The 144,179-nt window shown below is 37.8% G+C and overlaps 3 protein-coding genes and 1 pseudogene across 8 annotated transcripts in view; 2 read left to right on the top strand and 2 right to left on the bottom strand.

The window, feature by feature from the left end:
- The window catches only part of USP35 (ubiquitin specific peptidase 35), a 62,549-nt gene extending 38,587 nt beyond the window's left edge, over positions 1-23,962 (bottom strand). Inside the window, 7 exon segments of the mRNA XM_074303970.1 lie at positions 1,874-2,003; positions 8,381-8,516; positions 10,331-10,424; positions 10,426-10,560; positions 10,562-11,052; positions 18,642-18,768; positions 19,655-23,962. Of these exon segments, the coding sequence (XP_074160071.1) occupies positions 1,874-2,003; positions 8,381-8,516; positions 10,331-10,424; positions 10,426-10,560; positions 10,562-11,014 (948 nt within the window). The 5' untranslated portion in view covers positions 11,015-11,052; positions 18,642-18,768; positions 19,655-23,962.
- A 12,729-nt stretch (positions 23,963-36,691) lies between these two features.
- On the top strand, positions 36,692-71,885 carry KCTD21 (potassium channel tetramerization domain containing 21). Of its 2 annotated transcripts, none has more exons than XM_074303971.1 (2): positions 36,692-36,785; positions 68,673-71,885. In XM_074303971.1, the coding sequence occupies exon 2, from the start codon at positions 68,702-68,704 to the stop codon at positions 69,482-69,484; it is 783 nt and encodes a 260-aa protein (XP_074160072.1). In that variant the 5' UTR covers positions 36,692-36,785; positions 68,673-68,701; the 3' UTR covers positions 69,485-71,885. The 2 variants fall into 2 exon arrangements, with proteins under 2 accessions (XP_074160072.1, XP_074160073.1); XM_074303972.1 differs by lacking the exon at positions 36,692-36,785 and adding an exon at positions 37,181-37,226.
- Positions 71,886-81,571: 9,686 nt separating this feature from the next.
- Positions 81,572-99,468, bottom strand: LOC141562268 (poly(rC)-binding protein 2-like; annotated as a pseudogene).
- Positions 99,469-134,038: 34,570 nt separating this feature from the next.
- Positions 134,039-144,179, top strand: part of ALG8 (ALG8 alpha-1,3-glucosyltransferase) — a 46,921-nt gene continuing 36,780 nt past the window's right edge. For 2 of the 5 annotated variants that reach the window (XM_074303977.1, XM_074303978.1), the window contains exons 1-3: positions 134,044-134,382; positions 139,144-139,222; positions 141,239-141,432. In XM_074303977.1, coding sequence (XP_074160078.1) covers positions 134,270-134,382; positions 139,144-139,222; positions 141,239-141,432 — 386 coding nt within the window. In that variant the 5' untranslated portion in view covers positions 134,044-134,269. Of the gene's footprint in view, positions 134,383-139,143; positions 139,223-139,890; positions 139,925-141,238; positions 141,433-144,179 lie in introns of all 5 variants that reach the window. The other 3 variants (XM_074303976.1, XM_074303975.1, XM_074303974.1) reach the window with 3 other exon arrangements.

The following is a 144,179-nucleotide window of genomic DNA, read 5'->3' on the forward strand; positions in this document are numbered from 1 at the left end:
ATAGAGACAGAGAAAGAGAGAATGAGACAGAGAGTTAGAGACAGAGAGATACAGAAACAGAGGGAAAGAGACAGAGAGAGACAGAGAAAGAGAGCAAGACAGAGAGAAAGGCAGGAAAAGAGAGAGGGGCAGCTAGTGGCGCAGTGGATAGAGCACCAGCCTTGAATTCAGGAGGACCCAAGTTCAAATCTGGTCTCAGACACTTAACACTTCCTAGCTTTGTGACTCTGGGCAAGTCACTTAACCCCAGCCTCAGAGAAAAAAAAAGAGAGAGAGAGAGAGAGAAAGGAGAGAGAAGAAAGGAGAGGAAGGAGAAAAAGAGGACAAATAAAGAAAATAAAGAAAGGGAGAGAGAAACAGAGATAGAAGAAAGAGTGAAACAGACAGAGAGAGAGAGAGAGAGACACAGAGAGAGAAACCCAAGCATTTATTAGCATTTACTATGTGACAGGCACTGTGCTAAGAGCTGGAGATACAAATACAAGACAGTCCCGATCCTTGAGGAGCCTGCACTATTATGGAAGAAGACAGCATTAATGGGGAGCTGGAGAACTGGAGGAGGAGGAGTGAAGAGAAGGGAACAAGCCTGTTGCTGATGAGGAGGTAAAGAAACCCAGAGAGGAAGGAGTGGAGTCAGCAGTGAAGTAAGCATGGCCTGGGCACCTCATGAAATGGTGGACTGGGCCAGAGACTCACCAATCAGAAGAGAGAGCCGCAGGGTGAAGGCATCATCAGGGTGAGAAGGCTGCTTGGCAGGGAGGTGGAGAAGTCCGGAGTGTGAGGAGGGGACTTTTTCTTACTAGTCTCCACCTCCCCCTCAGTGCCAAGGGTGCCTCTGTGCACACAGCTGTTTAATGGAGAACTCACAGATTCAAAGGATATTAGAACAGGATGGAACCTTAGAATATAGACTGTTAGAACACAGAATGTCAGAACTGGAAGAGAGCATAGAACAAAGAATGTTAGAGCTGAGAGAGACCTTTCCTTTGTACTTCATTTCTTTCTCTCTCGTGTTACAGTTATTGTGTCCTTATCTTTCCCATCAGATTGTAAGTTCTTTCAGAATAGGATCTATGCTATATTTACCTTTGTATACCCAATACTGAGCAAAGAATTTTGTGTCTTATCTAATATAGAATGTTAAAACATGAAGGGATCTTAGACTTTTAAATTAGAATACTGTATTAAAGCTAGAAGGGGCCTGAGGACACAGAATATATCAGAGCTGGTAGGGTCTTGAGAACACAGAATGTTAGAGGTGGAAGGAGCCTTAGAACATAGAATGTCTGAGCTGGGAGCATGGAATGTCGGAGCTGGGAAAGACCTTCGAACCCACAATCTCAGAACTGGGAGAGCCCTTCGGACCCACTATGTCAGAGCTGGGAGGGATCTTAGAACATAGGATGTCAAGAACTGGAAGGGCTTTTAGAACAGGGTTCTCTTAGAACAGAGAATGTCAGAGCCGGGAGGGCCCTTAGAACACAGAATGTCAGAACTGGGAGGAACCTTAAAACAGAAAGTCAGAGCTAGGAGGGACTTTAGAACATAGAATATCAGAACTGGGAGGAACCTTAGATCATAGAGAATGAGAACTGTAAGGGAGTTTAGAGATCATTTAGTCCAACCTCATCATTTCAAAGATGAGAAAAAGGAAATTCAGAGAAATGATTTGCTCCCAATCCCACAGTGAGTTAGGGGCCTGTCTCCTGACTCCCAGTCCAGGATTCTTCTCACTAAAGCACACAATTTCCCACTGTGGATGAAGCCTGTCAAGGCCACCTCCATTTTTGCAAATGGGTCTAGTTTTTCCCAGATCCCTTGCAATGGGATTTTTGCCCCGGGTCCTAAGAGGGAGTTTGGAATGGATGCTGACCTTCTCTATTTTGGAGAGAGAAACTTCAATCAAAATGCTGAACTTCTTAACAGCTGCTAGGCCCTTTAGCAACGTGATGATCCATTTGTCTATGTTTTTCCCCAGGGGCCAAGATACCCAGTCGATCATCCTAAAAGAGTTAGGAAAGTTTAAATTAAAAGGAAAGAAAAAAAGGCACAGGTCAGTGTTCAGAAATCATCTAGATAACCAGCTACTTTGGCTACAGTTAGTTCCAACTCCATGGTCGGCCCAAGGGGTAGATCATTGTTCTACGTTCACCCCTTATGTCCTCTCTTGCAGGCAGGCCATTCCATCCACTCCCTTCGCCACCTCCCCCAAATCCCAAACTCCAGAGTCAGGCTCATGGAAGAGATCCATCCACATCCCACTAGATGCCAGCTCCTCACCATGCCAGGTCCCAATCTTCCAGGTCACTGCCCTGAGAGAGGCTTGGTCATCCCAATACATGCTCTTAGCCCCCAGGAAACCAGTTCTGCAGCATGATACAGTAGAGAGAGCATGAGACTCGATGCCAGAGACTGGGATTAGAACCCTGGTTCCAGCACTAACTTAAGCTATGGAGTCTTGGGTAAATCAGCTAACCCACTGAGGTCTTGCTTCCTCATCTATAAAATGGGGACAATGATACTTGTATTTCCTCCATAAAAGAGGTGATAGGAAGACAATGTTTTATAAACTAAGTAAATGTGTGCTTTTGCAATCATTACAGATATTATCAAGCTTATGGAGCCTTTTAGCTGGAGCCTTCCAGAAGGGACCTTAGCACTGGATACTCATTTATCTTTCTCTCCCCAGTACCTTAGACTGCTTGCATACAGCAGGCATTTAATGTTTAGTCTGCCTTCAATCATACTTATATGTCCTTTTCTTATAATGGATTGTGAACTGCTTAAAGGCAAGGTCAATACTTCTTATATTGTCATCCACAAGAAAATATCAGATTAAGAGTCCTGACTTCTAGTCTTGAGCAAGCTGCTTCATCTCTGAACCTCAGTTTCTTCTTGTGTAAGTTGTGGGAAGTTGGGCTAATAGATCTTTAAAAAATAAATTTGCATTAATATCCCTTGTTTTTACATCACCTTCATTTCCCATTGTAGCTCTTCTCCCACCCTTCCCAGAGTGCCAACCCTTATAATTAAGAATAAAAGTGAGAGAAAGAAAAAGTTTAGCAAGATGTAATTGATATATCAAAAATGTCCTATGTTATAGGCAGTGTTCCATATTCACAGTGGGGAATGGGGTTGATAGTGGAAATGCCTCCTTATACCCCTTCTTTGGGGCCAAGCCTTGTTATTTATAATGGAACAGCATTCAATTTTGTTTTGCTATTCTTTCATTTACATAGTCATTGTGTATATTATTTTCCTAATTCAGTTTATTTTATTCTCTTATCAAGTCATAAGCTACTTGATATTTAAGGTCCCTTCTAACCCTAAAATTTTATGACCCAACTATTTCAGCGTAGGATTTAGCATATAGTAGGAGCTCAAATATATATATATAAGATGCAACAATTGTTAGAAATGAAAGAGACCTTAGAGGCCATCTAGTTTCAGGGATTCTTAACCTGGGGCTCATGATCTAGAGTTTAAATTTTAAAATTTAAATATATTAAAATATAAAAATTTTAAAATACAAATAAAATACTTAAGATTAAGCATTTTATATATTTTCAGTGTCGTTGATTTCTTATGTAATCCTATGTATTTTATTTATTTTTTTAAAAATGCTTCTCAGAAGCGACCTATAGGCTTCTTTATCAAAGAAGGTTATGACCAAAAAAAATTAAAATTTATTTTATAGATAAGGAAGTTGTGACCCAGAGAGGTGTAAGGACCGGTTCAACATCAATAGGGAGTTAAGACTAGAGTCCAGTGTTCTTGACTCGCACTCCAGAATCGTTTTCTTTATATCCATATTCTGCATTTTTTCCCTGGATGAACAAATAAAATAGACTTCCAAAAAATATCTGTAGACTATTGGACTGACAGTATAAGAAATTATACTCCCCAGGCAGAGCACAAGTTCTCTGGGGGCATAGAATAATTGCTTTATTTGACTTCATACAAAGTATCAAGAGTAACCAATCAATAGGTGTTCTAGAGAATAAGTATAGAGCCTGGAAAGAATACTGGATTTAGAATTAAGGGCTTGAGTTCAGATCTTTGCTCTGCTACTTAACAGCTGGGTATTTCATTTGGGCAAGTCATTTAAACTCCATGGCTTCAGTTTCCTCATCTGCAAAATGTGGGGGCCAGATGAGGTGACCTCTGAAGTCCCTTTCAACTCTAAATCTGTGATCCTAATGGGCTGCCTTTTGCCACAGTAGCTGTCTCAATACTGGAAGTATTCTAATAAAGGTTAGAAGACTATGTCTCTAGAAGACATTTTTTTCTCTGGACAAAATGGCCTCTGAAGTCCTTTTCAGTTACAAAATTGTATTATTTTGAGATTCCAAGTCTCTCTATATTATTTTGTCCATTTTTAATACAATTATGTGTTCACACAGAATTTCCCTGCTAGAATGTTAGGTCCCAGAGGACATCTCCAGCACCTATCATGATGCTTGTAAATACTTATTGACTGTTTATGTTTCTAAGAGTCCATGATGGCTTTAAAGTTCCTAATTATAAGTGTTTAAAGTTCCTAATTATTCCTATGGCACTTCAAGGTCTGCAAAGTTTTTTCTTGTTTTTCTCAGATTCTCTGAGTTTGCAAGATTTGGAGAATCTATAAGTCTGTTTCTAATAGACTAATGCTTCCTACAAGTTGATGATTCTAGGATACTAAGACTCTGTGCTTCCAAGATTTCCCCCCTTCCCCCTGAGGCTGGGGTTAAGTGACTTGCCCAGGATCACACAGCTAGGAAGTATTAAGGATCTGAGACCAGATTTGAACTCGGGTCCTCCTGAATTCAGGGCTGGTGCTCTATCCATTGCGCCACCTAGCTGCCCCGCTTCCAAGATTTTACGTGGAGGTAGTAAACAGGGATCTTACTTCACTCCATCCCTACGTACTTCTTCCTTCCCTTTGTACCTAAGGGCCTTTGATAGAGTTCATTTCTGCTAAACAAAGGCAGGCATGGCCACAAAGGAATAGGATCCCAAAACAGATGTGGGGCTGACCCCAGCCTCAGACCCTGGCTCTGACCATTCATCTCTCCTTCTCCCATGCTACTTCCACCTTCTCTTCTTTCCTTGCTCTCATCTCTGAGAAGAATCTGGCTTGAATTTGAATCCCTGCCAATGGCTTTTAATGCATTTTCTCATACTTTGCATCTCAGCCCCTAAGCATCCTTAATTACTTTTCTAGGGGAATAAAAGAGAAGGGGAGGAGATTACTCTATTTCCCCTGAGGAATTTCCCTCTTTCTGGCATCCAGAAGAAAAGGGGCTGCTGAGTTAGGGCTTCTATTTTTAGCCCCGCCAGCTCTTAGATAAAGTTTGGGATGGAACCAAGCAAGCATGGGCAGCCCCTTGAGCTAGGGAAAGAAGACAGCATCTACCATCAGTCCTTACTGTCAGGTACACTCTAGCTAGGGAATTCCTCACCTTTTTCAGGGGCCCAGCATGGGAGAAAAGCAGGGAGAAAAAGTAGGAAGGACACTAATGAAATCATGCCTTGAAGAAGGACCAGGATGGGGAGGGGCCTTGACCTTGCCACATTAAGACCAGTTCTATGAGATGTTAAAGCTAAAGCAGAGAAGGCTTGTAAAACCCTACTTTGGTTCTGTGGTGCAATAGAAAGAAGTCAGAAGTCGGACACACAGCTGATCAAGACTCACTAGCTGTGTTACCATAAGCAAGTCATAAACTCTCTCATCTTCAGTTTTCTTCTCTATTTCATATATATATATATTAGAGATAATAATATCTGGAGTATCCACAACTTTGGTTTATAAGAGCCAAATGTTATATAATTAAATTGTTATCCTTACTCTCACTCCCACCAGAAGTAAATCCTCCCTCCATCTCATTTAATCTTCATCACAACAACTCTGGGAAGTAGGTGCTATTATTGTTCCCATTTTATAGATTAGGGAACTGAGCCATACAGAGGTGAAATGATTTAATTAGGTTTTCACAGAGGTAGTACCTGACCCTGAGGCCAAGTCTCTATCCACTATGTCATGGTGCCTCAAAGAAATATAAAAGATACTAGTAAAAAAAAAAAAGTATCTTTCAAAATATGGCTACAGGAAGAATTTCAAAAAAAAAAAAGAGAGGAGATGACAAAAACAGTTTTGATGATATAAAATCAAAAGGGGTTTGTATGAATCAAATCAATGAAACTAAAATTTAAAAAAAAATCAAATAGAGAAAAAACACAATTCAGTATCAGATGTTACTGATAAAAGTCTGATATCAAAGACAGAATAAACACAAATATATAAGATGATGAGATGTTCTCCAGAAGATAATGAAAGGATATGAATCAGTTTTCAAAAGAATTTCAAATGAGCTGTGACCATATTTTTTTAAATGATCCAAGTCACTGATCATAAGAGAAATGCAAATGAAAACAATTCTGAGGTTTTGCCTCACTTGGCAAAATATCAAAGAAAAAATGACAAGAGTCATATTATCGGGGGTGGGGTGAGTGGTTATGGGAAGACTTTACTGTAAGTGGAGCTGTGAACTGGTCTAATCGTTCTGGAAAATAATTTAGAAATGTGCAAGAAAAAGTGGCTGATTCAATACTCCCACTATAAAACCCACACCCCAAGGAGATCAAAAGGGAGAAAATAAAAGCCCCATGGACACTAAGTTTTAAAAAATACTGAATATTTCATAAATTTGTCTGTCATCATTACCCAGGAATTATGTTTTCTTCTCTTTGTTGTTCTAATTGCAATATATGTATTATGGCCATTATTTGATCTTTCTGTTCAGCTCATCAAAGAGGAAAAATACAAAGAACAGAATAAGGAGAGATTATTTCTTGTTTTTAGCAGAAAACTGTCAGAAATAAGTTTTAGGGCCCATGGTCAGCAACAGAATAAAAACTAAGTTTCAAGTATTAAGAAGCTGTGTAAAAATTATTAGTGAGAGGAAAAGTTAGCATTTTCTTTAAAATAGAAGAAATTAAGGATTGACTGATAACTGAAGTTTAATGAGTAAAGTATCATACTATACCTTAATGGTTTTTTTTATTCAAATTCTACTGTAAATTGCATGTGTTTAACCTATAAAAGATGCCTGCTGTCTGGGGAGAGGGGAATAAGAGAAAAAGAAGGAGAAAATTTAGAATATAAGGTTTTACAAAGGTGAATGACTATTTTTACATGTCCTTGGAAAAAACTATCATAAAAAATTCTGCTATACATATTTTCTCATTTTGAATATGTTATGCAAAGGTGAATTATCAGTGACTATCTTTATAATAAGCAAGTCATTTTGTAGAAAATCATAATATATAGTCTTTGGTTCAGGTTCTTTTTAAATTTTTATTTATTTTTTCCAGTTAATAATATTTTTTCCAATAACATGTAAAGATAGTTTTCAACATTCACTAATTAAAAGATTTTGAGTTTCAAATTTATTTCTTCTTCCTCTTCCCAAGAGAGCAAGCACTCTAATACAGGTTATAAAAATATGATCATGATAAATATATTTCCAGATTAATCATGTTATAAAAGAAGATTGATTCAAGTTCTATACCCATGCAAGAAGCTTGGCCATATCCAGGTATTTCTATTGGCAGCCTAGACAATTGTCTCAGGAAGGAATTACAAAAATCTTTGAGGGTGGGTTTTTTTTTAGGCTTTAAACCCAAGCCTGTGTGCTTGCAATGACAAATATCATAATCTCATTAACCTAGAGAAGGGAAAGCTCTAAAGAATAATTGAGATGGGGGATGGAAAGGAGGGATCAGGAAAGGCCTAGTACTCTTATCTAGAATCACAGAGCTTAGAAAAACATCTAGTTTAACTCATATCCAAAAATAGATTTCTATATTATCCCTGATGAATAGTCTTCTGCTTGAAGACCGTGAGAAATGATAGTCTCATTACTAAATGAAGCAGTCTGTTCAATATTAGGAGGGCTCTAGAGAAGACAGGAGAAACCCAAACTTCATCAGAATCTAAATAAATATGCACAGGCCTGTGAAAAATCCCATTATCACACACTGGCCTCATACCAGAGAGGCAAAATAGAAATATGGACCCCAAAAATGTTAGTGCCAAAAGACAACTTAAGGATCAACTTATATTGACTCGTTTTACAGAAGGGGAAACTCAGTTCTAGAGAGAAAAAGTGATTTGCCCAAAGTTATTCAATCAGTAAGTGATAGAGCTGTGACTAATACTGAATCCAAGTAGCTGTGGCTACCTATCAAGAGAAAAAAAACCCAACTCTGCTTCCCGTTCGTCTTCACCTCATCCCTCCTGCTGTCCCCACTCCCAACCCCTACCAAAACTCAGAAAGCCCTCTCTGTAACTCAGGAATGATGAAGCAGCTCCCTCTTCCCTGCTGTTGTTTCCTACCTGCTAATAGCGGTCATCATCTGGGCATCTGAGATGCTGTCATCATTGGTGAGGTTCCTGATCACCCCATCCATAAGCTCTAGAGGCACATACTGGACAACGCTGGCCAGGGCATTGGAGGGAGGCTCCTGCTCCTCTGGAGAACAAGGCAGAATCCAGAGCTTAATGTGGCTGGGCCCGAGATATCCACCCAACCCCCTGACCCCAGCCCGTCCCTGCTCCCCAGTGACAGGAAAGAGGGAAGAAAGAAGTAAGCTCTTCTCCCTCCCTGTCTTTGGATCCTTCTTCCCTAATTCAATAAATGCCTCCCAAGCAATATCTACTTACTTACCTCCTTGACTTACTAAATGCTTAGTTAACTGAATTAAAGGGTACCTGATATCTATAGTAGCCTCCTCCTCCAAGTGGATCTAGGCTACAAACCTCCCCATCTCCTCCCCACCAACTATGCTGAAGTCACATGTACTGACAGGGCTTAATCAGGGTCATAGAAAAGTAGAGTTTAAAGGTGTATGTGAGGGCTGGGAGGGACTTTAGAACAGAGAATGTCAGAGCTGGGAGGAGCCCAGAGCATAGAATGTCAGCTGAAAGGAATATTTGTGGTCATCTAATCTAACTTGATAGATGAAGCTCACACAGCACTGAACCATGAAGTGTACCACTTACTCATATACTAACATTTATCTTCCAGGCCCTGGTGAACAGAGGATGTGGTTGGGGAATGTCATGAAAATGTATGAAGATGTTTAAGCAGGCCTTCCAGGGAGAAAACCAAAGAAAAGCTTTACCTGTCTCCAAATAATAAAAATAATAATAAATAGCATTTATATGATGCTTTAAAGCTTGCAAAAGCACTTTACACGGGTTATCTTATTTGTCCACATGACCATCAAAGGAGATAGGTACTATAATTATCCCCCCTTTACATTTAAGGAAACCGAGCTAGTAAAATGCTGAGGCAGAATTAAAACTCATTTTCCTGAATCTAAGTGCTGTATTCCTCCTCCCTACCACTCTGTTTTTTGCAGAGAAAGCAAACCTCAGGCAGGTAGATGATGGAGAACTGGACTGTGGAAGTGGTCTAGCATAGGGAAATGCTTTATGATGATGTGTCTCTCCAGTGAACACACACACACACACACACACACACATACACATGCACATACACATTGCATACATAGACACAGAAAGGGCTGCTATTCCTTGAAATCAAGGCAGCAAATTTAGTATCTATATGTATGCTTGCATATATGTCTGTTTGTATAGATTTATGTTTTGCATATGTATGCTGAATTTATATGTGGTGTGTGTTTATCTGGTATTTGCCCTTTTTTCTCTGATGATTATTACAAATATTGACATATATTAAACAATAAAGGTTGTGTATGTATACACGTGGCATTTAATCTGCATATGCTGCATGTGCATATAGCTGTTATATCTATGCTCATTTAATCTGCATATGCTGCATGTGCATATAGCTGTTATATCTATGCTCTGCCTACCTATGGGTCCTTCTAGGTCCATGTCACACTGAATGTGCCATGAATAGCAGACATTGACCAGGTAGCAATGGGGACAGGTTAGAACCTGAACCTGTACCCTTTTTCATGAGCCTCCCACAATATAGGAGAGCTGAGGCCAGAAGCTTTACTGTCTGAATACTGGGCTCTACCCTACTTTGTCAGGAATAACAACAATGAAGACCACTGCACTTTAAAGCTTATTAAGCAAGCTGTGAGAACTTGGGAAACAAAGTTCCACACTTCCCTGACCCTTAATTTTCTATATGTATAAAATAACAAAATGGAAGGAAGTTAGACTAGAGAGGTCCTCTGTAGTGCTGACATTCTCCAGTATATATTTAAGGTTGAGACACCTACCCACAAACACATCTTCCTACACCCACTGACCAGCCCCCTCCTCACAAATCCTCCAAACCCTTAGTACCTGTGGAGGAGATGATGGCAAACAGCTCTTTCAGGGACAGCAGGATGGATGAGGCTTGAGCCCTCCAAATTTTAGGCAAGAGCCCACTCACTCGATTCACATGGCTCAAGAAACTCCACAATGCCCTCCTCCCCCTCTGCCAGACACTGGAACTGTCCAATGCAGCGGACCAGCTGCTGGCAGAAGAGCAACCGGTGTCTGCCATCTGGAATGCAGCGTGGGTTACTGGCTCAGGAGGCGAGCCACCTTGGCACATTGTCTAGGGCCTGGCCGTTCGCACACCTTTCTCAGGACTTCCAGGCGGAGCAAGGCAAAGACACCTTCAGCAGGTGGTCCCTCAGGGATGAACTGCAGCCCCAACTGGACATAATCTAGCACATAGGGGCTGGGGTGGCCGGGGGTCCCATAACCCTCCTGCAGCAGAGTCAGGAGGAAATGGGCATTAAAGAACTCCACAAAGGCCTCTAGGTGGTATCGGCCATAGACCTCCAGGACCTCCTGTCCAATCTCCCTCTTGAACTTTGTGTCACCCACCAGGAAGAGCTTGGTGGATAGCTCCAGCATGGCCCAGCACTGTGCACTGTCCATGGGTTGCTTTGCTGCCTCGATCACTCGCCGTGCCAGCCCTTGCTTCACGTTGATAGGATAGGTTGATAGCATCACAGCTTCCAGGATCTTGTCCATAGCTGCTCCTTGTCTGGGCTGCGGCAAGAGATCCCCTTCTTCCAGCACCCCCCCCACCCAAAACATCAGAATCAGTTATCAACACACCCCAAAAGGAAACTAACTATGAGAAAAGTCCCTAAGTTATTCACACCCTTTGGCCCAGAGATTCCCACTACTGGGCATGAACTCCAAGGAAGTCACAGACAACATTGAAAGGTCTCATATATACCAAAAATATTAATATGGAATTTTAGTGGTAGCAAAAGATTGAAAATAAAATGGATTGCCCATCAATTTAGGAATGGTGGAACAAAACTATGATATATGAATATAGTGGGATCTTACTATGCCAGAAAAAAGAATATTCATGAGAAAATTCAGAGAAACCGTGAGAAGAACTGATTCAAAGCAAAGTAAGTAAAGCCGGGAGGAGAATATGTATAGTTACTACAATAATGTAAATGAAAGCAACGCAAAACAGTAAATGAAATCAGATTAGATGCAGGGACTATTAAACCCAGAGATTACTTGGAAGTAGTTGGGGAGGGGAGGTCTCCTGATTTTGGAGTACTAAACTTAAGAAACATAGAACCTGAGTTCAGATCTCAGATTTACCATGTGTTGCATTGGGTCTCTCCTTATCCTTAACCACAGTCTACCTTACATCATGCTTTTTAAATAAATACATTGCATTGTACCTTTGCTTGTGAGTTTCTTGAGATCAGGAACTAAGTTGTTTCTATCTCTCTATCCATTCCCAATATGGTGCCTCAAAGTATTGAAAGGATGATGTTCTTCCCACGGTAACTCTATGGGATGAGACCATGGTCAAGGAGGACAAAAAAAAACCTAGCTACTATATGTGGAGAAAAACTTCCCTCCTCCAGTGTTTCCATTCCAAGTGGTCTGTACTGATGACTAATGCTGATGTGGCTATGGCTCAAATTCTCAACTCCCTACCCATCCAAATTTTTACCCATCTATTCAAGTCTACCTCCTCCATATAATATCACTGTCCATCAAAGGCTCTGAGTTTCCAAGCAGATATGGGTCACTTGACTTCCCACAAAGCACATAGCTATAAAACCATGGAGAGCAGAACCTTCTAGTGATAAAGATATAAGGAATTATTTCTTAAAAAGTCATATTTTTCAATGTCTCTCATTCACCTCCAACACAACCATAGATGTTACATCTAAATGGCTGCCTGTCTTGCCTAGGTTCAAGAAACTGGGGAAATTATTTATTTCTGCTTGTTACTTTACTCAGCTTTAAAATGAGGAAGTGATCTCTTCAGTTCTATGTTCTAAGGTCCCTCCCAATTCTAATATTCTGTATTCTAAGGTTCTTCTCTCCCCCTTTATTCTCACAGTCTATTTTTAAAGTCCCTTTCAATTCGGACATACTATAACCCAAATTCTGGCATTTTATGTCCTAAGACTCCTTTCACATCTGATATTGCATAGTCCAAGGTCATTACCAGCTCTAACTTTTAATATTCTAATTTTAAAATCTTCCTAGCTGTGACATTATGAATATAGAGTTAGTTATGTGATCCAATGGACAAAGCACTGGATTTGTATTAGAAGGACCTGAGCTCAAATCCAATCTAAAGCACTTGCAGTTAGCTATCTAATCCTAGGTAAGTCACTTAATTTTTCTCTGCATCAAGTATCTTTATCTGTAAAATGGAAAGACTTAATAGAACCTACCTCCTAGGGTTGTTATGAGGATAAAATGAGCAAATATTTGTAAAGCACTTTGCAAAAGCCTGGAGAGACTTACATGAAATGGTGCTAAGTGAAGTGAGTAGAACCAAAGGAACATTGTACACAGGAACAAGATTATTCAATGATCAACAGTGATGGACCTGGATCTTTTCAACAATGAGGTGATTCAAGCCAATTCCAATAGATATATGATGGAGAGAGCCATTTGCATCCAGAGAGAGGATTATGGGGACTGAATGTGGATCACAATGTAATATTTTCACCTTTTTTGTTCTTATTGCTTGCTTGGTTGTTTTTTTTTCTCATTTTTTTCCCTTTTTGATCTGATTTTTCTTGTGCAGCACGATAAATGTGAAAATATGTTTAGAAGAATTGCACATGATAAACTATATTGGATTTCTGTTTAGGGGTGGGGGAAGTGGGGAGAGGAGAAAAATTTGGAACACAAGATTTTGCAAGGGTGAATGTTGAAAACTATCTTTGCTGTATTTTGAAAAATAAAAAAAATTATTTGTGTAAAGCATTTTGCAAAACATAAAATGTTATAAATGCTAGTTATTGTTATTAATTATGAATATGCCTAATGAGGTTATTGAATCATTTGCCATTTCCTTCTCCAATCCATTTTAAAGATGAAGGAACTGAGTAATTTACTGAGGGTCATAAAACTAATAAGTATCTGAGGATGGCTTTGAACTCAGGTCTTCCCAGGCCCACCTCCCTATATATTGACTCATCTAGCTGTCTAGAATGAGATATCACCTTTAATAAATAAGCTTCAAGATGATACAACTAGCAAGACTCAGAGAAGATAGAAATCATTGAGTTTAAATAATGATAACTAATAATAATAGCAGTTAATTTTTATAGTGCATTAAGGTTTGCAAAACACCATCATTAATCAAATGACATATAACACATTATATATGTGTATGTGTTTAGTCATTTTCAATTGTGTCCAACTCTTCATGATCCCATTTTATGTTTTCTTGGCAAAGATACTGGAGCAGTTTGACATTTCCTTCTCTGGCTCATTTTACAGATGAGGAAACCGAGGCAAACAAGAGTAAGTGACTTATCCAAAAAAGTCACTTAGATATCCAAGTATCTAAGACAAAATTGTGTCCAGGATCAGTGCTGTATCTACTGCACCACCTAGTTGCCATACACATACATGGGTACATATATGTACATGTATATATATATACATTTATGTGTATATGTCATTATTGTCTTATTTTACAGACAGATTGGGAGATACTTAAGTGACTTTTCCAGAGTCATACATTTAGTGTTTGAGACAGGATCTTATTCACCCAGGTCTAATATTCATTATTACTCTTCCTTCTCCTATTATTATCGTTCTTGTTATAAGCATCAAGGCACAATGGATAGAGGGTTGTCAGTCAGTCAGTGAACATGTATTAAGCACCTATTATGTGCCAGACACTGTACTAAGTGATGGATACACAAAAAGAGGCAAAAGAGCTAATCTTAGAGTCCTACTTCTTTCACTTATATAGGCCATGTGACTCTGGTCAGACACTATGGAGAATGGTTCTTGTTAAATAGGTTAACTCTATCCCATCTCCATCCAAGGCAATTCCCAAAAGTATAGGTTATAAACAAGGTACCCATCTTCATTGACAGAATTTTCTTACCAAGTCATGGAAAATACTGGTGCAGGACATTTGAAAAACCCTTGTTATGAATGCTTTTAAAAATAATAGCTTTTTGCTTTCAAAATACATGCAAAGATAGTTATCAACATTCACCCTTGCAAAACCTTGGGTTCCAAATTTTTTCCCTCCTTTCCCCCATCCCCTGCCCCTAGACAGCATATATTCCAATATATATTAAATATGTGCAATTCTCCCATATATATATTTCCACATTTATGCATGTTTTTAAAGCTTCATAACAATTCTCTGATAAAGACACTATAGATGTTATCCTGATTTTACAGATGAAGAGACTGAGGCTCAGAGAACTTATGTGACTTTCCCATAATCATACAATTAATATGAATCAGAGATAGTATTTGAACCAAGAACTTCCTGAATCCAAATCATATGATCAGAGATTTTTGATCTGAAAGAGGCTTTAGAGGTCTAATCTAAGCCTCTCATTGTTTAATTTTTTGGTGGTGATGGTGGTTGTTTTTAATTTTGAATTTAAACACTAAATGAGATAAGCATTTTCATGTAGAAAGAGGAACAGGACATGACTGCACAAGCAGCAAAGAATCAGCACTACTAATAGCTTAATTCTATCTCCAAGTATTTAATAAATTCTCCATGTTATTTTCAAAGTTGTTCAGTTTGTCTGGGTTTCCTACTGACCTTTCTTTTATCTCTTCCAAATATTTTTTAAAAATACTTTTCTGATCTTCTTTTCTTACTTTTTTCTTTTTTATTTGCATTTTGGTAACTATAGTAAACCTTCCTATATTCCTTTAGCCCCATATTAAAATATAAGAAAAAAACCAATAATATCCTTTTAGCAAATATACATATAATCAAGCAAAATAAACCCCCATGTTGGCCATGCCTGAAATTATGTCATATTGAATTCATCCTTACTGTGAAGAATGGGTACAAAGCTTTATTACTGGTCCTTTGAAATTCACAATTAGTCATGTCTTTGATCAGCACCCTTAAGTATTTCTTTAGTTGATTTTCTTTATAATGTTGTTACGTAAATTGTTCTCTAGGGTCTATTCATAACAATGCATCAGTCCATGCAAGTTCTTCCAGATTTCTCTGAAGCTGACCTTTTTGTCATTTTTCATGCACAATAATATTCTGTAACATTAGTAAACAATAACTTGTTCAGCCATTCCCAAAGAAATGAACATCCATGTTTTCTAGTTCTTTTCCCACTACAAAAATAGCTACTAGAAATATTTTGGTAATTAAGAGTCTTTTTCCTCTTTCTTTGATTTCAATATAAGTACTATCATCTGCATTTAACAGAGACTCAGAGAAATGAATGGCTTGCTAGGAGCTATCTGGCTAGTATAGTAGATAGAGTATTTAGAAAAACACAGCAGCCAGGACTCAATCAAAGTCAGCTATTTTGACTACATGTCCTAATGAATGTGTGGTATCTAACAAGTAGAAATGGCTACTTTAATTGATGGCAGATTCTTTCCTCTGCGGAGGAAGTTAGAAGAGTTGACTTTTTTTTGACCAAGTCTCCTTATTTCACCCAGGTTGGAAGTAGAGCAGCCATCCCATGGGCCTGACCCCACTGCTAAGAGTAGCATACACTTTGACTTGCTCCATTTCCAAGTTGGGTGGTTCATCATTCCTTAGGCAACCTGATGGCCTTGCCCACTCCCAAGGACTCACAGTAATGGTGCCAGACTTGAGTCAGACACCCAGTAAGCTTTCTGTCCAGTGTTGCTCAGAATCCCAAGCTCCCGTCATCCACTAGTATCAGCATCCCCAGTAGTAGGGGTTATAGATGGGAATTACCAGATCTGGCCATTAAGTTGGATAGAGAAACAAATTGAATTGGTGAGCCTCTGAGATATCTTCAAACTTTAGAATTTTATGATTCTGATTTTGTAAGAGGAACAAAATATTGGCTTTGCACTGAGAGAAGTCTTAATTCAAATAATTAATTAAGTCTTGATTCAAATAATTAGTTGCTGTGTGACTCCAGAGAATTCTCTGAACTTTATATTTCTCAGCAGTAAAATTGGGTTAATAATGTTAGCTCTGCCTCATAGTTATTGTAAATGCTTTAGAAACCTGAAAAGTAATATAAAAATCATTAATTATACCATTCTTTTTCCCATGTTGCACTGGGGAGACCTACTTCAGAGGTTAGGATTATTTTAACATACTTTCAGCTGAGTTCTATAAAAAAATAAAAATTAAATCTTTATGGTCATTTAAAAGCTTCAGAGCCAAATGGCTATCCCTACCTATGTCCATTATTCTGGCTGACATATCTTCAGTAGAATACAGTCACACACAAGTGATTCACAGATCACCTTGAAGAATCCCTCAGGTCCATTTGCCAACAGTATGCGTACAACCATCCTAATGTTAGCTGGAACCTTGGCTACAAACAAAATCTTCTTTGTATAATAAATAAGGGGGATAAGATCATTGTTTGCAAATATTTGATAGGTTGTCATATGAAAGAGGAGTTAGTTTTATTCTGCTTGGTCTCAACGGGCAGAATCAAGAGCAATGGGACAGATGGCTGAGTCATCTGACGGCAGATTTCAGCTCAAAAGAACAAAAAATATCTTAGCTTTAGATATGAGATTAAAGGTTTCCAATGATGGAATGGGCAGGAATGCTTCCCTAAGGAAGGGAGCTCTCCAGCACTGGAGGTCCTGAAACAGAGGAACATGGGTCATTTGCCAGGCTGTTAGAATGTCCACTGGAATAAGATTTTAAGATGAGACCTCTAATCTTTCTTTAAAACCTGAGGTTCTACAATTCTGGGATATCCTTTAATACTTCATTTGTGTTTCACAATAGCTCTTGTGAGTGGGGAGGGGGTAGAAATTATTAGCAAATTTGACTCATAAGGAAACTGAACTACACACAGAGAAATAATAGGACTAATCCAAGCCACAGAGAAAGTCAAATATGGCTCTGGGTCCAGAATCCAGGTCTTCTGATCTCTCATCCAATGCTTGGTCTATTACATCAGCTGCTCCAATCTACTCCCCAAAGTATGAATTACAGTACACAGACTGATCTCCAAGCATTCCGGAAGGGCTGATTATATCTCTAGGACAAAAGGGAACAGCCTACTGATATTGGCACTGACCCCAGAAAATGTTCTTTCCCAGGCTAACCTCTAGACAACCATACCTGGATCTACATTCTGCATGGCCTTCACTTTTTAACCATTGGAGATATCTGTTCCACTCAAGAGGAATGGACCACAATGATCTTTATAATAATAATTCACAGAGAGATTGTGTCAAATAATGAACAAAGAACTGATCTCTCAAATATGCAGGCTATGGGACAAATAACTAATTATCCTTTCAGCACTCCCTGATAACTCATTAAGAATATAAATTGTGGAATGGGCATCAATCTGTTTTAATAAAAGAAGTTTCCTTAATGGAAGATTTTTATATCTATAAAATTCACAGTCCCCCTTAAAATCTTTAAACCTCCATCCTTCTTTAAGCCCCATCTGAAAAGTTCCTATTTCCACTAACTATTACTGCTAACTAAGTACAAAATTTGGTAACTAAGACTGCATAGTTGATCACATCCTCTAAATTTCATTGCAATAATAATAATAATAATCATGTATGTAGCACTTTAAGATTTTCAGGGCACTTTACACAACAATCCTGAGAGATAGGCACTATTATTATTCTCCTTTTACAGTTGAAGAAACTGGGATAGACAAAAGTTAAGTGATTGACCCAAGGTAAGAAAGCTACTAAGTGTCTATAGCTAGATTTGAACTCTGAGTTTTCTGACTCAAAGGCCAGTGTGTTATCCCTTGTGCTAGTAGCTGCCTCTGGAGCCATACCCTCTTCCTTCTTCTCCAGTTATAGTTCTGACCTGTTCCAATCCTCTTACTTTGCAATTAAAGATGCTAAGATCTAGAGAAGGAAGTAGGTTGCTGCCTGGTCTCATGGAGCAATGGTTAGTAGCAGAGAGGTCATTCCAACCAGTTCCTCTAATTCCAACTGCAAGGTTATTTCCCCTGAACAATCTATGTTTCTCCAGAAGTAAAGAACCCAGGCTTATTGATTGACTAGAGATATTTTTATCTCCATTCTCAAGGTTGAAGAGAAAATAGTTGAAATCCATACCCAACATCCCCGAACAAGTTCTTGAAGATCACAAAATATAATCTAGAAAGTTTTTCTCTGTTTTTTTCTCCCTCCTCTAAACCCATCACTTCTATAACCTACTTACCTGCTGCTTCTGTCACTCATGAAGAAAAACAATCTGTCCAAAATGAAACAGTCTAATTTATTAATCAGTGAGCTCCCTGCCACTGTACATGTTCAAGAAGAGGTGAGATGACCCCCATCAGGAGTTCCTACATTGGAAAGATGCTTTGATTAAATCATTGAATATGGAGTTTAAAAGGATCATAGGACTTATCAAATCTAACCACATCATTTTACACATAGAAAAACCAAGGTCCATCATTGAATATAGAGTTTAAAAGGAGCATAGGACTTATCAAGTCTAACCACATCATTTTAAGCATAGAAAAAACAAGGTCCACCCTCTTGAGAAAAGAGGTTTCCCCAGATTCAAATACAACAAAAGAGAACTAACCCAAGCCTTCTGCCTCCAAATATGATGCTCTCTCCACTATACCATATAATCCCATGACTTTAATATAATAATAATAACTGTTCACATTTTTAGAGGCCCTTAAAGTGTTTTCTTTACACACACTCTTTGAAGTAGAAGGTGTAGAACTATTCTGATATGCTACAAGTCAAAAATCTATGGTTTGAGAACACAGGAAGTAACTTTTCACTCCACATAAAAGAAGCAGGCTTCAGTAGTTAGAGCTGCGCAACAAGAGGAGCCTGTCTCATGTAGTAGTGAATCTCTGTCACTGAAGGAGTTCAAATAAAGGAATTTACTAAGAGAGTCCCTTCATGCAGTAAGTAATGAGTGGTTCATGCTTCAAGTAATGGTTGGTCCAAATACTGGCAAAATAACTGCCAGCTCCAGACATACTGCAGGGAGCATAGTGGGGTTTCAGTGAAACTAGGTTTCCTACAAGTCTCTAATTCTTAGCCCTTCAAACAGCCTGAACTATACAGACTCAAATTCATGGAACTAGTTCAGAAGAATAATACTGATATTAACAAAGATAATGAAAACTCTCTACAATAAAAAAAAAGAAAATAGAAAATTCTTAAATTCTAAAACTTCAAATTATAAAAAGCAGTTATTTCATCTACCTGTATGATGCTCTCCAGAATGTGAAACATAACAGAATAATAGGATATCCATTTGTCCCAGAACTGTTTTTATCTAAACTCCAAGAAAAAAAAAGATGAAAAGAGTTAGTTAACAACAATAAATAACAGTAGTTGACATTTGTAGGTTGGTTTGTAAATTGTTTTACATACAATGTCTCCTTCAGAGAGCTTCAATAGTTCTAGAATACTACAGGTATTCTTTTCCTATTTTACAGTTGACAAAAGTAAGATAAAGAAATGTTTAATGATGATTTGCTTATAGCTACTAATATCACAAGTAGGATTTAATTCCCGTCTTTTGTCTCAAGAGTTCTTAACTTTTTGGGTGCCATCAACACCCTCTCACCCTCATTCCAGTCTGGTGAAGCTATGGATCCCTTGCCAGTATAATGCATTTTGATGCATAATATATAGTACCCAAACTTATAAAGGAAATCAATTATTCTGAAATATGATTTTCAAAATATTTTAAATGCTTCGTGGATCCCAGGTTAAGTACCTATCCCATGGATCAAAACTTCTTAAACTATGAGTTGCACCCCATTTAAGATCACATAACGGAATGTGAGAGGTCAAGAAAAAAAATTGGCAACAATAAAAGGTGTCAAATATTCCACCAAAATTTAATTCTTTATGTAAAAATAAACAAGCAAGAGTAGCTAGGTGGGTGTAGCCCTGAAGTCAGGAAGACCTAAGTTCAAATTTGACTTCAGACACTTAACACTTCCTAGCTATGTGATCCTGGGCAAGTCACTTAATTCCTGTTGCCTCAGCAAAAAATAAATAAATAATAAAAAGAAAAAGAAATAAACAAGCACATCCATCTTATTAGTATGCAAATTTGCTTCTGTCTTTAGTAAATGGTAAAATTATATGTATACCAAAGAATTATTTTAAAATAAATTTCTTTATGATTTATTATCAGTAAATGTTTGATTTGTATACTTTTTTCTACATACTTATATACCCGACATCACATAAAAATTTCTCCAATGAAAAAGGGTCATGAGCAGAAAAAGTTTAAGAATTTCTGTATATAGACTACGTGGTAGTATCTGTTTGGTGTCTTATTTGGGCAATATCTGTTGGGTAGATAGCTTTCCCTTACTTAACCAGTGCTTTTCACCTGCTGTCTAATCTAAACCTAAGAATTAGCTAAGTGACATAAGAAAAAATTCATTTTGGATCCCTATTATATTCTAATCAGTATTAATCAATTGGACAGATTTGACAGAATTTCATTTTGAATAATCAATTTGATAATCAAATAACCAATTTGACAGAACTTCTATATATATGGTTCCAAAGCTGTGAAATACAGATTCTAAGTTCACTTGCTTAACTAAAGCCCCTTACTCTTGTTTTTCCTCATCATGGACCAAACTCAGAGTGACGGAGATGACATCTATGTGGAAAGTTCCCCAAAATATTTTGTACCTCCAACCAATCACTTGTCCAATAGGAGCAGATGATCATTTTATGACCACTTAGGTCACTGACTATGATAGCTTGTACCATTTCCTCCTGCCCAGATTTAGAAGTTTGTCTATGTTACCTTGCTGATATATTATTTTGCTTATTTTAGCTTATATATCACATCAATCAGTGGAATTATTCTGTATTTTATATAGCTATTCCAGAATGACTGGACATCTATCCCTTTAAAAATAGGGCCCTGGAAGGCCTCTCAGATTGTGAGGAAGATCTGAGGTACATGTCATTGGAGGGGACCATGGACCCTTTAATAAAGTGCCACTGATTCAGAATTCTGTCTCAGTCTATTTTATTGTAGGTGGTACAATTTTAATCCCTTTTAAATGAAATGAGTCTTTGAGTGCTTGCTACACCAGGATGCCAACATACAGAGTAGATATTTAGAATCCAACTCAGGAAGTTACATACACTCTTGTGCAATAACCAGTTCAGTCATCATGTCAGGGTACTTCCTTTGAAAGAAAACCATTACTTAAGGATGAAAAACTCTATTCCCATCAAGAGAAAGAACTGATAAAGTATTTTTTTAACTTTATTTTTTTCATGTTTTGTGGGTTTGGAGGGGAGGTCTGTGTCTTTTTTTCACAACATGACTAATATGGAAAAATGTTTTGCATGATTTCATATGTATAACCTATATCAAATCTTAAAATAATCCAACTATGCTAGCCTCGTGACAATCTTCTATCTCAGTGCTTTTGCACTGGTTGTGCTCCCCTGAAATGCTGTGTCCACTTACTTCTGCCTTCTAGTTTCCTTGACTTCCTTCAAATTTCAGCTCAAATCTTACCTTCTGCAGGAGGCCTTTCCCATTTTCCCCAGTAGCTAATAGTCTCCCTGAAATTGCTTTCCATGTACTCTTTATATTGTATGGACCTAGTTATTTCCATGCTGTCTCTGGCCCATGTCTTCCACCCCAATAGAATGTATATTCCTTGAAAGCAGGGACTATTTTTTTGTTGTTGTTGTTGTTTTCTGTCTCTAGCACTAAGTGCTTTGCCTGGAACACAGCAACTAATAAATGTTTGCTGACTGATAAATTTAACTTTGTAAATCCTGTAGACCTTGGTTTCCTCTTCTGTAAAATAAAAAAGATAGATTAGTTAGCTCAAAAGGTCCCTTCTAGATCTATGATTTCATAGACTCATTCATACTAATATTAGGATGTGAAGATAGCATTTCTTATAGTGAAAGTTTTATTTCCCTCTAGTAAGCATTTAGTGAGCACTTATTAAGCAATTCAGTAAATATGTTGCACCACCTGCCTCTCAAAGCCAAGGCTACCATATTGTTGCAAGCACAGGTCCTACTTTTTTTCCCCTGAGTCTGGCTAGTGCTAAACCTGTGTGTAGTTCATAGTAAGAGAATGATAATGAAAATTTTGAAGAAAGCAACAATGAAATTTTTTGTTTTTGTTTTGTAATGAAAACATTTTTCTTAAAATAGAAAAAAGATGTAAAAATTGTTTACAATAATCATATTGTAAGATAGTATTTCCATATATCTCCAGCAAAAATCACCTCAAAATGGAGCATAAAAACCAAGGTAATAAAATTCTAATCTTGTCACCTGGCATCTAAAACCTTCCATTATGCCTGGCATAAACTCACCTAGCCAGTCTTGCAGCCTCATATTATTCTCTTCTACTAAAGTGTACAGATCTCTATTGCCTACCTTCTCTCTCTCTCTCTCTCTCTCTCTCTCTCTCTCTCTCTCTCTCTCTCTCTCTCTCTCTCACACACACACACACACACACACACACACACACACACACACACACACACACCTTTCCACCTCTGTGTCTACAGGCCATTCTCCAAGTCTGACATGGTTTCTTTCTTTGTTGAATTCCTACCTATCCCAATTCATATGCTGCCATCTTTACTACTATTTCCTGAATCTCTTATTGTTAATCTTCCCCTTCAGAATTCACAAACATTTTGCACATTTCTAATGCACTTACCGTTAATACTTCATGTTATAGTTTTCTGTTTTGGGATTTTATCTTCTATCATTGTTATTCAGTCATATCTGACTCTTTCTGATCTTTTTTTTGTGGAGTTTTTTGGGCAAACACTGGAGCAGTTTGCTATTTCTTTCTGCAATTCATTTTTAATAACAGCTCTTTATTTTTCAAAATACATGCAAAGATAGTTTTCAACATTCACCCCTGCAAAATCTTGTGTTCCAAATTTTTTCCCTTTCTTCCCCTTTCCTCCTTCCCCTAGACAGCAAGTAATCCAATATTGGTTAAATCTGTGCAATTCTTCTAAACATATTTCCACATTTATCAAGCTGAACAAGAAAAATCAGATCAAAAAGATCAAAAAGATCAAAAATGAGAAAGACAGAAAACCAACAAGCAAGTAAACAACTATAATAACAGAAAAGGTGAAAATAATATTGTGATCTACATTCAGTTCCCATAGTACTCTCTCTGGATGCAGATACTTTCTCTCCATCACAAATCTATTGGGATTGGCCTGAATCCTTTCATTTTTGAAACGAACCAAATACATCATAATTGATCATCACATAATCTTGTTGTGCAACTCATTTTATGGAAGAAGAAACTAAGGCAAACAGAATTAAGTGATTTGCCCAGGATTACCCAGTTAGTAAGTAGATGAGGCTGAATTTGAATTCAGCTCTTCTTGGCTTCAGGCTAGACATTTCATCAATTGCACACTTAACTGATCCATTGGAGACCTTCAAAAAAAATTTAAGTGACTTTTTGTCAATGTATGCTATAAGAAAGGATGGGCTAGTAAAAATTTAAAATTGACTCTCTTCAAAAAAAAAAAAAAGCATGGCATTCTTTTAAATTTAATTTGTGTTCCTAGCATTTTCTCCATCAACTTCTTAAATCCAGATAGTCAACAAAACAAAAAAATAAATCAAATCCTGATTAGTAACATTTGCTAATTTCTGAGTGTGCAAATGTTGACACTGAATATTTAACAAAGGGCTAGCTGGCTCTAATATATGCCTGGCTGTAGAGGAGATTTTGTGCAAGTGTGGGTTAAGACTTGAACACCTCTGACATCCCTTTTAACTCCCTGTGATTCTGAATTTTTGAGACCCCTTTCTCTTATTATTACTCCCATTTATGCAAAGTAGGGGAGGGAAATCCAAAATAAAACAGCAGACTTAGAGTAAGGAGGCCTGAGTCCTAACCTTGACTCTTTTGTGATCTCTTACCTGATACCCTGTCCTTGCCCTCTCTGAGACTCAATTTGCCCCAATACAATAAAGAATGAACAAGATGGATTTGGGTTCTTTCTTATTCCCCTGCACCATCCAGTTCTTTGATTTTCACATTAAATCTCCCTAGCTGACCACAGTGAGAACTAACTGCTCTTCTATACCAATTATACATGATACATAAAGTATTTTCTGGGCCAGTATCCAGAATAACTTGGTGGATGTGGGCTAGGGAAGGAGATGGAGATCAATAAGCAGTTCCGGCTGCTGAGAATTGATTTGCCATCATCTCTGGGATCACATGTTTTCCTTGCTTTTTCTCAGCAGTTCCTGCTTGAGAAAACCTTTTTACTTCAGGTAGGGGTTGAACTAGATGACCACCAGGTCTCTTTCTTTGGTTTTCTCTCCAGTCTCTGCAGGATGCTTAAGAAAGGGCCTGATTGCCCTAAGGTTTTACTTCATCCAAGAAATGGCTTTGTAAAATATTAGATCTGGAAAAGGCTTTAGAGACTATCCAGCCAATTCCCTTATTTGGCCAAAAGGGCAACTGAGGCCCAGAGAAATTAAATGCCTAAGTCATAGAATCATAGGATGTCAGAAGTAAAAGGGGCCTTAGAGACCCTTGGGTCCAATTATTACTATAAATAATAATTATTATTTATCATTAGAAATAATAAATTATTTAGATAATAATAGATAACATTTCTGTGAAGCGTGACAGTTTCCAAAGGACTTCTCTCATTAACAACTTGGCTTTATGGTAGGAAATGCCCTGCATTTGAACTTAGAGAAACACAGAGGCAAGATGTATAGATCTGGGGTCAAAGGATCTGGTTTTGAATCTTGACTCTGCCATAGAGTCCTTGGGCACACCATCTATAACTGTTCTAGGCCTTAATTACTTCATCTGTAAAATAAAGGGATTTAGCTAGAGGTCTCTTAGGTTCCTTTCCAGATCTAAACTAATGATCCTATCTTGGCTCTTTCTACTAATTGTTTGTGGGAACTTGGAACTGAAGAAGTATGGAAAATGAGGCTAAAAAAAACCCCAACTACGTTGCCTGAAGTTAAGCAGTGGTGAATAGTATCAGGAGCTTTTTTGGTTTTTGTGCTCCTTCTATCACACCTTAATGCCTTTCTGACTGACACTTTTACAAGTGAGGAAAAAAATTCTGGGACATAATTCCCAAGCCACACTCCCAAAGCTAGATTCTGAATTCTTGTCTTTTGAGTTCCAATCCTCTAAGGAAGGGCAAATCAAATACGAAATATTTCTGAATACCTGAAAAATCTAAATTATCAAATAACATTATCAAATAATGCCTGGGCCTAGAGGTAATATTTTTTCTTCTTAAAAGAAAGACTAACATCATTGTTATATGAATATTTAAAAATATGTTTTATATTTTAACTTATATGTATATGCATATAGATGTGTATACATTCAATGATAGTTGACAGTTGCTGTAAATGAATAAAATTGCCCTTGGTTCCTTTCTCTATAATATGAAGGTAATCTCTTAAACTCCACTCAGCTCTTAAATCCATGAGCCTATGATCTATAATTAGCATCTATGTATGTATGATATATACACAATCTGCATATACACATGTAAGTATATATGTATATACATGCTTTGCATATATACATTTTAATAGACATGCATGTGCATGTGCACACATATAAACACATGTACATGCACATGTGTGTCTATTAAATCTATAGAAATGTAAACACTTGCACATATACACAAACATAAATGTATATACTACATGTGTACATACATGCACGAATCATTAATGTACATATATGTGTATATCCTATAAACCATGGTTGGTAATCAGAATGTATATACACACATATAATTGTGCACACATATACACATATATAATCTACATAATGTATACCTATGCATCTATACACATCTATACACCTAATATATACATATACACACGTGTGCATACACACAAAGACAAATATATTTATATAGCCTATAATCTGTACTTAGCACATGTTTATATGTATACATGTTTATACATATACAAATATATAAACATATTTATAAATATTCATATAGCAATGATGTTTGTCCTTTTTCTTCTTAAAAAGGAAAAATGTTACCTCTAGGCCTAGTTTTAAATTTTAAATGTCTCCTTTTTTGGTAGTCATAATGGCGAGGTAAAGGACAGGTCTCTCCCCTCCCACATTAAGCTTTTAGGATTTAGATCTAGAAGAGATCTTAGAGTAAATCCAGAGGAAGAAACTGAGACTTAGAATCCAAATGGCCTCTCAAGGTCACAAAGCTCATTAGGCAGTAGAGCTAAGGTTTTGCTCCAGAGCTCAGCCTCCCCCTGTACTCCACTGCCAATAGCTTATCTGAGATGAACAAAACCAGTCGCGTGGCAGAAGGACAGAATGAGAAAAATTGGGCACATGAAGACCACCATGCCAGTTAGGAATAATGGCTAGAGTACCCAGTGAGATATTATTGGACCCTGGGCATACAGTATTTTGGGGAAGGAAGAATGGCAGTAAGTGCCCAAGACCTTGGAAAGGCCATAGGACCACAGAGGTAGAAGGGAAGTCAGGAACCTTGTAGAATAATACTGCACCTCCACCCCAATAGCCATGGCCATTTATTTTTCAGAGGAAAAAACTGAGGACTAGAAAGGAGTCAATTTCATACAAGAAGTATGCACTATCTGCTTCCTAGGTGAGTGCTTTTTTTCCCTGTCCTGGGAAAAACAGAAAAACGTGGCGTCATGAAATAAGCCCAGTAGAAACACTGCTGGATCAAAGAGGTATGCCATTGTTCTTTTCACTAATTCTTCAGCAACCAACTCCCTTCTGCCCCACACCTTACTTATTTCCTACCCTTCTTCCAAAGCCCATATCCATCAGGAAGCTTTAGGACTCTCAGAATTGGAAGGGACATTAAAGGTCATTTAATCTAACCCTCCATTCATCAGAAGAATTTCCTCTTGACAGATATTCTGCCCATCTGCCAGAGTCAACAGACCTTACAAAGCAGCCTAACCTAGGGAGCAGTTTTCCTTTTCTTATACAGAAATCTGATTCTAACTTTCTCCCCCAACATACGCACATGTCTCCATGCAAACACACACACACACACACACACACACACACACACACACACACACACACATACACACACACATACCCTCTTCCAGTTCTGTCCTTTCAAGCCAAAAATGACAAATGCAGTCCTTCAGCCCAAACCTTTTCTCCTCCAGGTTAAATTGGCCTGGCTCTCAATATCCTAGGTACCTCCCTCAAGGTAGGCTCAGGATCATCAAAATCCTCCCTAAAATGCAATGGGCAGAAGTAGCACCATCCTGCAGACCTAGATGCCAGAGAAGGAAGGCCATCCACTCCCTCACTCCATCTAATCTGCTTTATTTTCTGCAGCACAAGATTGCGTGAGCATCTGGGGCCTCCCTGAAGCTCTGCTGACTCATACTTGATGTCTAGGCCCTTGCATTTTTTATAACAACAAATTGTTTGTTGCTACAATTATAATTTGGGAGGAGGAACCAGAAATCCTCCCCTTCCATTCTTCCTTATATACCCCCATCCCACCCCCACAGTCTCCTTGACAGCTGATGCCCAAATTTCATCTATTAGCTCAAAGGCTCTTCCCTGATTCACTAAAGTTCATTACAACCTTCCCTCCCCATATCAGAAAAATTCTAGATTTGGAGCTGAAAAGTACTTTAGAGATCATCTTAGTCCAAATCCTTCCTTTTCCAGAAAAATAAAGAGGCCCACAAATGGGAAGGCAGAATTTGAACCCAAGATCTCTGACTCCAAAGCCAGCACCCCACCATGACCCTCATAGGCACAACTCACAGGGTATTTTGTTTTGTGACTTTGCATGATTATTTGGATATAACATTTGAATTCACAACGAGATTGTGAGTTCCAGGCAGGCAGAAACTGAGTCATATTTAATCTTTTTGTCTCCTCCCAGCCAGCCTACAATAAGCCTTCAATAAATGTCTCTTAATAAAATTGATTTTATCTGGCTTAACGCTTAAAACCTAGTTAAAATTTAACTATAGATAGTTAGGGTAAGTGGGATAAAATTTGGGGATGCTGATATCTATCATTTAAACCTTTTTATAGAGAGGTTTTTCCCCCTAGAGAGAAGGTTTTGAGGGGGCAAAAGAACATTAGTTCATTGGGGACAGGGAAATACTAGAGGACTAAGAAGGGGAAACAAAGGAAGCAGCTTGATATAATAGGAATAGTGACAAATTTGCCTTCCTTGTAAAACTTCAGTCAAGTCCCCTTACCTTTCCCCATCTTTAAATGAGGGGAGGGGAATAGGACTAGATGGTCTCTAAGATCCCTTGAGGGTAGAAAAATTAAATTTCAGGCCTTTCCCTCTTTTTGTAAAGATCCATAAGAGTATCCTCATAACTCTAAGGTGATCTCAATCAAACAAACTGCCATCAGAGATTTAGAATCCAAAAGCATCTTCCATCCTAAGAATCTAAAATCCACCTTGGCAAGGGAAGGAAAATCACTGGATTAAAACTCAGAGGATTCTTGTCTCTAGAATCTTGGGGAAATCACTCTGAGCCTTGGCCTTCTCATCTGTAATATGAGAGACCTGAGCAAATGATTTCTAAGGTATCTTCCAGCACTAGTGTCCAGAATTAGGACCCTTAGACCCCAAAAAACCATTAGTCATTAAAGAACCACTTAACGCTAGCCAATGAACTGATGGAGAAAGGAAAGAGAAAATTCAAATGTACCTCTCTTTAAGCATTTAAAAGGCTGTTAGGCAGAGCTGAGATTTACTGATCTCTAATGACCAAGTCAGCAATATGACAGAGTGGACAAGAAAGCTAATTCGGTCTTAGATTCCATTTTAAAAAGCATAATATCTAAATAATGGCCTGTCTTTGTTACACAACATTGATGGTGCTGAATAGGGTTTTAGTTCTGGGTACCACATTTAAGAAAAACATTGATAAGCTGGAGAAAAGGACAATCAATATGGTGAAAGGCCTCGAGTTTTATACTGTATATACATACAGTTATATGAAAGAATGGTTGAAGGAACTGAAAATATTTAGTCTGAAGAAGACTTAAGAAGGCTCATGAATCACTGTTTTCAAATATTTGAAGGATTGTTTTCTGAAGAAGGGATTAGACTTTTGGTATTTGGCTCTGGGAGGGTTGAACAAGGAACAAGGGATAGAAGGTCCAAAGGGATAAAATTAGGATTTATATAATAATATAAAATAAGTTTATATAGCATATCATAATATAATAATAACTAACATTTATATAACACTTTAAAATTGGTAAAACACAATTATTTACCTCATTTGATTCTCACAGCCATCCTGAAATGTTATTGTTATCCCCATTTTACTGATGAGAAAATTGAGGCAAACAGAGGTTAAGAGGTTTGCCCAAAGTCATGTAACTGATAAGTATTTGAGGCTAGATCTGACCTCAGTTCTGCTTTCTAGAGTAAATCAGCATAATCAAGTAGAAAATTTGGAGTGAGAGGAAATAAGTTTGAATTTTGCATGACCTTGAGCAAGGAATTTAAACCCCTATGGATTTCTTCATCTGTAAAAAGAGAGAGTCAGTCCAGATGAGCTGTGAGATCCCTTCAGTTCTGAATCTATGATTACTGGAGGTTTTCAAGCATAGACTGAATGGTTATTTGTCAGGGATGCTGTGAGAGGAATTTCTGCAGTGGTATGAGCTACACTAGATGGCCTCTACGGCCCCTTCAGCTCTGCAGCACCATGACTCAGACATTTTAGAAACATATTCAGCTCTGTATTATATTTCCACCATGTTGCTTTCAATACAGGCTATAGGACTCTCCTCACCCCACTTTATTCTTCATTCACGAAAAAAAAAAAATCCAGTTTACATCAAATTTAAGTGAGCCCTGTAATCAAGGAAAATTTCTGCTGTTGACCTTTTTTTCCCCTTTAAAAAAGATCTCATTTAAGGATTATAGCCTATATTCAAATTATTCCAGTGCTTTTGGATAACAATCTGCATCCCTTTCCCCAAGAAGAAGGTCAAGACAATAGTTTAGGATTCAAAACTAAAAGAATTCTTAGAGATCATCTAAGACCTACATCTAGCACTCTGAAATACTTCTTCCTTATTATAACCTTCTATATTTCCCTCTGTCTCATTCCTCTTAAATTTATTCTTTATCCTCACACTAACCTCCAGTCCCCCTATCCCTCCCTGTTTTCCTCATCTCTTGCCTCCTTGTTCTCTAGGCATGTCTAGCTCAACCCCACCCCTGGGGTACTCTTACCATCTTCCTGCTGTGTTCTTTCTTGTGTTCTTCCTTGCAGGCTGCTGGACAGCACTGGAGAATGTCATACAACCATGGCAACCGCTTCCACTACAAATACACACTACCTAATCTTCAACAGGGTCTTCACTGACGCATACCAGCTCTTTCTACCCTCCCAGAACTGATACTAGTACACTCCCCACAGCCGGTATCACAAGGCTTTCACTCTCCTCAGTCTTTTACATAACCCCTCCCTTAGCCATCTCAGCAAAAGGCCTTTCTGATTTTACTGGGGAAAAAAAAATCAAGGCCATTTCTTACCTCTCTCTCTTTTCCTCTAATCCATAGCTCAAAAGCCTTCCAATCACTCCTTATTCTCTCTTCCTTCCCTCTAGTCTCTGGGAAAGAGGTGGCTCCTCTCATTGCCAAGGCCAACCCCTCTCTTTGTGTCCTTGATTCTATCCTGCTCAATTTTTCTCAGATTCAATCTCTCCCTATCTACTGATACTTGCCTCCTGCCTATTAAGCCCAGGTTAGTTAGTTAATTACTATCTTACTTGATTTCTAATTCCACGGTACCAAATGTCTGCTGGTCATCTCTATGTGGTTACTTCCTCAACATTTCAGATTCACAATGTCCATACTGGACTCAATATCCCAAACCTCCCAAAACCAACCTTTTCTCCAAGCTGATTTCTGTTGAAGAGTGACATTGCTTTCTTTCCAGTTATGCAGGTTTGTAACCTTGGAGTCAGCCTTGACTACTTCATCTACCCACATCTGATCAGTTGCCAAATCTTACATAGACTTGCATCTATCCCCCTTTTTCCATTCAAATATTCTCACTTTAGTCAAGACCCTCATTATTTCTTGCCTGGACTATGGCAAAATATTACTAATTTGTTTCCTGGCATCCAATCTCTTCCTTTTCACATGGCTGCCAAATTAATATTTCTAAGACACAAATCTAATTATATCACACCTCTGTTCAAAATTTTCTGTGGCTACCTATTATCTCTACTATAAAATACTGACTCCTTTAATTGGCATTTATAGCTTCTGGATCCTATCTATGTTTTTAGACTTTTTTCCTAGTATTACCTTTTACATATTCTACATTTCAGCCAGAAGGACCTATTAGCTATTTTCAGTGGAAGGAATGCTGCATTGGGAGCCTAGTTCAAATCCCAGCTCTGTCACTTAATATTTGTATGACTTTGGGGAATTCACTTAACCCCCTAAAGCCTCAATTTGCTCATCTTTGAAGTAAAGGATTTGGACCAGACAGACTCCCAGGTTCCTTCCTACTATAAATTTATGTTCCCATATACATTAAATTATAGAATATATGGCAAGTACTTGACAAATGAACATATAAATATATATGCATGTTATATATGTGTATTATATATCATATATGTGTTACGTATTATATAATATATATTATACATGTACATTATATATTATATGTGAATTATATACTATATCTGTAATGTATATTATATTGTGTTCTATAATATATATTCATATATCATATGTGTGTATATATGTGTTTATATGTGTGTGTATATATACACACTATTATTAATATTATATCTGTCCTATCTCTCCTCTCTCTTTTGCAATAGGCTCCTCCCCTTGTTTCTGGACTGCATTCATTCTTCACCTCCATCTCTCAGAACCCTTAGCTTTCTTCAAGGTCAAGCTCAGGTACCATCTCATACTTAAGACATTTCCTGATTTTCCCAATTGTTGATACTCTTTTCCTCATCCATCTACCTTATATACTCAGCTTTGTTCATGATATATCTCCCAAGTAGAATGAAAAATTCCCTGAGGGCAGTCTTTGTATCAAAAAATCTAACAGAATCTTAGCACTAGGCATATAGTACCTAATGTTTTCTCCACTGATTGACAACCCTGCACTCAGCAGGTGTTTAATGTTTGTTGATATAAATAATTTACATCATTTTACAGATAAAAAAAATTGAGGCTCAGACTTCCTAGTCTAAAATCACCTCTTAATAGAGATAAGGTTCAAATCCTGAGTCTTCTAACTTCAAATGCTGTGTTCTTTCTATTACATAAGAGTTCTTTGCCCAGTTCAACACTCTGTATCTCCCCCAGCACTCAGCACAATATTTGTCAAACTGAGTTTTGAACAATAGAAAGTGAAAGAAAAAGATTTGTACTTACCCCTGGAGAGGCAGTCTGTCACAGTGGATAGAATGCTGGGCTTGGGAATCAGGAAGAATGGAGCTCAAATTCCACCTCCAACACTAATGGACTCAACACTAGTTACCCAATTTCTTTGAGTCTCAGTCTGATCATCCATAAAATGGGGTTAATACCTATATTACCTGCCTCACAAGGTTTTTGGAAGGCTTAAAGTCTGGAGGGTTTTCCCTAATATTGAAGTTCCTCATTTATTCAATAAGCATTAAGCACCTACTTTATAAAGAGAATGCAAACCATATTCAATGTCAGTCACTGAACATCCACAGGAAGAAAGCTCCCACATTTATTTCATGGGCATTATGATCTAAGCAATGGCCTCAAGAGAGGCTTTTCCTTTGAGAATCACTGCAGGGACCAGAAAGATTGCTGCATCTAGTACACTGCACACAGCAAGAGCCTAATATGTGCTTACTAAATTGAATTGCTCACCTTCTCCTGGAAGTATTAGATAAAGAGAATTCTTCCTTGCTCAAGATCAAAGAAAGCTGGATATGATGCTCTTCTTTATCTGAGAAGGCTTGTTGGTTCCCTGCTAGAACATGGATACTTCAAAAAGCCCAAATCATCTCCAGCTTACTGGCAAGACCTCCTTCCAGGACTAGAAGAAGGATTTTTTTGTGCTTACGTGCCTAAGAATCACAAAACTGGAGAGTCTCAGAGATGGATGGAATCTCATTTTCCATTTAGTCTAACTCATTCCCCCCTCCCCCAAAAATTATCCCTCACTTTATAAGTGGCCATCCATCCCTCTATTTGAAAATGTCCAATTCAGGGAAATCTATTGCCTCTCAAAGTAGCCCATTCCATCTTTGGATAGCTCTAATTGTTAGGATGTTTTTCCTGACATCAAACTGATTTCTTTGCATCTTCTAGCTCTTGCTCCTGGATCAAATTAAACAAATCTATTTCTTATTCTACATGATATCCAAGAAAATTATATACTATTCCTCACACGTTGTAACTGCGGTGGGATTCACCATTCTATCCTTTACATAATAGCTAACATTTATAAAGCTCTTCCTAGGTACCAGGCACAGTCTTAAGTGCTTTACTATTAATATTCCATTTGATTCTCACAACAGTGCTGTGAGGTACATGCTCTTGTTATCCACGGTTTACAGTGGAGGACACGGAGGCAAACAAAAGCTAAGGGATCTGCTCGGGGTCACAGCATCTGAGACTAAGTTTGAACTCAGGTCTTCCTGACCCCGGGCTCAGTGTTCTAGCCATTGTGCCTTGGTCAGGGACTCTTAACATGAAACTTCAAGAAAATTTCCTTTTGAAAACTGCATTTCAATATAATTGGTTTCCTTGGCAACCCTCCACATTTTATTTTGTACATTTAAAGACAAGATTTTAAGACAGGATCCCTAGGGTTCACCAGCCTGCCTGCTCAAGGGCTTCGTGACACAAAGGGTAAGGACCTGTGTTCTAGGTTCCTAGAACTGGAAGATACCTTGAAGAGCATCATGTTTGGTCCTCTCCTTTTTTTAAAAAAGAGGAAGAAACTGAGGTTCCCAGGAGAGCTACAATGTGTATACATGTGACTAAGATACAGTATAGAAGATGGGGAAACAATGTGGGCTTGGAAAAGAACTGTATCCAGTTCCCAAGTCAGCTACTTAATATCTGTGTGACCTTGAACAAGTGATTTTACCTGCTTTCTTACCTGATTGATGAAGATGCTGCCCCGGAAGACTTCTGAGATCCCTTCAAATATCTAAATCTCCTACTCAAGCTTCCTTTAGGTACTGCAGAGTCGGAACCTAGGGCAACATTGTCTATTTCATCAAAGAATGGGGGGGGGGGAGGACTGAATTAACCAAGCCCCAGAGTATAGAGGTTTAGATTCAGTTAGGAATTCTGTATTCTACTAATTAGCTGTGTATCACCTTAGTGTCTAGCACGGTTTGCCTAAGGCTTAGGCAAATGAACCTTTGTGGGCCTCAGTTTTCTCATCTGTAAAATGAGGGTGTTGGCTTATGGTTTCCAAGGTATTTGCGAGGTCTAAAATCCTGCGTATAGGAGGAGCTAGGTAAGGATTGTGGGAAATCTTACCAAAGGCAAAAAATAAAAAAATAAAAAAAGAAGAAGAATAGAGGTGGGGGGAGGGAGAAGGAGGGGGAGGAGGAATGACGCTTTAAACTTGATTCCCGGTTGGTTGAAGCAGGCTACCCTGCATACGGCATCAGCTGCAGGCTTTTGGAAAACAGCCCTGCATCATTCCGCATTAAGGCTTGAAGGTGGTTCTGTTTTGTAATATAGCTTAAAAACGAGAACAATTTTCATACCGCCTTTTTTTCCTGATTCATCTAGCCAGCCTAGCCTAAAATACATCCTGATCTTAAAGAGGTGAATCTTGTTCTGACTCTTACTAGTTACATGACCTTGGACAAATCATCCATGTCTACAAGACCTTAGATTCCTCATTTGTAAAATGAGGATTGGTTGCTCTGAAAAAAGTGATTGACAAACCTGAAAGCTCTAGACAGACGAGAGATAGCCCTATTGTGAATACGGGCTCTTAGGCCCCTGTCCTAGCCATCAGAGCATCATCAACACATTTGACAAGCCCTAAACTCTTTATTGATTAAGTGTGACATCTCTGGAACTGGCAGAATTATATCTGTCAATCACACACACACACACACACACACACACACACACACACACACACACACACACACACCACGTAAAAACACACGCACCCCTCCTTTTTCTCCCCAATCCCTGTCCCAGGGGTCCGAATCCTGGGTCCTGACAATTTTACCTATTAAATCCAGGACTTCAGAAATCGGGGGTGCTGCAGAGCATCTCCCCTCCCTTCTCAGAAAAAAAGGAGTTGGGTCCTAATACTAAAACCTCCTCATCCATCCTAAAACTAAAACCTCCCCATCCCTCCAACGCATCCTTCCATCCACCCCCTCAGATCCATTCCTTTTCAGACGCTTAGCCTTAAACAAAAGTCTCCATCTCACTCTGCTAGAGGTGGTGCAAAGAAAATTTGGAGGCAGACATCTATTTAAATGTCAGCATCACTACCTCCTACCTCTGCGATTTAGTACGAATCCCTTCGCCTTTGCGGGTCTCAGTTTCCTCATCTGTCAAATGAGAGGGCTGATGTCTACAGTCCCTTCCAGCTACAAATTCTTCCTTTTCTTTTCCCTCCGCAACTTACCTCTTCCAACCCGGGGAGGGAAAGGACGTCTGCAGCATTTTTCTCGTGTGCGCAACCCAGGGAGGGGGCTGGAGGAGGATGCAGGGGGTGCGGATGGCCAGAGGCCGAGGAGTGCAATGCTCGGAACGCACTGCAGTGCATACGCACCGTCTGGCTGGGAGACAGCTGCGTTCAGTGCTGCCGCCGCCGCTGAATTTATGTACAGCGCACAGTACCAGGGACTTCTGCAGCCGGCAGCATTGACCGCAAGAGCTGGGAGATGTGCAGAGCGGAGGGAGGGAGGGAGCAAGGGAAAGAGGAGGAGATGCTGCTGGAGGGAGGGCGGACGCCGCAGGAGAGGGGAGGAGCTGCTGCCGAACCGAGTGGGGGAAGGGGGAAGGGGCGACGTGGCCCAAAGACCCTTCCCAGGCTTGGTCCCCTTTAACAGCAGCCGGCTAGTATGCGCTGGGGTGGAGAGAGAGCGCCGCAGGACTTTCTGGGAGATGAAGTTCTAAAGATTCGGCTGGATTGCGGCAGAGAAAGGGATAAAAACTACAAATCCCGGGAAGGACTGCGCCTGATATTGAGCCGCCTTTCCCCCTCCCTCCCGCCCCCAGCTGGGCTCAGCTCCCCCACTCCTCCCCCTCCCACTTCCCATTGCTGTGCTCCAGCGCCCGGGAAGGGGAGTCTTCGGAGCAAGGGGGAGAAGGTGGGTGCGGGGGGGATCGTGGGCTGGGACTGGGGCTCTGCTGGGAGGGAAGCTCCGGACACCTTTCTCACCTGGCCACCTGGCCCGGGGGTTGGAAAGTGGCCGATTAGGAGGGGGGTGATACAGGGAGCGACCGGGCTGGATTGGAGGATATGGGGGATGATAGGAGAGGACAGAATGGAATTGGAGGCGACAGGGCGGGATAGGAGAAGGACTGGGCAGCGGAGCAACCTAGGAAAAGAGGAAGGTGCCAGAAGAGGGCTACGATAAGAATAGTTTTTCTTTCCATAGCTTTTCACGGCTTACTAAGCACTTTTCTCCCTAGGGCCCCGAGAATTAGGGAGTATAAGTATAACACTCCCAATCTGACAGATGAAGAAACTGAGATTCGGAATGATGATAGGATTGACCTGAGGGTCACACTCACTAATTCACGAGCTGGTAATCTGAAGACAAGATATCTGATCAGATCAGGTTCTTGGGGTTGGAAAAAAGAAAAAAAAGAAAAAAAAAGAAAGAAAGAATTGGGATCATTAATAATAGCTAGAGTTTTTAGGTGCTTAAATACTTGTATAATTTAGTTACAGATTACCAAGCATTTCTTTATTTTATAAACGAGGAAACTGAGGTTTAACAAAGTTTTATCATTTGCCCAAGTAGCAAGTGGCAAAGTTGGAATTTAGACAAGTCTTCTGATTTTGGTGCTCTTTCCAGCATTCTGGCTTGTCTCCAAGGGATCTGAATGGGAAAGGGTTAAAAGTGTAATTTAGGACCCCATGGAAACTGAGAAAGGTTTAAATGTGTATGTCCCATTAGCTAAAGTAATGGGGCAGATTGAATTGGGTGACAGTTGTGTAGCTGAAGGATAAATTATAACCTGAGGCATTAAAGGTTGGAGGACTGGATATAATAGGAAAGTTGGGAAGAATAAAGGAAACAAAGCAAAAATTTAAATGAGATTAGGGACTTTGAGATGGATGGGAATGAGGGACCTTCTTAAGAAAGGGGAGCAGAGAAGAAAGTGGGACTTTGTTGATTGTACCTAAGCAGTTTATAGGTCCTTCCCTGGTCAGAACACATCTAGAGTAAGCTTTCATTCTGGGCATGTGACATTTTAGGAAGGCTGTTGATAAATTTCAAGATGACCAAGATGGTGAAAAGCCTTAAGATTATGTCAGGTGAAGATCCATTGCCTTGTACAAACTTTATATTTATGGAAGTTAGATTTTAGATTTCCCGTGGGCCATTTGTCCCTTATTTTACATCTTAGGAACTGAGAACCAATAACTTAAAGTGGCTTGTCCACATAGTGAGCTCCAATTTGAATCAAGGTCTTCTGACTCCAGAACCAATACTTTTAATATAATTTTTGTGTCTGTGTATATATTATATATCAATATATACTAACTACTTTTCTTTGCATGTGTTCTACAGACTATAAATTCCTAGACTTCATTTTTGTCTTTGTATCTGCAATCACCTTTGAATAGTGCTTTCTGACATATGGAAAACACTTAATAGAGGCTTGTTGATAAAGAAGAAAGGATTTAGAGGGGACAAAAAGGCTATCATCCATTATTTGAAGGACTGCCATGTAGAAGAGGGAATGAACTTGTTCTGCTTGATCATAATGGGCACAACTAGGACCTGTGGGAAGAAATAATAGTGTGAAGGGCTGCCCAACAATGAAATGAGTTGTGCCATGAGATAGTGAGTCCCTGTCTCAGGAAGTGTCAAGCAGGATCTGGATGACTGCTTGTCAGGTACATAGTGGAGTTGGCTCATACTTCAGACACTGGTTATATTGCATCATCGATGAGGTGCCTTCCATGCTTTCTTGTGTTCAAAACCTAACACCAACACTCACTCTATGACTGTGGGCAAATCACTTTAACCTTTCTGAGTTTTAGCCACCACATGTTATTACCAGTCTCACAGGGTCATTATGAGAAAAGTGTATTCTAAACTTATAAACATATGCAGCAGAACTCTGAGATTCTATGTTTCTATATAATATCTTGTATGAACTGGAGATGGACTGGGGAGTCTTGCCAAACCACATGTGTTAAAGGCCTCTTGTGCTTGAACTGGAAAATTCATATTCAGTACAGCTGGATATTGGCCCTGCTCTTTTCCATCTGCCTTCCTATGCAGACAGGAAGAAGAATTGGAGCAGCTGCAGGGTTCCAGAATGTGTGTGTACGTGACGGAGAGATAGAGAGATAGAAAGGGGTAAAGAAAGGAGAGGAGAGGAATGGGGGGGAGAGAGAGAGAGAGAGAGAAAGAGAGAGAGAGAAAGAAAGAGAGAAAGAGAGAGAGAGAGAGAGAGAGAGAGAGAGAGAGAGAGAGAGAGAGAGAGAGAGAGAGAGAGAGAGTTTACAGAGGAATTAAGGGGAAGTGGGATGAATGAAGGGAATTTCAGAGCATGTCTCTACATAATTTATAAGACTCCTTTCCAGGTAACTGCTTGCCATAAAAGGATATGTTTTTCTTCTAAAAGATTTCTAGATTCTCTTAGTCACATCTAGTCACACAAGCCCAGACAAAGGGTGGAGAGATGCAAACTAGGGTCTTAGTTATTCAACAAACACTTATTATTGATTCTATGCAAAGTTTTATGTTTAGTTACTGAGGAATATAACATTAGTCCTTTTTATTTGAAAGCTCCCTATTTCAAGGAGGGGAAAAGACATGTATAACATGTATACAAATGATCATAATAAAGGGAGAAGGAGTTCAGTGGAAAGGAAAATCCCCATAAAAGCTCTATGAGAAATCCAAGGATCTCGGCTTTCAAGGGTGAGACTTGTTTATTGTCAGGGGGCTTTAGTCCAGTCACTTCATTTTATTTATTTATTTTTTAAAAATTTATTATTTTCCCACAAATCACTTCATTTTAAAGAGGGAAACAGCTGAGGCTCCAGAGAGAGAAAATGACTTGTTTGCTTTCACATAAGTATTCCAAGTGGGATTTGAACTCAAGTCCTCTGTCTTTTAATCCATTGCCTTCATTCCATTCACCATTAACTCAGAAAGTACAAAAACAGAGAGGAGAGAGACCAGGATAAAGAATGTGGTTTAAGGAATTGTCCAGTGTGGGACCAGGGAGAGATAAGACTGAAGAAATGTTCCTTGGGTCTCAATTGTAGAGGGTTTTGAATACCAAGATAAGGAATTTACACTCTGTTTAGTAGGTAGCCAAAAATGCCATGTAGCACTAAACCATACACACACATTTATTTTATTTATAGAGAATATTGACAATTTTAATGTTTTAATAGTAATAGTTCATGAAAATTATCCAATTGGCTTCTAAAATGAATATGAAGATTCCATGTCTGACATCTGACTGTGGGAGTAAGTACCTCTGACTTCAATTAGCCAAATGAGGTCAAGTATTTCTTACATTTGGGGACAGGACAAGTAATATAGTACAGTGTTAAGAGAGATGGATGAGGACCAGGCTCCAAATCCCTAACTACCTGTGTTATCTTCAGCAAGTAGCTTATTCTCTTTGGGCCTCAGTTTCCTCATTTGTAAAATGAGCAAGTTGAACTAGATGACTTGTAAGGTTCCTTCCATTTCTAAAATGATGATTCCATGATCGGACTTGACTGCAATAGGGAAATATGGAAGTGTTGGATACTTCCTCTACAGGCAAGAGTTTGCCAGGCTAAAGTGAGAAAAATAATAATATTGAAAATTAATAACAACTATTTCAGTCCAGAATGAGAAAAAATAATAATGAAAATGAATAACTCCATCTAGAATAAGAAAATTATATTGAAAATAACTTTCAGTTTGGAGTGAGAAAAATAATAGTATTGGAAATTAATAATAATTCAGTCTAGTGAGAAAAATGATGATGAAAATTAATAATTTTCAGTCTAGAGTGAGAAAAATAATATTGAAAATAACAGTCTAGAATGAGAAAAATGATAATATTGAAAATTAATAATAACTATTTTAGTTTAGAGTGAAAATAATAATATTGGAAATTAGTAATAATAACTTTTAGGGAGGGATCTATAATTTCATCAGAGTGGGGAGGTCCCTCTGCCAAGAACACTTGCAATCCTGGCCACACCTTAGAAAATTGTCCTTTATGAGTTATTTGGATGGGAACTAAAAAAATCACAGTGGCCAGTGTCTGGATAATGACCCTTTCTGCATCTTAGTACATAGTTTGTTGTTCAGTAATTTTTTAATGTCCGATTCTTCCTAACCCCTTTTTTTGAGGTTTTCTTGGCAAAGATACTAGAGTAGTTTGCCATTTCCTTTTTCTAATTCTTTTGACACATGAGGACATGAGGCAAACAGGGTTAAGTGACTTTCCCAGAGCCACACAACTATAAGTATTTGAGGCCAGAATTTTGGGTGTTTTTTTTTCTTTGTTTTGTTTTGCACTGAGGCAATTGGGGTTAAGTTTTTTGCTCAAGGTCACACAGCTAGGAAGTGTTAAGTGTGTGAGACCACATATGAACTCAAGAGTCCTTCTGACTTCAGGGCTGGTGCTCTATCCACTGCACCACCTAGCTGCCCCATTCTGGTTCTTCTTGACTCCAAACATGGCAGCTGCATGTAGTTTGGCCCAGATCAAAGACACTCAAAATTTCTTCAGTGTGATAAGACACTCCAGACCTTGTAATCCATAGTCTTTAAGGGCCAGTATCACCTCCAAACCATGATGAGAAGACTCAATATATCATTGGATCTGAAATCTTATCAATGTGGGTGTTTCCCCCAGTGACATATTCAACAATCCATCTTTATCTGCTAATCCTCTATCACTCTTATCTAGATCTTCCTATAAATCCTCCTGAGTGGTTTTCACCATTCTGGGGTCTTTCCAAGATTAAATGACAATGGGAGGACTACAAAAAAAAGCAGGCTGGGTGAATAGAAGCTAACTCTGGCCATATAATGGGGCCATCTTTTTTCTACCTTTGTTATCTATCTACCTACCTCTGATGACCATCTCTCCTGAACAGTGCTCACTATGTACTTCTCCTTTACTCTTGGATGATCTCCATCTTCATCAGAGATCATAGTATTATACACAGCTCCTGGCACATAGTAGATACTTAATAAATAATAGTCCGCTTTACAATATCACTGATAGGTGTTTGGCATGGTTTTTTGTTTTGTTTTGTTTTGTTTGCTCAGGCAATTGGGGTTAAATAACTTGCTCAGGGTCACACAGCCAGGAAGTGTTAAGTGTCTGAGGTCAGATTTGAACTCAGATCCTGCTGAGTTGGTGCTCTATCCAGTGGGCCACCTAGCTGTCCCCATTGTTTTTTTGTTTTTGTTTTTGTTTTTGTTTTTTTAAACTTGGCCTTTGTTTCAGAGAGAAGTTTTTAGTCTTTGAAAGAAATACACCATTCCCCAAAGGTCATCCATTCCAGCATATCCTCCATACCATGCTTTATTTCCATTGATCCTTTTAGTATCTATGAGGGAGTAGGGAATATCATAGGATCATAGAGTTGGAGCCAGAAGAGATTGTAGTAAACCCCTTTATTTTACAGATGAGGAAACTGAGGCCCAAAGACTTTTAGAAACCTAGTTAAGTCCACACAACTAGTATCTGAGGCTAAATTTTAACCCAGGTCTTACTGGCTCTGAGTCTAGTAGTCTCTCTGTTATTCTATGCTGCATCCCAATGGATTCATTGTCTCATATGTGTGGGTATTTCCTTGTACAGATACAAATCTCTACCAATCTATGCCATTTTATTCTATGTAACTCTTGTCCATCCCCTTAAAGAAAAATCCATAAAGGATTTACAACAAAGCCCTAGAAGCCATCTTTGGGGTCTTTGAATAAATAATTAATGCTTACCAGTTCATTACATTGTTGTTTGATCATTTTCTGTCATGTGTGATGCTTTATGATCCCTTTTAGGATTTTCTTGGCAAAGATCCTAGAATGGTTTTTCCTTCTCCAGCTCATTTTACATATGAGGAAACTGAGGCAAACAGGTCACTCATCTAATAAGTATCTGAGGCCAGATTTCAAGTCAGGAATATGTCTTTCTGACTCCAGACTCAATACTGTCCACTGAGGTAGGTAGTACATATGGATTAAGTGCTATCATAGACTTTATGACTAGCTCTCCTTTTCCAGGCACACAATCTTGATAATGCTTTACATATAATTTGCATGCAAGTCATCATCAGTACCACAAACACCAAATATCTTTCTATTGCCCTTTTGGGCTACCCGTAATTTTGATACTTTAGGAGTTGTGGTATTTCATGATTTGTAGTCGTACAAAATCATGTTAGAGTATTAGTATTGAAAAGATGGACACTATTAGAAGGGGGACAAGAATGACCATCAAAAGTACTATGTATCAAAAATACAATCTAACTAATTCTATTCTTTTTTGGGCCCACATCTTTGACTTCACCTGTCTAAAATATGTGTACTGATAGATACTGTCTGCCCCTCCAGCAATATGTCATAACCTGAGTTATATACCTTCTTCATCATGTGGCTTTCCCTCTGTGGACTGTATGGCTGATCAGTTCTTGAGGTGCTAAAGACCTAGCTGAGAAGATCCTAGAGTATTAAGGAGTTTGGTATTTTTGGTACAACATCTACAAACTAGAGTAATTAAATAATCTCATTACATGTAGGAAATCTTGTCTTCTATTAGATTCTGTAGAAGGCATGTTTCATAACCTTAGCCAATATTTTTGTTGAGCATCCATCTCTCTTTTTATTCCTTTACTGATACTCAGAATCAGATTGTTAAATTGATATTGAGCTCCACATGACATATATAAAGTATTCCAAAAACCTTTGTGCATTTTTAAGGTCTTAACAATAAAAAAATACCATAAGACTTTTGGGCCAAACTACATATAGGGAAGCTGAATTTTGGTCTACTGAACCAAATGCTTCCTTGTAATATAGTAAACACAGTGAACTCTTACATTCTCTGTGCCTCTCTGTCATGAGGGTGACTAAAGATGTTATCTATGGAAAACCTTCTCAAAAGCCTTCATGTTTTCACAACTATTTGTGTTAAAAACCATTTTTAATAGAGAAAATAGTAGGGACATAGCTCCACGATTGCGGATGCTTTCTCACTTTCTTGAGAGGGTCTGTTACATAGAAAAACATAATAAATAATCTATGATTTTTTTCCATTTTAAAAAATTTTCCCTTCCAGATACCTTGAAAATTGATCCCTGAGTGCCTTTAAATTGTATTGCTTCCAAACATATTTCGCTTCTGAATCATTGGCTATATCTAGTCTTTCTTCCTGGGGCAGCTAGATAGTTTAGTGGATAGAGTGCTGAATGTGAAGTCAAGAAGACTCATCATTCTGAGTTCAAATCCAGCCTTAGACACTTACTAGCTATGTGATACTTAATCCTGTTTATCTTATTTCCTCATCTATAAATTGATCTAAAGAAGGAAATGGCAAGCCACTCCAGTTGTTCTGCCAAGAATACCCTAAATGAGGTCATAGAGAGCCAGACATGACTGAAATGATTTAACAACAACTAAAAAAAATGACCTAAAGAAGGAAATTGCAAACTACTCTGGTATCTTTGCCAAGAAAACTCCAAAAAGGATCATGAAGAGTTGAACATGTCTGAGAAACAAGTAAACAACAAACAAAAGTCTCTTTTCCCTCCTGATTTTCTTAAGTGACATTTCTATTTCCCCAGATAGCATTGGGTACTGAAGTATAATTCAAAATATGGTATTTCCATTGTCATCATTGATAAAAATAGCTATAGAATCACAGCCAAATCTGTTCCACTTTGGAATTGTTGTCCTTTTAGTTTCACTTATAAATGCTTTTGGATGTTTTGATTTTTTGGAGCCTAGTGTCAAACTTGCTTTAGTTTCATTTTTCCTATCCTTTCTGTTTTATGAGACATTACTATAGTTATAATTTTGAGCCATCTTCCTCTATAATGCTATTCAAGTAACATCTTTGTTTAACAAGGAAAACCAGGTATAAAACCTTTTAGACTCACTGGCCGCATTGTTCTGACAGATCTACACTCTCTAAGAAATAATGATAATCAGGGCTTTACTTTTATCCATTCTCTTTTTATCACAGCTAGCAACTTGTTTGAATAAATTACTGTAGTAATTATATATGCTAATGTAATTTTTCTTCTTGTTTGGTATTGATTTTGCTCTTCAGTCATAATTAATTAGCATTTGTGATATTATGTCTCATGTCCTAGGCATCTATAAGTTATTGACATATTTGGTTTTTTTCCTGAACTATATTTTCAAACCTTTCCTATCAGGTTGAAGAAATCATTCAAGATGATTTTACTTGGTTTTGAGGAGTCTGAGTTTTTCATCATTTCTTTATTTCTTCTTCCTTTGGTATGGATCTTAAACACATAAGATACAGTTATTTTCATAGTGCTACTGCCCACAATGGTTTGTTTACAATTGTTATCAGCCCTGCAAAAGTAAGATGACCAAATATCTCATGAAATTATGTTTTTTATTAACTTTGAGAATCCAGTAAAATTAGTTTCTTTATCTCTCTGAAGAAAAACCTATCAGTCATCCTTCCCTTTACTTACAATTTCCTCATATCTTCTGATAGCTCATTGGAAAAAAAAATTTCCATTTAGAGTACCAACAGTTAAATTAATACTTTTTAGGTAGATAGTTATTATCATATTCATTTTGCAGCTGAGAAAGCTATTAAAATTTGTGATCTTACCAATTTCATCTAGTTGATGAATGGTGGAGCTGAGATTTGAATATAACTCTTGGTCCATTGTTCATGCATGATTTGCCTCTGTACCACAGCTGACTAAAAAGAAATACTGGCTGAAATATAGGGGAAAGTTCTGCCTATCTTTTCCCTAAACAGATTGATCCTCATGTTTCATAGTAGAGACCACTTAGATTCATGTAAACTGAATGACTGTGATGACTATGATGAATGAATGAATATGATGGCTGGCTGTGGTCTTTGAATATGAAAAACGGGAGAACAACAGTATTGGAGATCAATAAATGTAGTCCTAGATTTCAAAAATGCTAAGATGTTCACTTCTCTCAAGTACAGGTCAGGCAACTTGACTTTGATTCCTGGCAAAATTTAGAATGAATTATTAAAGGGATGATTTGCGAGTATTTAGAAAGGGAAATAGCAATCACTAAGGGCTAATATGACTTCATTGAGGAAGAGTTGTGTCTCTAATTTCATTTCTTTTTTGATAAATTACATGGGGTAAATAGTGTAGGTTGGAGGAATATCATAACTGTGATATATCCAGATTTCTGCAAGGCTTCATATCCATGTATACAAGTGGAAAAATGTGGACTAGATGATAGCTTTGGTGAATCCAAAACTAGTTAAATGATCAGTCACTAAGGCTGATTAATGAATCAATGTTTCATTGGAAGGATGTCTCTCACAATGCAATTACTCCAGGGATTTATTGTAAATTCTGTGCTATTTAACATTTATATCAGTGGCCTAGGTGAAGGTATAGATGTTATATACAAAATTTGCAAGTGATATATGACTTAGAAGTATAGCTAATACACTGGATGATCATTATGGACTTCCAACTCTAAATTTGTGACACTATCTATAGTATATGTGCTGTTGAAGCAAGCACTGTGACACTATAACAAAACTACCCTCAAGATAAAGAATAATCTACATTGACTAGACAGATAAAACTCAGTAGAGATAAATGTAAAATCCTGCACTTGTATCCAAAAAGTCAATTAGGTACAGTAGACATTTGTGTGAAAAAGTTCTAAGAGTTTTAGCAAATTTAAAATGCAGCATGAGTTAAGAGGATGACTCAGAAGCCAAAATAAGCTTTAATGCCATCCACTGTAGACTAAATTGAGAAGCAGAGTTATCAGAACAAAGGCAGTGATAACCCTGCAGTTCTCTGTCCTAAGCAAACCCCATGTGGAGTTCTCCATTCCATTCAGGGCCCTAGGATATTTTAGAAAGATATTTATAAGAGAAGATTACAAAGTTGATAAAGGAAACAGAAACCCTGACATACGAGGATCACTTGAAAGATATAGGAATGTGCAAGAGGAGAAGACTAACAGTGACTATCTTAAGTTCTTAAATGGGTATCATTAAGGATTAGATTTGTTGCTCTTAGCTCAGAATACAGAACCATGAATAACAATTGTTTTCTCGGAGAGGCTTCTACCTCCATCAATAGCTTAGAAATCTTGTCATACCTTCATGGCCACATTTCAGGTGAATCTCTACTCCATAGGTTCAAAAATTGCTAATTACAGCTCTGACAGCTCTAATCTACTGAAGCAGATCTCAAATGGAATTCAAGAAAATGACTGTCAGAGATGTTCTAAAAACAGAAATTTCTGTTCAGGTACAAATCAGACTAAATGATTTCTGGAATTCCTGCCTTCTCTATGACTCTGGAATTCTTTGATTTAATTTGTTTTTAATTTGTTGAGGAAGTAAAGCGCACTCCTGCAATCAGGGAGTGACTGGGCTGAAGATTCGGACAGAGCCGAACACTAAGGGTACTGTATCCTTTTGCCAGCTCTAAGGGCTCAATTCTTCTGAAGGGCCTTGCTGGCCTTGAGCAAACTCCTCCACCCCTTAAGTCTGGTTTCCTTCCAGATTTGCAAACTTTTGGAACCAAACTTGGAAGAGGTAGGGGATACAAGGAGTTCCTGACTCTGGCAGCAAAATCTTAGTCAAATTGCCTCAGCTTCCTCTTATAAAATGAGAAAGGGTGGACTAACTGATTTCTACAGCCCCTTTTAGCTCGGACCTTTTATGTTTTAAAGTCGCCTTCATTTCTGATTTTTTGTTCCAAATCCCTTTCTAGCTCTAAGGCCCCTTCCACTCTGACATTCTATGTTCCGAGAATTGTCCCAGCTCTAACACTCCACAATTTGAGGTTCCTCCCACTATCTCCGATATTCTGTGCTCTGAGTCCCTCTCAGCTCAGACATTTTATGCTTTAAAATCCCTCCCAGATCTAACATTCTGTGTTAAGTATTAACCTAGCTCTGACATTCCATGCTCTGAGGTCCCTCCCATTATCTCTGACATTCTATGCTCCGAAGAACTTCCCCAGTCGGAAATTCTATGTCCTGAGATCTCCAAACTCAGACATTCTATGCTCTAAGGTTCCCCCCCCCTCCAACTCTAACATTCCATGATCTAAGGTCCCTCCCAGCTCTTATATTTTGTGTTCTATGGTCTTTTCCAGCTCAAACATTCTGTGTTCCAAGGTCTTGTCCAGCTCTAACATTCTATATATTAAGCACCTTTCTGTCATTCAGTAATTTCTTTGTGATCCCATTTATGGTTTTCTTAAGATCCTGGCATGATTTGCCATTTCCTATTCCAATGGATCCATTTTGTCAACAGGTTAAGTGACTTGTCCAGCAAGGAAATGCCCAACATTGGCTTTGAATGCTGGTCTTACTGACTTCAGGCCTGGCACTCTATCCTCTGAACCACAGCTGCTCTGAAGCTCCCTTCTAGCTCAAAAATTTTGTAATTTTTTTCCCTATATGGCCAAAAAGGAGTAACAACAAGGTAGAGTGGGAAAAAAAAATCCTGATCTTGAATCAAGGAATCTGAGTTCTGGTCTCAGAACTTCCTCTAATTCGCTGTGAGCTTTTGGTCAAATCACCTCTTTGGGCCTGTTTGCTCACCTGTAAAATTAGTGGGGACTGGAATAGATTGGTCTTCAAAGGCCCTTTACCGCCTGTGTTCCCACTCTTCCCTCCTGATTGTATAAACTTGAGCAACAAATATTTCCTGAGTACTCTCAACAGGTAGGAGCTTGTGCTCAGAGCTGATGAAGATATGATACCAGCTTTTGTAGAGTCCTACAGACTATTTGAAAGCAATCTAACCAATCAACAAGTACCTATGCACACCTACAATATACCAGGCTCAGGAAATACATAGACAAAAATGAAGGAATTCTTATTCTAAGAGTCAAGTCCTAATAACACATCCATATATAGATAATCACAAGATAGTGAAGAAGGTAACATACATGTTTTCATATATGAATATACAGCAACACAAGGCTGTATATACTATAAGAGAAAGAAGTAGCATGAACAATGAGAATTATAGGATTATTTCGTAGGCTTGTACATTTACAATTGGAAGATCAATTAATAAGTATTAATAAGCACCTATTATGTAACCAGCACTTATTAAGAAACTACCATGTGCCAGGCTGGTAGGTGATGCCTGTATAAAGACAAAAATGAAACAACCCCAGCCATCAAGTATCTTATATCAAGATACTTGGTAATTGGTAAATATACCCCACTTAGGGGACTATTGATCAGGGAAGGAAGATTTGGTCTTGGTACTCATAGAGCTTAGGAGTAAAAGGGAAATGATTGCAAAACAAAGGAGTTTCCCATTTCATTTTGGGGTCAGTTAGGAGCCACTACAGCTTCTTGAGCCAAAGAGTGACATAGTTGAGCCTGTACTTTAGGAATATCAATTAGGAAGTTGGATGGAGACTGGAGTAGAGAGAGGCGAGACTGGAAGCTAGAAAAGTGATCAATAGTTGTAAAACTCGAGGTCAGAACCAGGGCTAGGAGTAGTAGTTGTTGTCTGTCCTTCATTCTTTTTTTTTTTATATTTATTTTTCTTTTTACAAAAATTTTATGCATAGGTAATTTTTCAGCATCAACAATTGCAAAACCTTTTGTTCCACCTTTTCTCCTCTTTTCCCCCCACCCCTTCCTCCAGATGGCAGGTTGATTGATACATGTTAAATATGTTAAAGTATAAGTTAAATACAATATATGGATACATGTCCAAATAGTTATTTTGCTGTACTAAAAGAATCGTCTGTCCTTCATTCTTGAGGAGCATCATAACATCAGGGACTAGATGCCATGACGTGCAAATGAATTGGATTTAAGGGAGAGAAAGCCGTGCAAGGTCACCTGCCTCATTTTTCCTTCCATCTGGGTTCAGTGCCTAGATATAGATTGGAGATGGCCCTGGATGCAATGAGAGCCCTTGTTTGTGTGTGAAGCCTTGGCTCTCTAAGATGCCAAAGCATTTAGTGTCAGTGCTCTTCCAGGGCAAGCTGGAATCCCCAGATGAATGGGGACCATTGATGCTAACTTATAGAATCCAAGAGTCCCAGAACTTCATGGGTCATTATTAGGCATTGAAACCAGCCTCCTAGCTTTGCAGGTATCTATAGCAGGTCTATAGTTAAATCATTCTAGATTTCACCTGGTTTGGCTGTCACTGAAGAGTGGGCCTTTGGGTAGAGATATGAGCCAATATAGGTTGGTGGCTATGAGGCAAGAACACAGAAAGAACACAACACTTGGAGTCAAGCCCTCCCTACCACTAACTCAATAATAGCTAACAACAGTAATAATAATAATAATAAGCAGCTATGGTACTTTAAGGTTTGTAAAACACACTGTTTAATGTATAGTATATACACTATTACCTCATTTGATCTTCACAATCATCCTGGATGCTATTATTCTCATTTTGTAGTTAAAGAAATTGAGGTAGACAGAATGACTTGCCTAGAATCACAGAACCAAGTCTATGGCAGTATTTGAACCCTGACTATAAGTCCATTACTATGCCATGCTATATTTTGGGCTTTTCTTTCCTGTGGAAAGCTGGACTATGTCAATCCTCTCCAGTTCTCAGACTGTAGGAAATTGGCCCAGGTTCTTGGTGGGTGTAGCTTAGGTGGTTCTGCCTCTCCTCACCCAGTTGGAACCCTTCCATTGAACGAGACAACGCTGCACTAATCATTGCCCTACTCATTGGCATTAAATTTCAGGAAGAGTAGTGCCAAGTTGACTGCTTGAAAATCCAGGAAACAGAGCACCCAATGAAATTATCATCCCCATTTCCTGAATGCACATCTGGGCCTTGGCTGCCCTCCAAGGTCTGCCCGAGACAGACAGCCACCCAGGCAGTGGGTGGGCTCCCTCTCCTTCCTGTCTACTCCCTGGAGGGTCTGTGGTAGCAAGCTGGCAGAGACTAGGTGGTTTCTGTGGTATTCTCCCATAGGGTCCATTGTTTTCATCATTCCTGTTTCTATAGCTCTTTACAAGGGTTTTATTTTTCTCATGATGAGCCTTGTGAGGGTAATAATGCACACTGTTGTTAGCTCCCTTTTACAGGTGGGAAGACCAGAGTTTGTATACAGTAGATCAATTGAGATAACAAAGTATATGCTTTATATGCTATACTATGTTATACAAAGTATTTTGCAAACCTTAAAGCACTATGGTGGTAGCTGACTCTTCGTGATCCCATTTGGGATTTTCTTGGGAAAGATTATGGAATGGTCTGCCATTTCCTTCTCCAGCTCATTTTACAGATGAGGATATTAAGGCAAATACGGTTAAATGACTTGCCTGGGGTTACATAGCTAATAAGTATCCAAGGTTAGTTTTGAACTTAGGGCTTCCTGGCTCCAGGCTGAGCATTCTATCCACTGTACCACCTAGCTAACAATTAGAACAATCTAAAAGTAGAATGGATTGATTCAGGAAATAATGAATTTTTAAAATTACTGCTGGTGTTCAAATGGAAGCTGGATGACCACTTGTTGGAAAGGCAACTAAATAATGCCATAGTACACAGAGTGCTGGGCTAGGAAGACCCAAGTTCAAATATAGCCTCAGATACTTAACTACCACTGTGACATTGGGCAAATCAGTTAACCTCCTTTGGTCTCAGTTCTTTCATCTTTAAAATGGGGATAATAGGAATCCTGTCCCCTAAGATTGTTGTGGGATAAAATGAGGTATTTGTAAAACACTTAGCAAGCCTTAATGCAATGTACAAATGTACATGATGATAATGATGCTGCAGAGATGATTCCCATTATGGTATTTTGTTCAGTTGTGGCCAGCTCTATGAGGACCATACTGTCTATAGAGTTTTCTTGGCAAAGATACTGAATGACTTGCATTTCCTTCTCCAGTTTTAGGGAGGGGTTAAGTGATTTTCCCAGAGTCATACAATTGGTAGTAATTCCTGAAGGCCCAGTGTTCTACCTATTGCATCACTTAGTCAAATCTATCTCTCCATACCAAACATCACTCCCCTCAACTTTGATTTGTGTTGGGTTAAATGGCTTCTCAAAATTATAAATTCTAGAGGAAGAGACCACTCCTACAAACACACACACACACACACACACACACACACACACACACACACACACACACACACATATCCCTGAGAAAAACAGAGCTCACAGTAAAGTTATGTGTCTTGCTTAAGCTTATATAAGTAAGAAATGTCAGTGATGGGATTTGAAACCAGATTCTCTGATTCTACAGCTAACCTCTTCCCTTCTCACTGTATCATAACGCCTCCTTCCCTTCTGATTTTGAGAGTCTGTGAACCAATAGGTTATTGGGACCATAAATTTAGAGCTAGAAGGGATTATTACATGTAAATATAAACAATATATTTTTGTGAAAATAGCTATTTTTCAAAACAAAAAATTAATGAAAAAATATGTGTTTTACACATATTTGCAAATCTCTTTAGTGTTTGGTGTAATAGAAGACAGCTGAATTCTCAGCTCAAATTCTTTATTTAATGTTATGTCACTTTGATTAAAATACGTGAAGAAAATATGACCTCACACAATTAAATGTGTTGTTGGAAAGAGGAGGAATATTTTAATATGCAACAATGTCTTAGTATCATTATGAAAGTAATATTAAAATTGGGGGACCCTCTGAAAGGACAGCAACAACACCTTGGGGCCCATGGACCAAAATTTTTCTTTTTTATTATTTTTAGTAGTATTTTTTTCCAAATACATGCAAAGATAATTTTCATCATTTGCCTTTGCAAAACCTTGTGCTCAAAATTTTTCTCCCTATCTTCCTACTTTCCCTACCCCTATACAGTGAGCAATTTAATATGAGTTAAACATGTGCAATTCTTCTAAATATATTTCCACATTTATCATACCAGGCAAGAAAAATACATCAAAAAGGGGAAAAAAACATAAGAAACAAACCAAGCAAACAAATGACAAAAACAACAAAAAGGTGAAAATACTGTGCTTTGATCCATATTCAAAATCCATAATTCTCTCTCTGGATGCAGATGGCTCTTTCATGGATCACACTTTGAGAACAACTATTTTAGGGTATAGGATTTCTGGTATAATAACTGACATGGATGGCCTTGTATACATTAACTCATTTAAGTTTCAAAACAAGCCTGTGAGGTCAGTAATACAGATATTATTACCTCTGTCAAAGGTAGTGCATTGGATGGAGTTCTGGACCTAGAATTAGGAAGACTTGAGTTCAGACACAAGCTATATGAACTGGAACAAAATCACTTCACTGTCTGCCTCAGTTTCTTCCTCTGTAAAAAAGGGGATAATAATAGCACCACCTCAATAAGTTATTGTGAGGATCAAATGAGATAATAAATAGGACAGTGTCTGGCATTTTGTTGGTGCTTAATAAATGTTTGTTTCCTTTTTTCCATTTTATAGGTAAGGAAAGTTAGATTCAGAAAAGTCAAGGGCCTTGGCCACAATTGCACAGATAGTGAGTGAAAGGCAGAATTTTAGTCCATATCCCACACTCTGACAATCATATCTCACTTATATTATATAACATTGCTGCTTTGTTTCTTTTAATGAAATTAGGTTATTTTTGCTTGAAGAATTTCACAACATTCAGGAGATAAATGGCTAGACCTTGGAATGGTGTTAATCAAGGATATTTCTTTTATTATTATTATTTGTTATTAGCAAGTGGATTATGTTCCTCATAGCCTAGGGAAGCTTAATGGAGAACTGCATACAAAGATCCATCAGCCTGCAATTGCTGTTAGGTTACACTTTGCCAAAAATGGAATATATGATTCACGGGTATGTCCCTATCACCCTAACCCTCAGTTTTCCTCTCTGTAAACTGACAGAGTTAAACTAGATCAAGGGTTCTCAGCTTGAGAGCCATGTAATAGGTTTTGTTTTTTGGTGGGTTTTGGTTGGATCTGGGTTTTTTGTTTTTTTTTTTTCCCCTTGGATAACTGTATTTCAGTATAATTGGTTTCCATGGTAACCTTGTGTGTCTCATTTTATGACATTAAAAACAATACTCTGAGAGAAGTCCACAGGCTTTACCAGACTGTCAAGGGTGTCCATCACACACACACACACACACACACACACACACACACACACACACACACACACACAAGAGGTGATCATTAAAATTTCCCTCCAATTCTAACATTCTCTGTTCTGAGGTTTATTCCAACATTAAGAGCAGCATCTTCTTTGTTTTGAGATTCCTTCCAAATTCAAATGTTCTGTGTTTTAAGATCCCTTCTAGCTCTAATATTCTATGTTCTTTGGACTTTTCTAGTTAATCAGCAAGTATTTATATGATGCTTACTATGTGCCAGACACTGTGAGGGGAATGAAGGGTGGAAGTAAGTATTTATATACATTAATGTCAGGCACTGTGCTTGGGAGAAGTTGAGGGGAGGGGGGAAATAAGGGGAGAAAATAAGGATTTATGCAGCATCTATTATGTGCCAGGCATTGTGCTTGAGGGTAAGGGGTGAGAATAAGCATTGATATGGCATTAATGCCAGGCACTGTGCTGGAAAGAAGTTGGGAGCAAGGGGAGAAAATTAGTATTTATACAGCAACTACTGTGTGCGAGGCACTGTGTTATATCCAGTTGAGAATAAAAATTTAAGCGAAAAGACAGTCCTTGTTCCCATGGAGTTACATTCTAATAGGGAAAGAACACACAAAAAGAAACTGAGAAGGAGCGGAGTGGGGGAGGGTGGACAACATGATCAAGTAGTTTGAATTACAATCTGGTGAGAAATGGAGATGACTGTGCTGGGCTCTTTATGTTCCAAGGTCTTTCCAGCTCACAGTCTATGTTCCATGGTCCCTTTCTGTTCTAATTCTCTCTTCCAAGGCCCCTTTGTGCTCTGATAATTCCTTTTTCTAAAGTTTATTCTAGCTCAGACATTCTGTTTTAAGATTTTTTGTTTCCTGTGAGCAGTCTACATTCTAGAGTGCCTTGTGATTCTTGCATTTGGTTAAATGATCCTTTGCGTTCTAACTTTCTGTTCTTACACATAGTTTTAGCGCTGGGAGGTCCTTAGAGGCCTTCAGATTTCATTCCCTTATTTTATAAATGAGGACTGAAGGTCCAAGGAGGTTATGTGTTCGCTTGCCTAAGATCACACAGACAGTGACAAACCAAGATGGGAAATCTAGCCTTACAGCTCCAAAACTGAACTCTAACCAATGCACTGTCTGTCTATACTCTTTGTCCTAATAGTTTATGTGCCAACTACCTTATAGCTTTCTCCTTCTATGTCCTAAAGTTCATTTTATCCCTGACATTCTGGAACTCTACAGCTCTCTTTGGAGGCAATTTTACATGAGAATTAGGTCTTCAATATCAGCCTCTATTTTGGGAAGCTGTTCTATGTCATAAATCATGAGGTCCTGTCTTTCCCCTACCCTTACCATGATGATGACTCCATTCTTAACATTAGGTTTCTAACCTGAATTTGGTTCCTCTTAACCACTCTGGGTCCTGAGTGCCTTTATAGATTTCTTTCTACTGTCTTCCATTGCTCTTATCTCCTTTTCTAATCTATCTTCCAATCCAACCCTAAATTCTCCCCTTTTTGAGAGACTGAAGGAGTTACCTCTTCCCATTTCATCTTCAGACTGTAAGGGTACATCAATTCTCTCTTACCCTTCTCCCCCCCCCCATTTGTACAACTTCCCACTCTTATTCCCACTATAAAGTTACTGATTCGATCATAAGAAAAAGATCAAGAATTTTCATATATTAATTCAATTTCACTTTTGCTTCTCACACTTCCTTAAATCTCCCTTAGATCTTTAGTTCTTAGGTCCTCTTTATCCCTGCATGATTCCTCCTTGTATTTTTCTTTACCCCATAGATCTATTTTCTTCTTTTAAAAAAATGATAACTTATAAAACCTGAGATAATTCATTTGTCTATTTAATCTTATTAATCCTGTTTCTTTTCCTTTTCATGTGCTTCAATTGTTTGGGGTATTTGCAAGTCACCTAATCTGTTTAGCTTCTTATTTGTTTGTTTGCTTATTTTTTGTAAGAATGCCCTAAGTGGCTCCTTTTTGTTTAATATATATTCTTTTTTGCTGTTTATTAGACACAGTTTGGGGCAGCTAGATGGCACATTGAATAGAATGCTAGATAAGAGTACGGATGAATCTTTCTGAGTTCAAATCCAGCCTCAGACACTAACTGTTTCTTGTTACTGAAATTGTTCGATTAAGATTTGAAGTTTGAAGAACAAAATTTTTTCTGGTGGTGCTGTGAATTCTATTGATTACTGTTGTATATTCAGAAATTCTGGATAGTTTTTAGAATTATTTCCTGTATTGTGGTATTCAAATTTTTTTTATCTGTTATATTCTTCTGAAAGATTTTTAATCTTAAATTATCTTGGTGTACCCTATCTTCAAACTCAGATGTTTTTGGCTTAAATAGAATCTTTGTTTACTTTTGTTGCCTTTGGCTTAAATTTTCCTAAACTTTTTTTTAAGGGTTTTTGTGTGTGTGTTCTTTTCAAATTTTTGTGTTCAAATGTATTGTTCTCTCTCTCAAAGCTTCTACTTTTTTTGGATAGTTTTTCCATCATGTGTTCATCTTTTCCTGCTCTACTATTTCTGAGTTGTTTTTTTTATTATAGCTTTTTATTTACAATATATATGCATGGGTAATTTTACAGCACTGACAATTGCCAAACCTTTTGTTCCAATTTTTCCCCTCCTTCCCCCACCTCCCCCAGATGGCAGGTTGACCATTACATGTGAAATATGTTAAAGTATAAATTATATTTCTGAACAAGTTTTGATTTCTTATTCTAAGAGTTTTATTGGTCTTTTGAACTATTTAAAAATTTGTTTTCTCTGAGGAGAGGATTCTCACTTTCCTCTGCTAATACTGGTTCATTTTTCCTAATATTAGGACATTTGTTTAATTAGCTTTTATTTCTTTTTGAGGTTCTACTTATTCTTTGTTCTGTCTTTATAATCCTCTATTGGTTATCTGCTTATGGACTGAATTTTTATTCCCTATCATTCGTCTTTGGAAATCTTACTCACTCTTTAGCCACAAACTCCTTAGACTTGGCTATTAATGAATGATCTCAACCTCTTCACATTGGATAATATATCAGTCTTTCTCTGAATAACCCAGCCAAGATATCCTATTGCTTCCAGAGCCATGTCCTGTTGTCCTAATCTATATCTTGCCATTGGACCCATATGGCTGTGGAGGAGAAAATAGAGCTGGTGACTGTCCAGCCCAGACTCTGCGTCATCCCCTTAATGTTGTGGCCTTCTTTGAGAACAAAGGGCAAACAATTGCAATCTGGAGGAAAAGACTGACTTCCTGGGTTTCTGGTCTCATTTTCCTCAGACCAGATCTTTGTTTTCCTCTAACCCTATACCTCCAATCACCCTGTAGCATGTTTATTATTATGCTGCAGTTTCCAATTTCCCCTCCTTCTTCCCTTTGAGTGACTGGACACAATCAGTATCTGTCACCTGTTTTGTGGTTGCAGTGTCAGAGGCAGTTTATGAAGAATCATTGCTGTGAAAGGATCACTGTATGAGCCATTTCTTCAGAGACGGGACTGAATGAGAGCTGTAATATTAAACATTATTGATGTTGATCCATGAGGATTTTTTTTTTTGCTTTGTCTGGGTTCTGTAGGTTTATGGTATTTTGCTATAATTACTCTATATTTGGCAAATAATTCCTTCCTTTTAGGGGTTCTGTAGGCTTATGGCATTTTGTTGTAATTACACTATGTTTAGCATATAATTTCTTTCTTTTGGGGTCTGGGACATGACAGAAGTTTGTAGGAGACAACTCTTTTGCCATCTTGCTGGTTACATCTGCCTGTGTCCTCTTGTCAATTGTAAGATACTCAAAGTCATTGAGAGCATTGAATGTGCCAAGGAGAGGGCACCCTCAAGCCTTCACAGAGAAGGCAGAAGCCCTCCAAATTCCATTCTTTGCAGCCAGCTGAAATCCAGATTCATGAATAATAAATAACCACATTTCTATGGGACTTTAAAGTCTGGGAAGTGCTTCCCTCACAACCCCAGGATTGGTAAGGTAGAATTTGTCAGATGAGACAAGACATGGGGGGAAGAGAGCTAGCTACCAGGCTTAGTGCCAGAGCCGAAACTTAAGGCCATATTAGCTCGCTCACCCAGCAGTCTCGTGCACACGTGTCACATAGGAAGCTGTGGTCCATGCCAACGATGCCATCACCTGCCTTCCAGCATCCCCTTCTGAAATTCTGCCCAGAAGGGAACAGCTGTGATGCTGCTGCTGTTCAAAACCGAGGGCTGGGGTGGGAAGAGAGGGATTAGCAGCATGCTACCCTATGGAGGCTCTCTCAATCCCAAACACCCACAAAGGAAGTGGGAAAACAGGTATTTTAGGAACAGGTGTATGACATTGGTGCTGGCTTTTATTCCACTGATCACAGAGCTTATCTGCTCAGTTACAAGAGAGGCTCCTTGGACAAAGGAGTTGCAACTCTGGGTCAGGTACAAAGGGGCAGATTAAAGCTTCATGTAAGGGAGCTCTGATCAGTCACAAATAACCTGAGATGGAGTGGGAAAAAATGAGCTCCCTGTCACCAGAAGTGTTCAAGCAGAGGCTGAGAGATCCTCTCCCACAGATGTAATAGGCAAAGGCTGGAATAAACCGTAGGAAGGAGCTGTAATGGTCATCCAAGCTACCCCTTATCTAATCAACATCCCAACAAGCTCTGAACTATCCAGTGATAGGGAATTCACTACCTCCCATTTTCATTTTTCATAGGAAATTGCTTTCCACGTCAAGCTTCAGTCTCCTATCCTGCACCTTTCATCTTTTGTTCCCAAGTCTTCTAGGATCTACTTGTCTTACATCTGGGCTCTTAGCCCATCTTGAAAACCCCAATCCTTCCCTATTAATTGTTTCCCCTTTATCCTGTATATAGTATACTTTGTATGTATTTGTTTATCTGTTTCCCCATTAGATTATAAGGTTTTTGAGGGAAGAGACTGTCTCTTACCTTTTGTTTTTGTTTTTTTTTTTTTTTTGATAATCCCAGTATTTAAGCCTGCTATATAGTAAGTGCTTAATAAATGTTTATAGATTGCTTGATCCATCCCAGTCACCTTAATGGGCCAGAGGTCTTTTCAATCATCTAATCTAATCACTTTTAAGAAGAAGGGGACAAATATTTATTGAATACCTACAGTGTGCCAGGCACTGTGCTAATTACTTTATAAATATCTCATTTGACCTTCACAACAATAATTGGAGGAAAGTGTTAGTATTATCTCCATTTTACAGATGAGAAAACTGAGGTAAGCAGAAGTTAAGTGGCTTGCTTAACATTACACAGTCTATGTGTGAGACTGGATTTGAACGCAAGTCTTCTGACTCCAGGCCTAGCACTCTGACACTATTTAGTGTCATCTGGCACTTCTTGGCTGCTGATACCAATGGAATGTACAAGTCAATAAGACAGGCAGACAGAACAAGAGAGATTGCAGGATTTAGAGCCTTCCTTCCCTACCCTCCAATGCTTTTGTGTCTATTGTTCCTCTGTACCTCATTTGTATAACATAATTACTATTTTTATCTTAACTCTGCCCCAATCTTTCTTTTGAGCTGCCCTATTGTTGATGTCAATCTTAAATATATGGTATTTATTTCCCAAATTTTAAAAAAAATAAACAATTTATCCATCTTGAGTTTCTTGAAATTGATCTTTGATATTGACTCTTATATATTCTATTAAGTTTGGGTTTTGTTGATAGAAAGTCCTGAAAATCTGCAAGTTCATTGAATGTCCATTTTTTTCTCATTCAATATTATAGATAATTTTATTGGATATGCTGTTTTTGGCTACAGGCTTAGTTCTTTTGATTGTTGATAGATATGATTCTAGGACCTGTAGTCTTTTATTGCAACTGCTGATAAGTCCTGTACAATTCTAATTGTAGCTCCAGCACATTTGAATTGTTTTTTCCTTGTTTCTTGAAAAATTTCTCTTTGATCTGGGGGTTTTGAAATTTGGCAATAATGTTCCTATGTATTTTCCACAAAGGATTTCATTGAGGTGGTGATCCATGGATTTTTTTCTATTTCCACTTTCCCCTCATGTTCTATCACTTCAAGACAGTTTCATTGTACTATTTCTTGTGTCCAAGGTCCTTTTTTTTGGTCACAATTTTCGGGCAGTCCAATTATTCTTATATTTTCTCTTCTTTATCTGTTCTCCAGATCTGTCATTTTTCTTATATGATAGTTCACATTCTGTTCTATTTTTTCATTCTTTATAATCTGTTTTATCATTTCTTGGTCTCTCATAGCTTCCCCTTGCCTGATTCTAATTTTCAAAGAGTTATTTTTTGTCTTGCCCAATTTTAATTTTCAAAGAATTATTTTTGTCCTTGAGAGTCTGTATCTCCTTTTCTAGTTGGTTAATTATTTTTCATAATTTTCTTGGATGGTTTTTATTTATTTTGTTTTGCCTCAGTGTCTCTCATTTGATTTTTAAATTCTTTTTGGAGTTCTTCTATAAATTCTCTATGGGCAGGGAACCATTTCATGTTACTCTTTGGGGTGGAAACTTTTTTTTTATTTCAGTGTCCTCCTCTGAAAATGAACCTCAGTCTTCCCTGTTCCCATAGTATATTTCTATAGTGGGGTTCTTTCTCCTTTGCTGGTTCATTTTTTTTTAATAAAAGGTATTAGTGTAAGCATCTCTAATCCTGGGTAGGAGAATGGAACTTCTGGCTTCACTTCAGCTCTTCTCTTTGACCTGGCACCCTAAACCAAGAGCTCCATCTTCCAGCAAGTGCCCGTAGCCAGCAGCATCCTTGCCCCACTGCCACTGCACTCACCAGGTGCTGGTTCCTTCTCAGCTTGGGCCATGGCTCTGTGGCACAGATGGACCTGGTGTTCCTATTCAGTTGAGATTCTCTCAGGCTTCCAGGATTCATATCCCAACTCCAGGAGGTGAAAGTTTCTGTAGTTCCTGCTGAGGCACCAGCCACACCCAGCCAGTCCCAAGTTTCTCACTTGGTGTTTTTGCTGAGCTATCCTGGAGGGGTTTGCTCTTCATATGGGTTAATTACCAGCCCAGGGTCTTTCTTCTGATCTTCTCAGGTTTATCTCAGGTTGACCCATGTTCTGGGCCAATTCCTCTTGACTTTTTACCAATCTATGTTTATCCTGAAGCACAAATTTATTTGATTTGTAGAGAAAATCCAGAGAGCTTAAAATCCACCAACCTACTCCACCATCTTCCCAGAATTGTCACTCATGAGATGATATCTTAACTTTTCAAGTGAATTGGAGAGGCAGAGTTGTACAAAGTCATCAGCCTTTCTCCCTTCTTCTTTCCCTCCAAAAACATACAAGACTCAGGAAACTTGGAATCTCCTGACTCCCCCAAAAGATTGCTGAACCAAGTCATGATTTTTAAAAGCTTTTTAAACACATGAATTATTAATATGCATTTGTATACTGAGTCTAGTGGGGAGGAAGTAAGAATCAGGAGACTTCAACTCTCATCTTGGTTTCAGGACTTTCTAGATGACCTAAATGACCTGGGTCATTTAACTTTGTTTAATTCTGTGAAAAATAGCAATAGAGCTTGACCCATAGTTACGGAACCAAAAAAGAAGAATTAGAGACATAATTTGGTGTGATGGAAAGAGTGGTAGATGGAACTGGGAAGCCTGAGATAAATAAAGGCAGAAATGGAATACTTATTAAATTTGTAGATGACCTCCAAACCTGGAAAGTATTACTAAGGTATTAGATGATAGAATACAAAAGAATTTATAGAAAGATGGGCCTAATTAAGGAGTTCTAATTTTATAAAGGTAAATGTAAGATCATATCTGGATTCAAAAAATCAATAACACAAAGACAGAAGGCAGAAATTAACAATTACATGATGGTTCCTATAAGAGATCTGGAGATTTCAGTGGAATGCAAACTTAATATGTGTCAATAGTGTGTTGTAGCAGCCAAAAAAGCTAATGTGACATTAAAGGAGCACATGTGGAGCCAGTCTGAATCAGCCTGAACCAGAAAGCAAAGTATTAAATTTTTGATATTAGTATTTAAAACTCAGACATCAGCAAATACAATAATTCAAGGTTTGATTTATTATTTTACTGCTTGTCTAGATATAAGAAAGTGATAGAGAAAATGTTAATAAGGCAGTTTAAACTGTAAAATGCTTTGTATGTGTATATATTTTTGAGAGCTGCTTGTTAAACATGTACCAACATGCCCATAGGCCCCTGTACTATACCCCAGTTATACAATATTTTGTATGCTATGTTCAGTCCTTGGCAACACATTTTAGGAAGGACATTAACAAACTTGAGTTTGCCCTGATGAGTGAACAGGAAATCATTAAATATACAGAGCATTTCAAGGAAGGGGGACATTGATTTTAGAGAAGAAAAGCCTCCAAAGGGCCATGCTATGTGTCTTCACATATTTGTGGGGCTGTTATGGAGAAAAGAAATTAGATTTATTCTTCCTGGACCCAGAGGGAAGAGCTAGAAGCATCACATGTCTGTATATATATACATGTCTGCATATATACATACATTTTAATGTATATATATATATATACAAATATATGTTATTATATAGATATGTGTGTATATATGCACACTGTCCATGCATTTATGTATGTATTACATTATAAATTGTATATATGTAAATATATAGTGCAAAACATAAATGTTAGTGTGCATGTATGTGCATGATGTATATTCTGTATGCACAGTACCTTTGTGTGCAAATCTGCTTATTTACAATATACCTGTAGATATTGCATGCGTATATATTCATATATGTGCATTTGTATGCTTGTCTGTGTGTTGTGTGTACACACACTATATATAGTATTTTCTTAAACACAGAAGGGAAAAACTATTGCATCTGAACTTCCTTCTAAAGTTTTGTCACTTGACAAAGTCTCAGTCATTTCTTTGCTTGACTTTTTCCCATTCCTGATGCCAAAGGTCATGGCTGATGAAGTCACAGCAGGACTGGCAGACTAGGAACAGAGAGCTGGGCCAACAAGGTCGCCCAGCTCGGGGTCATCTACCAGGGGAGAGGGCATTTAGACAGACTCAGCCAACGCAGCTTCCACAGGGGCTACGTGGTATTTCAAGAAAAGCATTGGATTTGGTGTCACTGTCTCAGTTACTTCCTCTCTGAGGTAAGGAGATGGGACTCAGCCCTTCCCGTTCTAAAGTTCTTTGTTCTGTAGATTTCATCATCTCAGATTTTCATGGTTTGTATCCACTGAGGAGCAAGGTAGCCCTGGAACACTGGAGAGAGAGCTGGCCTTGAAGCTAGAAAGAGCTGGATTCAAGTGCTGTCTATGATATATGTAGGCTGTGGAATTGGGCAAGTCTATTAATCTCTCAGGCCTTAGGAAACTCCAAAGTTATAAGGTTTAGAGAAGGGGCCAACATACATAGGAAAAAGGAGTTTTCTCTTCCTGGAGTTCTCTAGGTCAGTATAATCACAGATCCCACCCATGTCCCTCTCCCTTACAAAAAATCAATCAATAACTTGAGCAAATAATTTCCTCGCTCCCTTGTCTTCTAGCCTCACTATTCCGGGCCTTGGTCTTAAGGCCTCTTCTTGCTGCATAATATACTTATAGATACTGACTGGCTTATAGCACTTGGCAGGAGAGCTTGAAGAGCATCTATATCTCCATTTATCAAGTATTAATAGAGTTCCTTCTCTATCCATACCATGTCCTGTGACACATGGGGTTGGGAAGAACACTAGCTATGGAGTCAAATGGACTTTAGGCCTTTTAATAGCCCTGTGACCTTGGAGAAGCCACTTCACCCCTTTCAGCCTAGTTTTCCCATTTATAAAATGGCAGTAATAATGTCCATACTCCTTATATATCATATATGAGGTTTTATATAGGTATATATGATTATAGGTTGCATAAAGGCAACCCTGTAAAGCACGAATGTTTGTTGATTGTTGACTATCAGTAGTGTGTTAGACTCAATGACTTCTAAAGATCCTTCCACATTCTACAGTTACATGTTTCAAAGTCATCCTAATCTCTTGGGGCTTCAGTTTCTTTCCAGATAAGTGTAGAAGGGGGTGGTCATTGGAAAGGAAGGGTGAGGAATTCAAAAGATCAGAATTGGAATCCTTATCCTGGATGGTTTTTAGGTAGGTAACTGCATGTAGGTCACTGAATTTCATGGAATGCCAATTTTACAGCTTTTCTAAAACATGGGGATAGTGAGGAAAGAATTATGGCCTGCCTTCCAGGGTGGTATGGTAAACAGAATACTGCAGAAAGATATGGGTCCAAATTTCATCTCCAGCATTTATTACTTTGGAGATAAATACTTACTTTGTCTTTCCCTTAATTTCCTCATCTATAAAATGGGGATAAGCACTTACTTCATAGTGTTGTTATAAGATTCAGATGAGACCATATATAAAAACACTCTACAAAGTGTCCAAACTATTAAAAATTTAAGTTTTAAGTTAAAGCTTAAAACTTCATTAAGATTTTTGAGTAAATCACTTTTACTCTAATTTTTAGTTTGCATTTTTAGGACCTGGAGTCTTACCTTACTCCACCACATTTGATTTCTTTCTTTTCTTTCTTTCTTCCTTTCTTTCTCTCTCTCTTTCTCTTTCTCCCTTCCTTCCTTCCTTCCTTCCCTTCCTCTCTTCCTTCCTTCCCTCCCTCCCTCCCTCCCTCCCTCCCTTCCTTCCTTCCTTCCTTCCTTCCTTCCTTCCTTCCTTCCTTCCTTCCTTCCTTCCTTCCTTCCTTCCTTCCTTCCTTCCTTCCTTCCTTCCTTCCTTCCTTCCTTCCTTTCCAGCATCACACAGCTAATAAGTATCTGAAGCCAGATTTAAACTCAGGTCCTCCTACCTCCAGGCCTGGTACCCTATCTACTATGCCAGGTAGCTGCCCCTATTTATCATTATTATTAAGACAGTGCTTTGTCAACCATAGAGCACTAGAAAGATAGGAGTTGTTATTGTTTAAACTTTCATTTGTATCATCTGTGCATTTCCATTAAATTTTTACAAATGAGAACACCTTCAAACAGTTTCACAGAGGGAGTCCCTGCCCTTAGGGGTTATACCATGTAAGCAGGAAGACCCAGTTCAACCAGTTTAACCCAACATGAGCTCTGCCCAAAAGTATAGGAAAAGAGGCCCTAGCTACTTGGCATTGAGTCACACTCCTTGGTGGCTCTGCCGGGTTCCCCTCTAAAACCCCACAAGAAGGCGAGAGAGGTAACTCTGGTCAACCTTTGGCATCCATGCTGTCAGGAGCTGGACTGAGCAGCTGGCTTTGGGAATAAAGGTGGATACAGTGTTAGACAGAGGCACAGGCCCTGAGAGGACAAGATCTCCCCGATTGCCAGTTCCCCAGAGAATCATTCAGCTGCCTTCTTCTTGGTACTGGAAACAAGGGAGAGCTCCTTCTCCCCGGTGTGAATTAACCTCATTACAGAGCTAACAAGGGAAGGACAAGCAACAGTAAGTACTTGGGTGCTGTGGTTAAACTCCAGCTCTAACACTTAAAAGCTATATGATCACAGGAAAGCAAATTCACTCTGTGCCTCAATTTCCCCTTTCTCCTTTGTCAATATTTCCTCCTGAGGATCCACTTTGGTTTCTCCCTGATCCTTTTGGAGGTCCAAGTGCTGAGCACATAAAAACTCAGTAAATAAAAATAATAATTATCAATATTGTTAATAATAATGATTCCTATTTTTGTAGCACTTTTAAGTTTTATAAAATACTTCTTTCAGAGGAGCTATGTGAAATAGGCATTGCAGATATTTTATCCCATCTCACAAATTAGGAAATTAAATTTCTGGAGTGAAATTAATTGGCTTGGGTTACAGCTCATGACAGAACTAGAGTTCTGGAATAGTGAGTTCATTGCCACTGGTCATAAGGTCATTGATTTAGATCTGAAAGGGGCATGAATAATCATCTAATCCAGTTTCTTAAACTGTGGTTCATGACCCCATTTGGGGTCTTGTAATTGAATGTGAGGATCACAAAATTATGATTATCAGCAAATGTTTGATTTATATCTGGGGTCACATAAAAATTTATTGGGTGAAAATAGGTCACAAGTGGAAAAAGTTTAAGATCTGATCTAGTCCAACTCCCTCAGTTTAGCAATGAGGAAACTAGGACTTAGGAATTCAGAAAGAAGCTGGATAACTACAACGTAAAGAATGTTGTAGGAGTTATTTGTGCCAGGTTGGAGGTGGAGAAGAGTGGTAAAATAGGTGATTCCTTGTGACCCTTTTAGTGTGAAAATGTTTATCTGAGACTAAGACTTTAGGATGACTTGTTGCTAGATAGGTGGCCCAATCTCTATATGATGAGATAGCCATGGTTCAGCTCTTAGCTACTATTTTTTATAAGTTCTTGGATCAGGGCTGGGGAGAGGGAAATGGATGTAAAACAATACAGGGAATCTGGGGCAGCCTACCAAAAAAAAAAAAAAAAAAAAAAAAAAGACTACTTTGAAAATTTTAGTAGGGAACAAGAATTAGAAATTATGAACAACCATAAAACTGTGAACACCCGTTAATCCAGCAGTACCATTACTGGATCTGTATCCCAGGTTGATCATAAAAGAGAGGAAAGGACCAATATGTAAAAAAAAAATGTTTATAGCAGCTTTTTTTGTGATAGCAAAGAATTGTAAATTGAGTGGATGCACACCAATTGAGGAATGGCTGAAGAAGTTAAGGTATATATGAAAATAATGGAATATTATTAATCCATAAGAAATGATGAGCAGGATGATTTTAGAAAAGCCTGGAAAGACTTACATGAACTGATACTTAGTGAAGTGAGCATACCCAAGAGAACATTGTACACAGCAAAATTATCTGATGATCAACTATGGTAGACTTAGCTTTTCTCAGCAGTACAGCAATCCAAGACAGTTCCAATTGACTCGGGATAGAGAACTATGGAGATTGAATGTGGATTGAAGCATAGTATTTTCACCTTTTTTTATTTGTTTTTTTCTTTCTCATGGTCTTTTCCTTTTGTTCTGATTTTCTTTCACAACATAACTACGTTGAAAATGATTATGCATGCATAACTTAGATTGCTTGTTGTCTTGGGTAGGAGGAAGAAAAGGACAAAAAATTTAGAATTAAAGATCTTACAAAAATGAATGTTGAAAACTATCTTTACCTGTAATTGGAAAAATAGAATACTATTAATTTTTTTTAAAAAAAGAAAGAAAAAGAAAAAATTATGCCATTTCCCTAAGATTAAATATTAGAACATAATTTTTTAGAAAACAGAAAATAAAAGGTCAGAGCTAAAAGAGCCCTAGCCTGATCCCCTGGAAGGTCCTCCTAAAAGCCCTTCTAGCTCTGATATTCTATGTCCTGAGTTCTAGTATTCTCCATGTTTCAATATTCTGTATTAAATATTCCAGTATTTTTATTCTCATGTTCTTTTTAGTTCTAATATTTCAAAAGTCCCTTCTAGTTCTACCTTTATAATTTAAAGGCCCCTGCTAGCTCTAATGATTGAAAGTTCTGTGGAAAAAGAAGAAATGGAAATGAGATTTAGTAGACAGTCCCCCTATTGGACTGTAAGTTCCAGAGAGAACAATGACTGTTTAACTTTGCATTTCCCTAATCAGGGAGAAAGGCAATAAGCATTTATTTCAATTCTGATAGGTAAGTACTATTATTTCCTCCATTTAGAGTAGAGAAAATTGAGGTAGACAGAGATGAAGTCACACAGCTAGTAACTATAGGAGGTCAGATTTGAATTCGGGTCTTTGACTCTAAGCCCAGAATTCTACTGTGCCACCTAGCTGCCTTTAATCTGCTAGAAGTGTTCCCTATTAACAGCAAAGATTGTCTTATTTGAAGATTGTTTTATTTGAATTTTTTCCAAGGAAGTGGCCTCTTGGAGTTGAAAGTATCAGGAAATATATTTGGGGGAACTGGATATAGTTTGAATAAGGACCTATTAGATAATTTAATAGCAGCTTTGTTCAGAGAGAAATGGAATTCAGGGGATTTTAATCATTAAATCTGATTCACACATTTTTTCATTCAACAAATATTTCTTCATTGAAATGTTATCCACATAGTCTTATGGATTTAAAATTAAAGCCAAAAGAATTCAAAGTTTTGATGCTGAGTGAAATGAGCAGAATCAGGAGATCATTGTACATGTTAACAACAAGAATGTAGGATGATCAATTCTGATTGACATGGCTCTCTTCAACAATGAAATGATTCAGATCAGTTCCAATGATCTTGTGATGAAGAGAACCATCTCCACCCAGAGAGAGGACTATGGGGACTGAGTGTGGATCACAACATAGCATTTTTGTTGTTGTTTGCTTGCATTTTATTTTCTTTCTCATCTTTTCCTTCTTGATCTGATTTTTTTTGTGCAGCAAGATAATTGTATAAATATGTATACATATATTGGATTTAACATATATTTCTACCATGTTTAACATATATTGAACTACTTGCCATCTAGAGGAGAGGGTGAGGGAAGGGAGGGAAAATTGGAACACAAGCTTTTGCAAGGGTTAATATTGAAGAATTATCCATGCATATGTTTTGAAAAATAAAAAGCTTTAATAAAAAAAATTATGGGCAAAAAAAAAAAAAAGAACTCAAAGTTCTGAATATAGAGATGATAGTGCATTGTGTGCATGGTGAGCACTTTATAAATGCTTATGGATTCATTAATGTTCCTTCTCTAGGTATTTTCTCAACATCCTAGCCTTTCACCATGTCCGACCCCATCACTCTGAACGTTGGAGGAAAGCTGTATACTACCTCCCTGTCGACCTTGACCAGTTTTCCCAATTCCATGCTGGGAGCCATGTTCAGTGGGAAGATGCCCACCAAGAAAGACAGCCAAGGCAACTGCTTCATTGACCGAGACGGCAAGGTTTTTCGCTACATCCTGAACTTCTTGAGAACCTCCCACCTGGACCTTCCTGAGGATTTCCAAGAGATGGGGCTGCTCCGGAGGGAAGCCGACTTCTACCAAGTGCAGCCTCTGATTGAAGCACTTCAGGAAAAAGAGGTGGAGCTGTCCAAGGCCGAGAAGAATGCCATGCTTAATATTACCCTGAACAAGCACGTGCAGAACATCCACTTCACGGTCCGGGAAGCACCGCAGATCTACAGCTTGTCCTCTTCAGACATGGAGGTCTTCAACGCCAACATCTTCAGCACATCCAGCCTTTTCTTGAAGCTCTTGGGTTCCAAGCTCTTCTACTGCTTCAATGGCAACCTGTCTTCCATCTCCAGCTACTTACAAGACCCAAACCACCTCACTTTGGATTGGGTGGCCAGCGTGGACGGCTTACCCGAAGAAGAATACACGAAGCAGAATTTAAAAAGACTGTGGGTGGTACCAGCCAACAAGCAGATTAACAGCTTCCAAGTGTTTGTGGAGGAGGTATTGAAAATAGCCCTCAGCGATGGCTTTTGCGTGGATTCTTCCCACCCGCACCTCTCTGATTTTATGAATAATAAGATTATTCGATTAATACGGTATAGGTAGAATGGTGCAGCTTCCAGCACATATGCAGTCTACACAATAACACAAGGTCAGCAGAGTGTTTCTCTTAAAGCACCAGCTATGAAACACTCACCAGCAGTGTGATACAGAATCATATACTAATATGTATTAATCACTAAGCAGGAGTTGATTTCCCCCCCCCTATAATGTAGCTATCTCTATGCCCTTTCAGAATATATGTTCTCTAATCATAGGGAGCATTCTTCTCCAGGTTTATTAGGGTACCGCTAATATATTACCAGGGACGGAGGGTCTCCTGATACTCTCTAGAGGAGACAGCTGATGGTCTTTATGGCTGGGGAAAAGGAGCATCAGACTCTCCCCATTGGTTGCCTTCCCATCTCTACCATTGTCTAGGACCTCAGTTAACTCATCTGTGCTAAGGGAAAATGCCATGTTGGGCAGTGGGAGGGGGAGTGGAGGGGAACTATGAAGCTTGTAAAATCTGTTCTCTGCTCTAGGATCCTGGGATCCAAGCTGAGTTTGTCTCACCAAAGCAAGTGAATTTCTGCAGCCCCATAGTTATTTACATAGAAGACCAAACGTGATTGGCTTCATTGGAGTTGGGTTGTATTCATGGAGATTTTCTTTTCTGCTTCATCAATAATCTCCAAGGAATGGGGCAGCTAGAAGTCAGGAGGACCTGAGTTCAAATGTGGCCTCAGACACTTAATACTTCCTGGCTGTGTGACCCTGGGCAAGTCACTTAACCCCAATTGCCTCAGCAAAAATAATAGTAATACTGTCCAGGGAAGAAGGAAGAGGTGGGAAGAGACTGTAGAAGTAAATTAGAGCAAAAAACAAGACACAAAAATGACTTGAGTTTTGTTCTAAGCTTGATTGAGAGTTCCTGGTTTTTGAGGGAGAAAAGATGATACCATGATCTATGGTCCCCGAAAAAGAGGCAAAATAATTCTTATCTATATATCTAAATAAGTATAATCCTTTCATAGCAAGAGCCATATGTTCCATCACTATTTAGCCTTTGCTCAAGGCTTTTTCTGAGCTTCTCTTTCAGAATGTCCTTAATCAAGCAGAAGTTGGAACAAGGGGTGGGGTGGAAATTTTAGTCTAAGATAAGGAAGACCTTCCTAACAATTGGAGCTTTGTAAAAATGAATGTGTTGTCTTAATAGGGACTGGAAGTTTATGATGTAGTTCCTAGAAACATAGAATTTCAAAGTTGACAAGGACACCAGAGGCCATCTAGCCAATATCACTCATGGATAAAAATCTCCATTAGACATGCTCACAAGATAGTCAAACAGCCTTTGTTTAAAGATCTCCTGTAATGAAAAAATCACTGTTTTCTTAAGCAGCCAACTCCTAGTACAACTCTGATGGTTAAGAAATTTTTTCCTCAAACTGAGCCTGAATTAGCTCCATTTTAATTTCCACTCATTGGCCCTAATTCTGGGACCAAGCAGAACAAACCTAATCCTTCTTTCATATGATGCCCTATCAAATACTTGAAGATGGTTAATATGTTCCCCCTAAGTCTTTTCCAGAATAAAGGCCCCCACCCCCAATGCTCATGGCACGGTCCAGTCCCTTGGCTTCTTTTTTGCTATTTGGATGTATGCCAGTTGCCATTACTCCCTCTAAAAAATGGCACTGAGCAAAATACTCCATCTGGGGTCTGACATACCATAAAGCAGTAGGACTATTGTTTCCCTCTTTAGACATTCCATTTCTTTGTACTAATAAGGCCCTGGAAAGAGGGCCGTGTTCTCTCTCTCTCTTATCTCACCAATGCTACTAAGCTGGCAGAACTGGTGATGAGTCTTAGGTTGTCAGTATCCTTCCTCAAATGTGTTACCCAGAACTAAACAAAATACTCTAGATGTCTGACCAGGGCAAAATACTGCGGGACGTAGATCATCTCTTTCCTTCTGGAAACTATGCTTCTGTGAACGCAGTCTGAAATCATTGGATGTACCATTCTCCTACATACTGGAAAGTCAGTCCTGATGTTTCAGTCATACCTGGGACACATATTGTTTGGGTCAGGTACAGGTCAAGAAAGCCAGGGGCGAGGGCATCCTCCTGGCTCTGCAGAATCCAGCCGGTGATGAGTGGTGCACACCTCCATGCTGCATCCCATGAGATGTCACTGGGCCAGCAGCCTTAGGACCCCCAATGGTCCTCTTATTTTTGTCAAGGCTTATGCAGCTGAGCTGCAAAAAACTCAAACTTGGATCATTCCTCTCCATGACAACAAATCACGGGAATCCGAGATGCTTAATTTGCTACTGGCTAGTGCTGGGCAAGCTAATGTCTCCATGGGCCTCTGGAGAAACCTATATAGCTACATTCTCTGTGGGGCACTGGGGCAAGTATAGCTTTCTTTATGCAATAAATTGTATGGCTTTAATGCAGCACAATTCCTGAGTCTCTGTGGCATTTGTTCTCATGCTTATTTGTTGGTAAATTCTGGGATGGAGTCAGACCCTGGCCCTGGTAACCACCAAACATTGCATCTTGGCACTTAGTTCTATGGCCCTGGGCAAAACACTTTACCTTTCAGCTTTTTAAAGCCTCAGTGTTCTTATTTGGAAATTGGGAATAATAATAGCACCTACTTTCCGGTGTGGCTATGGGGATAGATAATATTTGTAAAACATTTTTCAAACTTTAAAGTATCACATAAATGCTAGTTGTTATTATTATCAAAATAAGGGAAATAATATTTGCACTATCTCTCTCCCAGCCTATTTTTGTATGGAGAGTTTTAAATCTTAAAGGCAATAGAAATATGAGATTATCAGGTACCTTGATATAATAGAAAGCGCACCACTGCACTTAGAGTTGAGACTAGATACAAGTCATAATTTGGGTGACCCTAGACAGTCACAGCCTTTCTGAATCTCAGGTTGATCATCTATAAAAGGGGGATAATATTACCTACTCTGCTTATTTCACAGGATTGGGAGAAGAAAACCTTAATGTGCAAGAGATTTGAATTGTTATTAAATGACTTGCTCAAAGCCTCTCAACTAATTGACTGACTTAGTAACTGGCACAGTCACAACTCTATCCCAAATCTAGTATCCTCAACAATGCCTGGGTAAAAGAGTCTGTTCCCAGAGCCATGAATTCTAGCCTGTAACTCTGCTACTAACAGCTCATTTGGCATTGGAAAAGTCAGTTTATTCCTCTGGGTCTGGCCAATGTTCTTTACACTGTCCCCTTCCCCCATTTAATTCCCTTTATCTCCCCTTCTTCATCCTTCCTCCCTGTGTGCACAATCCTTTTGTCCTTACCAGACCACTGCCTCCCTCTTTGTTGAGAAGACTGAGGCCATCCCTCATCAATTCCCTCTTCTCTCCTCCTTTTCCTTCCAGAAGATGAGATAGCCATCCTCGTTGCCAAGAATAATCTTGAATTGGAGCTGAAAGGGACCACAGGAGTCAAGGTCAATCTTTTCATTTTACAGATGACAAAAACTTATGTCTAATGAGATTAAATGACTCACCTGAGATGGAACAAGCAGTAAATGTCAGACTTGGGATCACTTAACTCCCTCCAATCTAAATCCATCCCTGCTTCCACCCCACCATGTGATTTTTGTATCTTTCATTCCCCTTCTTCTTCTCCTTTGGCTTTTGGTTATAAACATTCTCAGGTCTTGTCCTTTAAAAAAAAAAAAAAAAAAAAGGAAAAACTAATTTAAAAAATACTTTCCTTTGATTCTGCTACACCCTCCAGCTCTCACATTATCTCTTTTCTCTCCATTCACTGCAAACTTCCAGAAAGGTATAGATCCTTTTCTATCTAAATACTTCATCTTTCTCATCACATACTCACTCTTCAACACTCCACCAATCTTACTTCTGTTCCCACTATCCATACAGAAACTGAGCACTTTAAAAATCAACAATGAGCTGCTAATTCACAAAACTCAGTGGCCTTTTCTCATAACCAGTCCTCAACTTTTCAGCAGCATTTGACTCTCAGCTACTCCCTTCTTCCTGAATATTCTTTCTGCCGCTGATATCAGTGACATTGCTCTCTCCTGGTACTCTTTTTACATGTCAATTAGTTTAAAAACAAAACAAAGCCTTTTTAAAAGCAGTCAACCATGTGCCAGGCACTGTGCACAGAGGAGGATGGAAAAGGAGGATACATTCCAGGGTGAGGAGACCAGAAGGAAAATAGGCAATTAGAGGGCAAGGAGAGTCCCCCCATGCTGAGGGAAGAAGTCAGGATGAGAAGGCATGGTTTTGAAGTCCAGAAAGTCAGGGAAAGGGCTAAAAGGAGAAAGAAGGCAAAGGTAGCCTGGAACCTGAGGAATGATCTAAAAGGATATTGAGAAGGAATGATCAGATGACTAGAAGGGGAATGTCAAGACATTTGACATACTTAGACTGGAGGAAGTATCCAAAAGGAATATGTGATCAATGGTGTCAAATGCTGAACAAATGTCAAGAAGGATGAAGACTGAAAAAAGTCCATTAGATTTGGCTATTAAAACATTATTATTGATAACTTTAGAGAGAAGAGTTTCAATTGAATAAGAAGCAAAGGCACCAAGTATAGAGTGTTATTAAGTTTAGCCATGAAAATGGACTACAACAAGATTTAGATGGAGAGATTAAAAAAAAAGTTAGCTAGAAAGGATGGTTAGAGCTGGCAAAGTTGGTTTTGATTTGTTTGGAGATTTTTTTGCAGAGGGGGGCATTGTTTTTTGCTTTTAAGGATGAGTATATTTGTAGGCAACAGGAAATGAAGTGGTGCATAGGAAGGAAATTAAACATAAGAGTGTAGAGGTGATCTGCTGGAAAAGATGGAAGGAGATGGGGTCAAGGTTTTACATATATATATATATATATATATATATATATATATATATATATAGAGAGAGAGAGAGAGAGAGAGAGAGAGAGAGAGAGAGAGAGAGAGACAGAGAGACAGAGAGAGAGAGAGACAGAGAGAGAGAAAGAGACAGAGAGAGACAGAGAAAGAGACAGAGAGAGACAGAGAGACAGAGAGAGAGGAGTTAACTTTGGTAAAGAAAAAGGCCACTTCTTCATGGAAGACCAGAGTGAAGGAAATAGTGGGACAAGAACTCAGAATGATGTGAAAGCGGAAAAAAGAGAAGAGAGAGCTCATGGTTTTTTCTTAGTTTTTCTGGAAGCTTGAGGCAAAGTCCTGGCATAGAAGATGAGAGGAGGTCATCTTTGGAAAGACTTTAAAAGAGATGGAAAAATTTAGAACAGCTGTTGTGGAGAATATCATAGCAAATTAGTTAAAGAGAAGCAGAATAATTGCTTTTTTCACCAATAGCCCAGTTGAAATTATGCAACATATTGTAGTGGACCCATTCAGCACACTTTCATGATTTTCTTTAGCTCATATAAATAAGAGCAAAGGAAGTGAATGGTGAGAACAATCCAGGAGTGAATTTTGGCAGGATATGATCCATAATAGGACAAGGGGGCAAGAGATTAATGAGAAGAAGATAGAATAGAGTTAAGTTGATTTACCAAAGTATTAAGATAAGGAAGGCAGATATGACCAGTGCAGGAGTGATGTCTTGGGAAAGAAGTAAAAGGTGGAGATCATGGTGAGGATGAAGAACAGGGTTGGGGGTTGCAAAACATAAGGAAAGATGGAATGTTAAAAGAGTATAAGAAGATAAAGGAATTTTGTGGACAAGGAAACACATAGATACAGTCAAGATCAAGGATATTGCCATCTGTGTAGCTGAGGTAAGTAGAAGAGTAAATCGTGGGAATTGAGTAGATTGAGCAACTGGAAAGGAAGAATGTATAAGGGAACATATATATTTATGTGTATATATATATATATATATATTTATATATATATATACATATATATATATATATATGTATGTATGTATGTATGTATGTATGTATGAAGTACCCCAGTGTGAGGGAAGGAAATGGGGAGGCAAGAAAATCTCAGAACTAGGCATTAAATTCACTGGAAGAAGGAAGAAGACCATCTAGATTCAATAATGATTATGCATAGAATGAACTTCAAAGAATGAGAAGTTGTTTACTAGTGACGATGGTGGACCAGAAAGTCTAAAAGTGGGAAGATAGGGAAGAATATTCCAACTTCCCTACCATGACCAGTAGGTGAGGAATAGAAGAGAAAGAGTAGGTATATTAGAAAGGATAGAGAAAGAAGTAGTATTAGCAAAAGAGAGCTAGGTTTCAAGGAAGACTGGAAGATGGAAGTATTTTTTTTAAGTTTATGTTGAAAAGAAAGTTGTTCTTCAGAATCCCTGGAATAATGTGAGTATAAAAGGACGGGACTATGCTAATTATTAGGGCAGCTAGGTGGCTCAGTAGATAGAATGCTAAACCAAGAGTCTGGAAGATCCAAATTCAAATCCAGCCTCAGACACTTAACTAGTTATGGGACCTTGAGTATGTCACTTATCCTTGTTTGCCTCAGATTACTTATCTGTAAAATGATCTGGAGGAGGAAATGACAAACCACTCTGCTTTCTTTACCCAGAAAATCTCAAATGATGTCACAAAGAATAGGAAGGAAGGAAGGAAGGAAGGAAGGAAGGAAGGAAGGAAGGAAGGAAGGAAGGAAGGAAGGAAGGAAGGAAGGAAGGAAGGAAGGAAGGAAGGAAGGAAGGAAGGAAGGAAGGAAGGAAGGAAGGAAGGAAGGAAGGAAGGAAGAAAGGAAGGAAGGAAGGAAGGAAGGAAGGAAGGAAGGAAGGAAGGAAATAAATCTAATATGGCTTCTTATGATGGCATCTCTTCAAATATCCTATTTTCCCCTGCCCAAGACCCAAGTATTGTCTTCTCTACTCTAATCTACCCAAATACCTTAATTTGATCTTCATCTAGCACACACTTGAAGCCCTTCATTCTTGGAATTCATGTTGTGAGTCTATTTTTTCAGAGAACCAGTTCTTAAACATTTACCAACACACATACACTCCTCCCCCATACAGCAACCTCCATGCCTACCAGCATCCCATTCATTCTTTCCTCTTCTTTTTTCTCAAAATGTTTAAAAAATAAAACAAAACCCTTTTTGTTACTCTTTCCAAACCCACTCAAAGTCATTTTGAGCTTTAACTCTTTTTTGACCAATACAGGACTATTCCACATTTTGCTATTCATAGTCCATAATTTGCCTTTGCTTATACATTCTGTACTATTTTTTAAATTCTAATTTAATTGCTAAGTTCCTTATTTATCCACATTACTCCCATTCAAAAAACTCCCTTTGTTTCCCTCACTCCCATCCAGCCCCTGGACACCAAAGTCCCTTCCCAACTATCCTGACATGATTTCTGAGATCCTCCAAATCTAAAACATCTGTCCTGCCGCTTTGGTCTCTGATCAGTTGATAGAAATCAAGAATCCCTGAACTTTGCCATATAAGACTTTTATTTACCCTATAGCTGAACTTTTATTTAGGTGTTATTAATTAGAATATGAGCTCCTTGTGCTTTTTTCACTCATTTATTTATTTACCCCTTTGTTCCTTCTCCTCATCAAATTATTTCCTTTTGTGATGAAATTCTGGGAAACTTCCCATTCCCAAGGATTTCATTCCTCTATAATAATAATATCCAACATTATATAATACCTACTATGTGATGAAGATTATGTTAAATACTACTTTGTTTGATCCTCACAATAACCCATGGTAGTAGAGGCTATCCTCAGATAATTTTATAGATAAGGAAACTGAGTCAGAGATTTAAATGTCTTGCCCACAGTCAATGGGCTAGTAAGAATCTTAAGTTAGATTTGAACTCAGATATTCCTGATTTCAGGACTAATATTGTCTCCACTATTATTTAACTATCCTTCTATCAAATTTTAGGTCATCTTTTTTTTTTTAATCAAACAATTGAAATTTTTTTTCCTAAAATCAAAGGTGCATGTCATACATTAGAAGCTTTCTCCTCATACTACAAACTCTGTTTTAGGTCAAATGCCCCTTTTCTCCCAAGGTTCCTGTATTTTCTACCTCAGTTACCAGTTTTTCTTTGTGGAAAAGAATAAGTTCTACAACAGAGTTTTCCCTGGTTAATTAAGCTATACCATTACTATTAAGTAATTCTTCTGTAGCTAGATTGTGATTTGTTCCCCATACTTTTATGTCTTTTCTCTATTCAAGTGGTTATTAGTATATTCCAATGAGGATATTTATCTTTATTGATTTTCATCACTTGGTATTTTGGTTCCTGCATTTTTTCAGCTAAATATATTTTCTTGACTTATAATGCCTCTATGTCCTTTTTAGGCTACTTGGTCTTTTTCTTTTTAATTACAATTACATATTATAATATGTATATATTACATATATACATATATGTGTCTCTGTGTGTGTAGATTAACTTCCCTGAATTAAAAAAAAAAAGATTACTTTCTAACTTGAAAGTTTTTTGAGGGGCAGCCAGGTGGTGCAGTGGATAGAGCACCAGCCCTGAAGTCAGGAGGACACGAGTACAAATCTGGTCTCAGACACTTAACACTTCCTGGCTGTGTGACCCTGGGCAAGTCACTTAACCCTAATTGCCTAAAAAAAAAAGAAAGAAAAAAAAAAGAAGTTTTTTGAGTGATGCTTTTACAGATGGCATTTATTCATCTTTGAAAAAGTGCTATTCTAAGAAAGTGATTATTGGAAATATTTTTAGAACTGGATTTTTTCTGCTAGATGAACTTGTCATATAGAATTAAAAATAAATTCCTGCAAACAATAATAATAATAATAATAATAAATAACAACAACAAATAAGTAGATATGTCCAGGTCGCTAGGTGGTGCAGTGGATAGAGTGCCAACCCTGAAGTCAGAATCCTGAGTTCAAATCCATCCTCAGACACTTACAACTTGACTCTGGGAAAGTCAATTAACCCCATTTGCTTCAGTTTCCTCACCTGTAAAATGAGCTGAGAAGGAATTGGTAAACCACTTCAGTATCTTTGTCAAGAAAACCCCAAATGACTTGGCTCTTTTCAACAATGGGATGGTTCAAATCAATTTGTAGGATTGACCTAGGTTCAGAGAGAATTTTGCATTCAACAGACACAGACTTAAAAAGAGGAAATACAGAAGTTTATTACTGCTCAGAACCTTGATTTGAACAAAATATAAGAAAAGAGAAAACTTTTAGTATAAAAATAATGTGCAATTAACAAACACAGAACTCAGCTAGACAATATAAGAAACAAATAGACAATCATACCACATACATCATCACCACTACAAGAAAGCGCCAACATCTGAATTCCTTGGCTGGGAGAATCCAGGGTCACAGCTATTCAAAGTTGCAAGTGGGAGGTTGTTAGGCAAGTAGTTCAAAGCTTCCTAACTGAATTCTCAAAATCCCTTTCCACCAAGGGGTTTTTATAGGCTGAGAATAAAGAAAGCACTACACTAAATATTCTCATTTGATACATGACCCTTGAGATGGAACAACCCCATCAGGTACAGTATGCTCCCCCACAAGAGACCCACCAAAGAGAATCCTTTAGAAGGATTATGTTTACTCCAGGCAGTTTTCATCTGAGCCACAGACATTTGATGAATCTCTTTGAGTTTGGCATCTTCATAAGGATATTCATTAATTAAGGCACCAGGAGAGTGAGCAACCCTTCTAATGCTTCCTAAGAGTCTGTCAGATAACTGGGAACATGTTCCAAAGTTCTCAGCAAACAAATTTACATAAGGTATGCCTGAGACTCACTGAGATTACTCAGTAGAATTCTTTACACAAATACAACAGACTTGTAATGGAAAGTGTCATTTTCGGGGAGAGAGAGAGAGAGAGAGAGAGAGAGAGAGAGAGAGAGAGAGAGAGAGAGAGAGAGAGAGAGAGAGAGAGAGAGAGAGAGAGAGAGGAGAACTATGAGATTGATCATGGATCCAATTATACTATTTTCATTTTTTTGGTTGTTTTTGTTTGCTTGCTTATTTTTTTCCTTTTGATCTGATTTTTTTTGTCCAACATGATGAATATAAAAATATGTTTAGAATAAAGAGAAAACCCTAAATGGTTTCACAAGTGAAATGATGGAACAACAAGGCAATCATTTCTTCTGAGTCCTTTCTTAAATTTTGTCTTCTGATAACTTCTAGGTGCCTCCATTGCTATTCTTCTTACACTGTAGCTACTGTCTACATTTTACAAGGTCTTCTTTGTTTCTTCTTTCAGTTTCTATATTCAATCATTAGCAAGGTCTTATCCTTAGAAGACTCCACAGTTGTGTACCTTCCTAATCTCTCACATCCATCCCCTTCTCTCCATTAAAATTCCAGCATCCAATCTCAGTCCTTCATCATCTCCTGCCTTCACTATTGAAATAGTCTCCTAGCTGATCTTCCCTTCCATTCTACCAGTGTCTTTCCTTCCCTTCTTTCAGCATCTTTCCTTTCCAGTCCATTGTTTATGGAGCTACCAAGATTATCTTTCTAAACTACAAGTCTGAATATGTCATTCTCCCACTCAAAAATCTTGAGTGGCACACTCGTCTATAAAATAAAATGCAAAGTCCCTAGACTAGCATTTCTATACTCTTTATGTAATCATTAAGGCCTTCTCTAGCCTATGACTAAGCTACTTTTCCAGATTACTTCAGACATGCTACATTTGGCCAAACAGGATCCCAGCCATTTCTTTATATCAATTCATCATCTATGACCTCCACCTCCTGTTTCCCATCATCTGCATTTGCACAATTTTTATGTCTGAAAATATTCCCTCTTTATCTCTGCCTTGTCAGGGTGCTACTTCCATCTGATCTTTTCCAGACAGACAGATTTCTCTCTCCATGTTTCTCCTCAAATTTTTTCTAGAGCACTCTGTCTGAATCCTGCCTTTGCTCACTACACTCAACTTAGCAACAAATTTATTTGTCTTCTTATCATCTTCCCTCCTCCAATAGTTACATCACTTTTTGTCTTTGTATTCCTTGTCACCAGGATAGTGCCTGGTATATAGTGGACTCCAATAAGTGTCTGCTGACTTGGAAAATGTTTTTATTACAATGCACTGCTCTCATTCCTCCTCCTAAATCATAAGACATTTGAAACACAAAAGTGTAAAATGTTCAAACTGGACAAAAAATAAGTAATGTATACAACCCAATCTCAAAAAAAAAAAATCAAAGAAAAAAATACTGGGATCAGATGGATTTTACAAGCAAATTCTATGAAAACATCCAAGGAATAACTAATTTTAATATTACAGAAACTTCTTGAAAAAATTAGGAAAATAAGGGTTCTTACAAATTTTTTTCTATGATACAAATATTATATTGATACCTACACCACAGAGTCAAAACAGAAAAAAACATTATAGAACAATATCTGTAATAAATTTTAATGGAAAAAAGTGTTGAAATATCAATAAACTACAACAACATACTATTATGACCAGGTTTGATTTATATCAGAAATGCAGGGTTGGTTCATTGTTAGCCAAATTATTAGCAAAATGAACAATTTTAATCAGAACAATAAAAAATAAAATTGTATCAATAGATGCAGAAAAAGCTTTTGGATAAGATACAAAATCTATTCCTATTTATTTTTCCCAGTTTCTATTCACAAAGAAAAAGCTCTAGTTCATATTTTGATTTTTTTAAAAAAAATTCTGACATTAGAGACTTAACTTGAAATATATTACTATTCCATTCTTACATTTCAGTAACAAAAATAGGGGGAAAATTCATAAGTCCCCCCCAAAAAAAACAAAACAACACAGGCAGAAACTTACAAAACTGAATATAGTTCTCAGTGTTAATGGCTAAACAAAGAAAGGAATTAAAACACTGTAATTTTAAAAATCACCAGTGGATGATAAAGTTGTGTAGAAAATGAAAATTTATGAACTATTTAAAACCTGGAATAGCTAACTGTTCAGAAACTACACAGATGGATCCCGGTTCCATCCAGCTTTCCTCAGAGATGACATTGATTAGACACTGGGCCAGGTTAATGCTGGCAACAAATCCAGTGATAGTAACCTAGCTATGAATGGATTCTTCTATTGGATTAGCAGTTTTCATGTAAGCCACAGACATTTAATAAATCTCTGAGTTTGGCACCTTTATGACCAATGTTCAGCCAATTAAGTAATTTGAAATGGTGAGTTCACGAGCAGTAGTCTGAGCAGAGCCTGTAAACCTGCAGGTTTTGGTGTTGGTGTACATCATGGGAAAGTGAGCCTGTGTATGGGCCAGAACTCCGAACTTGAAACAAGGATGCTTACAAGGTACTAAGTGAAATTGAGTTTATCTAGTTTAGCAGGGTTCAGTATGATTGATTTAATCTTACAACAAATAATGGCTTCCTAGTGATATAATGATTGGTTTATACTCAGTGTAGGACATATAAGCTGGGGGCTTCAGCCAGGATTCATTCGGGGGGATTCAGAAGCCAGAGAAGACAAGAGGGAGGCTCAAACTCTTGGCTCCAAGGACAGATATTCATTTGATCTTCAGTCAAGCCTGGTAGCAGGCTCTCCTCCTGCATTTCTCCACTGAGACCAAGGCCATCTGAAAGGCTCTCCAGAAAGCTGCCCAGCCCCAGGAAGGAGATAATAAAGGATTTGGACTTTAACACATGGCTGCTCTTGTGGTGATTACTGAACTAAAATGAAGGCTGCTCCCAAGAACCCAGAGACCCCAAGAAAACCGAACCAGAGAACACTGCAAGCCTGTGCATTGACAACTGTGTCGCTTGCTCAACTTTAGAGGAAGTCCCTCCAGGTCCGGTTTGAGGCACATGGACTGAGTGCTGTGGGGAAAGTTCCCATAGTCACTGCCTGTGCTGTACCTGTCCTGACTACCTGCAAATATAACTGGAGAGCTGATCTGTTTGGGTCCATCTGGGATGGTTACATCCTTTGAGGAAGACTCCAATGATCATGCTGAATGAAATAAATGAAGATTCCTTAGAAGACTATAAAGTAGAATAGATTAGACCCTAAACCCAAAATTCAGGAAGTCACATGCTCCCCTGAAAGTAGAAAGTGTTGTTGTCCATTGGTCAATGGCCACTTACTTGTTTGGTCCATCCAATGAATTTAAATATCAATAGGAAGAGTGGTGGACCCGTGTCTTTTCTGCTAATAATCCAGTTTCCACTTTTGGTAATCCAGTCCCACGCCATGCTAGATTACCCAGTTGGTATAGTGGTCCTCTTCTTGCAAAAACCCAATAAAAACTTTCTGTTTGTACCTGGAGATGCCTCCAAGAAGTCAGTTTGGGTAAGGAGGGTCTAGTATCCCGTCCCACACAATGCAGATCTGTTTGACAAAATGATTTGCAATAGCGATGGCTCACTCAGTTGAGTTTGGCAGCACAACCTCTGCCACCTGGACCTGAGCCCCTGACTCTCTTATTTCTTGGATCTTGCATCTTCCTTTTCCAATAAGAGAGCTATATTGGCTAGCAGTCACCACAAGCTTTGAAGAGATTGAAGTCTACTGGCAGCTGTACTAATTGCCATAGAGTTGCTGACATCCTCTTGCAGTTTGTCAGAAATTGTAGCAAAGTTTATAGCATTAGTGGGTCCAGCAACATTAATTATTCTCTTAGAACAATTCCCTTCTGAGATGTTGATTCATGCACCACTCCCATCATGCACCATTCTCTTCACACATTTTCTCGACCGATTCTTTCTTTCCAAAATGCTTCCAACTTCTTTTCCATGCATAATATTCCATGCTGAATAGTAAGAGTGATATTAAATCCACCTTCACTCACACAGGATGTCCAAGTCAAGCAGTGTTCTGAGGATTTGGACTTTCAAGTCTTTGGGCACTGGTGAGAGTAGAAACCCAAAACTTTCTGCACAAAGTTGATAAGATCATAAATGATGTGTTGGGCAGAGAGAAACTGTAGAATTGATCTTGGAGGAGAAGGCATTGATAGAGATCAGAAATTCAAATTATGCCGAATCCCTGAGACCCATACTCTATAGGGGTCTTAAGCAGTTTCACCTTTCTGTGTTCTGTCAGAAATCCCAATCATGTTCCTGAGGTTAAATTCTCCCTATAAATTTACTTATAGCCTATTCCATGGGCGCTGTCCTCCTTTGGGTCACTCTGTTAGGGCACTCTGCCTCATGATGTCTTTTCCCTTCCCCCTTCCCCCTTCCCCCTTCCCCACACCATGTAGACTCTTCTAACCCCAATAAGGAACTTGCCCTTTCCATCATTAATTATTAAAACCCGTTTTTATGCTCTCCTACTCTATTTCATATTTGTCATTCCTGGTGTCTATCGTATCACTTCATTTTGCCTGTAACCTAATCCCTTAAACAAATCTACCTTTTGCCAAAGAGAATGGTCATTGTGAATTCTTCACTCAAAATTGAATTCTAACTTTGGTGTCTACCATAATCTAGTGTCTACAGCAGCCACATCAAAGTGAATGAAAGAAAAAATGGAAAAAGGGCCTCAGGAGAGAACGGGAAGGGCAGGAGGGCAAGGAGCACCCATAGATGGGCAGGAGGGCAAGGAGCACCCATAGATAGGAGGGAAGAGGAGAAGGAGGTAGATGGAAGAGGAAGGAGGGCAAAGTGACTGGGACAAGTGGAATACTGTGGGAGAAAATGTGAGATATGGCTGATCTGGGTCCTATTCCTGCTTTTAAAAAATCCTAGAAAACAAGTCACTGGACAATGACCTAATTTAGGAAGCTTCTCTTCCCTCTGTCCACATAGGCTGTTTTATACATACATACATACATATATATACATATATATATGGTTAAAGAGGCTATTCTCTGCTTCACTTTTTACCTATCCTTAATCTTTAATTGGACTTTGACTCAGTCAAATTGAGAGCTGTTAAAGACCTTAGCTTCAAAAGGTCTACCAATGCTCTAAGGTCACCTCCAGCCATCCTGATCTGTATCTGACCACTGTACCCAAATGGTTCTGGAGGGGAAAGTGCCACTGGTGACTTTGCACTGATTTCTCTCACTTAAATCCAATTAGCTTGCAGGTCAAGGCATCACTTCCTAAATGTAACGGATATAATGTAAAGGAAGAACAAACAAGATAGATGGGGTATATCTTTTGGTGTACCTCGCACAAAGCCTTGGACAAAGTAAACACTGAATAATTCTTAACATGGAATTGAACTTTCTACCACATCACCCTTTTCAGTTATGAGTTATGATGTTTCTCTTTCCTCTTCCCCATCCAGTGACTAATCTGATATTTTTCACCTAGCAGATTCTTAAAAGAAAATTGTTGAATTAAATTGGATTAAATTCATCCTCTGACAATTTGAATTGCTGAACTATGTTCCTTTGCAAATTATCTTCTTCTGAAAAAATGAAAATAAGAAGGTTGGCAAAACTCAGTTCTTTTTTTTCTTAACCAATTGTTATAAAAGCACTTCCCCCTTTCTTCATTGTCAGGGGCTCTGTTGTATAAATGCTACCAGAAGAAGGAAAACACTGGGGAAATGAATTCTCTTAGATGAGACTTCAGGAAATTGAAAGTCCTTTATGTGACATTTTTAAAGTTGGAAAGTCTTTCAAGAATGAGATTCATTGGTTAAAATATGAAGGTTCTAAACCCAAGAGCCTTTGAGGACATACCTCAGTTATGCAAGCAATGTTGTATCATTATTGAGCAGAAATGCCATTTCTTTTCTTTCTTTTCTTTTTTTGGGCTAGTTGAGACTTCAGTGAAAATTCAGAAAATTAATGGGATATTTATCAATCCAGAGGGACTTGCTTCCTAGAATTATAGAAATTCAGAGTTGAAAGAGTCCTTACAACAAAGAACAGAAAATATCTCTGTTGGTAAGGACTTTAAAACATAGAAGATATGATTTTTTTCAGGGCTGCAAGGAACCTTATCATGGCAGAGCTTGAAAAGACTTTAGAATGTAGGATGCTAGTGATGTAGTTGATGTAGACACTAGATGATAGCAGGCATCAAAAGTGGGGTTCAGTCATGTGAAGAATTCACAGTCTCCATCATCTTTGGCAAAAGGTAGATTTATTTAGGGAAGAAGTTACAGACAAAAGGGAGAGATACAATAGACACGGAAATGGTAGATATGAAATAGAGTAGGAGAACATATAAAAAACAAGTTCCTCAGTGGAACTCACAACTACCCAGTAGGAAGAGACTACCATGTCCTTAGCTGGTAGGCTAAATCCTGAAAGGAACTTAATAGCTAAAAGAGTTAGTTAGCTGTAAGGAGAAGTGGGGTTGAAAAGTATACTGGAGTTTGGAGAGATACCAGGTGAAGGGGAAGGGAAAAGACACCTCAAAGCAGAGTGCGGTGGCAGGCTGGCCCAAAGAAAGGCAGCAGCCATGGGATGGACTTTATAGGGAAAAATTAACCTCAGAGATATGACTGGGATTTCTGACAAGACATGGCAAGGTGAGACTGCTCAGGGGTTTGACATGACTTGGATTTCAGACTGGACAATCTCCCCAGAGGTTGGGACCATGAAGCCAAACTGATCTCTACCAGTGTCTTCTCCCTGTTTGCCTCAGGAATTAATTTTTATCAATTCCTCTGATGTTAGGTATTAATATCAGAGGAATTGATAAAAATTAATGAAGACCCCATTATTAGAATACAGATCACAGAATGTTAGAGTTGGAAAGTACCTTGAAATGTGAGTACTGAAAAGCCTTACATAGAATGTTAGAGCTGGAAGGGAATGTAGAATTCAGGATGATAAAACACAGGATATAGCATGTTGGAGCTGGGAGAGATTTAAGATCAGAGAATGTTAAAAGATAAAGGCGTCCTCAGAGGCCATGTAGTCATCTTCCCCCTCACTTTACAGAGAAGGTAATAGGTCCAAAATTTTTAGGATTTGCTGAAGGTAATTCAGCTAACTGATAGTAGAAAAATACTAGGGAATAGGCATCTTGAGGGCAGGAAGTATGATTTATGCTCTTTTCTAGCCCTGGAAGACCCTATCAAAATCCATTATTCATATTATCACAACTCAAGAAGTATCCGTTGATTTTCTTCCCAGGTTATGTTTACCTTCTGAATCCAAATCTTCTTGTACAACAAGAGAACTGTTTGGTTCTGTACACATATATTGTATCTAGGATATACTATAACATATTTAACATGTATAATATCACTGCCTGCCATCTAGGGGAGGGGATGGAGGGAGGGAAAGGAAAAGTTGGAACAGAAGTGAGTGCAAGGGATAATGGTGTAAAAAAAAAATTACCCAGGCATATGTTCTGTCAATAAAAAGTTATTAAAAAATGAAAAAAAAGAAAAGAAAAGAAATATCCATTGAATTAATGGAACCCAACATTCCCAAACTTCAGCTTTTTCAGCACTCAGAATTCAGGTCATGATGGCTCATTTATTCATGCAGGTTACAAAATGCTTTCCCTGAAATATATATATACTTTTTGCATTGTGGTTCCTGGAGTGCAAATATTTTTATCCTTATTTTACAGAAGAGAAAACTAAAACTCAGAGCTGAAGGGAATCAACCATGGTACTTCAGCTAGTAAGTAATGAATCAAGGACTTAAACCCAGGTCTTCTGCCTCAGGGTCAGTCTTATTTCCTCTGTATTGGCTCCATACTCCTTCTGAATTTTACTGCTTTTGATAGTTTGGCTTGATAAAATCCAATCCAATGAACATTTATGTGTGAAGCACTACTCTAAATGGATTGGAACACAAAGATAAAACACAAAAAAGGCACACATTCCTCACAAGAAATCCACATTCTATTGAGGAGAGAGCTACACATTTTTAAATTTTATTTTGTTAAATATTTTCCAATTATATGTAAAAACATTAACTATCATTTTTTAAAGACTTCAAAATCTCTCCTTTCCAAACATCTTATCTCCTTGAGAAGGCAAGCAATATATTAATTATACATGTGAAGTTATACAGAACATTTTCATATTAGGTCACAAAAGAAAACACAAGATTTTTTAAAAATAAAAAAGTAAAAATAAAAAACTGCTCATCAGTTCTGTCTTTGGAGTTAGTATTTTTCATTATGAGTTCCTTGGAATTACCTTAATAAGAGTAGCTAAATCTTTCATGGCTGACCATCCTTATATAAATATTGTTACTCTATATACATGCAATGTTTCCCTCATTCTGCTCATTTCGTTTTGCATGAGTTCATATAAGTCTTCCCATGCAAGCTTTTCTGAAACTACCCTGCTCATCATTTCTATTGTATAATAGTTTTCCATCACAATTCTATACTACAACTTGTTCAGCCATTTCCCAATTGATGAACATTCCTTTTATTTCCAATTCTTTGACACCACTTACAGAGAGAGAGAGAGAGAGAGAGAGAGAGAGAGAGAGAGAGAGAGAGAGAGAGAGAGAGAGAGAGAGAGAGAGAGCACGCTATAAATACTTTGTACAAATGGGTCCTTTTTCTTTTTAAAAAAATCTCTTTGGGATATAGTCATGATATTGCTAAGTCAAAGTGGATGCCATTTTATAACCTTTTGGACATGGTTCTAAATTGTTCTCCAGAATGATTATGGAGTTCACAACTCCATTTAGTACATTACAATCCCAATTTTTTTCTCATCTCTAGTATTTGTCCTTTTCTATCATGTTAGTAGATACTCTGGTAGGTATATAGTAGAAACTCAAGATTTTGATAATTTATATTTCCCTAACTAGTAGTAATATATAGCATTTTATGTGATTATTCATAGCATTGATTTCTCTTACTGGAAACAGGGGGGTTATATATTTCAACAGATAAAGGTACCAAATACAATTTGAGAAGAAAGAACATTAACATCAGAGGGGAATCCAGGAAAGGTTTTTCTGTAAAAGGCAGTTCATGATCTGACCCTTGAAGGCAACCAAGAGTTCTAAAAATTGGAGGTGAAGAGAGAGAGACTGTGTCTCAGATGTGGAGGTCAGTCTACTCAAAAGGTAAGAATTAGGAGGCTAAGTTAGGAGAATGGCAAGTAAGTCAGTTTGCAACATGGAGTAAATGAATTGCAGAAGCACAGAATATGCCAAGGGAAAAAAAAGGCTAAAACTGGGTTATGAAAAGCATAAAAAGCCAAGCTAAAGAGTTCGTATTTTGTCCTAGAGGGCCTCTCCCCAGCCCCAATCCATCTTCTTTATGGCTGCCATATTGATATTCTTAAAGCATATGATATTCCCCGGGTAAAGAAACTTCAAAAGGTTTCATTGCCTCTAGGACAAAATACAATCTTCTCCCCCACTTTATTGGCATTTAAATCCCTTCATAATCTGATTCCAATTTATTTTTCTAGGGTAATTATATTCAAGCCAAAATGACCTACTTGTGGTTCCCCACATTCAGTTGTTTTTTGAGTCGTGTCCAACTCTTCATGACCCCTTTCGGGGTTTTCTTGGCAAAGATACTGGAGTGGTTTGCCATTTTCTTCTTTAGCTCATTTTACAGATGAAAGAACTAAGACAAATAGGGCTAAGTGACATGGCCAGACTCACCCAGCTAATAAGTATCTGAGACTGGATTTGAACACAGGTCTTGTCTCTAGGCTTGGCACTCTGTCCACTGTGCCACCTACCTGCTCTGCCCACCCCCTTGCAATTATATTTCTATCTCTTAGCTTTTGCATCAATTATCACTGATTACTAAAATGATCTTCCTTCTCACTTCAGCCTCTTAAAAACTTTGAGCCTCTCCAAGGCTGAAATTGAGTTCCAGTTCCTTCAAGAAGATTCCCCCAATAATAACTTCTCCCACTAACTTCCAAAATTACTTTGCATTTATTTTTTTAATATTTTTTGTATTTAGTTATCTTAGTACTTGCTTCTCTCCTACATCCTGACAGAATGCAGAACTTTTGAGATTAGGAATTATTTCATTTTTATCTCTGAATTCCTAGTCTTTACTGTAATATCTGACATACAATGTTTAATACATGATTGTTGAATTGATCTTTATGTGACTATAATTTTAGGAATACTGTTTGAAAGAGGAATGACCTAATGATAATCTCAGGAACACTATATTGTGGCTCCAAACTATCTTAACTATTTAGATTGTCTTTTGATTCCAAGATATCTGACTTAGTAATACTATATCTTAAATCTAGATTACTCATACTGACTACAAAAAAATGCTGGTTTTATTAATTCAGTTTATGAATAGGATGCTGACTCTATCTAAACCCTAATTCCAACTAATGGTTATGCTGTAAAATTAACATAGCAGTAGGTTTTCTGAAACTGATCCATAAGCATATCAGTAGATTCCATAAAATTTACATATCAGAGGTTTTCTTTGAAAGTAACGCTTTAAACCATAGACATTAGTATTCTAAAACTAATAACCTAAATATTTCCCCCAAAAAAATCCTTTTACCTCCATAAATACATTGTTTTTTGCCCACTACTTCACTAACTTTTCTTTTGCAAGTTAGCCCACTGCTAACAGCATTACAAAATCATTGCCTCTTGATTTGGAGATGGTCTAAGTCGTTTTTTTCAAATAAAGCTTTTTATTTTCAAAACATATACATGAATAATTTGACAACATTGACCTTTGCATAGCCTTATATTTAAGATTTTCTCCTCCTTCCCCTTATCCCCTCCCCTAGAGGGCAAGCAATCCAATATATGTTAAACATGTTAAAATATATGTTAAATCCTATGTGTATAAACATATTTATACAATTTTCTTGCTGCACCAAAAAATCAGATCAAAAAATTTAAGTAAATAAGTAAGAAAACAAAATGCAAGCAAACAACAACAAAAAGAGTGAGAATGTTATGTTGTGGTTCACATTCAGTTCCTACAGTCCTCTCTCTGGGTGTAGATGGTTCTCTTTATCCCAAGATCATTGGAAGTAGCCTCAGTCCTCCTAATTTGGAAAGAGTCATGTTTGAGATTATCTAAGTCTACAAATTCTTTTGAGACCTCTCATGACATTAGTCTGGAATATTTGGAGATTCAGCTTCTAAACCCCAACAACCTGAGTCCCTAAAAGTTCTTGACCATGACATGTGTGAGAGTCATAGTTCAATTAGTTTGAAAAAATTCAAAGAAATTCTCTTAAAGTCTATTTATGCCATATGTGCCAGACTAGTCTTTAAGAAAGTCTAGCAATTAGAAGAAATTTGGGAGAGTTTTTATATAATAAAAATTGGGGCTTAGACAGCAAGCTAGCATCCTATATCGGGAGAACAAGGTGCAGATAAGGGAAGATTCAGGATGTATTTTCATCCAGGTAAGGAGACAGGATGTCTTTTAGTAAAGTACTGTCCATCAAACAGGATGGAGTTTTTGTAGAGGATAAATAAGGAGCAACAGATAAGAGGTTTTATCATTTCCCCAATCCTTAGCTAAATATGCAGTTTTGAGTAAACCCTTAGCTCCCATTGATCAGTCAGAAGAGTATCATGGTCAGACTTGTGTTTTAGGAATATTAATTTGGAGGCTATATAGAGGATGAACTGGAAAAGCAATAGAATTGGAAAGAAGGAAAGAAACAAGCATCTTTAAAGCCCTTCTAATGTAGCTTCCAGGCATTGTGTGAAATTCTGGGAATACAATATAAGCAAAAAAAGAAAGTTTTTCCTCAAATTGAGATATATTTGAAAAGACAAAATATATTCACTGGATGATTCAACATGCATTCATTCATTCAACAAGCATCTGCTATTTTCGAGAAACACAATGTTCATCTGGATGGGAATAAAAACACAAATTCTATTCTCTATTCTATTCTATTCATGATCTTCTTAGGGGGAAATCATATTGTTTAGCTCTAGAAGGTACCTTAAAAACATATTACCTTTTTTTGGGGGGGGGCAATTAGGGTTAAGTGACTTGCTCAGGGTCGCACAGTTAGGACATGTTAAGTGTCTGAGATCAGATTTTAATTCAGGTTCTCCTGACTTCAGAGCTGGTGCTCTATCCACTGCACCACCTCAGCTACCCCAAAAAACATATTACTAATAACTTTATGTGAGGATCAACTATGATAGACTTAACCCTTCTCAGAATACAATGATCTAAGACAATTCCAATAGCCTTTTTTTTCCTCAATTACATGCAAATATAGCCCTCAACATTCATTCCTGTTGTAATTTTTTCTCCCTTTGTCCCTTATCCCATTTCCCAAGACAGCAGACAATCTGATATAGATTATGCATGTATGATCATTTTAAACATATTTCCACATTCATCATGTTGTAAAAGAAAAATCAGACAAAAAGCAAAAACCACAAGAAAGAAAAAGCAAACCAAAAAAAAAAAAAAAAAAAAGAAAAGAAAAAAAGTGAAAATAATATGCTTTGATCCATACAGTCTCCATAGTTTGTTCAGTGGTTTTAATGGCATTTCCATTCCAAATCTATTTGAACTGTCTTAAATTATCACATTGCTGAGAAGAGCTAAGTCCATCATAGTCAATCATCACATAATCCTGTTGTTATTATGTACAGTGCTCTCCTGGTTCTGCTCACTTCGTTCAACATCAGTTCATGTAAGTTTTTCCATGCTGTTCATTATTTCTTATAGAACAATAGTATATAACATTCATATACCGTTCAGCCATTCCCCGATTGATAGGTATCCACTTAATTTTCAATTCCTTGCCACTACAAAAAGAGCTGCTATAAACATTTTTGCATGTAATTCCAATAGTTTGTGATGGAAGATGCCATCCACATTCAGAGAAAGAACTATGGAGTCTAATGCAGATTGAAGCATATTATTTTCACTTTTTAAATTTATTCTTTCTTTCTCATGGTTTTTCCCTTTTGTTCTGATTCTTCTTTTGTAATATGACTAATATGGAAATATGTTTAACACGGTTGTATATCTATAACCTATATGGATTGCTTGCTGTCTTGGAATGAGGGAAGGGAAAGGAAGAAGGGAGAAAAATGTAGAACTCAAAATCTTACAAAAATGCATGTTGAAAACTATCTTTACATATAATTGGAAAAAATAAAATACTATTAAATGCAAAAAAGAGAAAATGTCCAGAAAAATACATTTGCTAAGAGGACATCTATACACATTTATACATATATATATATATATATATATGTATATATATATATATACACATATATATATACGTATACATACACATATGTTTATTATGAATTATAAATTCCCTGAGGGCAGAAACATCTTATCCAAGCTTTCCATCTCTCCCAGTGCTAGCTCAGTGCTGGGCCATGATAAGCACTAAAATGGATGGAAAGAATTAAAATATGTATGATAGAGAGTGTTATGTTAGGCATAGGGAGTGAAGGAAAAGAAAAAGCTCACTAAGTCAGAGATGTTGCTTTCTCAGAAATTGTAATTTAGAAATGGCAGGCACACATTCATGAAACACTTAATGCCATTTACTGCCTTGTGACCTTGGTCTAACTGAATAGTCCATTTGTAAAATGAGTGATTGGACTAGATGACCTCAAAGATTCCTTCCAGCTCTAGCTCTACATTCCTACCTAGCTAAACTCCTCAGATAGGTGGTCTATAATGGGTTCCTCCATTTTCCTCTCACTCTCTTCTTACAATCCAGCTTCAGACCTTATCATTTGACTGAAACTGTTCTCCCCAAAGTTATGAATGAGTTCTTAGTAGCCAAACCGATGACTTTTTCTCAATCCTCATTCTCCTTGACCTCTCTGAAGACTTGGGCACTACCAACCTCTATCTCCTCCCTGATTCTCTCTTTTTAGATTTTTTGAATACTTCTCTCTCCTGGTTCTCCTTCTATCTATTTGACTGTTTCTTTCTCTGTCTCTTTTGCTAGATTCTCTTCCACATCACCTACTCTAACCATGAGTGCCCTTCAGGATTCTATCCTGGACTTTCTCTTTTTCTTTTATATATTACCTCATTTAGTAATCTCATTAACTCCTATGGACTTAATTGTCATTTCTATGTTGACATTTATCAAATTTACTTATCATGCTCCAACCTCTCTTATGACTTCCACTATTATGTCTAATAGACATATCAAACTGGATGTCCCAGGAACATCTTAAATTCAACTTTACAAACTGGAACTCATTATCTTTCCCCTCAAACCTTTCCTTTCTCTTACCTTCTCTATTACTATAGATGGCAATACCATCCTAGGAGTCATGCTCTACTCCTCATTCTCTCTCACCCCAATATCCAAGCTATTGCCAAGACCTATTGATTTCACCTTTGTACCATCTCTCAAATATGCTCCTTCTCTCCTCTGACAGCTCTACCACCCTGTTTCAAATCCTCATCACTTCATGTCAGGATTATTACAATAGCCCACTAGTTAATTTGCCTGCCTCAAGTCTCTCCTCACTCCAATCCATTCTTCAATGAGCCATCAAAATCCATCTTTCTAAAGCACAGGTCCAACTATGTCATCAATCCCAAATATACACTCAGGCTTCCTATTGCTACTAGGAACAAATACAAAATTCTTTATTTGGCATTCAAAGCCCTTTATAACCTAGTCCTCTCATAACTTTCCAGTTTTCTTACATCTTACTCCCCAACATGTACTTTTTGTTCTCATGTTTTTTTCCCTTGTTTTTTTGGATTTTTTAATTATAGCTTTTTATATACAAAACATATGCATGGGTAATTTTTCAACATTGCAAAAATTTTTGTTTCAACTTTTCCCCTCCTTCCCTCCCCTAGATGGCAAGTAGTCCCATACATGTTAAATATGTTAAGTATACCACATGTACTTTTTGATCCAATGAAATGACCTTCTGATATTTTACAAACAAAACCCTCCATCTCTCTGCTCCAGACATTTTCTCTGGCCATCCCCTACTTGTGGTACACTTTCCCTCTTCAGCTCTTTTTATAGGCTTCCCTGGCTTCCTTTAAATCCTAACAAAATCTCATCTTTTGTAAGAAGGCTTTCCCAACTCCTCTTAAGTCTAGTACCTTCCCTATGTTAATTATTTATTATTTATCCTATATATAGCTTATTTGTACATATTTGTTTACATGTTGTCTCCTCCATCAGATTGTGAATTCCTTGAGGGAAGAAATTGTCTTTTGTATCCCAGCTCATAATGCCTGACACATAGTAGGCACTTAAAAATGGCTGATTGATACAGGGTGTTCCGAAAGACAATGTAATTTAAGCTTTATCAAGTTTATTAATTTTAGTATAAGATTAAGACTTATAGAATCACAAATTGGAAGGGACCTCAAAATTCAACTAAACTTGCATATACCACTTTAAAAAATCCTCTCTAAGAATAAAATATTTGGGAATCCATCTACCAAAGAAAAGTCAGGAATTATATGAGCAAAATTACAAAACACTTATCACAAAAATAAGGTCAGATTTAAATAATTGGAAAGACATTAAGTGCTCTTGGATAGGCCGAGCCAATATAATAAAGATGACAATAAACTAATCTATTTATTTAGTGCTATACCAGACTCCCAATAAACTATTTTAATGACCTAGAAAAAATAACAACAGAATTCATATGGAAGAACAAAAGGTCGAGAATTTCAAGGGAATTAATGGAAAAAATCAGATGAAGGTGGTCTAGCTATACCAGATCTAAAACTATATTATAAAGAAGCAGTCACCAAAACCATTTGGTATTGGCTAAGAAATAGACTAGTCGATCAGTGGAACAGATTAGGTTCACAGGACAAAATAGTGTACAATTATAACAATCTAGTGTTTGACAAACCCAAAGATACCAACTTTGGGGATAAAAATTCATTATTTGAAAAAAACTGTTGGGAAAACTGGAAATTAGTAGGGCAGAAATTAGATATGGACCTACACTTAACACCATTTACCAAGATAAGATCAAGATGGGTCCATGATTTAGGCATAAAGAATGAGATCATAAATAGATTAGAGCAACATAGGATAGTCTACCTCTCAGACTTGAGGAGGAAGGAATTTATGACCAAAGGAGAACTAGAGATCATTATTGATCACAAAATAAAGGATTTTGATTACATCAAATTAAAAAGCTTTTGTACAAACAAAACTAATGCAAACAAAATTAAAAGGGAAGTAACAAATTGGGAAAATATTTTTACAGTTAAAGGTTCTGATAAAGGTCTCATTTTCAAAATATATAGAGAACTGACTCTAATTTATAAGAAATCAAACCATTCTCCAGTTGATAAATGGTCAAAGGATATGAACAGACAATTTTCAGATGATGAAATTGAAACTATTTCCACTCATATGAAAGAGTGTTCCAAATCACTACTGATCAGAGAAATGCAAATTAAGACAACTCTGAGATACCACTACACACCTGTCAGATTGGCTAAGATTACAAGAAAAAGTAATGATGAATATTGGAGGGGATGTGGGAAAACTGGGACAGTGATGCATTGTTGGTGGAGTTGTGAAAGAATCCTGCCATTCTGGAGAACAATCTGGAATTACGCTCAAAAAGTTATCAAACTGTGCATACCCTTTGATCCAGCATTGCCGCTATTGGGCTTATATCCCAAGGAAATACTAAAGAAGGGAAAGGGACCTGTATGTGCCAAAATGTTTGTGGCAGCCCTTTTTGTAGTGGCTAGAAACTGGAAGATGAATGGATGCCCATCAATTGGAAAATGGTTGGGTAAATTATGGTATATGAAGGTTATGGAATATTGTTGTTCTATAAGAAATGACCAGCAGGAGGAATACAGAGAGGCTTGGAGAGACTTACATCAACTGATGCTGAGTGAAATGAGCAAAACCAGGAGATCATTATACACTTCAACAATGATACTGTATGAGGATGTATGCTGATGGAAGTGGATATCTTCAACATAGAGAAGAGCTAATCCAATTCCAATTGATCAATGATGGACAGAATCAGCTACACCCAGAGAAGGAACACTGGGAATTGAGTGTAAACTATTGTCTTTCTACCCAGGTTACTTATACCTTTGGAATCCAATTCTTACCATGCAACAAGAAATTTGGTTTCACACACATATATTGTATCTAGGTTATACTGTAACACATTTAATATGTATGGGATTGCCTGTCATCTAGGGAAGGGAGTAGAGGGAGGGAGGAGAAAATTTGGAAAAATAAATACAAGGGATAATGTTGTAAAAAATTATTCATGCATATGTACTGTCAAAAAATGTATAAATATAAAATTAATTTTAAAAATCCTCTCTACAATATGTCCAAGGATTGGTTATCTAGCCTTTACTTGAAGATCTCCAGTGAGGTGAGAACTCACCACTTTATCAAAAGCCCTCACTCTACTTCTGGACAGTGCTCATGTTGAGGAAGCTTTTCCTGACATCAAGTCTAAATTGTCTTATTTGCAGCTGCAACCCTCTATTAGTCCACTGGGACAGAATAGAACAAATCTCGAGTAGCAAAGATGCCCCATTAAGGTTGACCTCCATGACTTCTGAGGTCTCTTCTAGCTCTGAAATTCTTTGGTTCTGAGCGATTCCAAGTCTAGTTATTTGTAAATCTTAAAAAGCTATAGAAATCTGAGTTATTTCTATTATGACATCCTCTACTAGCAATTTTCCCCAACCTTTTTCATGTATTGGACTTTTCTTTATATAAATATTTCATGAGATGAAGACCTGAAAGGGACTTTAAAGATCATTCATTCAAAATCTTTTACATTTTAAATTTTAGATTATCCTTTATTTCTTTATTTTTTGTTGTCATTTCTCTACTTTTTAATTGATCTTTGTTTTCTATTTCACCTCTACTTCTGCACAGAAAGGATAGAAATACATTTTTCTTTTATTTTTAATGTTTATTGGTAGTTTTGTTTTTCATCAATCTTTATTTCTCCCTCCCTTTATTCAGAAGTACATCTCTTGTTACAAAAGAAAGGGAGTAAAAGGTTTAGCAAAAGTGCATAGTTACATACCCATAGACCCCCACTTCAGCAAAGAAAGAAAAGAGGTATATTTTCTTATTATAGAGGATCAAGGTCAGATATTAATTACACATTAATTAATTGTTTCATTTATTTCTTTCCACTTACATTATCAGTCAATAAAAATATTACTTTCTTTGTTCTCTTTACTTCACTTTGTACTAGTTCTGTCAGAATTGTTGTGCCTCTCTGAAGTCATCTTTGTCATTGTTTTTTGCAGAGCAATAATATTCTATTTTATTCATATACCACAATTGTTTGACTATTTTCCAACTATGGTATCACATAATTATTGAATTTGAAAATTATAAATGTAGCAACCATCTAATTCACAAATGAACACCCCCAGGCACATATGTGACAAGTGACTCTCTAGCCTCTGTTTGAAGACATCCAAGTAAAGTTTTTCCTGACATTAAACTTAAATTTGCCAATCACTACTTGTGATTTGTTTCTCTAGAACAAAACAAAACAAGTCTACTTCCTATCTCCTGTGACAACCCTTCAAATCCTTTATTTTCTTTATTTTCAATTCATGGAACAAAATAAGCATTTCTTATAACATGGTACAATAAAAAACGATGACTGCATATGAAACTGCAAATCTCCCATGCACAACTTGTTATTTCCTTCAAAAATGCAACAAATATTATTATGTAAATCCTTTTTTCATCCCTCATCCTCTTTCTCCCACCCTTCTCAGTCTTCTTTTCTCCAAGCTAACATGCCTAGTTTAACCAATTCTTATCCATCATAGACCAATGCTATTTACCATTCTGGTAGATCTCCTCTCCACAATCTTCACTTTATCAATCTTCTTGATGAAAGTACCCAGAACTGAATGGCTAAAAAGGTGGAATGATCACCTCATTTTTCCTGGAAACTATGTTCCTCTTAGCACATAAATTAATGAAAGTCTATTTGCTTTCTAGTTCTTTATGGCTACACAAAGTGAGGGCAGTTAGGTGGCACAGTGACTAGAGCGAGGAGCCTGGAGTCAGGAAGACCAGTTGGCTCAGTTTCCTCATTTGTAAAATGAGCTAGAGAAGGAAATGTCAAACCACTCCAGTATCTTTGTCAGGAAGACTCCAAAAGGCGTCACAAAGAGTTAGATATGACTAAACAACAACAAAAAGTGCTGTTATTAATATTTTGATGTATATAGAACCTTTATATCTGTTTTTAACCTCCTTGGGATACGTGCCTAGCAGGGAGATCTGAGTCAAAAGACAGACATTTTAGCAATTTTTTTAGCATAATTTAAAATTGTTTTGCAGAATGGTCAAACCAATTCACATCTCCACCCACCAACAGTATTTTTCCATTGCCTTTCAATGCTGACTATTCCCATTATTCATCATCCTTGTCATTTTGCTAAATATAAGGTAAAAACTCAAAGTTCTTTTGATTTGAGTCTCTCTTATTATTAGTGACTTGGAACAATATTTCTTGTGGTTATTAATAGCTTGACCATTTATTCTTTGAGAACTATTTGTTCATATCCCTTGATTACCTATATTTATTTTGCTCTTTTATATTTCTTTTGGCTCCCTTGGATATCAGATCACTAACAGATATTCTTTTTTAATTTGACAGCTTCCCTTCAAATACTGCTGGAACACAGTGGAGCTTTTACAAAGAGGAATATTTATTTCAAAACATAAAAAATATTCAAACACACTTCTTCCAAAGAGTGGGAGACACAATTCCCTTCCCTCCTTTCAGGAAGGCAATTAAAATTGTAGTTTAGCTTGGTTCCTTTAGAGTACAATCCTCAAGTCAAAGCCAAAACTTCTCTTGGCTATTCTAATTTCTTAGGGCTTCCATGGTAAAAATGACAGCTGTTGCACCACCCTGCCTACAATCTTGGATTCAGACTCCAAGATCTCCATAGCATGAACTATCAGTCCAGTGGAGATCACCTCAAGCATCTGAAACTGAGGATCAGTAACACAAAGCAGAAATACCACTAACACTATTTCGAAGGAAGGAAGAGTTCCTTCCCCTCTCCCTGTATCTGTTCATGGCTAACAATTGGGCACAGAAGCTGAAAACATAGCTGAAGGATGGCAGAAAAGAAAGCAAATAGGTTGCTTCCTTTTCACAGGACAGTACTTACTTCCCATCCACCTTGTAGGGATTACAATGGGCTCCATGTTTAGGAAATTAAGTGTGTTCAAAAGCCAAGTTACACTGGCTTTGCATCTCTATCTCCTCCTATCCATAGCTGAAAAAAGTACCTGATCTCCAGCCCCCCTCACTTTGCAAAAAATTCAACTGAGGCTTACAAAGGGAAAGGGACTTGACTAACATCACAAAGCTAATAAGTGGTAGAGCCAACATGTGAACCCAAGTTTTGACTCCAGATCTAATGTTTTGTCACACTCTCTCTTAAGCCCAAGAGAATTGCTTTGAGGGTGGGAAGGAGTGTGAAAGTTTGGACAAGACTCCATCTGGCAGTTTTGAAACAACAGAAAGAAAATAAGAATTCTCTAGATTACTTTTGCTGACCAATTTCTCAACAATAGTAGAATAAAGACACTTGAAATTTGGTATTTGGCTAGACCTTTCTGAGAACAATGCATTAGTCAAATTGGAAGGAATTTGACTAAATGGGTCCCTTTCTTTTTCTGAAGTAGTTGGAGTTTTGGTGGAGATGTTTCTAATTGTGGTTTGCTAGAGTTTGTTAAGAGGCAAAACACAAACTTATTCTGTGGATTTTCCAAGTTTAAAACAATCAAATTATTCCAGAGATTTATTTGGTTTTACACAAGTCAAGAGAAGAAGTTAAAGACTTGGAAATCTACTTTCTCCATTTAGCCACAATATATGAGCCATTTCTTGGGACACAGAATTTTAGTTTTGAAGCCCAAATATTTTAAAACTACATAGTCATGATCACCATCATAAAGAACACTTACTTAGCTCTTTAATGTTTGTAAACATTACATGGATTATCTTGTTTGACCCTCAAAAACAATCATAAAGTAAATAGGCATTTACTAAGCATTTAGGGATATGCAAGACTGTGTCAAATGCTGGGTATACAAAGAATGGTAAAAACAAACAAACCCAAAAATCCTGCCCTCCAGGAGCTCACCTGCATATTAACGGAGGAAACAACATGCAGACACCTATACCCATACAGGGAAAAACAGAGAGTCTCACTATCTAATGGAGAAACCAGGAAAGCAGAATTAAATGAGTCAGTCATAAATGAATAGCCAAGACACTGAGATGAGAAGGGAAAATACAAAGGTACAGTCAGGAGATGCACTGGGCAGTGTGAGGAATAGTGAAAAGCCATCATCACTATGTCACGGAGTATTCAGAAGGGAGTAAAGTGTAAAAAAGCTGGAAAGAAAGAAATCATCCAAATCATGCAGGACATTAAGTGCTGATGACGAGGGGAGCCCCAAAAACTCTTTCTCTTTTTCTCTCTTTGACTTTGGGAATGGGCCATGAGGTAAAGCACTTGAAGCTCCTAGAATGAGAGATTCTCCTTCAACCCTGCCTCAGTGAAAGACCATCCCAGGGAATCAGATAAAGTGGTTTATCTAGGTGGGGCTGGTTGAGTTCTGAGCTAAAGAATTCCAATCCTATTCAATTGAAGATCTATGCAATTCAGCTCAAACTGTACCCAGACTCATCAAGAGCAACCCCCAGCTTGAAGCCAATGCTTATAAAAAGAGCCAACTTGGAACAACTTCTTGCAGAGGTCCTAACATGCCATGCTGTGCTATGCTATGCCAAGGAAAACTCTGCCCACCAGAATAATATTCTCTTCCAGTGCTACCCTCTCTTTATCTCCCTCCCTTATTTCCTTAAGGAGACTTTATGTGTCATCAGGATTTCTCTGCCAATAATAAACCTCTTTTTTCAGTCTAGCTTTTTCAGGTTTGTAAATTCCTTTATAAAGAATCTCTGTGCCCCCAGAAGAGGGTTCCCAAAACTCCCTACCCTTGTGCTGAATTCCAAGGGGGTGTAAGGGAGCCAACCTTTCCATTTGGTTTCCTGAACCCTGAACCTGCCACTAGACCTCATCATTTAACTCCCTGACCACCAGAAACCCTCATCTCATTTTGGTTCCCTTAATCTCAATATTTGGTTCCCTGACAACCTAGATCTCAAGATATTTTAGTTTCCTGACAAAAGGGGACCCTAAAACTTAAACCTCATCACTGATAGAGGATTCTCTATTTGATTCTGGAAGTTTTTTGGGGCTGTGGTAACCATGCAGCAGATACTTCCAGTGCAGGGCCATGTGGGAAAGGTAAGAAGTAGTCTGGGATCCAGCAGGGATGGGCCTGATGCTGTCCAAGGAGCAGGAACAGAAGTCAAGGGGCAGCTCTATTGCTCATACCCCCAAGTTGAATCTCAGATAAGGTACATACGGAGAAGACCTGGTCTTCCAATGGTCAACTAATTTGGTAAGAAATGTGCTAGGTCTGAATCTATACGTAACCCCTTTTTTTGCAAGATGATTGAGGTTGTTTGCCCAAAGTCACACAGCTAATAAGTGTTAAGTGTCTGAGGCTGGATTTTAACTTAAGTCTCCTAACTCCAGGGCCAGTGCTCTCCACTGTGTCATGTATCCGTCCCCCTGAGGCTATATATTAAGCAAGGAGCAGAAACAGAATCAAGCAAGAGCTATATATGCCATGTCCCTGCAATGAAATCACAGAGTTAGCCCCCACAGTCCTGTCTGAGGCATGCAGCTGAGTGTCCAGAAAAAGAAGCTCAGATGAAGAGGGTAAAAGAACCCTAAATCCATAAAGCCTTTTAGTTAACTGATAAAGGGTTGAGATCTGCAGCTATTACTGTGTAGCTCCAACCAGGGCCGGCCTCCTTTTTTTGTTGCCCAGATCCAAACCAAGGTTACAAATTTGCAAAGCTTATACCAAGAGGGCAGTAATGAGACTTTGACCCAAATCCAATCTATTTGGGTTCACTAATAGTTCACAAGTCCCCAAACTGATCTACTCCTGATATCTTTGAAGAGCACAGGACATAATTCTCAGAGAAAACTTTGGCTTGACCCTCAGAGAATACAAATCAGCATCATACAAGACCCAGACATTCTTTTCAAAAATACACAAAGTTTGGATCTACAACAAAGTCCCAATTTAGGGCATAATGCTGAAAGAATAGGTAAACAAAACAACACCTATCTACCATAAGAAACTCTTAGGTAATGGGAATATTTAAGACACTTAGAAGAAGAGAATTCCTTCAAAATATCTCCAAGTCATAAAGCTTCAAAGAAAAACAAAGCTTAGAAATAAGTTCCTGGAGAAAAAATCAAAAGGATTTTTGAAAATTTGAAATGATTTTATAAGGAAATTAAAAATGCTAAAGGAGGGGCAGCTAGGTGGCGCAGTGTTTAGAGCACCAGCCCTGAATTCAGGAGGACCCAAGTTCAAATCTGGTCTCAGACACTTAAAACTTCCTAGCTGTGTGACCCTGGGCAAGTCACTTAACCCCAGCCTCAAAAAAAAAAAAAAAAAAAAATGCTAAAGGAAAAGAAATAAAATCTTTGAAGGCAAGACCTGGAAAGAGAATCAGTTTTAGCCCAAGAGATGTAAAATCTTATTAACTAATAGATTACTTGACAATTAGAATGGACCAAACAGAAATTAATGACTCTGAAACACCACAAAAAAACTAAAACAAAGTTGAGATTTTTTAAAAAATTTAAATGTAGCATATATATATATATATATATATATGTATATGGTATTTAATTTATACTTTAACATATTTAACATGTATTAGTCAACCTGCCATCTGGGGGAAGGAGTAGGGGGAAGGAGGGGAAAAATTGGAACAAAAGGTTTAGCAATTGTCAGTGCTGTAAAATTACCCATGCAGATATCTGATAAGTAAAAACTATAATTTTAAGAAAAATTGAAATGTATTTTATATTTTTTAAATTGACCTAGAAAACAGAAAAGAAGAGAGAATTTAAGAATTATTGTACTATCTGAAAGTCAAGACCAAAAAATAACCTAGACAGCATATTCCAAGAAATCACAAAAAAAATTTCCTGATCTCTCAGAACCACAGGGGTAAAGTGAAAATAGAAAGAATCCACAGGTTACCTCCTAAAAGAAACTCTCAAATGAAGACGCCTCAGGGGCATAATACCAGAGCTTCCAGATCAAATAAAAATATTGCAAGTAGCAAAAAAGAAGTATTTCTAGTACCAAGGAGCCACGTTTATACTCATACAATATTTACCAGCTACCACTATAAGAAGTAGAGAGCTAGTAATATGATAAAATATTATCATATCATATCATATGAATCAAGAATAATTTACCCAGAAAAGTATAATCTTGAATATAATCCTATTAGGAAAAAAAATAACCCTTAATGAAAATAAAGCCCTTTCAAGCATTCTGATGAAAAGATAAGACCTATCTAGATACTTTGAATTAAAAATATGGATGTCAAGAGAAATATAAACCAGCACACATGATTAAACAATTAGAAAAGCTAAGGAAAGATGAAAAATTTACATTCTGAAAGAGGGAGATGATATATATGTCCCTTGAAAATTCTAATGTTATCAGGGGTCATGGAGAGAATTAAATTTTAAAAGTCTTAGTGAGATACTTAGGGCATTAAAAATTAGGGAGAAAGGGAAAAGGAAGCAGCATTCCTGATTCTGAATCCAAGTCGTTTGGACTCCAAGTCTGGCTTTTTATATGAAATGCCTTAATGTCTCTCTAACCTTGTTTTATAGATGAGTTCTGAGAAGTGAGTTTTTTGCATGATGGTATTTACAACGGCCTGAGTGAGCCAGGACTTCAATCAGTTTTCTTTACTCAAATCAAGTAGATTATAAGGTACAAAAAATTATGGGTCAGGATGACAAGATTTCCTGGCTTACTATTGGTATGCCTGAAGGAACCTAGAGGGTCTCAGAATTTAGCACACAGCCAGTTGAACCCTGGGCACTAGATAATCTCTGCTATCTTATTTCAATTATGTAAAGCACATGCATTACATGCTCTGTTGCTTGTCCTTCCCAGTTAGGAAGCTTACAGGCAGAGCACACACACTTATATAAAGAGGAATCCATGTAGACCCAGACCACTGCATTATACTGGCTCACTCCCCAAGGATCCTGTCTTGTTGGTTTCTCTTATTAATTCTTAAACTGTAGGATTATAGGCAACATAAAGCTTCTAATGTTCATTGTTCCCTGTGAGTTGGAGTAAAAAGAGTCTTGAATGGCAAAAAGGGAGGTGCTATATTAAGTATAAATGAAACACAATACTAAAAAGATGGATGGTTTGTATGGATAGGAAAAGAAGGAAGTAATCCTTCACCAGAAGGATCCTGCTGCAAGGAAGGGAAGAATTTAACAGCTACCTGGGAAATGTCCCCTGAATCTCCTATCAGTTTCTTTTCCATGACCTTCTCCATATGCCTGACTTTAGCTTTCTCATGTTAGAATTCCTGACCTCGGTTTTTAGGTACTGATTTTTTTCCAGAGCAAGCCATTACTTGCATTTTTATTACAGTGGCTTTGTGTTCTCACTACAAAACTTCGTTGTTTGCTTTTTGATATTCCAGAGTGTCCATTGGTACCAACATCTGCTCAGTAATGCTCACTCTAAGAGCTGCATTTACTGCCTCTGTAGTCAGGAACTTCCTCAATAAACACTTGTGGGATTGATTCAGAATGGCAAGAAGACAAGAATGAAGCAGTTATCTCACAATAGTCATTCCCATGCAAGGGGTCTTCAGATCAGAAAGTTTGCCTTCTGCTTTAGGTCACTTTCCTAATGCCTAACAGTCCGTTTTATTTGAGAAGGAACATAATTGTTGCCATCAGGGTTTTTAAGAGCTGCCATGTAGACAAGAGATAAGTTCTGTACCTCTTGCTTACTGGGTGTAATAAGAATTATTAATGGAAGTTGCTTTTGATGTGGTGTGGAGATTGTTTTCCAAATGCACTTGATAGTTTCATGGACAGTCTATAGATGGGATCTTTATGCAGTTGCCTCATTATCTAATCAACCTGTCTCTGAAGATGCTGTCACTCTTGTACAGTCTGCATATCAAGACCAGCCATCTTCTGCTAAGTGATCTCATGAGGTTGTTAAGGTGCTAAATCTTCACAATCTTCCTGGAGACTCTTAGTAATCTCCAGTTGGACTTTCAGGCCTTGTGCTTTACCCACCTTTGACATCATACTTGTGAAAGATCGTTAGTAACATATCAAAAGATCTTGGTCTTTTAAACTTTGCTCATTCTGTAACTTCTGTAATGTCCTCCCCCTTTTTTTTCCCTTCTGGGAGAAATAGCTCTGCCCTCTTCCCATCTCTCAGCTGATTTGTTTTCATCTCTTGCTGTGGATGATCCATTATAACCTCTTGTTTTGCCTTCAAGGTCTCTATGTTTGGAAACAACCAGGAGCCAATTAAAAGTAATTTTATTTGCTATTCAAGTCTCAAATTTCTTTTTTAAAATAGTAGTAAAATTTCCCCAATTATATGTTAAGAAAAATTTTAGCATTAATTTTTACAAGATTCTGAGTTACAAATTTTTCTCCTTCCCTCCCTCCCTCTCCTTCTCTCTTCCAAAGATGGTAGGTAGTTTATACATATGCTATCATATAAAACTTATTTCCATATTAGTCATAGTTGTGAAAGAAAAAACAGATCAAAGGGAAAAAAACGTAAAGAATAAAATAAGAGGCAAAGTGCTTTAAACTGCATTCCAAATCCACCATCTCTTTATCTGCTTATGCTTAGCATTTTTCTTTGTGATCCCTTATATTTATCTTAAATTATTGGTTGCTGAAAAGAGCTGAGTCAATCATAGCTGATCATCACACGATGTTGCTGATACTGTGTACAATGTTTTCCTGGTTCTGCTCATTTCATTATACACCAGTTTGTACAAGTCTTTCCAAGTTTTTCTGAAATTTGCTTGCTCATCATTTCTAAATATATTGGAATATATAAATTCCATTATATCCACAGCTAGTTCAGCTCTTTCCCAATTAATGGGTATCCCCTCAATTTCCAATGTTTTGGCAATATGAAAAGGGCTACTATTTCTTTTTTTTTTTTTCTTTTTTTTTTTTTCTTTTTTTTTTTGCATTGTAGGTCCTCTTCCCTTTCCTATGAGATTTTTGGATTATAGACTTAGTAGTAGTATTGCTGAGTCAAAAGGTATGAACAATTTGGGCATATTTCCAAAATGTAGACTCAAATTTCTTAACCAATTCTAACAGCTGGACATATTCAGAAAACTTTCCTTTCTTCTCAGCCATTGACAATTGGCCTCCTTCACTGACTACATAGGTCTAAACTTTGTAGAGCCCACAGCTCCAGATTATGCTATTTAGATTCAGAAAACACCTAGTTAAAACTTAATCAGCTAGCTAAATCAGTTTTCACATCTATAAGCATTTTAAATTTGCCTTTTGAAATGTGGTTATTTCTCTGCTGCCTCTAGCTCTCTCATTTTAACTCTTATCCGAGTTATGATCAGAGACATCCTTTTAAATTCATTTTATACTTCTAATCCAAGCAAATTGTTTCCCAGGACTCCAATTAAAGCAATACAAAGGAACTGGGTAAAATTATGGTGGAGAAAAATTCTTTTTATCCTTGCCCACTTATATCTCTCATGTTCCATGCAAATCAGAGGCTCAGCTGGATGAATGATCAAAAAAAGTTAACTATTGCTCCACTTCTCTCAAGAAAGAAATCATTGTCTTTTATTTTGTACTATGGCCAAAGTAAAAGTGCTGGTTTCTCTCTATAGGAACACTTTAGATGAGTCAGCCAAATGAATCCCTGGTGATAGTTCCTAAGCAAACAAAGAGGGAAAACACCTGGGCGGGATTTCCCATTAGCTAAATGAAAATATTTACATATTACAAGTCAAGAAAAAGCAAAATGAATGGGATGAATGTTGTGTCTCAGGAAGATGATTTATCTACCCACTCCAACATCCCAAAAATGATCTTATCACTGGATATCTTCAAGAGGAAACTAGAAGAACACTTGTCAGGACTGGTGTAAAAAAGGAGATACAGATTAGACTAGTTCTAAAATTCTGAGATTCTCTGACTTGATTCACATTTCCTTGACTATACAGTATTTTACAAAGAATTTTGTTGGTTATGATGTAGGGTAGAAGTCACTAAACTTTGCAGTCTAAAGATCAACATATAAGCCAATTACATTTTTCTCTTTTTCTTACTGTAAAATATAACAATTTTAACATAAATCAATATCTGTTAAGTTCTTGCTTGAATAATCATTTTTACATTTTCAAAGGTTAGTCATTGATAAGAATCATAAGAAAATAATGGGTGCATTAAGCAGTGAACTAAAAGTCAAAAGAAATCTGACTCAAGTCCCAGTTCTAACATTTACTAATTTCATAATTCCAAACAAATCACTTCATCTGTTTCCTTATCTACTACCTACCTCATTGAATTATTTCGAGCAAAGAGCTTTGTAAAATTTAAAATGCTGTAAAATACATTGTCATTAACAATAAATTGATATTTGTATAATGCTTAAAGTTTTGTAAAATATTTTACACCTATTATTGATATTTATTATATTGGTCTATATGGACTGAGGAAAAAAACCTGATAATATCCCTATTGATTTTATCCCTAAGTTTAGTGTCTCCAAGTTTCAAGTTTGTGCATATCTGCTTATGGTCTGTGAGTTATTTTTGCCTTACCATACCATGTAGATGTGAAGGTACTGTATTTTTTGTGATTGTACTGTCTTTGAACACAGAAGGGATTTAGAACATAAATTTAGATCTATCTAGAGACTTTTGCCTATTAAGTTGGGATTAAATCTATCTCTAACTGCCATCTCTAACAGCTGAGGATACACTCCTGAATCCATCTATCCCTGCTTACAAACAGAAACCTACTTTTAAAAAATCTCTTCTGTGCTGAAGACACAAATCACCCATCTCCTCAAGATTAGAACCCAGGAAGAAACTACAGCTATTAGTACCATGGCCAGGGGCAGAGGTGGTACTAAGAACAGCTTGCTGAATTTGACAAAATCCAACATCCATTCCTACTAAAAACTCTTGAGAGTATAGGAATAAATGGATTATTCCTTAGAATAATCAGGAGTATATATTTAAGACCGTCAGTAAGCATAATATGCAATAGAAATAAACTGCAACCTTTCCCAGTAAGATCAGGAGTGAAACAAGGTTGCCCACTATCACCATTACTATTCAATATAGTACTAGAAACGCTAGCCTCGGCAATAAGAGCCGAGAAAGAGATTCAAGGAATTAGAGTAGGAAATGAGGAAATTAAACTATCACTTTTTGCAGATGACATGATGGTATACTTAGAGAACCCCAAAGACTCTGCTAAAAAGCTACTAGAAATAATTCAAAATTTCAGCAAAGTGGCAGGATACAAAATAAATCCACATAAATCCTCGGCATTTTTATATATCACTAACAAAATGCAACAGCAAGAGATACAAAGAGAAATTCCATTCCAAACAAATGTTGAGAGTATAAAATATTTGGGAATCCATCTACCAAAGAAAAGTCAGGAATTATATGAGAAAAATTACAAAACACTTGCCACAAAAATAAAATCAGATTTAAATAATTGGAAAGACATTCAGTGCTCTTGGATAGGCCGAGCGAATATAATAAAGATGACAATACTCCCCAAACTAATCTATTTATTTAGTGCTATACCAATCAGACTCCCAAGAAACTATTTTAATGACCTAGAAAAAATAACAACAAAATTCATATGGAAGAATAAAAGGTCAAGAATTGCAAGGGAACTAATGAAAAAAAACTCAGAGGAAGGTGGTCTAAGTGTACCTGATCTAAAGCTATATTATATAGCAGCAGTCACCAAAACCATTTGGTATTGGCTACGAAATAGACCGGTAGATCAGTGGAACAGATTAGATACAAAGGACAAAAAAGGGTACATCTATAGCAATCTAATCTTTGACAAACCCAAAGATTCCAACATTAGGGATAAAAATTCATTATTCGGAAAAAACTGTTGGGAAAACTGGAAATTAGTATGGCAGAAATTAGATATGGATCCACACTTAACACCATATACCAAGATAAGATCAAAATGGGTCCATGATTTAGGCATAAAGAGGGAGATAATAAATAGATTAGAGGAACAGAGGATAATCTACCTCTCAGACTTGTGGAGGAGGAAGGAATTTATGACCAGAGGAGAACTAGAGATCATTATTGATCACAAAATAGAAGATTTTGATTACATCAAACTAAAAAGTTTCTGTACAAACAATACTAATGCAAACAAGATTAGAAGGGAAGTAACAAATTGGGAAAATATTTTTAAAAACAAAGGTTCTGACAAAGGTCTCATTTCCAAAATATATAGAGAACTGACCATAATTTATAAGAAACCGAACCATTCTCCAATTGATAAATGGTCAAAGGATATGAACAGACAATTCTCAGAGGAAGAAATTGAAACTATATCCACTCACATGAAAGAGTGTTCCAAATCACTACTGATCAGAGAAATGCAAATTAAGATCACTCTGAGATACCACTACACACCTGTCAGATTGGCTAAGATGACAGGAACAAATAATGACAAATGTTGGAGGGGATGTGGGGAAATTGGGACACTAATACATTGCTGGTGGAGTTGTGAAAGAATCCAGCCATTCTGGAGAGCAATCTGGAATTATGCCCAAAAAGTTATCAAACTGTGCATACCCTTTGACCCAGCAGCGCTACTACTGGGATTATATCCCAAAGAAATACTAAAGAGCGGAAAGAGACATATATGTGCCAAAATGTTTGTGGCAGCTCTTTTTGTTGTAGCTAGAAACTGGAAGATGAATGGATGTCCATCAGTTGGAGAATGGTTGGGTAAATTGTGGTATATGAAGGTTATGGAATATTATTGCTCGGTAAGAAATGACCAGCAGGAGGAATATAGAGAGGCCTGGAGAGACTTAAATCAACTGATGCTGAGTGAAATGAGCAGAACCAGAAGATCACTGTACACTTCAACAACAATACTGTATGAGGATGTATTCTGATGGAAGTGGAAATCTTCAACATAAAGAAGATCCAACTCACTTCCAGTTGATCAATGATGGACAGAGGTAGCTGCACCCAGAGAAGAAACACTGGGAGGGGAATGAAAATTGTTAGCACTAATATCTGTCTGCCCAGGTTGCATGTACCTTCGGATTCTAATGTTTATTGTGCAACAAGAAAATGATATTCGCACACATGTATTGTACCTAGATTATATTGTAACACATGTAAAATGTATGGTATTGCCTGTCGTTGGGGGGAGGGAATAGAGGGAGGGGGGGTAATTTGGAAAAAATGAATACAAGGGATAATATTATAAAATATATATATATATATATATATATATATATAATAAAAAAAAAAAAAAAGAACAGCTTGCTGAGTCTTCACTTAACACTAAGCTTTTTAAAGTCTAACTATATTACACCATAATTATGGGGTGGCATTTCTAAGGAGGAAGAGAAAAACTTATTACCAGTAGTAATAAAACTGACTGCTGTTTAGGAAAAGGTATGTCACCTAGAATGATGACACCCAAAATGGTGATTGGGAAGCTGTGTATGCGTCCATGTTTTCCCTCTGCCAGCTGAGATATTAGAAAATTAGATAATATAGATTTTCTCAAGGCATTCTAAGCTGTGTCTCTGATATGGATGCTGTCTAAGATTTTGTCCTATCAACCTCAAAGAATGATCAAGAGTTCTAGATGTACAAACAGATTTTTTGGGAGCTGGACCACTGAGCACTGAAGGGCTGCATTTAACAGTGGTTAAATTCCAATGTGACATTCCTTAAGATTATTCCTATTCTCCCAGAGGCACAGATCTTCAGCTATTCTCCATTAGGTGGAAAGTGGCATCTTATACTGGGTTTCTTTGATTATTGTAATAGCTCCCTAAGAGGAAAATCTGGCAAGTGGTTATCATCTGCCAATTGTGAAACTTCTTTTAATCTTTCCTTGTTCTTCCCTAGCTCTTGTAAATCAATTCTTCTGTACTTTCAATAATTGTATACCTCAGCTACAGAACTCTTATTTGTGTACTTGACCTAGTGCTGACACTTTCCCCAGTCTTTATTCTTTTTACATTTTTACCTCTATAAACATATCTGGGGGGGCAGGAGCATATCCAGAATTAAATTGTTAGAATTCAAGTGTTATGACACTACTACTCTTGACAGTAAAAAGATTTCTTATAAAAATCTGTATAAATATTTTCCACATTTCTTTTTTTAATCAATTGAGTAGGTTGTATCATATAATAAGGAACTTGTTATACAAATAAGTTATTTGTTTAAAAATAAAAGAGAGAAAGGTTGGCCACATGGTAAGGAGTGACATAATATGCAGCCATCCCAAGTGTTTCACTGATGTCCTCATAATGTTAGGGGAAAATAAAAAAGATGTCTGAAAAATTGAGTGGGCCTCTTCTAGTAAATTTACGATAGGAACAAGTGTCATATAATCTGGACAACCATAGATATGATGTGATCTTAACACTGAAAGAAATGCTCACATCTATTTGAGTATTTGACCATTTTAAGTTTATTTGAACAAAGTTTAGTGCCAGGTTCTACCAGAGGACTTAGCACAGAAAATGGGGGTTAATAACGGTAGATATATAGATATAGATATATCAAAGCTTTCTCTTAATTTAGATTAACAGTGAAAGAGAATCTTGGGATTGAGGCTTATCTCTCTAAAAGGGTTCCTTAACAATAAGCCTTCTCTATATATGTCCCTCCCTGAGCATTCTCTGGTCACATAGGTTCTTTGTCATTGATAGTTTAGTACCCATGGGAGAGTATAGCCCATATGTGCAAGAAAAGAAATACTTTCAAAGAAAGTCTTTTGTTTCTAATTAACATATCTTTTGGTTAGCAGGCTAAAGTAAACACAGGGGTTGGGGGCTTATGATAGATAGTGAATAATTGCTCTCTTGTCAATTATCTACTATCAGTTAGCAACAAACATTATTAAGCCCTTACTGTTTTTCATGTGCTAAGCTTTGGGGAAACAAAGAAAGACAAAAACAAGGATGAAGCTAAGACGGTAGAGAAAGGGCAGGAATATGTCTTATCTATCCCCTAACCTCCTTCCAACAAGTTTAAATAATTCAGAGTAGAAGGACTCACAAAAGGGGGGGGGGGGGGGAAGCAATTTTCCAGCCTGAGACAACTTAGAAAGTGGCAGGAAAGAGAGATGGGAGAACAATCTAACACAGGCTGGGTCCCAGCAAACCAGTTAAGAGTGGCTAAATCGATGGTGGCAAGGGTGGTTTCCAGATTCTTCAGCCCATACATGGTAGGGTCACAGCCCACACATATGGAGTCAGACAACTTATCAGAAAGAGATCACACCACAGACAAGACTCTGTTGCATTGTTTATACTCAGATGTAGATCATAATCTGGCTCAGTCCTGGGTCCCAGTTGCTGGGTGAGGAGGAGCACTAGCACACCAGAACTTGGGGTTACAGAGGAATAGGGCCCTGGTCACAGTTCCAGAACAGAAATCAGAGCTTGTGATCACTCACAGACCAAAGCACAGGCCAGCAGAGTGGCAAACATAACTCCCCCTAGGTTGTAATACTTCAAAAGAATCAAAAACTTACAGGTCCCCAGAATTATCTCTGAAAACAGCTGCACAAAAAAACCCAACAATGACAAAACCCTGAAGCTTAGGACATTGTCACCTCCACAACCAGAAGCAGAGCCCCGTTTTAGCATAAAATTAAAAGAAATAGCCTGGAAAAAATGAGCAAACAGCAAGAAAAAAATCCTAACTAGAGAAAGCTATTATGGTTACGGGAAAAATTAAAAGACAAATTGAGAAGGTGACAGCAAAATTCAAACTGCTACATTCAAATATGGAAAGAAAAATAGGAATTGATCTCAGGTCATGGAAGAGGTTTAAAAAGATTTTCAAAATCAAGTAAGAGACATAGAGGGAAAATTGGGAAGACAGGTGAAAGTGATGTCAGAAAATCATGAAAAAAGAATCAACAATTTGGTAGAGGACACACACAAAAACCACTGGAAAAAAAAAAACTGCACCTTTAAAAACAGAATAGGCCAAATGGTTAAAAAAAAAAAAAGGGGGGGGGCACAAAAGTCTAATGAAGAGATGTACTGAACAAATGGTAAAAGATTTGCAAAAATTCACTGAATAAAAGAATTAATTAAAAAGCAAAATTGGATAAATGGGGAGAAAGGTATAAAAATTCACTAAAGAAAAGAAATTAAAAAGTAGTATTATACAAGTGGAATTTAATGACTTCATGTGACATTAAGAAACAATAAAACATTTAAAATAACAGAAAATAAAAGAAAATGTGAAACATCTCATTGGAAAAACAATTGACCTGGAAAATAGATCAAGGAGAGGTGATTTAAGAATTTAAATCAAAAAAGGATCCTAGACTCTATCTTTCAAGAAATTATCAGAAAAACTGTCCTGATATTCCAGAACCAGAGGGCAAATGAGAAATTGAAAGCATCTAGTAATCATCTCCTAAAAGAGATTCCAAAATGAAACTCACAAGAATCTCAGAAGTCAAGGGAAAAAAAATTACAAGAAGCCAAAAAGAAACCATTAAAATAGGATGAGAAGAGAACCAAAGTCAGATAAGCAGGGGGAAATGGCAAGGAGAGAAAGACATAGTAATCATAATTGTGAAAAAACATTTATAGCAAGATTCTCTGATAGACAAAGAAATTAAGTCAAATTTATAGAAATGAGAGCCATTCCTTAATTGATAAATGGTCAAAGGATATGAATAGGCAGTTTTCAGACCAAGTAATCAAACCTAGGTATAATCATGAAAAAATGTTCTAAATTGCTATTAATTTAGAGAAATGTAAATTAAAACAACTCTGAGCTCCCACACTTATCAGGGTAGCAAAAAAACCTTTTTTTTTTTGGAAAAAATGTCAAATATTGGGGGGATGTGGGAAAATTAAGACACTTGTCTTAATTGTTGGTGAAGTAGTATACTTATTCAATCATTCTGTAAAGCAAAACGGATCTGTGACCAAAGGACTATAAAACTATGCATCCCTTTTCACCCAGCAAACCACTATTAGACATTCCAAAGAGTCAAAAAAAGGAAAAGGAAAAGGACTTATATATACAAAAATCTTTATAATTGCTCTTATAATAGGAGCAAAACATTGGAAATTGAGGAAATGTCCATCAATTGGGGAGAAATTAAATAGATTATTGTATATAATTGAGACAGAATACTATTGTGCTATAAGAAATGATGAACAGGATGCTCTCAGGAAAAGCTGGAAAGACTTAACAAGAACTGGTTCAAAGTGAAATGAACAGAACCAGAACATTGTATACAATAACAGCAATGTCATACGATCAACAGTGAATGACTTAACTATTTTCAGCAATACAATGATTCAAAATAATTCTGAAAAATTTATGATAAAGAATGCTGTCCAACTCCAGAAAAAGAACTGGTAAAGTCTGAATGCAGATTGAAGCATAATTTTCCTTTAATTTCTTTATTTTTCTTGGAAATTAAAATTTTAAAATGTTAAAAATTGCTTCCACATATAATTGGGGAAAAATAAAATTTTAAATTTAAGAAAGACGAAAACATTCTCAGCTTTCTAGTAGTTTACATTCAAATGGGGGAGACAACATACAAATACAAATACATACAATATATATTCAGAATAGATGGAAAGTAATATCAGAAAAGGGAATGAATGTACAAAGGTAGAGATGAGGTCTACTGAAGAAAATGGTAGTTAAGCTGATTCTTCAGAGAAGTCATGGAGTGGGAAATCTCATGCCAATGCAAAGGCATTGAGTCAAGAAATAGAGTATTCTGTAAAAAAAAGAGCAGCAAATTGGCTCCTCCATAACATGTAAACACCCTCTTGTATGCTTCATCCATGATCTAGAAATGAAATGACATTGCCTATGGAAAACATCATGGTCATGGTTTTAAACAAAACTAGGAAGTGAAGGTTCTTGTCCAGGGAGAGGTTTATTAGGAAACCACAAGGTATAGTAAAGCAATCTTTTCTGTGGATGGGTGGGGGCAAAGGTAAGCTGGTAAATATTTAGCAACCAGCTCTTCACAGGAAAAAATGCATGCATGACATACTTTTAAATTTAATCTGAACTATTAATATTTTCTTCAATACTTTTTAAAGTGCAGTCAGTCAATAAAGCAATAAGTCAAACCCTAGTTTGAATCGCCACTTTCTGAGGTATAAATACTCACTCTGAAAATATGACAATCAAATCTAGAATAAGCTAGTTCTACCACAGGGAACTGGTTCAGGGACACAACCGCAAGCTATGCTGTGCACATGAAATAATTCCATTTCTTATCTGACCACCAACCAGTATGCTCATTTTTGTGTTGACAAAGCAATTGAGTTCCATGTGGAAACTTTGACAGAAGTAGAACTGCAATGAATGGTTTGTACTTTTCTATCTCAATCAGTGTGCTGATAAATCACAATTACTATTGTTATACTAAGATAATATTACATTCTCAAGATTCATTTTCTTTTCTCTAAAGATATAGTAGTATTTTACAAAATTTCTGTGAAAATGGTTATTTAAACCGAGATTATATTTATATATCATATTTTATAGTTCTTTACAGTTATATATATATATATATATATATATATATATATATATATATATATATATATATATATATATATATATATATATATATATAAGACTTTATGTCCATCCATTATCCTCCCAACAATGCTGTGAGATAAAGAATGGGTGCTTCCATTTTATAAGCAGGCAAATTGAGGCTATGGGTTTGGCTTGGTTGGGCAAAATTAGGATCATTGGGTGGATGTTGTCAAGGGGATGATTTAGACTCTTTTTAAGGAAATAATTAGATCAATTCCAAACAAAGTCTTTGTTGAGGCCATCTTTTAAGAGCTCAAAGCATATGAACCCTTTGATCTAAGAGGTGGGACTCATAGAGTATGAAAAAAGGTCCAGTTTATTATGCGGTACAGCCTTGTTGATACACATTTTTGCAAGCATGATCAGTGCATGGACAGTAGGCAATCCCCAATCACCATTCAGAGAAGCAGCTCGTGGGCTTTGCTATGCATGGTATCTGCCAATGGAGGAGAGTCATTCCAGCAATTCAGCAGCTCGCTCACAGGCATCCCTGTTCACAGTCACTGGCTGTGATCCTCAGCTTACACTCGTTCCCACGATCACAAATCATTGCTCCTTGCTCAACAAGGGGGTTTCTACAATGCAGCAGAAAACTTATCATGCACCAAAGGTCAAGATGGCCTCAGAACTCCTCTCAGCAGGGTCCCATAACTCATCAAGTCCCAAACTTCCTAATAATTAGTGTATCTCTCTCTCTCTCTCTTTTTTTTTTTTTTTTTTTTTTTTTCCTGAGGCTGGGCTTAAGTGACTTGCCCAGAGTCACACAGCCAGGAAGTGTTAAGTGTCTGAGACCAGATTTGAACTCGGGTCCTCCTGAATTCAAGGCTGGTGCTCTAAACACTGCGCCACCTAGCTGCCCCTAATTAGTGTATCTCAAAGAGAAATGGGTTGCCCTAAGAAATTGAGTTCTCTCTCACTTTTGGTCAAATAAGACAAATTCAATCTGTCACAGGAATTCAAATAATTGAAGATAGTTAGTTATCATGTCCCTCACCAATCTTCTCTCCTAAAGACTAAACATCCCCAGTTCCTCAAATGATTCTAAAGAGTTAATTGTATAAAGAGTCCTTTCTTTAGAATCTAAGATGGCTTTTGTGGTGTGCACTAATGTACAAAAGCTGAGCTCCCATGGATGGGAAGAGGAGAAAGAAGATAATTTTCAGGGTCAATGCTATTCACTAAACTTCAGAGACTCTTCTAATGACTTTGAGTCTTTCTGTTCAGGCAGTAGCTGAAGAAATTTGAGATGAACATTTAGTCTCTTTGTGAGCAATGCAGTTACCAGAAAATGCCTGTCTTTTCTGCTCTTGGTAACCTCAGGCCCCCTCCTTTTACATGCATCAGCTGCCTACTCATTCAACCTCCAGAAAAAATCTTCCCTATTTGATAGGAACTTCCCCCATACTTCATATAACACTTTGCTTGCATTTCTTTAATGCATGTATTACATACAGCAATAGCAATTACCATTTTACTGGGAAACTAGGCTGCTCTGTAGATAAGGTGCTAGCCTTGGAGTCAGGAATCCTAATTAATTGTTTACTAGCTGTGTGAATTTGAGGTGATTCTCTTATTTTTATTTTGCTGGAGACTATTGGGACTAAGTGACTTGTCCACAGTCACACAGCTGGTGAGTGTGAGGGGCCAAATTTGAAGTCAGGTTCTGCTGCCTCTGGGGCTTGAGCTTTATCTGCTGCCCCATCTCTAAACTTCAATTGCCTCGATTCACAGTAAGAACAACAATAGCACCTACATCAAATAAGATAATTTATATTAATGACTTTGCAAAGCATTCTATAAATATTAATTGTTATTATTAGAGAGGAAGATGATGATGATAATAGAGTACTTTAAGAATGGCAAAGAGTTTTCCATAACTTCTCTCTTTCTACTCTACCATAACACCTTCATTCAGTCATTTATAGAATTTATAAAATCATAAGGAAAATAATTAATTATCTAGTCAAGTCCCAAACTGAATAGGAATTTCCTCAACAATATCCTGGACAACTGGTTCTCCAGTTTTTGCTGAATCCATTGCATTTAATCCAGGTAAGAATCAATATAGGCCCGAATTAGACAGCATGAATGTAGAACAAGGTATATATATAAGAGATGTTGTGATGGTAGAAACAAAACCTAACAAATTAAATTTGTAGGTGACTGGAAGTGAGGACTCAAGAATGACACCCAGGTTTTGAGCCTAAAGGATTGTTAAGGGTAGGGTACCCTTAATAGTAACAGGAAAATTGGGGGAAAGAAAGGGTTTAGAGGGAGAGAGAACGTTTTACAAGGAAATAGTGAAAAATGTTAAGGAAAAGATTTTAATAGTACCAGATGTCAAACTATACTATAAAGCAGTAAACTTCAAAAACTATTTGGTACTGCTTAAGAAATAGATATGCTGTTTAGTGGAATAGATAGGTACTTAACATAAAGAAGTAAATGCACACCTAGCCTGGTAGTTGTTAAACCCAAAGCCCCCAAATACTAAGATAAGAGCTTACTATATTAGACAAAAAAATTGGGAAAACTACAAAATATGATAGAAACTACAAATACAACAACTTCTCATACCACATTCCAAGATAAGCTCCAAATGAGTTTATGATTTAAACCAAAATAAATAAATAAAAGAAGAAAGAAAAATTACCTTTCATAACTATGTGAAAATAAGCACTGTTTATGTTGATCAGCCATTCTGGAAAGCAATATGTAACTGTGCCCTCAAAGTTATTAAATTTTACACATTATTTTACCTATTGATACTGCTAGTAGGCCTATACTACTAAAGAGAGCCCCCCCCCAAAAAAAAAGTATCTACATATACTCAAATATTTATATTGGTTCCTTTTGTGGTAGTGGCAGGAGTGAACCCTGAAACTAGATCTCAGACTCCAAAAAGTCTGAGAGAAAAAGCATATTTTCTAGACAAGCCTTTTTTAAACTAAGCAGTATCATTTAATTGGAGATCTTGGTCAAAGCACTCTACATTGATCTTTTGAGGGTAGCCCAGACCTTCTTCAGGAAATTCCAAATTCTGGAAAAAAGCTTTCAAAATTATTTCATTCAGTTGGGAGATCTTGTCAATGAATTGGACTTGCAACTTAAAAAGCTAGAAAAAGACCAAATTAAAAACCCCTGATCAAATACTAAACTTGAAATTCTAAAATTAAAAGGAGAAATTAATAATATTGAAAGTAAAAATACTATTGAACTAATAAATAAAACTAAGAGTTGGTTTTATAAAAAAAACCCAATAAAATAGATAAACCTTTGGTAAATCTGATTAGAAAAAGGAGAGAGGAAAATCAAATTGTTAGTCTTAAAAATGAAAAGGGAGAACTGTCCACCAATGAGGAGGAAATTAGAGAAATAATGAGTTACTTTGCCCAACTTTATGCCAATAAATTGAAAAGCTAAGTGAAATGAATGACTACCTCCAAAAATATAGGCTTTCCAGATTAACAGAGGAGGAAGTAGATTGTTTAAATAGTCCCATTTCAGAAAAAGAAATAGAACAAGCTATTAATCTCCAGGACCAGATGGATTCACAGGTGAATTCTACCAAACATTCAAAGAACAATTAGCTCCAATGTTATATAAACTATTTGAAAAAATAGGGAATGAAGGAGTCCTACCAAATTCCTTTTATGGCACAGACATGGTACTGATACCCAAACCAGGTAGGTTGAAAACGGAGAAAGAAAACTATAGACCAATCTCCCTAATGAATATTGATGCTAAAATCTTAAATAAGATATTAGCATAAAGACTACAGAAAATTATCCCCAGGATAATACACTATGATCAAGTAGGATTTATACCAGGAATGCAGGGCTGGTTCAATATTAGGAAAACTATTAGTATAATTGGCCATGTTAATAACCAAATTAACAAAAATCATATGATCATCTCAATAGATGCAGAAAAGGCATTTGATAAAACCCAACATCCATTCCTATTAAAAAACACTTGAGAGTATAGGAATAAATGGACTTTTCCTTAAAATAATCAGCAGCATCTATTTAAAACCATCAATAAGCATCATATGTAATGGGGAAAGATTGCAACCATTCCCATTAAGATCAGGGGTGAAACAAGGTTTCACTATTCAATATTGTATTAAAAATATTAACTTTGGCAATAAGAGTGGAGAAATAGATTAAAGGAATTAGAGTAGGTAATGAGGAAACCAAATTATCACTCTTTGCTGATGATATGATGTTATACGTAGAGAACCCCAAAGATTCAATTGGAAGATCTTGATCTCCCAACCCCTGGCCAAGATTTGCTCATAAAAGAGGTTGCTATTCACACTCTTTGCAAATCTCTTCAATAAGAATTTGCCCACTAAGGGAATTCCCTCTTAGCAAACAAGAAAACTTATTTTTGCCACAAACAGATTTTGTATTCATGAATTCTTTCACAGTTGACCTGGGTCTCTAAGCAGAGGGGAACTCTCCCCCTTATTCCCACACCTCAACAGTGGTAAATAATTATAAACCAAGAGGACGCTCATCAATTGGGAAATGTCTGAATCAGTTATGATATATGAATATCATATATGAAACACTGCTTTAAAAAAATGATTACTGTGATGATTTCAGGGGAATCTAGAAAGACTTTAGAAATTGATGCAGAGAGAAGGGAGCAGAACTAGAACAACTTGCACAATGCTAAAAACAACACTGTTAAGACAAATAACTTAGAAAGATTTAAGAACTTTGACCAATTGTGATTTCAGAAGCCCAAGGATGGTGCATGCTATCCATTTTCTAAGAGAGATGATGTACATTTTTGAACAGACCAACGTGGGAATTTGTTTTATTGGACCATATTGATGGACCAAAAGTTTGGACCAAAGTTTATGCCCCCAGTGGGAGAGGAGAAGGAGAGAAAATAAGTACTTGTTAATTTTACTAAATGTATTTAACAAATCATGAATGTAATGGAATACTATTGTGCTATAAAAAATTATGAAAGGGCCAGACAGTCTCAGAAAAGTCTGAGAAAAGCCATGAATCCAAAAAAATTGATGATGATGCATGCTACCCACCTCCTGAAAATAGGTGATAAAGAATGCAGAATGAGACATCATTTGGACATGACCAATGTCTTGCTTGAATATGCATATTTGTTACAAGGATTTTGCTTTCCTTTTTTTCTCCAATGGGAAACAAATGGGGGAAGGGATAAAATGGATTTTTATTCATTTAAAAAAGAAAGATAATAAATTTTGGTTAAATTTGAGATGCCTATGGGTTAAAAGATCCAGAAGAAGCAGTCAGACCATTAAAAGAAGAACTAAGAGTAGAGAGAGCATCCAAAAGGAGATGCTGACCAACAGGGTAGGGTCACAGGCTGCAGAGAAGTCAAGAAGGCTAAGTGGGGCTTGAGAAAAAGCCACTGATTTTGATAACTAAGGGATCACTGGGAGCTTTGAAGGGAACAGTTTCGGTTGAATGATGAAGTCAGAAGTAGAATCACAGAGGGTTTAGAATGAAATGAAAGGACAGGAAGTGGAAGCACCTGGTGCAAATGGATTTCTCAATTGTAGCTGAAATGTCACCTCTCCTCTGAGAGACACAGGATGAAAGCAGGAACTGTCAGATCAAATGAGAGTTTCTTAGGAGACATGGGCTTCTCTAAGGAGGAAAAAAGGCAATAGATAGAAGAGATTGGCGATAAAAGATAGATGACAGTAGGAACAATTTGCTAAAAAAGATAGTGGGAGAAAATGTATAAGGAGAGAAATTCTAATCAGTTTCTCTTCCCAAAATCCTTTAGATGCTTGGAGGTAACTTCAAATTCAAAATCCTACATGTTTTCCTCTACAGACAAGCATCTATAATTCCCCCAATAATTTTTAAATGGCATGGTCTTAGGTCCTTTATCATTCTGTGACCTCTACTGGACAGAGGTTAACTGAATTAAGCTCAATTTATCAAAATATCCTAACAATCTCTTTAAATGTTCTTTTAATAAATATCTCTAGCATTCTAGTTACCCTCCTCTAAACACTGTTCATCTTGTCAATATCCTCCTCCAAACTGTGACTTAATAAAATATTCCAGTTATGGTTTTAGGTTTTAGGACACTATGTCTCTCTGAATGTAACATTGACAGCTTTAGTTTTGAGAGCTACACATTTTGAGCTTAAGATCCACTTGTGTCTCTAGCCTTTTTTTATACAAACTTATTTAGCTATCTCCTCCATCTTGTACTTGAAGCTAATGTTTTGAACCTTAGCATAAAGCTTTACTTTTTTTTGCTATTAAATTTAATTGGGACTTTTTTCCTGCTGAGACTTTTTTTTTCAGATCTTGGTACTTTTGTACTGATTTAATTATCCCTTTCAGTTTCATATCATCTTCAAGAATTTGCTGAGCCCTTTCAAGGACTAGAACTAACCTTGGTCCATACAAAGGAAATAGTCTCTAACCTCAGGAAGAGGGTATATTTTATAGTATACTATGAGGTTACTCCCTCTTCTTAGTCAGTTACTCCTACTGCAAGACATAATCAGGGCCTTGATTATAGCTCACCTCTCTGTATTGACAATTTGATTTTATCACAACTCTTTGAATATTGACAATACAATTATTATTATCATTCCTATTTTGTAAGTGAACTAATATAAATGACTTAATTAGAGTTATGTAATAAATATTAGAGTCAGTTTGCAAATTTAGGTGTTTTGCCTACAAGATCAATGCATTTTCTGCTATATCTCTCAGAGGGACACTTTCAGAAATTGCTCAAATTATCTTGAACCATTTCATATCAACAACTGCTGATAATTACTCCTACTTCCCTCCAGACACACACAAATCAACTGGCTTCCACTAAGAACCCACATTCTCCTGAGATCACAAAGGATGACATGTTGGACTAGTTTCCCAGACTGGAAAAAAATATGCTAAAAGAACAAAGGGAGGGCAGGGCAAACCAATGCATACTTCAAGGATAGAAGTCCTCTGAACAGATATTAGTTATTCATAACACTATTATTATTAAATTAATAATTAAGTAAATACTATATATTAATATGTTACATAATAAATAAGTAAATAAAATAAAAACAGCTTCCAGGAATGAGATGCTAGTCTCTTTGTACTCTCTTCAGATCAAATTATATCTAAAGTATAATGTTTAATTCTGAATGCCACATTTTAGGAAGGCCCCTAATCAGGTGGAGAAATTTTAGAAAGGGCAACTAGGAAAATGATTGGCTTTGAATTTATGTCATTAAAAATTTTAGATGAAAAAAACTATGTTCATTCTAGAGGAAAGAAGATAGCAGGGAAAGTAAAGAACTGTCTTTCAGTATTCAATAGACTATCTTATGGAAGGATTCTGTTTTGTTTTGTCCCAAAGGTCAGATTTAGGAATAAATCCTTTGGTGTTGATAGAAGATAAATTTAGGTTCAATCTCAGGACATGTTCCTAAAAATTGATTTGAAACAATAGTGATTTTTCCCTTCCTTTCCTGGCTGTCTTTGGACAAAAACTTAATGATCTCTCATCTCTTTAATTCAATTCTAATAAGTCTCTTTTAAGAATCTACTCTGTACCAAGCCCTGTATTTGATGATAAAAATACAAAGATGAAAATAATATAATCCTTGACCTTAAAGGTGTACAATTGACCAGGAGGTATAAAATCATGAATACAAATGGGTAAGATAAATGATAGTGGCAAGAGGAGAGAGAGGCAAACAAAATACTGGAAGTTTTAATGGACCATAAGCTGAACATGACTGCCAAAAAATGTGAATGCTATGCCAGGTTGCAAAATGAGAGAGAAGGGGCCAGTAATCATCCTCCTGTATCCTCTTTAAATCATATCTCCAGTACTTTATTCAGTGTCTGATGCCACATTTTTTGGAAGAATATTGACAAATTGTAAGAGGATGTGAAGGGCACCAGAAATAATGAATCACTTGAAGGAACTATGTATGCTTGAGAAAAAAAGATTTAAAGATTTAAAATTTTTTTAAAATTTAAGACTTAATTTAAAGATTTTAATAGTTGTCTATAAGTATTTGAAGGATAATTATGTAGAAGTTTTCCTTAGCCCCATATGAAAGAACTAATAATGGTGAGTAGCAGTTGCAGCAACAAATATTGATTCAAAAGAAGAAAAAAAAATTCCAATAATTAGAGATACCTCAAAGTAGACAAACTATATCAGGATGTAGTAAATTCCTCTTTACTTTGCTTCTTCATGCAAAAGAAGATTGCATGGATGACTTCTTGTAAGGGATTTTGTTATTCAGTTGTATCCAACTCTTTGTGAGCACATTTGGGGTTTTCTTGGCAAAGAGACTAGAGTGATTTCTGTTTTCTTTTCCACCTCATTTTACAGATGAGAAAACTGAGGCATGCAAGGTTAAATGAGTTTTCCAGGATCACAAGCTAGTAAGTGTCTATGGCTAAATTTGAACTCAGTATTCTGGAGAACAATTTGAAACTATACCCTTTGATCCAGCAATGTCATTACTGGATCTGTTTCCCAAAGAGATAATAAAAAATGGAAAAGGAACCATCTGTGCAAAAATGTTTATAGCAGCTCTTTTTGTAATGGCAAGGAGCCCACCAGCTGGGGAATGGCTGAATAAGTTATGGTATATGAAGGTAATGGAATATTATTGTTCCATAAGAAGTGATCAGCAGGCTGATTTCAGAAAAGCCCAGAAAGACTTAGATGAATTGTTGCTGAATGAAATGAGCAGAATCAATAGAACATTGTACCCAGTAACAAAATTATGTGGTGATCAACCTTGATGGGCTTGGCTCTTTTCAACAATGAGTGATTCAAAAGCAATTCCAATGGACTTGTGATGGAAAGTATCATCCACATCCAGAGAGGGAACTATGGAGACTCAATGTGGATCAAAACAGTATTTTCACTTTTTGTTTGGTGTTTTTTTCTCAAGTTTTTTCCCCTTTTAGTCTGATTTTTCTTGCAAAACATGATGAGTACTGAAATACATTTAGAAGGATTGCACATAATTAACCTTACTGTCTTTGCAAAGGGGAGAGGTAAGGGGGGAGGAAGAAAAACTTGGAACACAAACAAAAATGAATATTGAAAACTATATTTACATATGTTTGAAAAAACAAAACACTATAAAGAAGGGGAAAAAAAGAAATCTTCCCTCAAAATTTTTAGATTATTTTTTAATGATACCTTTACTACATGTAATTTGAAAGTTTCAGTGGATTTATCCCTTCCTTAACACTGAATCATCTTTTACATTTTATTTGCTTTTAATTCTAGGTTCCCTTATTTCCTCTCTGTATCATCTTGGGCAGGACATATAACCTCACTATTGCCTAGATGGCGAGTAGTCCAATATATGTTAAATATGGTAAAAAATATGTTAAATCCAATATAGGCATATATTTATACAATTATCTTGCTGCACAAGAAAAATCAAATCAAAAAAGAAAAAATGAGAAAGAAAATAAATTGCAAGCAAACAACAACAGAAAGAGTGAGAATGTTATGTTGTGATCCAGACTCAGTTCCCACAGTCCTCTCTCTCAGTGTAGATGGCTCTCTTCCTCACAAAATCATTGGAATTGGCCTGAATCATATCATTGCTGAAGAGAGCCACGTCCAACAGAATTGATCATTGTATAATCTTGTTGTTGCCGTGTATAATGATCTCCTGGTTCTACTCATTTCACTCAGCATCAGTTCATGTAAGTCTTTCCAGGTCTCTCTGAAATCATCCTGCTGGTTGTTTCTTACAGAACAATAATATTCCATAATATTCATATACCAGAACTTAATTCGCCAACTGATGGACATCCATAGTTTCCAGTTTCTTGCCACTACAAAGAGGGCTGCCACAAATATTTTTGCACATGTGGGTCCCTTTCCCTTCTTTAAGATCTCTTTGGGACATAAGCCCAGTAGTAGCACTGCTGGATTAAAGGGTGTGCACAATTTTGTAGACTTCTGGGCATAGTTCCAAATTGCTCTCCAGAACAGTTAGATCATTTTACAATTCCATCAACAATGTATCAGTGTCTCAGTTTTCCCACATCCCCTCCAATATTCATCATTATATTTTCCTGTCATCTCAGCCAGTCTGAGAGGTGAATAGTGGTACCTCAGAGTTGTCTTAATTTGCATTCTCTAATCAATAAAGATTTAGAGTATTTTTTCATATGAATAAAATGGTTTTAATTTCTTCTTCTGAAAATTGTCTATTCATATCCTTTGACCATTTATCAGTTGGATAATGCTTTGAATTCTTATAAATTTGAGTCAATTTTTTATATAACTAAGAAACAAGGCCTTTATTAGAACTCTTGGATGTTAAAAAAAAATTCCCCAATTTATTGCTTCCCTTCTAACCTTGTCTGTATTAGCTTTGTTTGCACAAAACTTTTTAAATTTAATATAATCAAAATTATCCATCTTGTATTCCATAGAACTCTAGTTCTTCTTTGGACACAAACTCCTTCCTTCTCCACAGATCTGAGAGGTAAATTATCCTTTCTTCTTCTATTTTGCTTAAATAGTATCACTCTTTATGGCTAAATAATGAACCCATAGGGTGATAAGTATAAATGAATGTCTAGTTTCTGTCATACTAATTTCCAATTTTCCCAATAATTTTTGTCAAATAGAAAGTTCTTACCCCAAAATCTGGGATCTTTGATTTATCAAACACTAGATTGCTATAGTCATTGACTATATAATACAATTGACAGTTCAGTAATATTGCTCTTACTGTGTACAATGTTCTCTTGATTCTGCTCACTTCATTCTGCATCAGTTCATGTCTTTCACAGTCTTTCTGAAAATATCCGGCTCATCATTTGTTGTAGCACAATTGTATTCCATCATCATCACGTAGCACAACTTGTTCAGCATTTCCCAATTGATAGGCATCCCTTCAATTTCTAATTCTTTACTATAACCACAAAAAGAAGAGTTGCTTTAACATTTTTGTATAAATGGAAGACCAATAATTCTTAAATCATTTTCTGGAGCTTTATGCTATCCTTCTACTTCCTCATTTTGCATCTGCTCTTTGGCCTGATTTCATTTTCACAGACCAAAACACCCCCACACCAGGTATCCCCTTAAATTCCCCCCACTTGATTTTCCTCCCTCCTTTTGTATATTATCTCCTCTATCATTAGATTGTAAGCTCCTTTAGGACAAGAACAGTCTTTTTATTAATTGTTTCCTTAGCATAGTACCTGGCACATAGTAGGTGTTAATAAATATGTTTTGTATTAAACTGGATTGTCCTCTAGCAATGTTGCTTTGGTTCATATCAGTCTGAGGTCTCTTTTCAGTTTTGTCATTTTAACATTTTGCTTCATTCTTTGTCCACTTCTGCACTGTATTTTTTCATTCTGCCTGACCAAGCTATTCCTAAGGGTTCCCCTGATTCATTGATTTCTTTCCACTGTTTTCTACTTTGCCAATTATCATGTTCATCTTCTTGAATTTTTCCTTCACCAATATTACTTATTATCTTATAAATACTAGGTTTTTATTTCTCTTATTATAATTTTAAACCACTCTGAAGATTCTTGAAATCTGTACATTATCTTTTCTGGAAATGTAATTATTGAGTCTTGTTTTTTCCTTCTAAATATTTTTCCTTGGGGAAGCTAGTTGGCACAATGGATATGTTGGGGTACAGTGGGATCCCCCAAATATACTGGAGCTCCAGATTAGTGTTGCAAGTATAATTTCTAGGTCAAGAGACAAAGTTTTACTATAGTTGTAATGCCAATTAAAGTGAGCCAAATGCCAAAAGAGACAGATAGCAAAGAATAGAGGGCAAATAAGTAAATCTATATGAAAAACTGTTAGTGGTGGAGTTGGGGAGTACAGAACAAAGAACAGAGTAGGTAAATGACATCATGGGGTTGGGGTTCACATAACTGGTGAGAAGTTTGGTAATGAGGGCTAACAGTAATCCCTTTTCTTCTTTCAGGAGACTAAGAGGTGTTTAATACTTAAGTCCAGGTGAGAGATAGCAACCCAGATTCTTGGATGACAAATTAGGCCTCTTTGAATATAACTTAGTGAAATAAAGCTATGGAGCCCAGCTCCCTTTCTGTCACACACATTTTCCAAGGTTGTGCTGTATAACTTCCACTAGCTACATTCCTAAGGTGACTACATCATTCCCAAGACTTGAAATGCAATGGGATCTCTATACTATTGGGGTTTCTATGATATCATTCTCTAGACCAAGTAACCTGAAAGTTATTACTACAATATTCCTAAGCATTGTATCTCTAATAGAGCTGGGCCTACAGTTTGGAAGACCTGAGCTCAAATGTGACTTTAGATACTTATCAGCTCTTTGATCTCTTAAACTCATTTACTTCAGTTTCCTCATCTATAAAATGGAAATTATAATAGCTCGAAAGATTGTTGTGGGAATCAATTGAGATAATAATTTCAAAGCATTCAGCACAATGCATGGCATATAGTAAACACTATATAAATATTAGCTATTTCTGGTATTTTCTTTTACTCCAAAATAGTTATTGACTCACTATTGATCAGAGAAATTCAAATTAAGACAACTGTGGGATACCACTACACACCTGTCAGATTGGCTAAGATGATAGGAAAAGATAATGATGAATGTTGGAGGGGATATGGGAAAAATGGAACACTGATACATTGTTGATGGAACTATGAACGAATCCAACCATTCTGGAGAGCAATTTGGAATTATGATCAAAGAGATGTTAAACTGTGCATTCCCTTTGATCCAGCAGTGTTATTAATAGGCTTATATCCCAAAGAGATCTTAAAGGAGGGAAAGGGACCCACATGTGCAAAAATGTTTGTGTCAGCCCTCTTTGTAGTGGCCAGAAATTGGAAATTAAATGGATGCCCATCAGTTGGCAAATGGAGGAATAAGTTATGGTAAGTTAATGTTATGTAATGTATTGTTGTATAAGAAATGATCAACAGGAGGATTTCAGAGAAGCCTGGAGAAACTTACATGAACAAACCAGGAGATCATTATACATGGCAACAAGAAGATTGATCAATTCTGATGAACATGACTCTTTCCAACAATGATATATGACTGATGCTAATTCCAATGATCTTGTTATTGTGAGAGTCATCTATACCCAGAAAGAGGACTGTGGGAATTGAGTGTGGATCACAAGATAGCATTTTCATCCTTTTTGTTGTTGTTTGCTTGCATTTTGTTTTTCTACTCATTTACTTTCTTTTTTTTAATCTGATTTCTCTTGTGCAGGAAGGTAATTGTATAAATATAGGAGTTAACATATTTTTTAACATGTTTAACATGTTAAGATTTTTACAAGGTGCTAAGTCACTGGAATAAATAGAGACAATTGATTTGATCCTACAAGGAGATATTATGGGCCAGAACTTGAAACAAGGTACTGAGTGGAATTGAGGAGACAATGATTAAATCTAATTTAGCATTGATTTAATCCTACAACAAATAATGGTTTCCTAGTGATGAAATGATTGGTGTATATTCGGTGTGCACCATATAAGCAAGAAAACTCTCAGGACCAAGCATACAGAAGGCCAAAATCTCACTCTCGGAGGCGGGGTCTGATTCATTCTGAGGTCTACCTACGTGCTGGCTAGAGGCTTTGGATTCAGAGAGAGCTAGAGACTAAAGCTGGCTGGAGACATTCTGACAGGAAAAGATTCAAGACTTTGAAAGACACAATATAAGATCAGGACTTTAAGTCCTGGTTGCATTTTGGTGATTATTGGAACAGAACTGAAAGGAAGGCTGCCTCAAGAAGCTCCCCAAGAAACCTGCTCCCAGAGAAAAGGATTTACAGAAAAGAAAACCTGCTCCCAGAAAACGATTCACAATTTAAAGAAACAGAACATTACATATACTGAATTGCTTGCCATCTAGGACAAGGAGGAAGAAATCTGAAACATAAGATTATGCAAGGGTCAATGTTGTCAAATTATTGGTGCACATGTTTTGAAAATAAAAAGCTTAAAAATAAAATTTTTTTTTAATTTAAAAAATTGGGGGGCAGCTACGTGGCGAAATGGATAGAGCACCAGCCCTGAAATCAGGACTTCAAATTTGACCTCAGACATTTAACACTTCCTAACTGGGTGACCCTGGGCAAGTCACTTAACCCCAATTGCCTCAGTCAAAAAATAAATAAATAAAAATTTAAAAATTAATAGTTATTGACTACTGGAGCCTCTTTTAATGACTAAATTAATTTTTTTCTATTAATTTTCTTGCAAAATTTTTCTTTTTTATTTTCTTTATTCCTCTTTCCTTTATGAATATTATTTTATTCTTCAATGAATTTTGTTACTGTTTTGAAATGGTGCAGAAAACTGGATTTATGACCAATGATTATAAGTTTTAGTCAGATGGTCCAGTTTCCTAGAATTTGAGTTCAGAAATATGAATTTGAATCATAGTATTGTTACTCAGGTGATGTTAAGCAGGTCAGTCAACTTGCTTCAAGCATGATTTTGTCATCTGTAATATGAGAATAACATCCTCTATATTCCCCACCTTATTGAGTTCTTGGGGAGGGGAAGGAAGAGGGAAGTGGGAAATGTAGCAATCTTTAAAGTATTTTAAAAATGAAAATCCTCATCATAAAAGCCATCACCCTAACTCTCTGATGGTACTGCAAATGTCATTTTTGCATCCCCATAGCTTCCAGCACTGATTTGTAGATGTTAGGTAGTTAGTAAAGAATTGCTAAATGATAGGAAGCCTGCATTAATTAGATGCACTGGAAAGACATCAAATATAACTTTCAAGCCGTCCCATTTCTAATTTTTCAATAAATTCTGGAGAAGGCATGGGAAAATTATTGTACAGGCTATATAGCTTAGAGTTAAATCCTTGCAACAAAAATCTCTATGCGATGAAGTACCTTGGGCAGGGAGTGTTTTAAAGCATGTTCACTAGGCTTTGTATGGTACCAACCCACAGGATGGTTTGGGATGCCTGCTTTCAGAAGTAGGTGATATCGGGGCCCTTTCCCTCCAAGCTTCAGACACTGCACAAATATTCTTTGTTTTTTGTTGGTTCAGTGAATGCTGTCTGAGCAGAGAGGGAGGAGTATGTAGGTTGAAGCCTTTCAGATGCAGCCAGTTAGAAGGCTTTTCATCACCAAGTAGTATACCCAAAGGAAACATGATGTCAGAGGGGATCTGCACATGCTCTGAAGTCAGCTGAATAGGGCCCTTCCATCATCCATTTCCAGAAGTAGATACACCAGCACACAGATTCATCTTAGGCAGCTTATCACACATATAAGAATGAGACCTCTCATGCTCTCATGCTCCCCAATGCATACAAAAATGATTCCATGCTTTTGTAATAGAGTTATAAATAGCCACAAATGCACCAAAATCAAGGATGGAAGCACACAGGAAAGTTCCATTGCAGGTGCAATCGTGCTGGAAAATTATTGCCTTCAACCCCAAAGTCCTTATGGAGGAAGATGGGCATGGAGAAAGACACTAGTGGTTGGTGGTCAACGCTCTAAATGAGGGGTGACAGAAGGCAGGGGCTGGCAGTTACTACAGTTAGGAAGCATTTTACCCAAACGTCTCTTTACTATAGTGATGAGACACCCAGCCTGTCACATACAGAGCAAGGTTCCTTGAAGGAAGGTATTTAGTTAGAGTCTTGGGCCTAGAGGAAGACCTGACTTCATATCTGGCCTCAGACACTTACCTAGCTGAATGACCCTGGACAAGACTTGAATCTCTGTTTGTTTCAGTTTCCTCAACTATAAAATGCAGATAATAATAGAATTTATCTTTCAGGAATATTGTATGAAATTATGTACTGTCTCCCCCAATTTGACTGTGAACTCCATGAAAGCAGGCACTAGGATATTCTTTCCTATTGTGTCCCCCCTGGCACAGAGTGGGAGAGATATAAACGCTTATTCCCTCATTTCACTGCTTTTATCCACAGATAGATGTTAAATCTTTGCATTAGATCCTATTTTCTGAATGGTAGGCTGACTCTGATATCAGATAGATGCTCCATAGGGAAAAGTAGAACCTTTATTTTTATCAATTAATCTGAATAAAATGTCCATTTCCTCTTTGGGCTTTGCACCTCTCTTCTGTAAAACAAAAGGTTTGGACTTTTGAGATTCCTTCTAACCTCAATATTTGTTTCTTGATTTCTAGCTCTTTCTTTCTGGCTTTTAAACACGAAGACTGCTGCAGAAAACTATTACTAGACTATTTGCACAATGGAACACTGAACTTCTCACATAGACCGGATGAATGCTGGGGATACAATTAAAAAGAATATACCAGTGGTTGCTTTTATGGAGCTCACACTCAAATTGGGGGATATGATACATTTTTTTTAAAAGTTCAGTGTGAATAAGAGAGCCCAAATATACTAAGGAATCAGCACTGGGGCAAATGACAAGGTCCCGGAGCATCTATGAGTCGGATGACAGTCCAGGACCAAAGGACATAAACACTGGGGAGCTAGTAGGTGAGAGAAACAGGATTCAAGCACAGGTTTCTTTAACCCTGAGCCTTGTACAGTCTTTGGTACACAACAAGGCAATAGGAGTATAATGAGTACAACCCGCTCTAAGTGGAAAGCTTCTTGTATCCGAAGTCAGGAAATTTGGGCTTGAAACCTGAATCGGTCATTTACTATCAAGACTCTGCCCTGCTTCGGACTCTCATGTGTAAAAGGAAAATACTAATGCATGACCCGCCTCCTTCGGTCATTCTGAGAAAAGAATTTCAGGAACCTTTAAGCCCTGGGAAATGGGGGCTATTTATGAAGGTTTTTAGCACTCTGCAGCATCAATAGAACCGCCAGCCCACCTCCTTAAAATGATGTCATATTCTTGAGTACGTTGTCCAAAGGGACTCAGAGGAAGCTAGAATTCGAACTTTCCATTTGCTGTTCCTTTGAGATCAATCCATCACTCTGAAAGCATGTCCAATATTGACCTTCTATCCAAATACTGCGAAGGACTCTCCCATCGTGTAGGCTATTGTCTGAAGATATTTATTTCATACAAGTATTTTTTTTTTGTCTCTGCTCTTTTAAAAGCCAGTTTCTTGAAATCTGGGAGCACTTTTCGGGACCCCTGCAGCACAGTTGCTGTGCGGTAACATTTCATGGCGCTGAGTAAATGGAGATGTTACAGGTCAAGGGCATGTGGGTTTTTCAGTTTTTGGATTGTGCGACCAGAAATTCCTTCAATGTTTAAAAAGATTGTTAGATACTTGTTCTGTGCAAAGCTCTGCTAAGTGCTGGAGACATGGCGCCTACTTTATGGAGTGCATAGTCTAGGGGAGAAGGGAATGGCAACCCCCCCCCCAATATCTCTGCCAAGAAAATCCCCGCCAAGAGTCCGGTTGCAGGAACGTGGGGCTTATGAAGGAAAAACAAACTGGCGGGAATTGGAGCCATGAGCACCTGCTGACATCAAGGAGGAATATTCGGAGCTCAGGCTTCAGCTTCCCATCCTCCAATCCCTTTGGGGAGTTTTGAATGGTCACCTCGGAGAATTTTCTAGAAGTGACAGCCATCTATCAGTCGGTGCAGTAAGTCGGTAAGCATTTAGTAAGCGCCTGCTGAGTGCCTGCCACCGTATAATCACTGTAGCTACAAAGGCGTGTCTGTGGGCAGTGGGGGAAGGGTGACGCATTTGGGTAAAGGCCCCACTACGCGTACCTCCCTCCTGGGAGGAAGGAGCCGAGGGAGGGGCGGCCCGAGAGGCAGGGCTTTTCCTCACTCCGGGTGACCTTGGGCAGGCGGGGTCTGGGTGTCCTCCCTATACTCAAGTGGCGGGCCCAGATGCCGCTAACAGCAGCTCCAGATCTAAATGCAGGATGCTGCAAGGGTGGGGATGGCAGCGAATCCGGAGCATCTTCAGAGAACACTGCAAGGACTCGGCTAACGTCAGCGGTTTCCCAGAGACAGCGCAAGCGCAGTGGAGCCCTTCTCTGACAGCGAAGTAGGGGCTGGGGGCAGGATGGAAGGGAGGAAGGGGGCAGGGCAACGCGGGAAATTCGAAGCAGCCCGTCCCCCTCCCCTCCCCACCCCCCCGCTAAGAATGTTTTTGCGCATGCGTCCAGGAAGTCGCCCAGATTCCCGTGTGTGTTCTTGGCTGGTGCTGATAAAGTTGGTTGAAAGAGCGGGAGCGGGCCACTATGGCGGCGTCCGGAGCCGCTGGCGGAGGCGGCGGCCGGAGCGGCGGTGGGCTGGGTTTCTTGTCGTTGGCGCTCGGGGTGTCCCTGCTCAAATGCCTCCTCATACCCGCCTAGTAAGGGGCTCGGAGGGAGACGGGGCGGGAAGGCTGGGGGTGGGGGCGGCCCCTCCCCAACACTTCCCGAGGAGGGGAGAGACTTCGGGAGGAGGGGCGGGGAACCTGAACCGGTGCTGCCCTCGTGTCTGCTCTCGGGGGTCCGGCCTCACTCGTCAGGAGGCCTAGGGCCCAGATCAGAGGCTGCGGAGTCTTAGAGTTACAGGAGAGAAACCGAGACAGGAAGGCGAGGTGACTCGTTCTGCGGCTGACTGCGGCCGCGTCCAGTCCGGGTCTGCCCGCCTCCGGGGCCCGCCACGCTCTGGAAAAATGTTCCATCCCATGTGCCAGGCGGCCAGCGAAGGCCTGCGCGCGGATGAAATTAACTCTTCACATCCCGGGTTCTAAGGGCCCTCCCAGCTCTGACCTCCTGGGTTCTAAGGGCCCTCCCGGCTCTGACCTCCTGGGTTCTAAGGGCCCTCCCAGCTCTGACCTCCTGGGTTCTAAGGGCCCTCCCGGCTCTGACCTCCTGGGTTCTAAGTTCTCTCAGCTCTGACACTCTGTGTTCTAAGGGCCCTCCCAGCTCTGACATTCTGTGTTCTAAGGGCCTTCCCAGCTCTAACATTCTGTGTTCTAAGGGCCCTCCCAGCTCTGACATTCTGTGTTCTAAGTTCCCTCCCAACTCTGACACTCTGTGTTCTAAGGGCCCTCCCAGCTCTGACCTCCTGGGTTCTAAGTTCTCTCAGTTCTGACACTCTGTGTTCTAAGGGCCCTCCCGGCTCTGACCTCCTGGGTTCTAAGGGCCCTCCCGGCTCTGACCTCCTGGGTTCTAAGAGCCCTCCCGGCTCTGACCTCCTGGGTTCTAAGGGCCCTCCCGGCTCTGACCTCCTGGGTTCTAAGTTCTCTCAACTCTGACACTCTGTGTTCTAAGGGCCCTCCCAGCTCTGACACTCTGTGTTCTAGGGGCCCTCCTGGCTCTGACACTCTGTGTTCTAAGGACCCTCCCGGCTCTGACACTCTGTGTTCTAAGTTCTCTCAACTCTGACACTCTGTGTTCTAAGGGCCCTCCCAGCTCTGACATCCTGTGTTCTAAGGGCCCTCCTGGCTCTGACATCCTGTGTTCTAAGGACCCTCCCGGCTCTGACACTCTGTGTTCTAAGGGCCCTCCCGGCTCTGACATCCTGTGTTCTAAGTTCTCTCAACTCTGACACTCTGTGTTCTAAGGGCCCTCCCAGCTCTGACATCCTGTGTTCTAAGTTCTCTCAACTCTGACACTCTGTGTTCTAGGGGCCCTCCCGGCTCTGACATTCTGTGTTCTAGGGGCCCTCCTGGCTCTGACACTCTGTGTTCTAAGGACCCTCCCGGCTCTGACACTCTGTGTTCTAAGTTCTCTCAACTCTGACACTCTGTGTTCTAAGGGCCCTCCCAGCTCTGACATCCTGTGTTCTAAGGGCCCTCCTGGCTCTGACACTCTGTGTTCTAAGGACCCTCCCGGCTCTGACACTCTGTGTTCTAAGGGCCCTCCCGGCTCTGACATCCTGTGTTCTAAGTTCTCTCAACTCTGACACTCTGTGTTCTAAGGGCCCTCCCAGCTCTGACATCCTGTGTTCTAAGTTCTCTCAACTCTGACACTCTGTGTTCTAGGGGCCCTCCCGGCTCTGACATTCTGTGTTCTAGGGGCCCTCCTGGCTCTGACACTCTGTGTTCTAAGGACCCTCCTGGCTCTGACACTCTGTGTTCTAAGGGCCCTCCCAGCTCTGACATCCTGTGTTCTAAGTTCTCTCAACTCTGACATTCTGTGTTCTAAGGGCCCTCCCGGCTCTGACACTCTGTGTTCTAGGGGCCCTCCTGGCTCTGACACTCTGTGTTCTAAGGACCCTCCCGGCTCTGACACTCTGTTCTAAGGGCCCTCCCAGCTCTGACATCCTGTGTTCTAAGTTCTCTCAACTCTGACACTCTGTGTTCTAGGGGCCCTCCCAGCTCTGACATCCTGTGTTCTAAGTTCTCTCAACTCTGACATTCTGTGTTCTAAGGGCCCTCCCGGCTCTGACACTCTGTGTTCTAGGGGCCCTCCTGGCTCTGACACTCTGTGTTCTAAGGACCCTCCCAGCTCTGACACTCTGTGTTCTAAGGGCCCTCCCAGCTCTGACATCCTGTGTTCTAAGTTCTCTCAACTCTGACACTCTGTGTTCTAGGGGCCCTCCCAGCTCTGACATCCTGTGTTCTAAGTTCTCTCAGCTCTGACACTCTGTGTTCTAAGGGCCCTCCCAGCTCTGACATCCTGTGTTCTAAGTTCCCTCCTGGCTCTGACATTCTGTGTTCTAAGGGCCCTCCCAGCTCTGACATCCTGTGTTCTAAGTTCTCTCAATTCTGACACTCTGTGTTCTAAGGGCCCTCCCAGCTCTGACACTCTGTGTTCTAGGGGCCCTCCCAGCTCTGACATTCTGTGTTCTAAGGGCCCTCCCAGCTCTGACCTCCTGGGTTCTAAGGGCCCTCCCAGCTCTGACATTCTGTGTTCTAAGGGCCCTCCCAGCTCTGACACTCTGTGTTCTAGGGGCCCTCCTGGCTCTGACATTCTGTGTTCTAAGGGCCCTCCCAGCTCTGACATCCTGTGTTCTAAGTTCTCTCAACTCTGACACTCTGTGTTCTAAGGGCCCTCCCAGCTCTGACATTCTGTGTTCTAAGGGCCCTCCCAGCTCTGACCTCCTGGGTTCTAAGGGCCCTCCTGGCTCTGACCTCCTGGGTTCTAAGTTCTCTCAACTCTGACACTCTGTGTTCTAAGTTCTCTCAACTCTGACACTCTGTGTTCTAAGGGCCCTCCCAGCTCTGACACTCTGTGTTCTAGGGGCCCTCCTGGCTCTGACATTCTGTGTTCTAAGGGCCCTCCCAGCTCTGACACTCTGTGTTCTAGGGGCCCTCCCGGCTCTGACATTCTGTGTTCTAAAGCCCCTCCCAGCTCTGACACCCTGTGTTCTAAGTTCTCTCAACTCTGACACTCTGTGTTCTAAGGGCCCTCCCAGCTCTGACACTCTGTGTTCTAAGGGTCCTCCTGGCTCTGACATTCTGTGTTCTAAGTTCTCTCAGCTCTGACACTCTGTGTTCTAAGGGCCCTCCCGGCTCTGACATCCTGTGTTCTAAGTTCTCTCAGCTCTGACATTCAGTGTTCTAAGGGCCCTCCCGGCTCTGACACTCTGTGTTCTAAGTTCTCTAAGCTCTGACACTCTGTGTTCTAAGGGCCCTCCCGGCTCTGACATCCTGTGTTCTAAGTTCTCTCAGCTCTGACATTCAGTGTTCTAAGGGCCCTCCCGGCCCTGACACTCTGTGTTCTAAGTTCTCTCAGCTCTGACACTCTGTGTTCTAAGGGCCCTCCGGGCTCTTACATTCTGTGTTCTAAGTTCTCTCAGCTCTGACACTCTGTGTTCTAAGGGCCCTCTGAGCCCTCACACTCAATGTTCTTAACCCTCTCCCAGCTCTCACGCTGTATTCAGAAGACCCTTCCAGCTCTGTCCAATCAGTCAACAAGTATTTATCAAACACCTCTTTAATGATTGCAGACTATAGGTCGGAGTAATGTATTAATTATCCTTCCGTCCATCAAGGGCTTTAAATGCCAACTAGAATAGTTCGTGTTTGGCCTTAGAGCCGACCCACATATATGGGTAACCTCACTAGGCCACAGTTTCTTTTATAAAATGTATTGCCTTAGATGATCTTTTACATCATCCGTTACTTTTCTCTTCCCATTAGCCTCCACATCTAATAAGCTGTGAAATCTTTTCAATGTCTTTTGCATCCATATATTTCACTTAAACATATATCATCATGCTTGCTGGTTTCTTCATCTCTAGCCTGTACTACTGCAACAGCATCCTAATTGGATTCCATGATATGTCATATCTGTCATACTCATGTTCCTAAAACCATATCTGACCACGTTACACCTCTCGCCCCCCAGAGTAAAGTAGAAGTCTCTTGTCCTGGCACATTTTAAAGGCTTGCACAATCCATCACACCCTGAATTTATAGTTGTATTTCACATTATTCCCTATTAGTTCCAGTCAGACTGAGTTGCTAGGTAATTCTCTTGTACCAAGTTCTATCTCCTACTTTCATACCTGTGAACAAAGAATTCTCCATATCTGGAATGCACTCCTTTCTAATATCGTCCTTTTAGAATCCCTGACTTCCTTAAAAACACAGCTGAGGCACTATTTCCTACTTTAAACCTTATACAACTTTATTCATCTTGTAAATATGTCTTCAAGAGTTTTTGAAGTGCTTGCTTGCCCCAACATGAAGATAACCCCAGAGTGCTAAGCTTTCAGTTCTTACATCTAATTTTATAATCCTCTTTCCTATCCATTTATTGTCATCTGACACTTCTTTGTGCAGCAAATTTTTTTCTTAGTTTACTGTATACTAAAAAAATAAAAAGAATCGCATGTAAAATAGTGTAACTAGCCTTTGAGTAAAAACCCTTCACTTGATGTGCAATGCCTGGGATCTATGATTGTTGTTTTGTCTGGTTAAAGCTCTTTTCACTTTACTCTTGGGGTTATGATTGGGTTTTAGGATGATGACATTGCCTCAAGTCTGACCTTTACATAAATGAATTAACTTATATTACAAAACTGCATTTATTTAATGTCTTTCTTATAGGAGAATAAATTTTGCATTAGGCAATATTCAGTTCCTTAAGAATGAAAATAGGAAACAAAGTACAATCCAAGATTTTTTATTATAATGAAAGGGTTTTGTTTTGTTGCTTTTCTTTTTTGGTAGTTATTCTACAGATTTTGAAGTACACAGGAACTGGCTTGCTATCACCCACAGTTTACCAGTATCACAATGGTACTATGAGGTAAATATGTTTTGTTTTGTTTTTAATGTTAAGCATACATTATCTTTCTTCTAGTGGGGAATTTGATACAAATATATGTATCAATGAGAAGAAAATAGTTTCCAAGAATATTTAATTCAGTTACAGGACTTGGCAATTTCTGAGTGGAAGGGATCTCTAGTTGATATCTGAATGAGAATACTCACAAGTGGCCATCTAGGCACTATTTGAAAACTTCCAATGAAGGAAAACCCCTTTTCTCCAAAGACAGCCCATTCTATTTTTGACAGAGTTTTAGAAAAGTCTTCTTAACATCAAGCTCAAATTTGCCTCCATGCAACTTTTATATGTAGCTCCTAGTTCTATATTTTGGGACCAAAAGAGCAGTTCTAATTTCTTCATACCAGCTTTTCAAATATTTGTAAGTAAATCTAAACATGGAAAAGATCTTAGAATCTAGTTCAGTTGCTTTATTTTACACGAGAAAACACATGAAAAGGCTAGAAAAACTTTTTTAAAATGCATTTTTATATGTATGATAATTTCAAAACAAATTCCTGTATTAGTCATATCCAAAAAAAGAAAGAAAGACAAGGAAATATGGTTTTATCTTTAATATCTATCTAGAAATGGATAGCATGTTTCATTAGGAGTCCTTTGAAGTTGCTGATGGTTATTTTCTTTCACAGACTCAATGTTGATTATCTTTTTGTAGAAGTTCACGTAAGTCCTCCTAAGTTTATCTTCCATCATTTCTTACAGCACCCATAGTATTCTAGCACATTCCTATGCCATAACGTATTCAGCTATTCCCCAAATGATGGATATCCTTTCAATTTTCAGATCTTCGGTACTCCAAATAATAAATAAATATTTTTGTACATGTCAGTCTTCCTCTGATCTCTTTGGGGCATAGACTTAGTAGCACTTTCATGGGATTTAAGTGTACACAATTCAATAATTTTTTCAATACATTTCCAAATTGATGAAATGACTGGACCAGTTCACAATTTCACCAGCAGTGAATTAGTGACATGCATTTTTTAATATGAATAGTATGCATATTTATTAAAAGAATTTTATTTTCTATTCTTTTCTAAAGAGGGAACATGAATAGTAAAAAAAGTAAATTCTTGATCATTGAAAAAATTTCAATTTAAAAAAATGTTACTAGAAACTATGTAAATTTTGAATAAGACGTAATCTCTACTTTCAGAAACCTTACAGTCTAGTTGTGGGGTAAGGCATAAGTCAGTATAAGGCATATAAGGAAATGTAGTATAATGGAAAGAGCTGGATTAAGAGTCAGGAGAACTTGGTTCAAGGCCTGCTTCAAATACTTAGCACCTCTATGACAGTGAATAGTTCACATAGCCTCAGTTCTTTCACTTGTAATATGAGGAAAATACTGTTTATACGAGTTACCGAACAGAGGTGTGAGGAAAAAATATTGCTTGCAAGTCTTAGAGTCCCCTATGTTGTAGATATGTAGAACAGTTATAATTGAAATGTGCATTGGTTATAAACAAGTATTCGCTGGTGCCTAAAAGGGAAGATGTCACCAAGTGAGATCAGGAACACCTTCCTAGAGCAGTAGTGCTCAAACTTTATTTCTTAGTTTCTTTATCATATTAAAAAGTATTGAGGCTCTGTCCAAAGAGTTTTTGTTTATGTGGGTTATAATTTTAGGTATTTGCCATATTAGTAATAAAAATTTTATTTTGAATTTGTAAACCCTCTGAAAGAGTTTCAGAGACCCCCTCAGGATTGTCGGGACCACACTTTGAGAACCATGTCCTAGAGTACATGACATTTGCATTTAGCTTTATGAGGAGCTTGCATTATATTATACTATTTAAAGGTAGTTTGATTTTCACTTAACCCCAAATGCCTCAGCAAAAAAGAAAAAATAAGATAGTTTGATTTAAATTTGCTTTCTAAAATGTGATGTTTTAAAGATTTTTACTTTATTTTTGTCTCTTTCATCTCTGACTTTGAGTGTTTGTGTTTCTGGTGTTCTCTCTCCTTTAATCTTAGGCAACTTCAGAGTGGACTTTGGATTACCCTCCATTTTTTGCATGGTTTGAATATGCATTGTCACACATTGCCAAAGTTTTTGATCCAGAGATGCTGAATATACAAAACTTGAATTATGCCAGTCCTAGAACTGTACTTTTCCAGAGATTTTCTGTCATCTTTACAGATGTCCTTTTTATATATGCAGTCTATGAGTAAGTTAAAGTATTATTTACTTGTGTGGTGGAGGAGAAAATAGTGTTTCCCAGTTTAATTTGTTCTCATGTCTTATTTTTTAATAACAAAGCTCCTATGGCATCAAGAGCTCCAGAAATTCTAAATTGTATGATACATGTTGAAGTAAATGTTTTTTTTTTTGGGGGGGGGGGTTGTTTTTGTTTTTTGGTGAAGCCTTCAGTATGTATTTGGTATAGGGCCCTGTTCTGGGTATCAGGCTAGAAGTCTAGTTGTATCAGAAGTAAGTGAAAGAAACAACCTGCTAAAAGATGTGACACAAACTTGAATAATATTCAAAATAAGAAATCACAGGGACTTAAAAGAAGTAGAGGGGAAATGTGCTATGTAAAGTCCAAGACAAGAAAATTATTATAGTTTGATCTTAACTTCGAATTCTCAGAGCTGGAATGGATCTTGGAAAACATCTAGTATGCTTCCATCACCCCCATTTTACATAGAAGAAAACAGAGACCCAGAAAAAGGAAACTGCCCATTGTCTATCCCAGTGGTCCTCAAACTTTTTAAATAGGGGGCCAGTTCACTGTCCCTCAGACTGTTAGAGGGCCGAACTATAGTAAAAACAAAACCTCACACTCTGTCTCCACCCCTCAGCCCATTTGCCATAACCTGGCAGGCCGCATAAACATCCTCAACAAGCTGCATCTGGCCCACAGGCTGTAGTTTGAGAACCCCTGATCTAGCCCCTGGACACATAGTAAGTAACATAGATAAAATTTGAACCTATGTTGGAATTCTAAATACATTACCCTTTCAAGTATTCCATACAACTTCTTCCTGGGGAAGTGGGGGGGAGGAGGAGAATGTTTTTATGGAGAACTAGAGTGAAAAGGACCCCCCCCCCAAAAAAAAAAAAGAAAGAAAGAAAGCCCAAAGGAAAATAAAAAGTCAAGTACAGTCAGCTTTGGCTAGTAGTATCATCTGCTTTTTTAGAGAGAAATCTTCCTTTCAACTTAAGGCTAAATTTACAACCTCTCAGTAGCTGGAAGAGAGTGGGATTTGAACTTATTTCTTCAGTCAAATGAGATTGAGGCAGCTAGGTGCAGTGGATAGACCCTTAGGCCTGAAGCCAAGATGAATTGAGTTCAAATTCAGCCTCAGATGCTTATTAGCGATGTGAGCCACTTAATTTCCAATTGCCTCTTTTTCTCATCTGTAAAATGGGGATGATACTAATAATATCTTCTTTTTTCCAGGGTTATTTTGAGGATCAAATGAGATTTATAAAGAGTTTAGCACTGTACTTGCCATATAGGAAGTGCTATATAAATGCTAGCTAATAAAGTATGTAAGATGCTTTACAAATCTTTAAAACACTATATAAATGAAAGCTATTATTTCTTTTAATCAGAGATCTTGATTACCTACTTGGGAAATTGTACATCAGACAGTAAATTCTCATTCATTTTTATTCAACAGATATTTTTTAAAGCTTACTATTTGTGAGGTCCTATACTAGCCATTGGAGAAGAAAATAAGATAAATAAGATGTGGCATCTGTCTTCCAGGATCATATAATCTAAAAGGAAGATAAGAGAGAGACATATATAGCTATAATGCAAAGTAGAATATGAGTGTACTAGGAAATTACAAAACAGAAGTTAGGATGGAGAAAGTGGAAATAATTAAACTAATGAATAGTCCCTCTAGCATTTAATATTATTTTGTTTGAAATATATAAATTTCCAGAATGTACAAGTACAAAAATCCGTTCTACATTCAGGTATGTGAATTGGATATTATTCAAATAATCAAGAGTTGACAGTTTGTCCTGTTCTTAATTTGGTTAGCATAACCATAAAGTAGCCTGTGTTAGCCTATTTTCCTACATTTTCACTTTTAAGAAGATATGAAACATACTGTGCCCTCCAAATTCTCAGAATTTTATGGTTAGTTTAAAAATAAAAAGGACTAAAATGAAGATGTTCCTTAGAAGTAGCATAGCTTAGAACTCTTTCTGAGGTCTTTTTCAAGCTCCATTACTGACTAATTATGACATACTAGGTCATCTTTTCATATCATCACTTAACACTTCCTAACTATGTGATCCTGAGCAAGTTACTTAACCCTAATTGCCTCAGCAAAAAAGAAAAAAATAAAGAAATATGAATTGTTGAATACAGGAATTTTGGAAGCAAGTGACCACTCTATTATATATTTCATAATAGAAAAGGAATAAAAAGTGATGTACAGTCCTATGTGCATCTTCGATTGGATAGACATGATTTCCAAGGGTTAAAAGAAATGATAAGGAAAGCTTAGTAGCCTTATACAGTGGTGTCAAACCCAAAAATATTCAGGGACCGTACTATAAATTTGGATCCCTGCTAAGTGCCTATTGATTTAGAAAATGATATACTAATATTATTTGCATTTTCTTATTTATTGCTCCTACTCCTTTACTTTTCAATCTGGTGTGGGTTACACGTGGAAGTAGTGTACATTATATGTAATTTATGGACCACTTTTTGACACCTCTAGCCTAGTATTTTTTTTTTAAACCATGAGAACAATTTTTTCAATAGTATTTCATTTTTCCAAATGCATATAAAAGTAGTTTTTCAAGATTCATTTTTGTAAAACTTTAAGTTCCAATTTTTTTATCCTTTCCTTTCTTATCTTCCCCCTCCCCAAGATGGCAAGAAAGCAATCTGATATAGGTTAAATATGTACAATTCTTTTAAACATATTTCCATTCTTTTCATGT

This window comes from Sminthopsis crassicaudata, chromosome 3 (genome assembly GCF_048593235.1).
Source record: "Sminthopsis crassicaudata isolate SCR6 chromosome 3, ASM4859323v1, whole genome shotgun sequence".
In the NCBI taxonomy this organism is placed as follows: Eukaryota; Metazoa; Chordata; class Mammalia; order Dasyuromorphia; family Dasyuridae; genus Sminthopsis; species Sminthopsis crassicaudata.

What these genes read in the sequence shown, in the direction of transcription:
- KCTD21 (XM_074303971.1), top strand. Translation starts at nt 68,702, where the DNA reads ATGTCCGACCCCATCACTCTGAACGTTGGAGGAAAGCTGTATACTACC.